General features: G+C 39.1%; 9 protein-coding genes, 2 long non-coding RNA genes and 1 pseudogene across 14 annotated transcripts in view; 5 read left to right on the forward strand and 7 right to left on the reverse strand.

Moving 5' to 3' along the window:
- Positions 1 to 13,523: 13,523 nt before the first annotated feature.
- On the forward strand, positions 13,524 to 19,051 carry LOC103439366 (exportin-2). Of its 2 annotated transcripts, none has more exons than XM_008377922.4 (2): positions 13,524 to 16,650; positions 18,387 to 19,051. In XM_008377922.4, exon 1 carries the CDS (start codon positions 13,738 to 13,740, stop codon positions 16,648 to 16,650), a length of 2,913 nt encoding a protein of 970 aa, XP_008376144.1. In that variant the 5' UTR covers positions 13,524 to 13,737; the 3' UTR covers positions 18,387 to 19,051. The 2 variants fall into 2 exon arrangements, 1 of the variants encoding a protein (XP_008376144.1); XR_011582796.1 differs by having other exon boundaries at positions 13,552 to 17,278; positions 17,553 to 18,825.
- A 22,126-nt stretch (positions 19,052 to 41,177) lies between these two features.
- On the forward strand, positions 41,178 to 45,563 carry ARF1 (ADP-ribosylation factor 1). The gene is given in 14 exon segments (NM_001293824.1): positions 41,178 to 41,511; positions 41,779 to 41,894; positions 42,013 to 42,108; positions 42,245 to 42,301; positions 42,600 to 42,752; positions 42,859 to 42,943; positions 43,121 to 43,211; positions 43,297 to 43,461; positions 43,555 to 43,668; positions 43,756 to 43,828; positions 43,912 to 44,059; positions 44,179 to 44,786; positions 44,878 to 45,065; positions 45,143 to 45,563. Coding segments are annotated over 14 exon segments (2,088 nt in total). The 5' UTR covers positions 41,178 to 41,465; the 3' UTR covers positions 45,291 to 45,563.
- A 6,567-nt stretch (positions 45,564 to 52,130) lies between these two features.
- LOC103439368 (uncharacterized protein At4g00950) lies at positions 52,131 to 54,392 on the forward strand. The gene is made up of 2 exons (XM_008377927.4): positions 52,131 to 52,906; positions 53,936 to 54,392. The coding sequence occupies exons 1-2, from the start codon at positions 52,295 to 52,297 to the stop codon at positions 54,014 to 54,016; spliced, it is 693 nt and encodes a 230-aa protein (XP_008376149.3). The 5' UTR covers positions 52,131 to 52,294; the 3' UTR covers positions 54,017 to 54,392.
- A 1,412-nt stretch (positions 54,393 to 55,804) lies between these two features.
- LOC103439370 (uncharacterized) lies at positions 55,805 to 58,179 on the reverse strand. The gene is made up of 3 exons (XM_008377928.4): positions 57,697 to 58,179; positions 56,724 to 56,806; positions 55,805 to 56,102 (listed from the first exon to the last, which is right to left on the reverse strand). The coding sequence occupies exons 1-3, from the start codon at positions 57,773 to 57,775 to the stop codon at positions 56,073 to 56,075; spliced, it is 192 nt and encodes a 63-aa protein (XP_008376150.1). The 5' UTR covers positions 57,776 to 58,179; the 3' UTR covers positions 55,805 to 56,072.
- Positions 58,180 to 58,866: 687 nt separating this feature from the next.
- LOC103439371 (uncharacterized) lies at positions 58,867 to 62,214 on the reverse strand. 2 transcript variants are annotated; one of them, XM_017333450.3, is made up of 4 exons: positions 62,066 to 62,194; positions 60,852 to 61,334; positions 59,685 to 60,625; positions 58,867 to 59,542 (listed from the first exon to the last, which is right to left on the reverse strand). In XM_017333450.3, the coding sequence occupies exons 3-4, from the start codon at positions 60,566 to 60,568 to the stop codon at positions 59,074 to 59,076; spliced, it is 1,353 nt and encodes a 450-aa protein (XP_017188939.1). In that variant the 5' UTR covers positions 60,569 to 60,625; positions 60,852 to 61,334; positions 62,066 to 62,194; the 3' UTR covers positions 58,867 to 59,073. The 2 variants fall into 2 exon arrangements, with proteins under 2 accessions (XP_017188939.1, XP_008376151.1); XM_008377929.4 differs by lacking the exon at positions 60,852 to 61,334 and having other exon boundaries at positions 62,066 to 62,214.
- A 3,347-nt stretch (positions 62,215 to 65,561) lies between these two features.
- On the reverse strand, positions 65,562 to 68,110 carry LOC103439372 (uncharacterized). Its single transcript, XR_011582797.1, has 5 exons — positions 67,789 to 68,110; positions 67,250 to 67,667; positions 66,950 to 67,156; positions 66,375 to 66,753; positions 65,562 to 66,247 (listed from the first exon to the last, which is right to left on the reverse strand). It is a non-coding gene; the product is annotated as an uncharacterized lncRNA (long non-coding RNA).
- Positions 68,111 to 78,107: 9,997 nt separating this feature from the next.
- LOC103439404 (uncharacterized) lies at positions 78,108 to 79,802 on the forward strand. The gene has a single exon (XM_029104905.2). It carries the CDS (start codon positions 78,108 to 78,110, stop codon positions 79,800 to 79,802), a length of 1,695 nt encoding a protein of 564 aa, XP_028960738.2.
- A 14,770-nt stretch (positions 79,803 to 94,572) lies between these two features.
- On the reverse strand, positions 94,573 to 95,670 carry LOC108173748 (LOB domain-containing protein 1-like). Its single transcript, XM_017333348.3, has 2 exons — positions 95,372 to 95,670; positions 94,573 to 95,192 (listed from the first exon to the last, which is right to left on the reverse strand). The coding sequence occupies exons 1-2, from the start codon at positions 95,552 to 95,554 to the stop codon at positions 94,857 to 94,859; spliced, it is 519 nt and encodes a 172-aa protein (XP_017188837.1). The 5' UTR covers positions 95,555 to 95,670; the 3' UTR covers positions 94,573 to 94,856.
- Positions 95,671 to 96,400: 730 nt separating this feature from the next.
- LOC103439373 (protein KINESIN LIGHT CHAIN-RELATED 1-like) lies at positions 96,401 to 100,389 on the reverse strand. Of its 2 annotated transcripts, none has more exons than XM_008377932.4 (3): positions 98,841 to 100,389; positions 97,119 to 98,027; positions 96,401 to 96,807 (listed from the first exon to the last, which is right to left on the reverse strand). In XM_008377932.4, the coding sequence occupies exons 1-3, from the start codon at positions 99,434 to 99,436 to the stop codon at positions 96,573 to 96,575; spliced, it is 1,740 nt and encodes a 579-aa protein (XP_008376154.1). In that variant the 5' UTR covers positions 99,437 to 100,389; the 3' UTR covers positions 96,401 to 96,572. The 2 variants fall into 2 exon arrangements, with proteins under 2 accessions (XP_008376154.1, XP_017188953.1); XM_017333464.3 differs by having other exon boundaries at positions 96,660 to 96,860.
- Positions 100,390 to 103,552: 3,163 nt separating this feature from the next.
- LOC139197768 (uncharacterized) lies at positions 103,553 to 104,755 on the reverse strand. Its single transcript, XM_070825727.1, has 2 exons — positions 104,158 to 104,755; positions 103,553 to 103,977 (listed from the first exon to the last, which is right to left on the reverse strand). The coding sequence occupies exons 1-2, from the start codon at positions 104,753 to 104,755 to the stop codon at positions 103,553 to 103,555; spliced, it is 1,023 nt and encodes a 340-aa protein (XP_070681828.1).
- Positions 104,756 to 126,408: 21,653 nt separating this feature from the next.
- Positions 126,409 to 126,574, reverse strand: LOC114826199 (U2 spliceosomal RNA; annotated as a pseudogene).
- Positions 126,575 to 140,310: 13,736 nt separating this feature from the next.
- The window catches only part of LOC139197416 (uncharacterized), a 3,367-nt gene continuing 263 nt past the window's right edge, over positions 140,311 to 143,414 (forward strand). The window contains exons 1-3 of the long non-coding RNA XR_011582804.1: positions 140,311 to 140,421; positions 140,917 to 141,134; positions 143,172 to 143,414. The exon at positions 143,172 to 143,414 is cut by the window's right edge and continues 263 nt beyond it. This is a non-coding gene — a long non-coding RNA (uncharacterized lncRNA). The remainder of the gene's footprint in view (positions 140,422 to 140,916; positions 141,135 to 143,171) is intronic.

Below are 143,414 nucleotides of genomic sequence, written 5' to 3' on the forward strand. Positions count from 1 at the left end.
TTCTATGCTTAATCAGAAAAGAAATAGGAATTATGCCTTTTTCCATTTGAATGTCACGTGAGTGGCCATATAATAGCCATGCTCATGGTAATTTGATCATGCTTGCTATTTGTTGATGCACAAAACCGGAGGGGTCTTGAAACAACGTAAATCCGACCATAAATCTGCAAGAAAGGTTACACAAGATGTATTGTGGTTCACCTCAATGTTTGGGCTACGTCCACACTGATATTGTATTTCTCTGAGATGTTGAAGAATGAGAGAGAGAGCTTCTGAGGTTGAGAGAGCTCTTCTCAATATGAGACGTTTGAAGGGATGATGAGGCTTAAGAATTGGCCTCCCCTAATGAGGAGAGTGAGGAGTCCTTTTATAGAATAAAGGAACCATACTTATTACATATTTTCCTCTTCCTTTATTACATAATTACATTTAAATCCCCCGAGTATTTATACGAGATCTAAATACGGAAGTCCTAAGTATGGTATAAACAGTAGTCCCCTAAGTCTTCAGTCAAAAGAGTCTTTTGGCTGGAGACTTGAAATTCAGTCCATGTGTGGGCCGAAGTGACTAGATGTCGTCTATGACTGATACTCGATACAAGGCAATGCTCAATCTGAAATGATGCTCAACTAAAAGTGGCACATGTTGCGAGGCTGCTCTACTTGTGTTGCCTTGGTTGGCTCGACTTGTGGCGTTAAAGGTGAGGGAGTCCCTTTTATAGAATAAGGGCTCACTCTTCATTACAAAAATGATAGGTTAGAGTTGGTGCTCGCGGCGAGGCGGTTGCTCAGCTGGCGGCGATGCTCTCTAATGAAGGTGAGGGAGTCCCTTTTATAAAATAAGGGCTCGCTCTTCAGTACATGAATAATGGGTGCTCGGAGGCAGTTGTTCGGAGGCGTTATTTGTATACCTTGCACTGAAGCTTTGTAAGTAAAGCTTTGCAAGTGAAACTTTGAAGCTGGAGCTCTGTAAATGAAGTTTTTGGAGCTAGAGCTTTTATAAATGAAGTTTTTTAAGCTGGAGCTCTATAAATGAAGCTTTTAAAGCTAGAGCTTTTGTAAATGAAGCTTTTGAAGCTAGAGTTCTGTAAATGAAGCTTTTGAAGCTAATTGACATGAGTGATGCTCATGAATGTTTATGTTGATTGACATGAGTGATGCTCATAGATGTTGACATGAGTGATGCTCATGAATGTTGACATGAGTGATGCTCATGAATGTTTGTGTATGATTGATATGAGTAATGCTCATGAATGTTTATGTTTATGTACGATTGATATAAGTAATGCTTATGAATGTTTATGTATGATTGACATGAGTAATACTCATGTATAATTTGAAGTACTAAACGTACTTTTGATCACCTGGTTGGTGATATTAGCGGCAAGCTACCGAATAATTTTGGAATACTGGGCGTACTTTTGATCACCTGGTTGGTGATAATAGTGGCAGGCTGCCGAATAATTTGAAATACTGGGCGTACTTTTGATCACCTGGTTGACGATAATAGCGGCGGGGTGCCGAATAATTTTTTGTAGTACTGGACGTACTTTTGATCACCTGGTTGGTGATAATAGCGGCAGGTTGCTGAATAATTTTGGAGCCACAGGGTTGTTGGAAATATGCCCTGAAAGTCAATCTTTGGAAGAAACCTTTCAGGACAATGAATGTGTGTATAGATGACTCTTATACATCAAAAGGCAAAGATACTAATTAGGACTATCTCAATAAACGATATATGTCCTAAATAGTGAATCCATGGACAATGGATCGATGTAAGAAGTAATCTAATGATGTTAGACTACAGAGACCTTCTTCACATAACCATCATGTCCAAAAAGGTTCCTGGTCATATGATTGTCAAAGGGATACTGACAATGCAAAGACCAGTACATACTGTGTCCCCTTCAATTGGAAGGATGGAAAGTCTCATCCCATTCGTGTAGTGACACTAAGACAAGTATGTAGGTGCTCATTAAGGGAATGAGTTCACTTAACACAATCGAACGAGAGTACTTGCATGGAGGTCTACTCACATGTCAAGCAAGTAACTCTAATGGTTGGAATAATGTAAGTAGTCCTTTGACCTGAGGCATCATAGTTGTCTTGTGGTTAGGTCTTTGATCTTTGATTATGTCAAAGTCACTCCATTCGCGGGTGTCCACGGCATAGTTGGGGTTAAGCCACTTAGCCATAGAGGCAAGTAAATGTGCAACAAGGGATCTCTAATCCTTGTTATGAAAGGATGAATACTCTAAGATATGATTCGGGAATCTTCGGCCGAAGTATCGAGCGTAATAAAGGAAAGCGTTCCTATACGACTCAATTGAATCATATAACATGGAATAATCACATTAGGGGTTTGACATAATATATCCATACCCTAATAGTGTGATTGAGAGTATTGTTTTAGAGAATGATCGAATTACATTGTAATTCCAACTGAATAGGTTTTCCGAACAAATTCTACATTAGCTTGGGTAGCCATGATATATGGTTAGATGTCACTCATGGCTTGTGAGTTCTTCTAGATGATTAAATAAGTAGTCATCAAAGAAGAAGGAGAATTAAAAGTAAGTTTTAATTCACTAAGTGATTGGATTAAATATAATCAATTGGATTGGTGCCAATCACCTCACTGCCTTGCTAATTAGAACCTAAAATGATTGTACACCGATACACTCTTGTAGTGAGACAACTAATGGATGATGAAAATAATTAATTGGATTAATTAAGTGTTGTGATTAATTAGAAAGTCTAAAGAAATCATAAAAGCGATAAAAGATCGTTTTGAGCATAAAGAAAAGTTCGGGTTCATTTGGGCCATTAAGCCCAATTGGGCTTTTATTTAAGCATATGATGACTTGAAATAATAAAAGCCCAAAGCCCAAACAACACTAAAGGGGCCGGCCAAATGGAGGGAAAGGGAGAGAGAGGAAGTCAAGTGGTTGGCTAGTTTTCTTTGAGATATAAAAGGAACTTTATAGTGAAAAGTTCATTAGGGTTTTGTGTGTTGATTTTTCACAAAAGAAGAAAACCTCTCTCTCTCAAAAACCACACACAAGGCCGGCCACCAAAGGGGGTTTAGCTAATCATCTTCTCACCTTTTGGTTATTCCTTCATCCATCTCACTACACTAGTGGGTGTGGATCTTTAGAGGTCTTCAATCTTGGAGACTAAAGGAGAACCAAGGAGCACTCATTCTAACAAAGTGGAGGAAGCAAAGAGGGAGGCTAGGCTCAAGGAGTTCCAAGAGCAAAGAACTTGGAGGTGGTCTATCCTTGGTCTCAAGTCTAGATCAAGAGGTATAAAACTATACCTTCACTTTGTTCTTCAATAAAATGTTTTGATGCATCTTATATAAACCTATGTTTCTTGAAGGGGATTTGCATGACTATAGCTTTGATATTATGTGATAACATGCTTCCGTTGCGTATGTATATGAATTTTGAATTGTATATGCATGCTAGTCACTAGAAATCCCAAATAAATCTCATTTTTTTCCCTTCAAGGGCCTGGCTCTTTTGGGCATATAGGTCTTCACCCTCCACATAACATTACAACCCATTACTTTGGGCTTGCCGTTTTTTTTTTTAACCCTCTGATGGGGTTTATACAGATGTCTCCGAAAGATAAGAAAAATAAATTACATCATTCAAAAATAAATCCAACCCTTTGCTCAATGGGTGACGCCCATAATTCTCTTTTCTGCATGCCATCACCACTGCAATTATGTCTGCTTCTTTTTATTTTCTTTCGCTTTTTGCTTTTGTTTTCTGCTTTTTCTTGATGTTTTTTCTTGATCTCCCTGCTCATTCTCTGTCCACCCATGTTGTTTTGTAAGGTATCTTTTGCTTGTAAACCCACTTGTTTTTCTTGGACAGCCTGGTCGTGCCCATCCATTCTCACTCCTATTTTTTCTTTTTCTTTTTTGCTTTTGCTTTCTCTCTGTTCACTGCATGTTCTCCTGTGTGAAGTTATCATTGGAAAGCTGGGAGATTGGGACATTGAGGGCAGCGAGCTTAGCTTCGTCTTGGCAGACCCATTGTTTTAGGGCTGCAATTGTTCCAATAAAACTAATTACCTTCTGATGGGCTGTTAATAATCATACCCAGACATGCGGCTGCCCTTCCTTCTCAGCGACCTCTTTTTAAGCACCATGCCCGATGATTCTATTGGCATTGAATCACTTAGTTGCCACCTTGAGCTCCCTGTAAGTGAAATCCTTCGGCATTTTGATGATATCCGAAGTGAAATTCGAATCTAATTTCTCGACTTGTTTGACTTTCTTGGAGTAAACCCATATTAAAACATCGGCAAATAGAGCCAAAACAAAAGCGGAAGCGGTGACAACTCCGGCGAGGGCTCCCGAACTTTCTCTGCAGAGCTGGTTATGGCAGGAAGAAGACAACTTGGTGTTTTTACCGCTAACATTACTAGAAGAAGACCCACTTGGCGGCATTGAATGTGGTGGAGATTTTACTGAATTGGCAGTTGGGTTCATCAAAGTAGTGCTCGACGTTACAGACGACGGCTCCCTCCAGGATCGATCTGAGAGGCAACACATTCCCGACCACCAAATTGGCCTTCTTCCCGTAGTAGATGAACTGACGCGTGTATATTCCCTCGGCGGCGATGAAAAGCTCGTTCTGCTTTCTATACCTAAACGGACGGTGGAAGCTGACGCGAGCCGACGGGGCACCGCGACCAGGATCGTGGATGATCTTGGTGACGACACCCTTGAGGTAGCCGTTGCGCTAGCCGAAGTCGAGGCTCCAGAAACAGGCAGGACCCTTGCGGTGGTGGGTGTGTGACTTGAAAACGGAGCCCGCACCCTTATGCTGAGCTCAAATAACCCTCCCCATGGCTTCGACAAGTGATTTTCTGCTACTAGGTAAGGATGAGGGCGACGATCGCAAGGGTGATCACTAGAGTCAGGCAGATGACGGCGGGGATGGCAACGTTGGAGGAGATTCGCTTTTGGAAAAATCCCAGATCTCAAAGTGCTTAAATTAAGCTGCTTTTTTGTCTTTTCTCCAGCTGGGAGACTGTTCTTGGAATGAGAGAGATAATAGGCTTTAATAAAAGTTGAAATGGAACACGAAAATCGAGGGAGAGAAAGAGAGAGAAGACATTCAGATGGATTAATTTTTTTGTTGTTGTTAGGCATATGAAAATGGAGAACCGTGGGGTTTTCTGGGAAAGCTTTAGGTTTTTTGGGTTTTTGCAGATTTTGCAGATTCACGGTGGAGGTAAAAAAATTAAAAAGAACCGACACAACTTTTCAAATCGATTCCATAGAAGGCACCAAATGTTGATGCACAAAACCGGATGGGTCTTGGAACAACGTAAATCCGACCGTGAATCTGCAAGAAAGGTAAATAACACAGGATGTATCGTAATTCACCCCAATGTTTAGGCTACGTCCATACTGATATTGTATTTCTTCGAGATGTTGAAGAGGGAGAGAGAGAGCTTCTGAGGGTGAGAGAGCTCTTCTTAATCTGAGAGATTTGAAGGGATGAGGAGGTTTAAGAATTGGCATCCCCTAATGAGGAGAGTGAGGAGTCCTTTTATAGAATAAGGGCTATTCACTTATTACATATTTGCCTCTTCCTTTATTACATAATTACATTTAAGTCCCCCTTATACGAGATCTAAATACGGAGGCCCTAAGTATGGTACAAACACTATTCTTTCTCATCAGCACTAGTCATTCATAACATTTTGCCCTTTTGTTTTGGGATCCAACAACTTTTTTTTTTTTTGTACAACATAACTTAGAATTTTGAGTTTTTTGCAGATAGGATAACATCAAGGTACTTTGATGCTATTCTTTTATATTCTTGTCCCGTGCTTTAACTTTCTTTTTCTTGGTAAAGTCTCATGCTTTAACTTTGGTCCATCTTTGAAATACTATGTAAACATCATCCCAATATACTTTGCTGGAACTTAACGAATATAAAGGGAGACATCATCATTTTTAATTTCTCCTTTTTCTTGGACTTTTATCCCAAGTGGGTTTTCATAGAATTTTTTGCAAACGCCTCCTCCATGTCTTGTACCCGTGAGCAGCACAGAAAACACCGAAGATTTTCAAACAAAACAATTTATTTGCTCTCGAGTTGCATCTTGGTATATGTTGCTTCCTTCTTGTTTTTCTTTACAAAGACCAAGCATGAGTCAGTCAAGAGGAACAAAAGTTGTATTTCGCTTCTTTTCCCTTGTTCATTTGTCCATAATGCACCTATTTTCTCATTGGACTGCAAAGAATGACTTTGCATATAGGACTTGACTTCCTATGTCTGCTTCCTTAGCTTGATTTCTTGACAGATGGCAATTAGAATGTTCCTTTCTTTCTTGGCATGGACGGCGAGCATGGATCACTTAGATTTGATTGGAACTTCATGAGGTGGTTTAGACCACCACAAAGAAATTCATCGAATTGACGGCAACAGCGGGGAGCAGAGTTCTTGGATTTGATTGGAACTTCACGGGGTGGTTTAGACCATCCCAAAGAAATTCATTGGATTGATGACAGTAGTGGGGAGTGGAGCTCTTGGATTTGATTGGAACTTAACGGGGTGGTTTAGACCACCCCGAAGAAATTCATGGGATTGAAGGCAACAACGGGGAGCATAGCTCTTGTGTTGTTTTTGTTCTCTTCAGATTTAGGCAGAAAGAAAACAAGTGGTTGCATTTTTGGACTACTTCATGTTGTTGTTGCATGTATAGAAGAACGCATGGGTTGCTAGCGTATAGATTATTTGCTGACCAAAGTTTACTCAAGAAAACACCTGCCTGCAAAACAAAATTACTGGAAAAAAATGAAGAGAAAAGAAACAAATGTTTTGTACCTTCTGATTGATGTGTGTGGTTTATTCTCCTTCCCTGAAGGACTCGGTTTCGGATCGCTGGTAATGGGATTACTTCCTCTCCCCTCCCGACAGTACTTTGTTGCTTCTTTTCTCTCTCAATTTGTCTCTCAATTTCTGCAGAGTCTCTCTTTCTTTTTCTGTGTCTCACCTTTCTTACTGCAACTGATGTCTATTTATAGACATCTTATGAGGGCTCTAGAGCTTTTATGTGGGGGAGATAGAGGCCATGTCTTCCGCCACTTTTTCTTAACCTCTCTCACCCAATTTTCCATGTCTTTTTGTTGTAGAAAATGGGGAGCCCCTGTTTTGCACGTTACTTCCCTCTTTTGTAGGAAGGAATTCATATCTTATTTATTTATATTTTATTTATTTATTTATATTTATTTATGGATGTTGATTTGTATGTAAAGTTCATCCTCATCTTTTGGGCTAGATTATATTTTGTTTTGTCTTGTAGCTTGATCCAATTTGTATGGACTCTAATTTTTTTATATGTTATATATATATATTTTTTTTTGTTCAACAATCGCCATACATATGAGTTAAACATAACACCTATTACTAATAAGTGAATAGGAATATCACTAGATCATAGTACTAATTCGTTTGTTATTTCAAGTTTTGTACATGTTAGTCACATCACAATATTTTTTTTAAACAATTGAAATAGAGAAATATCTATATTAACGATGATAATAAACTTGAATTTATTAAAGTTTAAAACTAAAGATTGTTGTGACATATGCTCTTATCAATATTGTGATTCTGTAATCCTAAGTAGAGATAGATTAAGAATCCTTTGGAATCTAGAAGATCTTTCCTATTAGACTTTGTAGTACTTGGAGAGCAAATTTCTCTCCTTCTTATTACTACAAATAAAGGCACAAAGACTGGGGAATTAACACACAATTCCTCAACCCTATTCTCCACTCTCTTTCTCTCTATGTCGCAACCTTCAGTTAAATATAGGCCACAACAAAGATTACTTTTTGAATGTCATTATTATTTATATAGGGATGCCAATATGGATGTTCTGGTTGGGAATTGTCATTACCGTAACTAGCATGCCGAGTATATAGGGTCTCCATTTGGTATAGAGGGCTCTGTTATGTTTTATTGAAATATTTTTCCTAATAACAACTAAGTATTTAAACCAAAACGCTACTACTTTACTAATAAACTCGGTGATGTCATATGCATAAAATATGGTAAGACACACCATATAATATTTGTTGGAGGACTTTTAGGCCAAGCTGGACTTGGGCTTTGGTGGACACCTTTTTGCTTCCCCTGGTTCGTTTGCGTACCAAGTCTCAGAATACTCTAAAAAATTAGCGTGCCTTAGAGAGCATTATGGTTAGATCAATGATTCAAAGATGGCGTAATAAGGCAATTAATGACTTGCTTAAGCGAAGCGTAGTGTGGAAGCTAGAAGTTTATCAGTTTAGCTTGAGAGAAAACTTACATGGTTGCATGGTTGTGAGATATGTATGATCTGGGTTCTTTAAAATTCTAAAGCTGCTTCTATTGGCTGAGGAAATTCAAAGGAGACATAAAGAAAAGCTTAAAGCCCTAGAAGGATGATTTTCCTAAGGATTCAAGACTACCTGCACTTAGAGAAGGATTTCCCTGCTTGGTGCATTGCAATCCTGAGTCTCCATCCTTTTCTCTTTCCGTTCTATTCTCCCTCTTATCTATGTTGCTTTCCCTTTTATAGGTGTAGAGTGTTTTTCCTAGGTTTCCCTCAGGAATCCTTTGGTTTCTCCACTTTTGCTTATTTTGGCTTAGTCTTCCTCTCTCTTTTCCATAGCGCATTTACGACTTTCCTTTTTAGCGTAACATTGATGAAAGTCTTCACAAGAGCACTTTCTTCCCTGGTCAGTTTTCCCCAAGCGCTATTTTTGATAACGCGTCTCTTTGTTTTCCTTCATCATTCTTCAGCGTGAGCTATGAACCGCTATAATTTTTTTGAACAAATAAAACCAATACATTGCTCAAGATTATGAATCCAACAAGAAGGAAATAACCGAATTTGCATGTGCTTATAAGCAAAGAACAATAAAACCTAGATGTTGAAATAGTCATCTACTTGAAACTTCCAAAACCCTAATTCCTAATTGCAAAGAACCTGCAAAAAAAACATTATAATTGAATCTTTGATTCTCTCTTATTTCTTTAAAGCAATAGGAATCAAGGAAAAACATACTAGAAATTGACCTTTTCTTCAATTCATTCCGATGTTGCTGTTCTCTCAGTAACTTCTTCCCATTGCAATGTTTTCTATTACAATATTGATGAGCATTTTCACTTGCCTTGGAAAGCTGCTGCGTTTTCAATATTATTTTTTTGGGTTAATCTCAGTTTATTATCCTAAAGTTTTGTGGTTTTCAACATTTCGTACATGAAGTTTTTTTTATCTCAGAATTATACTTTAAGTTTTAATTGTGTGACAGTATCATACATCCATTAAGCTTACTGTTAATTCAGCCGTTAATTGGTGACGTGGCGCCCACGTGGTTAATAACTGTGTGCCACGTGTTATTAAGTGAAAAATTAAAAAAAATTAAAAATTAAAAAAGTAAATTAAAAAAAAAAAAGTTGTCGACCACCCAAATGGGCCAAACCCTCCCTATTAGCCCATAACCCCACCCAACCCTCCCTAATCCCCATAAACCCATTGTCAGCGGCGAGAGCAATAACCCATAACCCCATCTAATTCCGACGAACTCTTCCATATATTTCTTTGCCTCATTCTTTCACTCTCATCTCGAAAATGCGTCAATGAGAACCTTGGCGAAGCTTACGCCAAAACCCAGGCCAACAAATCAGAGACCTCTCAAGCAAATCGAAGTCGACGGAGTCGGTGAGGACGTTGAAGTGGTATGGAGAGGGAATTCTGGGCGTCAGAGGGGGTGAGACAAGTGTAACCAGCGAACTTGGTGAACATGGCGACTCCTACGCCAATGCCGCAAGTCTTGATGGAAGAGGAGAATGAGACATGAGCTCCAAGCGGGTTTAAAAGGAAGTCTAAAATCGGGTTTTATTGTGTCGTGTGTGTGAGTAGAGGGGAATGCAGACGGGAGGAGAGGAGGACCACTACCTTCGACCCGAGAAATGGCTGCATCTGTTCATTTTTTTTAATTTGTTTTAATGTTTTAAATTTTTTTTAATTTTCCACGTTGGCCCTTAATGACACGTGGCACACAATTATTGTCCACGTAGGCACCACGTCACAAGTCAATAACTGACTTAACAACAAGCTTAACAAATGTATGAGACTATTCTAAAATTAAGACTTGAGGTATGACTCTGGGATGAAAAAAAAACTTCATGTACCAAATGTTGAAAACCATGAAACTTTACGGTAGTAAATTGAGATTAACCCTTTTTTTTTTCTTATAAAACAAAATTTGGTGTTCCACTAGCCCTTGGGCTCTGGGATGGGCCCTATTTTCCCTGACAACTGGCCTTGTATCATTGACTAGCCATAATAATTGGATATAAATTTATTTTTGACGAAAATTAAATTTAAAACCTTTTATTTATAAATAAAGAAAAATATCACTAAACCATAATACTAAGTGATAAAAAACCATAAATGTTAAATTGTCCAAATATGATCATCACAAAATCGTATATAGTAGGACAAATATTTTAGTCAATCTTTACACTTTACAAAAAACTACCTCAACTATTGGTATCACGACACTTTCATACCTCATCTTTTAAAATTGACAATGGCATACCTCATCTTTAGAATTTAGTCCAATGTTATACTTTCCGTTACTTGGCCATTTACTTTTCAGTTAAATGTTGACGCGAACCCACTTTTTATTAAAAAATTATTAAAATATTAGTAAAAACTAAAAAAAATAATTTAATAATTTTAAATATTAAAATAATAAAGAAAAGTTTTAAAAAATAAAATAAAATAAAATCTTATGTTCGTGCCCTTTCCCCTACCATTTTCTCTCTCTTCTCCACCATCTTCATCTTCTTCCCCCTTCCAGCTCACTTCCTACAACCCATAAAAAGAAAAGTAAAAGAAAAAATAAATCCCAAGTTCGTCCCCTTCCCCAGCTCCCCCCTCTCTCTCTTCTCCCCCATCTTCATCTTCTTCCCTCTTCCTGTGACCCGGAAAAAAGAAGGTAAAAAAAAAAACAAAAAACAAATTTGTCTTCCCCCTCACCCACCCTCAGTTTGTTTTCCCCCTCCCCACCCCCTGAAGAAGAAAAAGAAGAAGAAAGAGAGAGAGAGAAAAAAAGGAAACCCAGTTGAAAGGTTCGTCCATCCTTCCCCCCTTTCATCTTCTTCCCCTACCTGCTTAATCTTCAACAGAAAAAAATTAAAAAAAATTGAAAACCCATCAACCCCGAAACCCCATTCCTGAACCCCCCTCGCCCAGATCCCTCCCACACCTGCAACCCAAATCCACCCCCCAACCTGCAGAAGAAGAAGAAGAAGAAGAAGAAAGAAAGAAAAAATAAATAAAAATGCCCAGTTCGTCCGTCCGCCCACCCTACCCGACTTGTAGAAAAAGAAGAAGAAGAAGAAAGAGAAGAAGGAAAAAAAAAAAGGAAACCCAAAACCCAGTTCGTCCGCCCCCCCCCCCAACCCACCCAACCTACAGAAGAAGAAGAAGAAAGAAAAAAGAAAAGAAAGAAAAAAAAACAGGTAAGGGAAGAAGATGGGTTTTCAAATTTGGGCCGAGGGGGTTGACAGGAGAAGATAGAGAGAGGGGGGAGGGGGAGGGGGTTTGACGGGATCTGGGGGGGTGTGATTTTGTTTTTACTTTTTTTTTATTTTAATATTTAAAAAATATTAAATAATTTTTTTTAGTTTTTAATAATTTTTTATTAATTTTTTAATAAAAAGTGGGTCCCGGATCAAGTCACGTCATCATTTAACTGAGAAATTCACGCCAAGCTAACGGAAGGTATAACATTGGCACAAATTCGTAAGATGATGTATGACATTGTCAATTTTAAAAGATGAAGTATGAAAATGTCGTAACACCAATAGTTGATGTAGTTTTTTGTACTTTACCCAAAAAAATATGATATTAAGAGTATCTCCACTAGTTGGTGGAGGGCACTGACAATTAGAGTGCATGCGTAATAAAATTGTTCTTATTATTCACTCTAAACAATAGTTGCCTTTGTGCAAGTCCACCCATTTAGAATGAGGAAGGACAAGAGGGATTACTATTAACTAATATAATTTGTTTTATGCTTTATGCTTTGTAAGTGTGTTAAGTGTGTTTAATTTTTAAAATTATTTTGAATTTTTTTACCTTCAAATTAATCCTAGACCGTGCACCAGATTATAACGTATGACAACAATTTATAATTTTCAATTATTTTTAAAGTTAGAAATGCAACGGTCTAAATAAAAGGACAGTTGAAAATCTAAGAGCATGTTTGATACTCTACTTGAATCCAACTTTTTAAACTCAAAAATAATTTTCAAGTTTTAGGCCTTAAAAACTTGTTTGGTAGGACTATTTTAAAAAACTGAACTAAAGACTAAATCAAAAATATAGTTTATTCTCTAAAAACATAAATATTGAGTTTTTAGAGTTTTTAAACTTAAACTCACTCCTTTCTTTTCTCTCCCTCCTTCTCTCTCACTCCAAATCTATATCTCTCTCTTTTCTTCTTTCTCTTTCCTCTTCTTTTTTACTTTTTTACCATTTTCGACTCTCCTCCAATCCGCTCTCTTTATTCTCTCGATTCCTTCTCTCACTCATCTTCCTCTCTATCTCGTCTGATCCTCTCCCTTCTTTCTCTTTCCTTCAATCATCTCTTACTTTCTTTCTTACTCTCTCCTCTTTCTCCCTCTCGTGCGACCCTCTCTTTTTAAATCTTTTTGTCTAGTTTAAGTAATAAGATTTAAAATTTTTAAATCGCAAACCAATCAAGTTTTTGAGTCTTAAAGAAAATTATTTTAAAGAAATGTTTTGAGAAATGATAAAAAATTTCAAATAGGATACCAAACATGCCCTAAAGATCGTGAAAGCAATCCAAACCGTTTAGCATTACATTGCACGTTCGAGGAGGCTCTTTTTGCGTTTTTTTTTTTAACAATAAATACCAAACGGCGGGTCCAAAGAGAAAAGAGAAAGTGGAGGGCTTCTTTGGGCTTTTGGGGTGCACGTGGGTTGGCAGTTTCTGTAGTGGAAGAGCTCAAGCCCAAGCGGTTACCACAGGGGCAGCCCTAGGCCCAATCGCCTGGAGCAAATGTTTTTGGATTGGGAGGAATTCAACCCAATGGCAAAAGCAATTCAATCCAATTGCAAGGGCTACCAAACGAGGCCGTTTGAAGGGGAATAATCGGCAATGATTGCCTTTAGGGTGCGTTTGGTACGTGGGACGGGACGGGACGGAACGGGACGAGGTGTTCCGTCCCGCGTTTGGTACGCCAAAAATGGGTGGAACGGGCTGTTCCACGGGACAGATTTTGGGTGTTTTTGCGTCCCACCTCCCCCCCCTGGAACGGGTTTGTTCCACGTCTGTGGAACACACTGTTTTACCATTTTAAGACAAATATACCCCATGTATTTTTCAAAAATTACACCTTCGTTCCGTCCCGTCCCGTCCCGTCTGCGTACCAAACGCATTACAGACCAAAAATTCCCAAATAAATTGGAAAACAAAAATCCCCAAATTAAAATCCCCCAAACTCTTCGATTTTCCCTCTCCTCTCTCCCTCTCTCTCTTCCCCTCTCTCCCCCTCTCTCTCTCAGTTATTTACACAAACACCTTCCGCTCGCTTTCAAAATCTCCACACATCGCATAAACCCTAGTCCCCCTTTTTCCCCCACAAAACCCTAAAGACCGCGAGAGTTTCATCGCCCATCAATGGAGTGGAAGCCCGAAACCCTACAGCACCTCTCTCAGTGCTTTCTCCACACTCTCTCTCCGTCCCCCGAACCTCGCCGCCGCGCCGAGGCTTCACTCTCCGAGGCATCCCTCCACCCCAATTACGGCCTCGCCGTCCTCCGCCTCGTTGCCGAGCCCACCGTCGATGACCAGATCCGGCAGGCCGCTTCCGTCAACTTCAAAAACCACCTCAAGGCGCGATGGGCTCCTAACTCTTCTTCCGACGAGACCCCCATCCCCGACGCTGAGAAGGAGCAGATCAAGGGACTCATCGTCTCCCTCATGCTCTCTGCGACCCCCAAAATTCAGGGGCAGCTCAGCGAAGCCCTAGTTCTCATTGGCAAGCACGATTTCCCTAAGCTGTGGCCCGCTTTGCTTCCCGAGCTTATCTCCAGCCTCCGGACGGCTTCACTCGCTGGAGACTACGCCTCCATTAACGGTATTCTCAGCACTGCCAACTCCATTTTTAAGAAATTTCGTTATCAGTACAAGACCAATGATCTTTTGCTTGATTTGAAATACTGTTTGGACAATTTCGCCGCACCCCTTTTGGAAATTTTCATAAAAACCGCGAATTTGATAGAGTCTGCTGCTAATTCCGGTGGGCCTGCTGTGCTTAAGCCGCTCTTTGAGTCACAGAGATTGTGCTGTAGGATTTTCTACTCATTGAATTTTCAAGAGTTGCCTGAGTTTTTTGAGGACCATATGAATGAGTGGATGACTGAGATGAAAAAGTATTTAACCACTAGTTATCCAGTACTGGAGAGCAGTGCTGATGGTCTTGCGCTGGTTGATGAATTGCGTGCAGCTGTTTGTGAGAATATTAACCTTTATATGGAAAAGAATGAGGAAGAGTTTCAGACGTACTTGAATGATTTTGCGCTTGCTGTGTGGCATTTATTGGGGAATGTGTCTCAGGTGTCGAGCCGTGATCAGTTAGCTGTTACAGCTATTAAGTTCTTGACAACAGTTAGCACAAGTGTGCATCATAATCTTTTTTCTGCAGAGGGTGTGATACCACAGATTTGTCAGGGCATTGTGATCCCTAATGTGAGATTAAGGGAGGAGGATAACGAACTATTTGACATGAACTATATTGAGTTCATCAGGAGGGATATGGAAGGTAGTGATCTCGATACTAGGAGGAGGATTGCGTGTGAACTTCTTAAAGGGATTGCTAGCAATTATAAACAACAGGTTACCAATTTGGTTTCTCTACAGATACAGAATTTGCTAAGCTCTTTTGCTACAAACCCAGTTGCGAATTGGAAGGATAAGGACTGTGCTATATACTTGGTCGTATCACTTGCTATTAAGAAGGCTGGTGGTACTTCTGTTACAACTGATCTTGTTGACGTTCAGAACTTCTTTGGGACAGTAATTGTTCCGGAATTGCAGAGTCAGGATGTCAATGGGTTTCCAATGCTCAAGGCTGGTGCACTAAAATTTTTCACTATGTTCAGGAATCATATACCAAAGCCTATGGCTTTGCAATTTTTTCCGGATTTGATTCGGTTCCTTCGTGCAGAGTCAAATGTTGTTCACTCTTATGCTGCAAGTTGTATTGAGAAACTTTTGATGGTAAAGGACGAGGGTGGAAGAGCAAGATATACTTCAGCAGATATATCTCCTGTTCTGCCACAACTGATGAACAACCTCTTTGAGGCCTTGAAGGTTCCAGAATCTGAGGAAAACCAATATGTAATGAAGTGTATTATGCGAGTTCTAGGAGTTGCAGACATATCACATGAGATTGCTGATCCTTGCATTAAAGGGTTAACATTAATACTCAACAAAGCTTGTGAAAACCCCAAGAATCCAGTATTTAACCACTATCTTTTCGAGTCAGTGGCTGTTCTTGTGAAGCGTGCATGTGGGAAGAATGCCTCTCTAATATCACTTTTTGAGACAAGCCTATTTCCCAGTCTCCAGAAGATATTGGGCGAAGATGTGACCGAGTTCTTTCCTTATGCATTTCAGTTGCTCGCTCAACTAGTTGAGCTGAATAACCTGCCTATTTCACCGTCTTACATGCATATTTTTGAGATACTTTTGTCCCCTGATTTATGGAAAAAGGCTTCTAATGTTCCAGCTCTTGTGCGTTTGCTTCAAGCATTCCTTCATAAGGCACCCCATGAGCTCAACCAAGAGGGGAGGTTGCAGCAGGTGCTTGTGATATTTAATAAGCTTGTCTCCGCTCGTAGCACAGATGAACAGGGTTTCTATGTGCTAAATACTATTATCGAGAGCCTTGAATATAATGTAATTGCAACTTATATTGGTGGCATTTGGAGTGCCCTTTTCACGGTGCTCCAAACCAGGCAAACAGGAAAGTTTATCAAGTCTCTCTTGGTTTTTATGTCACTCTTTCTGGTCAAACACAGCTCTCAAAACCTTGCAGATACAATGAACGCTGTTCAGGGAAACATATTTCAGGTCATCTTGGTGCAGTTTTGGATTTCCAATCTTAAGCTAATTACAGGAGTCATTGAGACGAAGTTGACTGCTGTTGCATCAACCAGACTTCTATGTGAATCTCCAGCCCTTCTGGATGCTGCAGCTGTTGAGCATTGGGGGAAGATGCTGGACAGCATTATGACTCTTCTTTCACGCCCTGAACAGGACAGGGTTGAAGACGATCCAGAAATGCCTGATATTGCTGAAAATGCAGGTTACTCTGCCACCTTTGTTCATCTTCACAATGCTGGGAAGAGAGAGGACGACCCACTGAAAGATATCAGGGATCCAAAAGAATTTTTGGTAAATTCATTGGCTAGGCTTGCTGCACTTTCCCCGGGCAGATACCCTCAAATCTTCAGTCAGTATCTTGACCCAACCAATCAGGCAGAACTACATCGTCTCTGCAAATTTTATAAATGCCTGATTGCTTAAGTGAGTATGTGTACGAAATATGTTCTTGTTTTGTAGTTGTGCACCATTCCTATAATTTTTTATGGATCTCCATGAAGCATGTTTTAATTACATCTGGAATTGTTTGTGATATATTCGTATTGTAGCAATAGTTTGGTGACTAAGCATGTGACACACAATGGGGGGTTGTAGCTGTGAGATATGTTCTGATACAGAAAGATTGTTACCTTGTTATTTCTTAGTCATTGTCTTACACTAATTAGAAACTGATTGAGTACACTGAACATCAGCAATGAGTAACTTACAGTTTGATTGAAATGTATTGGGCTATATAAGAAATTATCTAATCATATCCTCGCTATGCCATTATTTGCTCTTCTTCCCTTGGATGATAAGCAATCAAAGTTGTTTTTTACAATATATATGGATCCGTCTCAGTGGTATGTACTCATAAGAATTTTTGTATCTAAAAGATGTATTGTCTATTGGAATGCTAACCGCCTAGAAATACATCTTTTTTAGGTAATTGTTGTGAGTAGCTTTAATATTTGATTAATGGTGCAAATACTACCACTTAGTAAACTACAGATTATAAGTTGGATGGTATGAAAAAAGTATTACTTGTTTTGGAACATTTATTGATTAAAAGGTCGTATCCAGTGCACAAGGCTCCCGCTTTACGCAGGGTCTGGGAGAGGTGAATGTCGGCTAGCCTTACCCCCATTTATGGAGAGGCTGCTCCCAAGTCTCGAACCCGAGACCTACCGCGCAAGTGCAAAGGCACTTGCCATCGCACCAAGTGCGACCTCTTACGCAGGGTCTAGGGTATTAGGTTGCAGCTAATACCCTAGATTCACCATTCAATTTCAACAACAAATTTTTTTTTACACTTTTAATCAATAATAACATTTATTGATTAAAAGTGTAAAAAAAATTTGTTGGTGAAACTGAATGGTGGATCTGGGGTATTAGCTGCAACCTGATAACAATAGACTTTAAATGTACGATGATTTGTATGTAAATTTATTTGGTGAGTGGTTTTAGTGTTTGCAGAAACAATCTTAGGTTGAACTGGGACGGGTTTGAGTTTTGAATATTGCCAAAAACTGGTTTGCTCATGGTGTGGCGGGAGGAAAGCAACGACCTTGGGACTCTTAGCCAGTTTTGGTTGTACGTTTGTGGAAAAGATGAATGGTTTTGATTTTCTTTCTGTACTCTAGGGTTGATATTTAAGCCTTGTTTGTTCAACGTTCAAGGGGTTTCCTCAAGTTACAGTGAAAGCTTACTTGGTTTAAGCTGTGGCTGTATTTGTTTTTATTTCTCAATCTAGGCATGCTAGCACTATATATCAACCCATGGGTGAGTGTTAGCACTATCTCGCATGTATGAATTTCCTCAATTCCCTGTTTGCATATCTTACACGTATATGGCATATTTTCCCTTTGTTTTCCTTAATTACATTTTCTCCTAGTGGTAAAATGTCATTAGGCACCCTTGAGTATTAATTCTATTGTAATTGCTACTTCTTTTTGGTAATGATACCTTTGTTTTTTATCTCAAGTATTTTCTTGTTAGTGGCATATTGCTATATAATTTAACCTCCTATGACAGTCGAGTAACTTCTCTGATTTTTTCTACAGTTTTATCCCTTTTATCTCTTTGTTTTGTATTTTATTTTGTTTCTGTTTAATCCGAATATGATTTTTGCCCCAACCCACATTCAAGAAATCATCTCATCTTCATGTGTAAACTTGCAGGATTTTCACATGGTAATGAAGGTGCGGGCTTTTCATTTGAAGTTTCAACGAGTCTTGGTCAGCATGCATATGTGAGCAACCTATAGTGCCGTGCAGTCTGCAGGTTTTGATGATTGTCATCTTCATCTCTGCAGCATTTTAAATTTTTCTGCAGAAATGATGTGGGATTTTTTGTTACACTTGTCCTGAGTTGGCTACCATACACGGCGAGCACCCGGTGGTTAGCTGGATTTGAGTGTTGGAGTCCTGTGTCAAGTCATCATGAATGCGTCTTCGCAGCATCCTGTCCTGTGTCAGCATGCATTCGTCTAAATTATGGTACATCTGTATTGTTGTCATGTAAGTCTGTTTTTGTTGAATATTACTGTTGCATGTACGCATATTGTTGCACCATTGTCTTTTCCAAAAGAAAAGGAGAGGAATTATTGCGTCGTCGTTATTTCAGTTTGTCAAATCCCTTGTTGGTTAAGTAAATTAAGGTGGGAGGGAAAACCGGAAGTTTTAAGGTCGGAGGAAGGAGATGAAGCTTTTTTTTCGAGTTTGTCGGTGTCGAAGTCAGAAGAAGAAACGAAAGGTTTAATGGGCGCATGATTGCAGCACTTGTGCAATGTACTTTTCATTAATATATCGAGAGCACACAAGATTGTGCAACATGTTTGTTCTGATGGAATCTTGTTACAAAGTTTGCAGATGAAGTTGGTTGACTTAATTATAATTGAGCACTAAACCCTTGTAAAGTTTGCTACTCTAATTAAACAAATATGATTCCGCTAACATCATGCATATGGCATGCCTGCGTAAGATGTAGAAACTGTAAAACCTAAACCCAACAATCCTTGGTTATCAGGAAAATGATTTTATGACACGAGTACACTCCAAATGTTATTTCTTTTGTGTCGATTTAATAATATTGCAATTTCTCTTGTGCCAGTCCTGTAATATTGCGTGTAATATTTTTACAACAAACAAACGAAATATCAAATTTTATTAATTGAAACAAAGAGAATATTACAGATCGTGAAAAATACACATAAATGGAGGTCGATGTGAAATATTTCAAACATATGTACTTTTTACTTTCGGCCCATGACTCTTGAGAAAGCAAACATATATTCATGATCTTATTGGACCAGGCCCAAAAATGGTGTCACCTCGATAGACAGTTGGTTATTTGTTTTTCATTTCTTTTTTCAACTTGTTCAAAAAGAAAAAGGAGATTCGAACTTAGATTTTCGCTCTTTTTGTATTGACTATCTAATTTGTCTAGAACATAGTGCTTTCCCGTAGACTCGACTTCCTCTGTAATTTACAATATATTATAATATCGCTCTGTCGAAGAAATTTTAATCATCTATTGATTTTCCTCCACAAGCACTAAGTACATCCTAATAACCATTTAAATAGTCATACAAATGATGCTAACCCTAAGCATTGTCTAACAAAAAGTGTACATAATATTAAATCAATGATCAGCCAATGTTGTGAATTATTCTGGGCTTCCTGCCTAACATCCACTAAATCATTTTTTTTCTTCTCTTCTTCTCTTCTCTATTTTCTTTGAGGATTAATTAGTTAGGAGAAATGCTAAGGAGACTCTTTCAAAGCTGGATTTTCTATGGATTTTTTGTCATCTCACAGTTTAACTTAATTATCGTGCCAACATTATTAAACATTGTGCCAAAAACATAAGGTAACAATAAGTCTATGAAGAGTTCTACTTTTGAGATGATCTCCTTAACAATTCTCATTAGTGTATGGTTGACATAATTGTATGGTGTTTCTTACCAACAAGCCTTCTCCAATCCAAACTTTGGACCCAAATAAAATCATGATATTCATGTCTTTGGGAGGACCCCACCATGTTAACCTACCATCATCACTCACTAAATTGATGGTCCAAAGGCCAATTGATCAATGACCAATGAGAAGAAGCCACTCAATTTTTAGTATTTTAATTTTTGGGTAATCTACCTTAGCGGTGACCTAATTTGACCAATCTTTTCCCATCTATGTGTGATGGCTTATACTCTTATTGTTTTTCAAGAGAAATGTTGAGTGAGTGTGATGTTCGAAGGCATTTTTGTTGCATGGTGGAAACAAAACATTGGACCTCATAAGATAGATATATCAAAAAATCTCAAAATATGATGATAGTAGCTAATTACTATTTACTGTTTAATCAAAATTGTTAGATTATCATTAGACCAAAAACAAAACTCAACTGTTGGAGATCAACACAACAATGCATATCAAGTTAAGACTATGTTAGAGATCAACAAAACAATGCATATCAAGTTAAGACTATGTTAGAGAATCATTAGACTCCAAACATTAGGTATTAGAAAACAACACAAAAATGCACATCAATCTCACAAATTGAAGTATTACTAAAATGAAAATGTTTGGGAGAACACATTTAGTAGACCGGATTAGTATCACGTTTCTAATAAAGGTAGTACTTAATTGTATTGGTAGGTCATACCTTTATCGTAGATGAAGTTATTAAATTAATTTTGTTGGAGAACATATGATTTTGATTTTATATTTATTGTTGAGTAAGCGAATCAAACTTAGGATATCTTCAGACATTTTGATGAACTTGATTGCATAACATGTATACATACATGCATCGTTTGTTGTCCAACATTGAATTGGTTTAGATAACTCATTGTAGTCAATCAAAATGGATAAGTTTCTTTCATGACTAATTCATCTTTTTCTTTTAATTTGGACAACATTTGATAAAAATTAAATTTGACTTGGCTTGGATAACTCATTATATTTAATGAAGAATGATAGGTCCTTTTCAACTAACCCTCTATCTTCAACTTTAACAATATTTGAAAATTGACATCTATTTCTTGCTTCAAGTACATTAAATTTGAGGTTAAAAATGTACAAAGCTCTTGTAAAGAGCCTCCGTCTCTCTTTCATTTCCAAATATATTGGGCTTCCTAAATAAAGTCAAGAAAACAAGGGAAGCAGACCCCACATGCATGTTTTTTAATGGCAATTTCCACAAAGGGCTCACCTCCTTTTCTTCTACTTATGTAAAGGTGAAATGAAATGAGCTTTCTTACCAAAAAGTACATATAACTAGGTCGAAAGGGCAGAGAAAGCATACGAGGTCCAAAGGATCTCAAAGATTCTTGACCAAAGAAATTTAATCCAACGGTTACCAGAATTCCAAACTTTGTCAAAAGTGAAACATTATTTGTACGGCCATAATGGACCGAAATCTCACTCAAACTCCCTTGTATATTTTTGTGTTTAAAATGTTGTGTGACTGGAAAGAGTTGTGTACCTCCATCAAGGTTATGTAGTTTCTATCCAATCGTCTACAAAAATGTCACTTATATTATTTATTTGTATCATCATTTATATCGTTTGTCTAATAAATATGAAACTAACATGTGTTGGCGAACCTTACCTTTATTATAGAGATGATATAAATGATAATACAAATAGGTAGTCACATTACTCATTTGTCTAATATGTTGGACTCATCAGCTCGATCAATGCATTGTGGAATTATGTTTGGATCTAATTTAATTGACGATAATGATCCGATCAGCTTCAATTGCGAACTGTTAATGAGAGAATCTTGTTAAGTAATAAATTATGTGTTATTTTTTTGTTTTCTTGTTTTATTTAGGTTTTGTGTTTGTAATAACTCAAGAATTTCAGTATGAGTTGTCTGGTTTCGCGATAAGCAAGTTTGGTAGTCTTGCTTTATGTGAGTTTGATAGTCTCTCTATAGGTGAGTTTGGTTGTGTTGTCAGTATGATGGTTCACCAAAATATCAGAGGTGAATTGTTGAGTTCGTTGGATCTATTGTTAAATGTTTTTTTTTTATCATCATATGACATTTTGGAGCCACGATATTCTTCTTTGCAGAGTCTAGATAAAAGTATGACGTTTTCATATCTCCCAATTGGTTTAAGAGCTTTCATCTCTTCCATGATCTTATAACACTAGATGCATTGATTTCTATGAACTCCTTTGTCTCTTACAGCTTCTTACTACATCTATAGGATATTATTTGTTATTTCATATTTTTGTTTGCAAGTATCCTTCTATAAGGGATCATGTTCTTCATTTTGTATAGAACATATGTCGTTCCCACAAAAATAATTATCCTTTTGAACCTGCAAGTTTCTTTTAGATATGTAAATCTAGGTTTTATTGCTATTTATTAAACCCCTATTAATTTAAGGTACAAAGAATAATATAAGACAAGCAACAATCTTTGAACCCAATTTATTCCCTACTCTGTTTGTTAAAGAAAGATGATTCACAACTAAGAAACAATAAGTTACTTAGCAATGCGATCTAGTAGTATTCATCTTCATTTGTAAGTAGTCTTAGATTCAATTCTTGCCAAAGACAAATTTGAACTACATTATTGTTAGCATATTGTGAGGCTGAACTCATTCTCTCATTCTCGATAATATCGTTTGTTCTAAACAAAAAGAATCAATACAATCTTCAATAATACGTAACATTGCACATAATTTATTTGTGATTAACTTATATAAAGGGATTTAATTATTTTTTTTTGAAAGTAAGATATTTCATTCATTGCATAAAGAGCATTACACCGACATATTCATAAACAATTAAATTCACCGTAATTTAGTTACTCATTATTGTTTTCACATGTATTAACATGAATTCTAACCTCAAATGCTCACTTCTTTTTAAAAATTTATCTTGGCACTCGGATTAATTTAGTTAACAATTCTCAATTATTTTATTTAGGGTGCACCTACATCAAAGCAAAAAAAAAAGGGCAGAGGACTAGGGTACCCACTAGACCCGGCAGTTTCTGACACGACACGAAAATAGCGGGTTTTGGGTCAATACGATAACTTATCAGGTCATTATCGGGTGACCCGTTAATAACGGGTTCTTAACAGGTATACACGTGGATAACCTGTTTCAACCCGTTAAGAAAAAAATTATTTTGATAATTTTAAAGTTTAATTACTAAAAGATTTCTTATAAAATACAATAGCCATATTAATATATACAATATATTCTATATTAAATATATAGTTTTGTATTATTATTCTATATAAGTTTAAAAAAAAAAGTTTTAGTCATTATTTATTTTAATTATGAGAGTTCCTTATTATCACTACTAGGATAAATTTTACTTAACATGTAGTCCAAAATTAAAATAAACTACTATAGTATTTGTATAGGCAAGAACTAAGAAGACATACATGAAAAATGTGAAAGAATATATAAACAGTCGTGATTTACACTTACATTATCGTTTAGATTTTTAAAATCCTTCAAACCTTCATGAATAATGTTTTTTATTTGAGGGAAAAATTAATAAAATTGATAATAATTATTGTAGAAGTGTAAAAAATGTAAAAAAAATAAAAAAAATACAATCACTCATAGTGACAAACTTTACAACTTTCATGAAGGGGTCAACTTCGAAATCCAACACTATAATTCATAAACCTTAAATTTATATTTAACCGTCGATTGTCATTTATGCTTTATTCTTCTTACTGAATTTCATTTTTAAAATTTTTATTTTTTGAAAACATGAGCATATGGCGGATGTAAGAAGATGAATAGTTCAGATCTTTAATATCACGTTTCAATATTTACGGTTAACTGAAATATGAGTCGATGTCATATAATTTGTAGAAACTTTATAAACATCAAGCAATATTTTCACTAACCGTAAAACTTTGAATATAATATCAATGATCCAAACCGTTCATCTTCTTGCATCCTCTAATAGATCAAGTTTTCAAAAAAGAAAATCTGAAAAAACAAAATTTGATGAGAACAATGTAGCGTAAATGTAAACAACAATCAACGGTTAAATTTTGATATATGATTTATATGATTATAGTGGCAAATTTCGAAGTTAAGCTCTTCATAAAAGTTGTAAAGTTTGTCATTACGAGCGTTTATATATTTTTTATATATTTTTTTACACTTCTACATTAATTAAAAAACTATTAAAGACTTTAGGGAAGTGAAAATATACTTAAAAGAAAAATGTGTTTTATGTTTTGGATGTGACAATATGATATGTATATACTTATTTAGTATTATGTTTTTCATTTGATTATTTATTGGTTTAAAATATATTTTCCTTAACGGGTAACGGGTCGGGTCATATTACCTGTTAATATTATCAGGTCGATTTCGGGTCGGGTTATTTTACCCGTTTATTTTAACGGGTGTTACACGACCCGTTAAGATATCGAGTATGACACAAACACGAAAAACACGACACGAATACCAAGTCTAGTACCCACGCCTCAAGAGTGAAAGTACCTCCTTAATAATGTGATAGGGTTTAGGGCAGCCAAGAAACACAAACTGAATTGGTCTCCATGTGGGGTTTGTAGTCGAAAACAATTGTCCCACCAATCATGCTTTCTTCTCAATATTATATGTCTCGCAACAAGGGCACATCCCTTAACTTTAAGGCCCCTCTCTCTCTCTCTCTCTCTCTCTCTCTCTCTCTCTCTCTCAAGTTTAGCATGCCAATTATCAGTGTGGTGTTATCGAAACATCCATATTTACTTCTAACGTGTCTTTCTTAATTTCCAATCTCTGAACCAAATAAATTGAAGAATATTAAAGAACAGAAACTAACAAAAAATATATGAGAGATAAAAATAGGTGCTTGAATAAAACCGCTCTTAAACTTTAGCATGATCTCGTATAAGGAAAGACTAATTATTTAATTTTAACCCAAAGAAAAGGAAACAATTCAGAAGATTCTGGCAAGATACCAACTCTTTATACAAAAAATTTGTGTCAAATGAAAGCAAAGGAGATGCTTAGGTAAAGGTTACGACAACAGAATAAGCCATTTTCTTAGCATTTAGTCACCAATGATCATTCATGTTTTAATTTGTTTGTCAAATTGGAGGGATCTAATCTCCAATCCAAATGGAATCTGCAGATCTGATGGATAATATTATTCGATTAGGGTTAATTCAACTTTAAATATTATTTTTATTGGAGTAATTATTAGTAATGGAGGAGATCTTAACCCTTAAGAGGTGGGAAGAGTCATTTTAATTATTTTAAGCCTAAATATAATTATTGATCAGAAAATTAATATTGCAAACCATAGCGTCTCCCAGTCTGGAATAATTAGGATCAGAAAATTAATTAATAGTTGTTACTTCAAGTGTCAAAACTTTTCCCTAATTGTTTTGTTCTTTGGATTAGTGGGGATCGAGGAATGAAGATTATGAGTCAAAAAGCTTGCTTAATGTTTGAGAAGATGCATAGCAAGAATCAAATCCTCGTCTGTTACCTTAATTTAAAGTTAGTTTCTTAAAACATATACCCTATCGTTATCGAATGATTTTTCAATGTGTTGGAAACACAGTCTGATCAGCCAATTGTATTATGATACTTGGTGTACCGAGCTATGTTTCTGGCACACTAAAAATTTCTTCTCAGTATCATCTAATTGTCATCCACCCAAAAATGCATACACATGAGTCTATATGTGATGCATCACTTTCATTTGCCACTTTAATGATATCTTAAAAACCAAGAAATAAACATTTAACGTTGATCAAATGCATCCCAAAACGATAGAAGAATGGCAAAAATTATGGGTTTTTCTTTCATTCAATTTTAAGAGTTATGTTTTTTATGCTTGCTAATATAGCTGGAGTCGCTTTACCTAACCACATTCAAAAAAATAAGAAGAGATGGGGAGAAAAAAAAATATACTTATATGAAAGATTAGTATAGACTATAAATTGGTGCTATATTAGAATCATTTGGTGCTACATATAATAAAACAATAGTGTAGAGCATAGACTATAAATTGGATCCTACTCCACCATGAGCTTTTCTTAATGTATAAAAAAAATATTCCCATCCGTGCTCATTATTTGCTATATAATGATATTTTGTAAATATTTAGTGGTTGCTTTGGAAGCAATGGTTCTCGTTAACCTTCAAAATTACATTAAATAAATAAGGCTTTTTAGCTAAAATTGTCTTTGAGATTTGCATAACTCCTTATTTTGGTCTTTGAGATTTGAAATCAATAGAATTGGTCTCTAAGTTTGTCCACCATCAATCATTTTGGTCATTCCTTGAAAAATCTCCATTAAATCATCAATCATTTTGGTCATTCTTTGAAAAATCTCTATTAAATAAGAATAGAATGACCAAAATACCTTTAATTTTTGTCAAATAATTTTGACTTATTGTTTATGCCACATCCTGACATGGGGTCCACCACATCCCGGGCCCGCTCCACCGCCATAACACAATATTGTCCGCGTTGGGCCTCGACCACGCCCTCACGGTTTTGTTTCTATGAGCTCACACGAGAACTTCCCAGTGGGTCACCCATCATGGGAGTGCTCGCGTGCGCTACTCGCTTAACTTTGGAGTTCCTATGAAATCCGAAACTAGTGAGCTCCCAAAATGTCTCGTGCTAGATAAGGATGTGAATATATATATATATATATATATATATATATATATATATATATATATATATATATATATAGGATCACTCCATTGGGTGATGTGGGATCTTACAATCCACCCCCTTAAGGGCCTGACGTCCTCGTCGGCACACCACAACCAGGGTTAGGCTCCGATACCAAATTGTCACATCCTGACCGGGGGTCTACCATATCACGGGCCCGCTCCACTGCCGTAGCACGATATTGTCCGCTTTGAGCCCCGACCACACCTTCACGGTTTTGTTTCTGGAAGCTCACATGAGAACTTCCCAATGGGTCACCCATCATGGGAGTGCTCTCGTGCGCTACTCGCTTAACTTTTGAGTTCCTATGAAATCTGAAGCCAGTGAGTTCCCAAAAGGCATCGTGCTAGATAAGGATGAGAATATATATATATAAGGATCACTTCCATGGACGATGTGGGATCTTACAGTTTATTAAATTGAGGGCATATTTGTCATTTTGATCCTTATTTAACATAATTTTGCACGAATGACCAAAATGATTGATGGTGGACAATTTTAGAGATCACTTCTATTGATTTCAAAATTCAGAGACTAAAGTGATGTGTTATGCTGATCTCATGGACTATTTTGACTAAAAAGCCTAAAAAATAATGATTAAGCTACTCATAACGATTCCCTCCACGGCTCCTCTTCCCTCCCCTATGTATGATCAAAGAATATTTCAAGGGCAAAACAAACATAAATCTCACACGTGCATGCATACGTATACGCGTTCAACTACAAACGTGTTAGCTTGCTATAGGGCGGCTTACTTGGTGGCTTCGTATTTATCCGTATGAGGGGCTCATAGATGGGGCTTACTGTTTTATGAATTTTTACTATATTCTTGCTGAGGATGTAAACACTGTTATTCGTATTGATTAAAAAAATCTATCATTTTGGAAAGAAAAAAAAAACTACAAACGTGTAAAACTAACCTATCTATAAGATCTTAGAAGTATCTAAATTTTATTTCCATGCCATAAGAACAACGCCTGTTGACTGTTGTAGAATTTCTAACTTGTTTTCTTTAAATTTCCATACTTTAATTGAGTTGATTAGACTTCAAATTTGAAAACCCTAGCACCGCCCACCAATCATTTTCCAAATATACAGGAAGCTAATTAAGAAGAATAAAGAGGGTTCTTAACTTCTTAGCATCTAATTGGTGAATATTTGAAAAACATTATACGTTGTATATTATTATTATTTTTTATCGTTGTATATTATCTATATATTCACACAACGTGACGTTTTGTGCGGAACTGGCGAATTTATATGTTATCAGATTATCAACGTGAAATCGTCCATTAATGTTGAGAAGATCACGTATTATATTACTTTCATTTCATAATATCACTAAATACTATAAAAACAAAAGTTGGACTATATGGCAGATTTATGATTATTTATTTGAAAAAAAAATGGCAAGATTATGACTAAGTAATGGCTCGTCTGGATGTGCTTTTAAAATGATTAAAATCACTTTTAGATAAAATATTTTTTGGTTTCAAAAGCATTAGTTATGTGCTTCTTCCAGGAAGCACTTTAAATACTTTTACAGAATCTACTTGTATTTTTACTAAGGATTGATTCCAAAAATATTTTCACCAAAAACACTTTCAGTCATTTTAAAAGTAAATCCAAACAATCAATAATATTCCAAGAGATAAAATGTTCTTACAAGTCAGCTGAAAAAGCTCATCCTGCTTTTGGCATTTTTCTCTCAATTGATTCTTTTATATATATATATATATATATATATATATATATATATATATATATATTTGTTATAGTAGATGTTAGATTAGTCACTGACATTGTTTAAACTCACTCCATCATGTAAGGTTTAATATTTTCCTACCACTGTGATAAGGAGTCATTTTGTCAATTGATTCTTATATTCGGTATCATATAAAATTAATTTATATTAATTTGGCTTTTTTTATCTTAATCAATTCTCATCTCTGTACGAGGTGCCAAAGAATATAAAAATTAGAGGAAGGTAGAAAAATATAGGTCAAAATTAATAGTTTAGGGCATGTGGTCCACCGCAAGAGCTGTCTGTGGTTTATCAGCATCAACTTCATCTGAATATTTGATTTGCAACGAAAATAAGATATTGAGATGTTAGATTAAAGAAAATGTACCTCTGTATGTCCGACGATTTGGGACAACATAATACGCACATTAGTTCTATATAATTACAAATATATATATATATATATATATATATATTATATCCTGTCAACCTCTGTTTCTCATCGATTGATCACTGTCGATTTTATTAATTATGAAGTGCCCAGTATTTAAGCAAACCATGTCCAAGAGTTATTTCCTTTTTTCTTGATCCATGTGTTGTGGAGAGGAAATCAAACTTATAACTAACTTTTTTTTGTTAAGTGCGCACAGGGGCGAAGCTACAAGAATGTCGAATAAGCTAGGGTCCATCCTGAAATTTCATCGATTTATATATGATGTTTGTTAGTTCATCGGTGAAGTAGAGTTTAAAGTTTTCAGCAACTCATGAGTTTGAGACTTGTTTATGCAAACAATTTAATGATTTTATTACCATATCTAACCCTTATAACTAGCGTTTCGTTTTACCATATAAGCCTTCTGCCAACAACATTTTGATTCTTCAAAACCAATTTTTTTTTTTTTTTTTTGTCAGTCCATATAAAACAAAGTCTATACAATCTATAGGATGATCCAACTATGTTGAAAGAAAAATCTCATAATATAGTTTTGAGCTACCCATGACCTTAAATTTTTTTTAGGTCTAATGTGTTAAGCCTTTTTTTTATTAAACCTCGTAAACAAAGCTCTGTTCTTATGATATAATCATCTTAATACTAAATTTTTCATACAAATTCTAAAGCTCCATGTCTTGTTTGATTAAAATTTTACATGACAATACAAAACAACAAAAAAATCCCTTTGATTGTTCTCCAATTAATTGTACTTGTAACTATTTTTTTTTCTTTCTAATTTCTTTCATTTGGCTTGAAGGCCCATTCTAACTCCGCCTATGTAATTTTACATTGCCGGTCCCAAGCCCGGATAAAGGAGGAGGGGGAGGGCGTCAGGTAGTCGACAGCCGGCACTCCATGATCACGTCGAATCCTTATGAAAATGAATCCTTATTGATATCCCCGATAAGCTACAAATATGTACATATACATGAGTCAAAATAAACAAACAAGATGGAGCCTTCACAAAGGTTGCTTAGGAGAAGTCTCAGCAGTCGGTAGAGCCCCAGAAAGAGAAGGCATCGGAGGGGGATCATTCGGAGCCTCAGTACTGGACAGAACCCTAGAAGGAGGAGGCATCAGAGGTTGATCATTTGGAGCTTCATTACGCGGTACAGCCCCAGAAGACGAAGGCAATAAATGCCTTTGGAACAAACCCACAAATCTCTGATGATCAAGTAAAACCTGACCATCAGTTTCCTTCATCTGGTCAAGCTTCTTCTTCATGTTTGTAGCATGGTCATGTGCGAGCCGGTGCAACTGTTTATTCTCATGCTTGAGCCCTCTAATCTCCTGTTTGAGACTCATCACTTCGGCCGCCAATGATTCAACTTGGCGGGTTCGAGCAAATAGGCGTTGGGCCATATTAGACACAGAACCTGCACACTGAACACTGAGAGCCAGTGAATCCTTAACAGCTAACTCATCAGACCGTTTGGAAAGTAGTCTGTTATCTTTGGGAGTGAGAAGGTTCCTGGCCACCACCGCAGCGGTCATATCATTCTTCATCACGGAATCCCCAACGGTAAGAGGACCAGTAGGGGAGACGAAGGATGGGCGCCATATGTTGTCTGGAGAAGGCGGGGCTGCCTCTTCAACAAGGTTCAAGTCAAAACGACGGTCGGAGGGGCCAGACATTTTCAAAGGTATTGAAGAGAGAAGAGGTCGGACAAATCAAGATCTTAGAAGTGCAAGAATGGAGCTTCTACTGGTGGAGATTCAAGTGTGCTTTGGAACTTAATGCCAGCCCTATAAAAAGCTGCACTCGACGGAGCTTCAGACATCGAAGAGGCGCCTGCTCAGAAATCGAAAAGGCGTTTGCTTTCTCAAAAGCCGGGCTGCTTAGAGACCACGAGGGTTGATCTCATAAATCGAAGAGGTGTTTGCTTTCTCAAAAGTTGGGCTGCTCAAAGACCACGAAAGCCGATCTCAGAAATCGAAGAGGCGCTCGCTTCCTCAAAAGCTGGGCTCCTCAGAGACCACGAGGGCCGATCTCAGAAATCGAAGAGGCACCTACTTTTCCAGCCTTGTCAGCACCTGTCACACGCACACTCAGCTTTGCGGAAATTATGGGTATTCTGTCGAAGACTTCTGGGGAAGTAGAAAACACATGAATCTTACTGTCCAATCACCCACTTCCCACACGCAGCAATAGCTCATGGGTACCACAGATAACTTTGCCAAAGTTCTCTGCCAAAGTTGAGCACGTGAAGCTTGCAGCTCCCACTACATCGCTCTGACCAAGAAGGGTAAAAGAATAGCAAAGAAACAGCACTAACAAAGTTTAGACCCATAAATTTTGAAGGTCTAGCTACCATATTATTACCCACAAGGGTAAAGGAACAGTACCACTGTTGGATAATTGGAAAGTCCCTGTGTGTCAACCTCTGTGCCTCGTGGCAAGGTAGACTAGCAAACATGCCCAACCTTTACTCACATTCGAGAAAACACTCCCAATAAGATTGCTTGCTCCAAAATCGAAGAGGCACCGTCCTCCGAATCTCGAGAGCCAGACTCCCAACATGACTACTTTCTCAAAAATCGAAGAGAGGGTAAAGGAACAGTACCATTGCTGGATAATTGGAAAGTCCCTGTGTGTCAACCTCTGTGCTTCGTGGCAAGGTAGACTAGCAAACATGCCCAACCTTTACTCACATTCGAGAAAACACTCCCAACAAGATTGCTTGCTCCAAAATCGAAGAGGCACCGCCCTCCGAATCTCGAGAGCCAGACTCCCAACATGATTACTTTCTCAAAAATCGAAGAGACACTGCTCCCTGAATCTCGAGAGCTAGACCCCCAGCATGATTGCTTTCTCAAAAATCGAAGAGGCATCGTTCTCCGAATCAATCGAAGAGGCGCTCGCTTTCTCAAAAGCTGGGCTGCTCAGAGACCACGAGGGCCGATCTCAGAAATCGAAGAGGCACCTTCTTTTCTAGCCTTGTCAGCACCTGTCACACGCACACTCAGCTTTGCGGAAATTATGGGCATTCTGTCGAAGACTTCTGGTGAAGTAGAAAGCACATGAATCTTACTGTTCAATCACCCACTTCCCACACGCAACAATAGCTCATGGGTACCACAGATAACTTTGTCAAAGTCTCTGCCAAAGTTGAGCACGTGAAGCTTGCAGCTCCCACTACATCGCTCTGACCAAGAAAGGTAAAAGAATAGCAAAGAAACAGCACTAACAAAGTTTAGACACATAAATTTTGAAGGTCTAGCTACCATATTATTACCCACAAGGGTAAAGGAACAGTACCACTGCTGGATAATTGGAAAATCCCTGTGTGTCAACCTCCGTGCTTCGTGGCAAGGTAGACTAGTAAACATGCCCAACCTTTACTCACATCCGAGAAAACACTCCCAACAAGATTGCTTACTCCAAAATCGAAGAGGCACCGCCTTCCGAATCTCGAGAGCCAGACTCCCAACATGATTACTTTCTCAAAAATCGAAGAGACACTGCTCCCCGAATCTCGAGAGCCAAACCCCCACCATGATTGCTTTCTCAAAAATCGAAGAAGCATCGTTCTCCGAATCTCGAGAGCCAGATACCACATACCACTTTTTCAAAGTGCTCTGACAGAGTTAAAACATGTGAAGCTGGCAGCTCCCACTACCGTGCTATGACCAAGCAGGGTAAAGGAATAGCATTACTACTTGTTGTTAGGGAGACTCCTATATATGTCGACCTCCATCCCCAACGGACAGGCAGACCTGCAAAAATGCTCAACCTTTCCTCATATCTGAGAGGGCACTCCCAACGAAGCCTTTCGAAATATTCAGCTTTCTTTCCCCCCGATAATACCTCTGCAAACAAGCTATACTAGAGCAAGAATATCTCATATCATCAGGGTTAAAAGCAAGAGTATCCCATATCATGCTTTTTCCCTGTCTTTTCCTTTGGCCTTGTTTTTACCTGCAAGACAAGGAGAAAGAGAGCAATCAGTCAGCACTTGAAATCAAGCTCCCAGCCAGGAACTGATAGCCTGGAACCCCTTACCTGATTACTCCCAGCCAGTACTCATCTTCAACATCTTATGTTGCCAGGGAAGATACCGCATCTGCTTGAGGAACAGATAGGGCAAGTGCGAAGGATACAAGGAAGCATGTGGAGACAAGCGTAACAGCACACGTGCCGATCCATCCATTACTTTGTCAAAAGCAAAAGTATCCCATATCAGCAGGGTCGAACGTACTCTAGATTTGATGGACTTGTTTTGACCCTCAAATTCTTCAGTCGGCCTTATACTCTGGAGGAAACCAGAAAACCCTCCAGCTCAGTTCAAGAATAAGCCTGTGGAAAGTTACTTCTTCAAAAGCAAAAGTATCCCATATCATCTCTTCTCATTTTTCTTCTCTTTATCCTTCATGCTGCTGCAAGATGGGGAGAAGGTGAACAATCAGCCGGAGCTCTGATTGCTTACCTTGTCTGTCACCTCTTTCAGCAAATCCCCTAGCTCAGCGACTTGGGGGACTCCTACTACATGGTTTGTATCGCGCTTGACCAAGCCTGAAACTACAAGTAAGCTTCAAGTGAAATTGATACATTACCTTGTGCATCTCCACCAGTTAAAGATACCACCCCTGGATGGAGGAAGAGTACTTCCAGAGAAGCTGCCACATCTACCTATGAGATAGATAAGGCAAGTCAAGATGATACCACACTCCGATACTTAGAAGTTTCGTGATTACGAGATCATTCTCCCACAATATTTCCTAATGTCATTTGTACTCTAATGTCATTTGTACTAAATCATTCACTTGTACTCACTAAAGGAGAGCTTGAACCTATGTACTTGTGTAAACCTTTCACAATTAATGAGAACTCTTCTATTCCGTGGACATAGCCAATCTGGGTGAACCACGTACATCTTGTGTTTGCTTTCCTATCTCTATCCATTTATATACTTATCCACACTAATGACCGGAGCAATTTAGCGAAGATCACAAAAAGCGACCGTTTTCGCTACCTAGGATCTATCTTACAAGAAAACGGAGAATTAGATGGAGATCTCAACCATAGAATACGAGCTGGATGGATGAAGTGTAAGAGTGCATCCAGCATGTTGTGTGACCGTCGTAGGCCACTGAAGCTCAAGGGAAAATTTTATAAGACGGCAATAAGGCCAGCGATGTTGTATGGCACAGAATGTTGGGCGGTGAAACATCAACACGTACACAAAATGGGTGTAGCAGAGATGAGGATGCTTCGTGGGATGTGTGGGCACACGAGAAAGGATAAGATTGAGAATGAGGATATCCGAGGTAAAGTAGGAGTAGCCGAAATTGAAGGAAAGATGAGAGAAAATCGGTTCCGGTGATTTGGACATGTGCAAAGAAGGCCGACTGACGCTTCGGTTCGAAGATGTGACTACGGGACAGAGGTTCAGGGCCGAAGGGGTAGAGGAAGACCTAGGAAAACTTTGGAAGAGACTCTAAGAAAAGGCTTAGAGTACTTGGATCTAACGGAGGACATGACACAAAACCGAGCGCAATGGCGTTCTAGGATTCATATAGCCGACCCCACTTAGTGGGAAAAGGCTTTGTTGTTGTTGTTGTTGTGGCTTGAAGGCCCATTTTGTGAAGGATTTATGGCTCTGCCACTGAGTGCACATGTGTTTTTTTTTATTTAACAAACATGTTAGTCTTACCACATTTATACCACCTCTTTACCCTACCTCTATTAAAGAACAAATGTGATATAAAAATGTGATAAGTGTAGTATTGCTTCTTTTTTTTTTTTTTTGAAGTATTTGTTTTGCTGAACATATAGCATACGTGCATCCATGTAATCGGAGATTAATCCCTTAATCTACATCCATTAACTTCATATATTACCAAAGAAGTGCAACACCAAGGAAAACAATGAAGAACCAAATTCACCAAGGATAATACTTGCACACACATACCCATACAGGGGATACACATATCTCATCCTTTGGGAATAAGGTATCCTCACTGCATGAATTCTATAATTGAAAATGTTCAATTTCTTACATCTATACAAAAAATCATATTGAATCAAAGATCGTTTAGTCTTCCAAATATATTAAATAAATGAATAGTTTATCATAAATATGTTATTCCACCTGATATGTTAAATTTAAACTATTAGTTATTGCATTATTTACTTTTCATAATTGTAATAAGTATTTTTAAAACAAAAAATAATAATAGAATGATGAAAAGCATTTATTAATCACATAAAATTGATTTGAAGCTGTTGTCAAATTTGACAGCAACTCCCTTGCTGCCATTTCATGTCATTCCACATAGGAATTGTTATTTCGGTTGGAAAACACTAATACTGTCTTTTTTTATTATTTTGCCAATATGAACTTTTTGACTCGTCATTTAGAGCATCTCAAACAATGCTAACTATAATTTTATTAGTTTAGTATGAAAATCATCCAAAAGTTATTATAGCTAGCCAGTTCAGTATGAGCATCTCCAAAAAAGGCTAGCTATCCATTGTCCAATTCTTAAGTTTTTTTTCTTCAATTTTTTTTTATAAAAAAAAAAGTCTATTTTTTCCTCCAAATTATTTGTTGGGTATTTTATTTGTCCAATGACTTGGAAACAGAATGTCCTGCATCGGAGAGGAAGAATCCGGATTCTCTTTGTGAAAATTTCAGGGATCCGTGAATCGTGTCCATTCATCGTACATCATGTAGTCATAAATTATTTTAAATATTTTTATTTAAAATTTAACACAAACAGTACCTGACAAAAATTGACCGTACGATGTACGATGAACGTACACGATTCATGGATCCCAAGGATCCTCACCAATAGGATCCTGAGAGGATCTTGTTGGGGAGAGGAAATAGTAGTTGGCTCATGAACACGTGGGTATGGAAAGGTACAAACCACGTGGCTAAGCTTAATGAGACGTGTACGGTGGGACCACACACAATACTTTATATATTATTGTTTTTCATCTTTGGGAGCGGGACCACCAACTAGATTGATTCAACCTCTAATAAAAAAGATATACTTTAATTATATTTTATCTCTTCAACAAGTTTAGTAAGCCAGACTTATGGTCAGGGGAAGATTAAAATGCCTCTGTGAGTCTTCTCAACCCTCAGAAGAGGTGGATATTGTTAGATGCATTTGCGTTTGATTTTGTAGCGATTAGGCTTTAAGCTTATGATATTATTTACAACTTTGGTTCATTTTAAGCTTATGATATTTTAATATAAGTTTTAAGTAATTTTCGAATAATTAGTATGGTTTCACAAATTTCATTGGTTGTGTTTGTGAATAAGGGGGCGTTCTATTGAGGGTTTGCTCCTTTCCAATTGATCTGCATTGCTCGTAATATATGATTTGAAGGTTACAAGAAACAATCGTCTATAAACTAAATTCTCTCTATGCTCATTCATCCGACCCATTTGCAAGATATGCTCACCCCTTATATAGGCTCTTAGTGAGCCTAGAAAGTCTGAGGTTCACCTACTTTACTATTATGGCATTAAATGAGCAACTTACATAGACTGGTGTGCTGGCTATTATCTCGTTCATCAAGACACGTGGTAATGAATCGATAGTTGTTTAGTTGATATTATATGTTTTCTGGGCCAATGTGACCAAGCACTAAGCGCAACCTTGACTAGTCATTGGTAGTCCCCCCGAGTAAGGATCCAACTGCCTATTACGTATTGTCTTAGGCTTCTACCTTCGAACAGTGACTGACATGTAGCCTGGGTTGGTATCTGAGTAGACTTGTTTCGGGAGCCCTATGCCATAAAGTTGTCAGTTTACCCATATATCCTTGTCAGTCAGAAAGTACTTTATGTTGCTTAGTCAAACCAATCTGGCGAGTGGTCGGCTATAGCGGTCGGAAATGCTCATTTCTAATTCCATTGGGCCCTAGACTTCTTTTTCTTCTTTGGGCTTTGATCTCTCTTAGGCTATTGTCGATCTTTTTTCCGGCTTGTACTATTTTGATGGTCGAAAAAAACCTTGCTTTAACAGTTACCTAATGCAAACTAGTATAAGTTGGCATATATAATGGATTTAATGTGAGTGTAATGGTGCATGTGAACATACACGTGAAGCTGGTCCTAGTCCCATACAGTACTATGCACACTGTGTAAGCATACACGATGAGCGGATAAGTCATATATAAACATGCATGGATAAACCCACATTCATTGCCGTGCAACGACGCCTGGCTGCGGACATGGGCTTTCAAACGGACTTGGCTTCTCTACCCTCCCACTTCCCATACACTCGCATATCCTCCTATTTTTGCCGTCACGGTTAAGCCACGTCAACATTTTATATTACTATTTCTTTTTGTCTTATTATCTCTATAAAAAAATATATAAAATGTTGACGTGGCTTAACCGTGACCGCACAAAATAGAAGGGGATGAGAATGTATGGGAAGTGGGAGGACAGAGAAGCCGGGTCCCTTTCAAATGCTCAAAATCACAAGTGTCACAAATCATAAGAGCATATAAAGTATTGCAATTCCCAAAAATAATGCATGGTAGTAAAACATTTCTCAATAGAGGTTCTCAAGCTCATAAATCATATCGTCGTCATCATAATAATCCTTTGCATATTCTAAGTAAAAGCAAAGAATGATATAAAAGCATCACATAAAACCAGTACCAAAAAAAAAAAAAAAATATATATATATATATATATATATATGTGTGTGTGTGTGTGCGCGCGCACACACACAGATATATGTAATATTGTTTAAATGCAACAGCTCACTCATAGATACACTGTATGGTCGTAACCACCTTGCCTTGCATGCTTTTTGTAATCCTAAGGATAACACTCAAAGTAAAAGATCCTTTATTTAGTTAGTAAACTAATCGAAAACTACCATTTCAAGCGTTTGAAAACCCAGGTTCGCTGTTATGTGGCATCGCATGTGCCGGCATGAGGTTGGCATGCGCCGTCATGCGTTGGTAATAAGTAATGGTCGCTGGCGGTAAAATATTATGTCACCATTGGTTGGAATCTAAAAGATTCTAGTCACCAGGCATTTGATGAGATTCTGATAGGGAATATACTTGAGAATATTTTGACTCCGATTTGAAAAAAAGTTTGGCTTACCAGATCGGTATCGAGTTTACCCATATCTAGATTTGTTGGAATCTCGCATACTCTCTGCGCTGCTATCTTCACCCCACGTTTGATCCAAGGGCATATTAAAACCATTGGGATTTAGATGAACACGATAATGGTGGTCTCGAGGGTTGATTCCTTGCCGTTCTCTCGAAATCCCCTTATCAGCTCTCGGTTTTCTCACCGAAAACTAGGGAAAACTCTTCCCTTTTCTATCTGCATCATTTGTTCATCAATCCTCACATGAAACAAAAACTACTTAACATAAGGAGAAGATTGGTGGTGGTTTTAGGCCTTAGGCCATCTCTAATCGAAGGGTCCAGAAGGTCGAAAATAGCCCAAAAATCGTTTCCAACCGAGGGCTAAGCCAGAGGGCTCGTGGGCCCCACAAAATTTGAAAGGGCCAAAGGGCTGGCTGGTTGGAATTTTTTTTAATGTTGTCGTTTATAACCGACAGAAATAAAAGAAATAGTGTCGGTTATAACCGACACAAATAGCATGGAAAATTTTGAATATAACGACTAGCTGACGTCAGTTAGCCCTTTTTTTTTTTTTTTTTACAATTTTTTTTTTAAATTGTTTTTTTTTTAATTCCATTTTTTTCCTATAACTTCCTAAGCCATTATACAACATTAAATTAAATTAAGTAACATGAAACAACATTAAACAATATGTAACAACATTAAATAACTTTAAATTTAAGTTGGATTTGAATTTAAGTTGTAATTTTTAAATAATAAATTATGTTTGGTCCTATATCCCTTTGGGCCTCGGTTGGGGACAGTTTTTTGTGACAGGGCTAAAACGAGCCATATGGCCCTCGGTTGGAGATGGAAGCAAATATGGTCATCTACTGTTCATTAAAATATTAATTTCTTGGAAGACTAGAGAGCTAAAATGAGCCATCTGGCCAGCCCTCAGTTGGAGACGGCCTTACCTTTACCGATAATAGGCAGGAACTTGCCATGAAGTTCGGACCTCATTAGAGCTTCTCAAATCGATATCTTGGGTTCGAATCTCGAGGGAAAGTGACAACAGTTAGCTCCACGGGAAAGATTAGGTCACGATAGTGATGGTTTAATGTAATCAGTTTGCCGAAGAACGCTGGCTTCACCATAGTTGTTATGTGTGCAAGTCAGGGAAAAAAGAAGAAGAAGAAGAGAGAAATAGAGAGAAGGAGAATGAGCCGAGTGAGTGAAAGAGAGTGAGTACGGGGAGAAGTGAGAAAGTGGGTTGTAGTGACTAAAAACCCAATTAGAATAAAATAATAAAGTGTCCATAAATTTAATAAAATTACAAAAATACCCATGAACTCCAAATTTTGTTCTGCTTGTGTTCACACATTTGTATCAACGAGCACTACAATAATATACTAAAAGGACAAGTCACACGTGTCACAACACGGTGGTCAACAAAAGTCAACATTCTCGCCTCTAGGGACATTTAAAATAGAATAAAATCATGAACGAGTCATAACAAAAAGATTTTAAAGTTTAAAAAAATATACGTTTGATATGTTATATTGTCAGATTGTCAATTTAGATTATTAAATATACGAATTTTTGTTTGACTGCATGCTACAATTTACAGATGTACCATATTTCCATAACACTAAATTGTGGATTATAATTTTTGGCCAGGCATGCTACATTGCCAAACTCTCAATCTTAATCATGATTAGGTAAATTCTTATTTCGTTGTGTAATACAAAGAAGGAGATGCATCACATTATACTCTCTCTTTTTTTTTTTAATTCAACAATAATTGCCTGTAATAATTATTTTAAGGATTTTATTTTCCAAATGCCTACACTAGTATAATTTTTTTGGCCAACATTAGTACAAATGGGCACAATACTTTTATTCCTTTTATTTTTTTATTGGGTCACCAAACCCACACACCATGTACTGATAATTAACATTGCAGTCCCAATATCTCACACAAACAGTGGGGTGGTCCAATTATTGGTCTAGGGTTTTATTTTTTTTTCATTAGAGGTATAGGTCCATTTTTTTTTCAAGAAATATTTTTGAGTGTACAATTGAGTTTTTGTTATATAAAAAAATTTGTAAGGTACAAGGTTTCATTAGATGATTAGTCACCTACCATGTACCATCACTACAGAAGACTGTAACAACATGTCGTGATATGCGAGCTAAAAAAGAAATAATTTTCAAACAAACTCTATATATTTGTGTAACTTGATTTTCGATATTTGTTTTTTGTTTTAATCAACTTTGAGAATTGAAAATATACAAAAATCACTTCCCAACTTAAAACATCAGTCAACTCTTAGTGGGATGGAATATTATCAAGCACAATTAATTACTTAATTAATTTCTTTAATTTTTCTACTTCTTTGCAGTGGGATGTACTGTCATAATATAATAAATCCCACTAATTTATAAGAGAATGGGAAAGAAAAAAATAAATGGGCATATGATAGATAGATCCCATCCCACTCCCAACTCCCCCCAATTATATGAGAATTGGAAAATAAAATAAGGAATGTGATATTCACACAACATTTTTTTTCTTCTCACACACTTTTTTAATTTTCGATCATCAAATTGGATGAATTAAAAAAGATCAACGAACATAAATTAACAACAAATATATAAAAAGTAAAAATAGATGTGTAAATATCATCCTTAAAATAGAAGGAAAATAACATTGGGCTTTTAAGCATTTTGTAATTATAATAATAATAAAATTACTTGAAAAAAGAAAGCAGTTTTGGGGATTTGGTAACGTCGATTCAGTCCCTTAAAAAAACCACAAACACTCACAGAGGAGGGAGAGTGAGAGAAGAAGAGAGAGAGAGAGAGAGAGAGAGAGAGAGAGAGAGAGAGAGAGGGAGGGAGGGAGGAGGGAGGAGAGAGAGAGAGGACACCAGGGGTATTAAAAATCACAGTCGTTACAGGGAAAAAGAGAGGAAAAAATAAAGAAAAAAAAGGAGACTAGTACGAGAGGCACTAGCAATAATGGCTGTTTGCATAACCGTCCTGTCCGTTTAGCCTTTTTACTCTCCTTCTTCTGGGTTGCTTCTTGTTCGTAAATGGGGCACGCTATTATGGTATTTTCACCCGTTACTGCCTCAGCCTCAGCACCGAAGATCCTGATCTTTTGAGCTTTCTTCTTCTTCTTCTTCTTCTTCTTCTTCTTCTTCTTCTTCTTACAACTTCTCTGCTCTCTGCTCCTCCACTGCCCTGAACGACGTCGTTTGAGCTCTTGAATGGCACACCTCGAGTGTGACTCCTCAATTTCTCGTGCGGAAACAGGTGGGTTTTCTGTCTGCTTGGCAAGTTTAGCAGAGTTGGGATAAATTGGAAACGAAATGCAAATGCTAAAAAAGTTTCCATTTTTTTGTTTCTGGGTTCTGAACAAACACAAAAATGCATTCACTGAAGTCTCTAGTTTTCTATAAAGTTTTCATCTTTGGCATTTTTAGCCTGTTTTAATTTCTGGGTTTTCCTTTTTAGAATAATATGTTTGTTTATTTATCATTTTTAATTTTTTTTTTCAACGGTGTGCATTTTGTTTGATAGATTTGAGAGGTGATGATCTGTATACAGAGCTATGGAAGTTGTGTGCAGGGCCTCTGGTGGATGTGCCAAGGCCTGGAGAGAAGGTGTACTACTTCCCTCAGGGTCACATGGAACAAGTACAAGCCTTTCCATCCCTTTTGCTTTAATTGCCTCTCAATGGATCAAAATCTGTGGTTTTTTTTTGGTTAATTTGTTTTCTTATCTGGGGTTTTGATATTTTCTGGTTTTTTGTAGTTGGAATCATCAACAAATCAGGAACTGAATCAGCAAATCCCTCTCTTTAATCTTCCCTCAAAGATCCTTTGTAGTGTGGTTCATATTCGATTACTGGTAATGCGTTTTGGAATGTAGTTTTCGTGTAAATCCACGGTTTTGGGCGGTTTTTTTAATGGTTTTTTTTTATTGAAATTGAAGTTTTCTTTTTTGATTTTTGGTATGCTTAATTGAAGTTTGTTTTTACTCACAGGCAGAACAAGAAACAGATGAGGTTTATGCTCAGATCACTTTGCATCCAGAAGCAGATGTGAGAAACATGTTTTCTTTTTGTCTTATTTAATGTTTTGTTCCAACTTCCTCTGTTTGGTTACTTAGAAGATGGAGAAAAGAATATATAGTCACTAATGTTAAAGTCTTTTAAAATCAGTTGGGATATTATCTAAAATACGAATAGGGGAAATTTCACATTTTCTCAACCTTTTGCACAATTTTCGTAGTAACTGAAAGTGTTTCGATATGAAACTTTTAAGTTCCAACTCCGAGAGAAGCCTGTAAAGTTATTTTTCCCGCTTCTCTTACTCATCTTTTTTTGGTTGGTTTTACAGCAGTGTGAACCTTCAAGTCCTGATCCATGCAAACCCGAAGCTCCAAAGGCAACAGTTCACTGGTTTTGCAAGATTTTGACTGCTTCCGATACAAGCACCCATGGAGGGTTCTCAGTCCTTCGAAAGCATGCCACCGAGTGTTTACCTCCATTGGTATTTACTCCCGTTTTCATGCATTTTTGTTGTTTCTACTATGCTAGTGGTCAGTCAACATTTTCTTTTCATATTTTCATGTGTACTTGTATTTTTATTTCATTAGGACATGAACCAAGCAACTCCAACCCAGGAGTTAATTGCCAAAGATCTTCATGGATATGAGTGGAAATTTAAGCATATCTTTAGAGGTATCCTTTCTGCACCAAAAGCTTGGTTTGTGATGGAATGTGAATGTGGTTTTATATTTGACTGTTGAAATAAACTAATTGAAAGCACTACTATTATTAGCCATGTTGAATGCTAGGAACTATCCTTTTTAGTGTATGATTGATGGGCTTACATTTCACTTCAATTTCGAATGTTAGGTCAACCCCGGAGGCATTTACTTACCACAGGATGGAGTACATTCGTCACTTCAAAAAGATTGGTTGCTGGTGACGCCTTTGTGTTTTTGAGGTATTTGCTTATGATTCGTTGATCACAATTAACAGGAATGCATTCATGGTAGAATGGGTTTTTGTTAACACGAACCTGTTTGTAGGGGTGACAACGGGGAATTACGAGTTGGGGTTCGGCGTCTAGCTCGTCAACAGAGTCAGATACCCTCGTCAGTGATATCAAGCCAGAGCATGCATCTTGGAGTGCTTGCAACTGCTTCACATGCTCTTATGACCAAAACACTGTTTGTTGTGTATTCCAAGCCAAGGTTTGGGCAACGGTTTCATTTTATCTGTGATACAAGATTCTTCAATTAATTGGAAATCCTTTTATTTTATAGCTTTTTCCTGTTTTCTCTCAGGACTAGTCAGTTCATTATTGGCTTAAGCAAATATCTGGAGGCCACTAAGACTAAATTCTCACTTGGGACGCGCTTCAGGATGCGATTTGAGGGTGACGAATCTCCTGAAAGAAGGTGTCTCCATGGCTCTCGCCGGTTATGGTCACTAATGTTCTTAATACTAAACTTGATTTTAAATTTCTACATATTTTAATTGCTCAGGTTCACAGGCACAATAGTTGAGGTTGGGGATTTATCTCCTCAGTGGTCTGAATCTAAATGGCGATCGTTGAAGGTTAAGATGTTAACAAGTTACAGATCAAATGCTGTTTTATTTCTTCCCATTCATCTACTTATCTTTAGTTGTATTTATTGCAGGTTCAATGGGATGAGCATGCTGCAGTTCAAAGGCCAGACAGGGTTTCTCCTTGGGATATAGAACCCTTTGTAGCTTCGGCTCCTTCAAATCTTGCTCAACCCATGGTAAAGAGCAAAAGGCCTCGGCCTGTAGAAATTTCTTCATCTGGTATGAAAAATAACAGCACTGGATTATTTATTTATTGCAGTTATTTATTTATTAAAATTCTTTTTCGAATTGTTGTTGGTTCTGAATGTCTTCACTTGTTTGCATAAATTGGACGGTAGAAGTTACCACCAATTCAGCTGCTTCATCTTTTTGGTATCACAGCTCACCCCAGACCACGGAGTTAAACCGAGGTGGTGTTCCGGAAGTCCAAACCTCTGGTAGTCAGGTTGTCTGGCCTCTGAGGCAGAAAGAAAGCAATAGCAGCAGTTACTCTAGCGCAAGGGTCTGCTCAGAGGGCATCTGGCCTTCTTCCCCGCACGTGGATGTTCCTTTAAGCCTTTTTCGAGACTCAAAGGAAAGCAGCAAGAATGTAATTGCGGGGTCTGTGCTCTCTAGCATTGCCTCCCCAATTTTGTCAAAGCCAAATAATGTCCTGATACATGACCAGGTGGAAAAAGGGAAAAAATCTGATAGTTCAGGTTTTTGGTTGTTCGGTTGTAATTTGTCAAACAACACTAAAACAACTTGCCCCCAAGAGATAGAGCCAGTGTTTAAAACAATGCCATCTGGTGCCAAAGGACCAATTCCAGCTGATGCATTTGAATCTGATCAGGGTCTGGATGTTTCGAAGCTGTCAAAGGAGCAGAAACAAGTAATCTTGGAGGCATCACCAAAAGAAACACAAGGCAAGCAAGGATTGACTCTTTCAACAAGAACTCGCACTAAGGTAAATGTGGACTATTGCTGCTTCTGTTTTATCAAACCACTAGTGAAAGTCAGTTGTTTCTGATGAGTAAGTTGTTTTGTCTACTGAGAAGGTGCAAATGCAAGGGGTTGCTGTTGGTCGTGCTGTGGACTTGACTGCATTGAAAGGCTATGATCATCTAATTGATGAGCTAGAGAAAATGTTTGAGATCAAAGGAGAGCTTCGTCCAAAGAACAAATGGGCAGTTGTTTTTACGGATGATGAAAATGACATGATGCTTATGGGCGATGATCAGTGGCCGTAAGTAGCCTAGCATTCGGTCTTCTGAATTCAATACAAATAAAGTGGGTTCTACTTAAAACTTTTTCCAAATGCAGGGACTTCTGTAAGCTGGTGAAGAAGATATTTATATATTCAAGTGACGAGGTACAGAAGATGAACAGATGCAAGCTTCAGAGTTCATCTTTAGATTGCGAAGGGACAGTTAGCGTGGATTCTCTGAGCATCGATCGGAAACATGATTAGTTCATATTCCCTTTTTTCGTGTTGCGGTTTTATTCTCTCCCTCTTCTTCTGGGAAAAGTAGCTGGTAGTTGGTTTTGCTCATAATAATGTTAGAGAATGCTGTAGGAAAACAGAAGGGCTAGGTGGAATTTTGGGTTTTGTTTTGGTTCTGGGTTAGCAAAGCAACCTCTTAATCAGGATTAGAAAATGGAAATCTGTCAATACTTGGTGTGGTTGTGGCTAGCATGAGTTGGCCTGTAAAAACACATAATACATTAAGATGTATGTTTGCCATATGGTTTCAATTTAGTCCTTTGGTTCTTTTTTGTGGAAAGCCCTTTAGGGAGAAACCTACCTACCGACGGAGATGATATTTGAAAGTCATTCACATACTGTCACGAGCTTTTGCTTTCCCAAATGACCATGCATGATTAAATTAGTTTCTTGTCACGGTAGCATCCCCGTTATGCGGTCAAACACTAAAGCGGAAAAAAAGGTGTTGAAAAAGGAAGAAAAAAGGAAAGAGAAAAAAAGCTATGGCAAGAAGGTGTGGATGTGTAGAGCAAGAAGTGGGGAGGCAGCAACATTTGGTCTAAGATGTCTGAAATATGGAGGCAAATGTTGTTTTCATGGAGATCCCTTGTTGCTAAGTTAAGTGGTAGTGGAGAAAGGGTGAACAAAAAGCATCAAAAGGTGTAAAATCCAATTGACAAGGACATGGAAGATATGAGAGGATTATCATCTTTATTTGTCTTTCAAAATTTCCTTCACCAACTCTCTCTTTACCACAAAAAAAAAAAAAAAAAAAAAAATTCCATTGAAGTGTTAGGTAGAAGGCCACTCTTCCGAGTCAAATGTAACGCACACTGAAAAACAAAGATACTAAAATTTGATCAACAATTCAGCGTTGCACTTGAGTTCTCGAGTCCAATTCCTCCCTCCCGTCTGTCGCTTGTATTGAAAAGAAAAGATGTGGGGTTTTCATGCTTTTTTCTTATTGCCTTCCTAACTTTTCCAATTGCTGTTATGTTTGATTATTTGCCAACTTAAGCTCAAGGGTATTTAAGAATTAAAGTATTTTAGCATCCATGATAGCACAGGAAGGAGCTAGGGAAAATGCACCAAACATTACTCTGAACTTCAACACATTTTAAGAAGGCTGGAAGAGACCCTTTTGTCCGTTGCTGATATTGATGATTTTAGTATTTGCATGAGCTATCAGCCGTTGATCGGTGTGAATCTAAATCGTCAATAGGTGTAGGCTAGCGGCCCTAAAATTGAATCCGCATCCCTCGACGGCTTACTATCCTCAGCTTTCGAAAGTACAAACGAGTGCTAAATTCTTTGAACATTTTTCATGTACTATCATAACATTTGTTGCTTTGTTGAAGCAAACAACGTAAATAGAAGATTCATAGTCAATACAAAAGTTACGTGTTTTTGGTATGCATGCTATACATATTGGAACTGTCCTTTTATTAACATGTTATATCGTCAAACTGTTAATTAAAACATTAATGGGTCCATATACATTCTTCTTTGAATGCTGGATGGAGATTGGCAATTTTCAAAAACTTGAATTTAATTGTTTAATATAAAAGAGTATCTTGTATATGCCTGATTTTAGGGGAAATGAAGCTGGGGAAGATTGTGTCACAGCTCCATGTTTGCTTATATTAGTTGTGCAAAGAGTAAGCAATTATTTGCTTTCGAGCAAGTGATGTATAATCATAATAATATTGGTTAGGCCTGTTGATCAGGATAATTTATAACCTTTTTATTCGAGTTCGAAGTTGTATAAAATATTTATCTACTTGTAAAAAAACATAAATAATATAGTTGGTCAATCACCTAAGCTGTCAGAATTCATCCATGAGTGAGATGAATGGATTAGCTTCTAGTGTTTTCACAAGATCTATGCTCACTTCTCTTTTCTCATAAATACGAAAGAAATTTTGGCTATTTTGTGTGTTTTTTAATACAATGATATACATTAAAGGTAGGGTATTTGGGTTGTAAATTATACAACAATTCTGCCATAATAATTTAGATTCGCTGTACACAAAACTCGAATCTAAACACCCCCCCCCGGCGGCCTCCCCAAAGACACTTACCGTTGAATATCATTAGATCAATAATAGTGAATGACAACGATATTCTATTTAGACTACTCTAATTTACATAAAGAAATATTCAAATTCAAGTACAAAAACTTAACCTAATGCCTTAACCAACTGACTTAAACCGCATCTCACATGTTTAATTTACGTACAATTAATTGCTCATTTCATCTTTGTCTAAACAGGGTCGGCCTAAACTCAAAAGAAGAGAACCCATAAAATCATTTCTGGATTATAAAAGCCCAATCCTAGGAAGCCCTTATTAATTAGGGTAAATACTTTGGGGGGTTGTTTGTTCTGTCGTAAGCATGACTTGTTTGTTTCCACCGGAAAAACGTGATTGTTTCTTCTGTTTTATTTTTTTTATTTTTTTAACTTTTTAGAGAGGCATGACATAATTACACTTTAATTATTGTTATCTTAGATTCTCCTGACTTGTTTATTGAGAGTTTTAACAAAACACTTCCGGTACTGTTTACTTTTAACGAAAAATCACGTTTATACATTTCCCTGTTACTATTTACGATACCTTTAAAAATGACTTTTCATTAAAAGGGAAGTATTTTTTGAACTTTTTGTTAGTTTTTCTTTATTTATTTTCATTGGAAAAACGTGTTTGTTTCTTCTGTTTTATTTATTTATTTGTATTTGTATTTTTTTACTTTTTAGAGCATAAGTACACTTTAATTATTGTTATCCTTAGATTCTTGCTTATTGGATTTTGGCAATAATTATGGGTTTATTGAGTGTTTTGTACTTTTGCTAAACAAGACAAAGCAAATTACATCGACATTGATTATGCTAATTTAGTTTATGAATCGGGATTTATGATGCAACGTATTTCAATTTACTTTTACAAAAACTAAGACTTCTTTGAGCATTTTGCAATTACGCTATTTTTTGTTTTTGTTTGCTGTAACATTGATATAATGAGAACCAAATATACATTTTCGTTACATGCAAGTTTTACTGCTTTAGCAGTGAGTTGGAGGGAAATAAGTACTTATGAAGTTATTCAATCGCAATTGTGCTTATACTATATATTGATATAGTCACAGGAGAGATAAGGGGCTTTGATCCTTTGTGAGATCACAAATCTGCTTTTGAGCAAAGCTAATTCTGAAAATGACATGCTTTCTGCTTTTCCCCCTTGACTTTTGCTCCTGGATGACATCGCAGCAACTAACACGCCATCCACAACACCTATTAGCCACACATGTACAAGTACTCCTAATACCACTATCCTAATTCAAATGTCATCATTGGAAAAAAAAAAATAAAAATAAAATAGCATTAGTATCGTTTGAGCAGATTTGTCACTTCTCCTAGTGTTATAGGTAAACATTCCTTTACTATTCATAAATTAACGAGAGATTTTGGATACGGTTCCTAGTGTTGAGAGTTGTCCCATATCGATGAGGGACAAGATTTGTTATATGCTTATATAATCTTGGGCTACTCCTCATATTACCAATTAGTTTTATGGTGAAACCTCAATTTCATTATGGTATCAGAGCGGGTTGTCCTCGTGTGAAGCCAAACGGCCACAAGCGCTCCACGTCACCCAGTTGTTGTCCACGTGTAGGCTTGAAAATCTGCCATACGTGCGGGGGCGTGTTGAGAGTTGTCCCACATCGGTGAGGGACAAGGTTTGCTATGTGCTTATATGGTCTTGGGCTACTCCCCATATTACCAATTGGTTTTATGGTGGAACCTCAATTTAATCACCTAGTTATCAATATTCTTTGACTGAAACCTTGTTGATTTTCAATTTTTGATCAAAGTCCCTGAGATTAATGTGATACTTTATTTCTATGTATGATACTATATTTTTTAAATAAAAAATAAAAATAAAAATTTATAGTTGTTTATATTAATGAGATTTTAAATAAAAATCCATAATTTGTGGGATAAAATTATTAGAATATAAATTATACTATTGTGTGTATGTATATATAAACATGGGTACATTCATCAAAATTAACAAAAAAATTATTGTACCAAAACATGGGTACATTCTTCATAACCACACAAAACAAGTAATAGATATTAGGCTTAATAGCATTAGTAAATTTCTTCGATTAAACTTGATATGGATACATTCTCAAATCAAAAGAAAAGAATGTACCTATATAAGTTTAAAAACGGCTAGAAAAAAAAATTGAATAGATTTTATATATAAAAAAAGGTACATTTTACATATAATAAATTGGTATATTTAAGAATGGGTACATTTTAAGATTAAAAATTGGAAAAAAAAATTACATGAGTGGGTGCATATACACTTAAAAAATTGAAAACATTTTTTAAAAAGCTAATGGGTACAAACTTATTCTAATTTTTTATTTATTTTGGAAATGTTTTGAATTGAAAATTAGTTAGGAGTTTAATAAAGGTGTGAATATTAAAATCCTAAATCAATTATTAATTTTTATTTTAAAAAATTATGTAACTGACATGTAAATTCATTATTACATTAATGTCAGAGACTTGGATCAAAATTTGAAAACTATATGAACATTAGTAACTAGAGACTGGATACTAATTTTTCCTAAATTAACCAATCCAATAAAAGGACATGTGAACTAAATGCTCAATAACGATTTTACCCTTGACATCGTGTGTAAATCACAAAATTACTCTAAGAAAATAAGATGTAATCAGCCCTAAAGTAATTGGGCTTTTACTAATGAACCATGGGCTATCCGGCTGCCTATAATACGTCACGCCATTGAGCCATATCCAGTCCAATGATGGCAGGGCCCCAACTCTCGAGAGTCTCCCCTTGGAAGTCTGGTGAACCAACACTTTTACCGACATGGATCTTAAGACTACTAGTAGGTAGGATTGCAAGGACTAGCCTACACCATTAATGACTGTCTAGTATGCTCTGCAACCTTCCCTTAGAGTTGCCTGCTAGGGTTTCTTCCCCATAAATAGCCAAGTCAATAAGAGAAAACGGTAATTGCTCCTTACTATTCACAACACTCTCAAGTATGTTCTATTTTTCTCTCTACTACTTTTCTGACTTAGGCATCGGATAGCCTTTGGCGAGCACTCTCCTCCCTTTTTAGGGTATTCGTCAATTAGGCTAACGGCATGTGTTCTCTTATAGGTGGAGTTTTTGTTAAATCAACTGTATAAGAAATTTGCATTCACAATTATATTACTTCTCGCTTTGTGTCACACAATGCTTAAAAATGTGCTCCAAAATCAACTTAGATTTTGTGTAGTTCTGTTGACTTTAATTTCATTAGAGTTGATTAAAAAAAAAAAAAAACTTCCTATTATTTGAGTTTGAATCCTTAGGTGCATCTTTACTACTAATCCTTAGTTAATGGCAACACAATTTAATGTATTTTGATTAATCAGTATCCTAATCAAGAATCCAACAATCTAAGGACATCAATCACATTCTTAATAAAATGTGAATTCATACAGAAGAATTTCCTCGGAAAAGTTTTGGGTGCAATCAGTGATATATCACTATTCTCCATTTTTCTCATATTAATCATATAATGAAAGAGAGAGAAAAAGACATATCCAATTAGTTGCACGACAGAAACCCCCTTATTACATCTGCGGTCAATTGGAGGCAGGTTTTTTTAAGTCTTTCAAGCCAGCTGGTATCATCCTCTTAGTGCCAACCCTTCAAACTTCCAACACTTTTATAGCACTAATTGAATATGTGTTTCTCATGCTTTGAACCTTTAGATTTGCAAGGACATAATCCGCATTTGCCTTGAGATGGGATGATTTTTAGGGATAGTGGCATAGAGATAAATGACTTTTTTGGAGGGAACTTAACTTTGATTGACAAACTAAAGTCCAAAGAAAGGGTCAGCAGTACTTCTGAAAAGGTTTTATTCTCCATCACAGGTTGGCATCCTATGCTTTCATAATTCCAATCTGATGTTCTCATGTGCACCAAATTTCACCATGTGGCTTTGAAATTTGGTAGAAAATATCCAACTTCCTCTCATGCTTTCTGCCAATTGTCCCCATTGATTGTCACGGTACACAGTACTACCACAGCATACAGTGAAGATAAGATAAAAGTCGTTGTCAAATTGTTTGTTCTGGTGTTCCCAATTACAGAGGTGATAGTATAGAAGCTGGTTTGCTTTTATTACTATTAAGATCAAAGATGAATGCTAAAATCAATCGCTTAAGTGTTCCACGTTGATATTGGTCCTTTCAGTTTTTGCTTTGATTATTATTTAAGAAAAATGATAAGATTAGTTGCGAACGCATATAAAAATAATCATGGTCAATCATATTTTACTTTTACTATTATTTAAGAGAAATGCTAGAATCAATCATAAACGCGTTCAACTGAACTATGCTTTACTTTTAATGCTATCCAAGAGGAATAGTAAGAACGGTTGCAAACGTGTATAAAACTGATTTTATTCGATCATTATTTGTGAGTTTAATTAACATGAATGACCAGAATTAGTTGACAACGCACACTGTAGAATTGATATGACATTTCTTACTTTGTGAGTTCAATTAGCATGACTGATATTTATAGCAAACTCACATGAAATTGATATAGTCATTCATATTTTGTGAGTTCAATAAACATGAACGATTCAAATCAACTCACAAGTGCACTCGCAACTGATCCTCTAACATTTTCTTATGCCCAATAGTAATTCTAATAAAAAAACAAAAGAGTAGTTGCACTGAGGGCACCCCATCAATTACCATATGTTGGGTATTTCCCATCAATGAGCAGAGCAATAATATAATATGAGAGCAGACCAAACAAAGCAATCCTCTATTAAAAGATGGATGTGACTTATAAGTGCTTTTGGCTTTCCTTTTTCCTAGGACTTCTCTTCCTCTCTTCTCCTTCTCCTCCATTGACCCTTCCCCTTCACTCCCTGAACTCTTACAGCAATGGGGCTGGGATCTGATGAGGCAGAGCCACCACAACTGCCCTTATTTTCTGCCCCACCATTTCACTCCCATGAGCCTTCAGGCACCCTAACTCCACCACTCCACACCTCAGTCTCAGTCCCATTCCGCTGGGAAGAGCAGCCCGGGAAGCCAAGGCCCTGCACTGCCCTGGCCACCGTTCCAAACCCAACAGACTTTTCCCGAAAGTGCTTAGAGCTCCCTCCAAGGCTGCTTTTGGAAGCCAAACTGCTTTCTCCCACCACAGTGTTGGAGGATCCTTACGTGGGCAGGTCAAAGTTTCAGTCTTCCTCATTCAGGATGGAGTGTTATGGCGGTTTCAGCCCTGAGAGAGGAGGGGAGCTTGGTGCTCTGGTTCTGAGAAGGAAAGGGAAGGAGAGAGGGTGGTTTGACTCATGGGGGAGGAGGGTGTTGAAGGGAAAAAGAGAGGTTGGTGGGGCTGGTTATGTCTTTCCATCTTCTGTGGATGGAGAGAGTGACGGTGGTGGCAGTGTGGGAGGAGAGAGTGGGAAGTTGAAGACGAAGAAGAAGATGACAGGGATTACAACGGTTGGGAGCATTTCTAGTCTCTCTCATGCCAAGCCTCATTTCTGGGTAAATATTTCTTTCCTTTATTTGGGTTCTACTTTTAGTTCGCTTTTATATTTTGGTACATTTATATTTTATATCGCAATTCAAATTTGAATGGATTAAGAGCATTCATCCCTGCACTCGAGATCCTGAGTTCCGCTTCCCCTTCCCGAGTATCGCATGTATGAGTTTGATGGAGAAAGTACGAACTCTAGTTGGTTTTAATCCAAAGCCTTGTGAGGGTGTGAGGAGTTGCCCTTTTCAGAAGGCATACTGATCTAGCGCTTTCCTAGAGAAAGAGCCAAATTTTCTCGTATACACCGGGATATGTAGTCGTTGGATCTTGATTGTTGAAGTTTTGGCCGCATATCCGGCCCTCTGTTCATCCGGTGTAGGCGTGTAGGCCATACATCGAACATAGTAGAATTTTCAGAGATGGCCAAAACCTCCCATGTGTGCCCAACTAAGCAGGTCTCTAAGTACAACAACATAGATTGGCTTGTGTAGGGTAGGCAGAGGAATGGAATCAGAATGTGAGAACATGCTACGTTCCTGGTTTGGCCAAGGCCACGAGTGTATGTACTTAGAATAACTCATTACGGCCGGACAGAGATCCACTTTGGATCTCACTGTCCGAAACTCAAGGATCAGGCAATCCGGATCACTCAAATTGAATCTGATGGTCCTCACTAACTCATTTCACTGGCACACCTCATACAATCCAAGGGCTTTGATTGCTCTTTCTTACAAACCAAGGGCTCAGATTTTCTGCTCCTTAGGCTCCAGGCACTAAAGTTTGGGGAGGATCCAAATTCGTTACCCATTTCAAAATGCTTTTGTAAGAAGCAATTATGATCATAAGCGTTTTAGCTAAAAGCATTTGGAATTGCTTTCTTCCAAATTCTTATATAATGATATCTTTGCAACAACATTTTTAATTATTTCGGCCATGTGTGCATGCATTCTAAAAGCAGTTCCAAACAGACCTAAATTTTCGTTTAGAAATGTTGAAGTTACTTGTATTTGAAGTAAAAATTCCTTTGATGTTTGCAGGCAACAATTAAACAGAGCTTGAAGCAGGCGGCAGTTCCATGGAAGGGTAGAAAATTCAAGAAAGACGGGTTTGCGATATGATGATTTAGACTTGTCTGTGTGCACCGGTATAGTGTATCCAAATCAATTACCTGTCAAATGCTCTAGCTAAAGACTTAACAACCACGGCGTTGCCCGCCGGGGCTGAAAACTGGGATGGTCATGAATTGTGGGGGACTTTGTTACGGGTTAGGGTTTAGGGTTTAGGGTTTAGGGTTAGTCCCCCCTAAGGACATGTAAAATGAAAAAAGACTAGTTGTGTGTGTAAAATTTAGCCCTTATTTTACTGTTTTGCATGCACCTCCGGTAGCTTCGACAACGGTAAAGTTGTCTTGTTGGCGAGGTTTCCGTAAATGCTGTTTTCGTAACTGTGTTTTGGTTTAAGTAATGTTTTGATCTCTGTTTCCAACTTGAACAATTGGTTTATGTGCTTTATATCCTGTCAACAATCTTAGTACATTAAGGCCCTGTTTGGCACACCGTATAACGGATCGGATAGTACTAATAATACGGTGTACGGTGTTTGGTGACAGTTCGGATTAAATAAGCACCGGATTAAATAATCCGGGCCCATCTTTTTTACACGGTGTGTACCTGCTTGCTTATACCATCCATTTTCACGGTATAATTAGTCGGGCTCTCTTGTCTCCCGACGCAATCTTCCACTTTCTCTCCCGACGCAATCTTCCGTTTTACCCTCCTTCCATTTCTTTTCATTTTTCCATTTTCCACCAGATCTGACAAAAATCTTCGAACCAAAAATTTAGCAAAATCCCACAGCTCCCTTTTTTGAAAGACCATCATCCTATTTCCCTCAACTTCCCCATTCTTTCCCCAAAATTTCGATTCCCCCCACCACCACCACCGCAACCTCTTAACGCAGCGTTTCATTCTCTTCCTCTCCAGACGCCATCTTGCTCTCATCCCAGGTATGTCTTCTCACAGTCTTCTTCTTCGTTTGAATCACATTTTCGTCTTTTCAATTTTCTTCTTCTGGGATTCCGCCCCTCCCTCTATTCTTCCCCCTCCTATTTTTCTTGCAATTGATTGAATCTATTTATTATTTTCTCTCAATTATGCAATTGATTATGTAAATTTGTGTTTTACATCACTCTATCCATTTTTTTAATTTTATGTGAATTTTACTTTTTATCTGGATATATATATGTGTGAATAATTTCGGACTAGGGTTGTTGAATTGTTGATTGGCATTGAATTGTTGAATTTCGGACTAGGGTTGTTGAATTGTTGATTGGAATTTTTATCTGGATATAGATATGTGTGAATATATACGTGACAACCACAGAGGCCAAATTAGAATGGGAAAAAAAATAATATCAAATTAACAAAACACAAGGCAGGAAACTTAACTCAAAATTAGTACCAAAGTTGCTTGTATCTTTATACGAATCAATAAAGCATTATATTAGAGTCTAAAAGCTAAGAAAGATTTGTTAATTTTTTTTCTCTTGTCCTATCCGGTTCAATACCAAACACAGTATAAATAATACGGTTATTAATCCGATACTGCACCAAACGCCCGACTAATTTAGTCAGTACTATCCGGTGGCTATTTATCCTATCCGACAGAAATAGTCAGTACAGTCCGAGCTGCCAAACGAGGCCTAACACCGAAATGAGACGGAAATGACCAAAATTGTTAACAGATAAAAACTCAGGAGACCAAATTGGCCAAATTTAAAACACGAGAAAAACATGGGGATCAGAGAGGCATCAAACTGTGAATTTATGTTTTATATCCGGACAAATGAAAAGTTTATACAAGACAACTGAAAGAAAATTGAATTCATGTGTAGCAAGCATGAAGAATAAAATGGAAGCAGGCACTTATATTTGGCATGCATTCATTAAGCTTTAAATTGGGCTTCAAATCAACAAGAACAGCAGCAGCTTCGGCTAGTCAAAGTTAACGTGACAAGGAAACCGGTCACATGCTTACAACGAAAAGGATAATATTCAACATGCAGCATCACTGTGTTCTCCACACAAGATTGTCAGGCTTATTTCAATGCTCATGAAAAATGGCAAAAATAAAAAAAGGGCCATCGTTCGCCTGTACCAATGAATCATATCGCCCCTATTTTTTACCTGTCATACCTGCAACCACCTGTGAAAAATACCCAGGTAATTCAGAAATATGAGTGATAGTAAGGAAACAAGATAAAAGATCTTGTTAGCGTGTTGTGAGGGCGCACAATTTCTGGCCAAAAGAACAAGCGGGCATGAAATCTATATTGAAACAAACTTAGGTCCTGTTTGCTCTCCAGATGGATATAGAGTTTTATTTAAGAATAGATCAAGATGAACTATAATTGAGCAGATCAATGGACAAAATCAAATCATGACAGAGCAAGTTGAGAGGATCCAATTTTTCTATCCTTTTCAAGTTACATGGTCATGGCTGTGTAAGAGCACATAGCCAAACCACTTTAGATCTATTGGGAGAGGGCGAAAGTTTTGGAGGTTCATAAGAATTCCATGCAGACCACCAATCTAACGATGACGATGAAGAACACCATGGACTCTACCCACCTAATTAGGTAGTGATAATATATGAGTTGAGCAGTCACTATATCCAAGTTAGATTAAGTTCAATTCCAAAAAGGCATGAATCAACCATGAACATTTTCTTTATGAACAACATAACAAATCCAAGTGCTCTATGTAAAGTGCATAATTAGGCAAAGAATGAATGAAAATTTTAACTAACGTGTCATGTAACACTCACATCGCTTAAAGCAGGCTGAGGGACTTGCTTAGAAGCTTCAAAGGAATCAAGAATTGGCCTTACTACAGCTGGAAGAAAGAGACCTGAAATTCAATCATAATAGCCAGTCAGTTGAATATAGCCATAAGTCCTACAGGAGTGCCCTTGAAACCTTAACAGATACTACTTAGATTCTTCTTAAAATGCTTGATCCATTAACTTGAAAACATTAGGAACCAAATTTGACCTCAGTCTCAACGAGCAAAATTGATCATAGTTTCTCGCGAGTAAAATGGATCACTTAACATATTACAAGTTCTATAGGAGGAATAACTTCGCAATCGAAAAATGCAATTCTAATCCATTAAGAAATATTTCTTTCGCTGAGAATGTAAAACTATGAAATATATTGAAGTATGTTCAATACGATTATCAATATGAGTATCCCAACGCAGAGCCCACATTGCTGTTTTCCGGCAATGGCTGTTCCAGCCTTGGAAGCATATTGTTGTTCTACCAGGCTGAATCTAGTGGAGAAAAAGAACTCAAGTCCTAGATTTCCCTTCCCAGACAAATGAATGCACGCAGCTACAAACATGTAATTCTTTCCGTCACAACAGCATAAGCGTAATCTAAACTTGTAATTCATTAGAGATTAAGATATAACGAAAACTTCAAAATTTCAGCCAAAATATTCGAACTTTGCCTCAAAACATGTATATGCCAAGACTGAATTGGCATCAGAGAGCTGTACAAAAACAAAAACTGCACCTTTACGGCTCAAACATTCAAATCAAAATACAGTGGTGCACACAACATACATTATTTAATCTGAGCATAAAAGTAAAACTCCCCCAAATCGGAAAGTTTGCACACGAAACCAAAACCCAGATTATGAAAATTTCAATCTGTGCACCAATTTTGGGAATTTGAATCCCATAAATTTGATCCTAAATTTAATAGGGATTTTGCGCGAGAGAGAGAGAGAGAGTACCAACGCCGGCGATGAGGCAAGAAGCTGCGACGACAGGCTCCTGAGCGACGAACATCCTGAGCTTCTCCATCACTGCCATCTCTCGGGTGTCTGTGTTTTGGGGTTTTGTGCGAGTGAGGGATCCTGTCCGTCTTCTGAGCTACAACCTAGAAGCTTGAAAGCTGGAAGAAAATGGAAGCAGAAACGGATCTGCTTTGCAAACCTGACCCGGGTGAGGGGAGCGGATTCTTAGCGATTCGGGTTCAGTACTTAATTTAGGGCTCAAACTTGGGCTTCTTAAATTAACTTGGGTTCGATAACTTGATTTGGTTCCAACATGGAGACTCAACTCCTTCCGAGGGGTAATTATTATTTTTGCTCTACAGTTCAGTCCTGCTCCTAAGATGCTCACTTCGAACACCTGTAAAAACCAAATGCATATTATTTTTTGTCTTCCGCTTAACAAAGTTCGAAGCGTTCAGATTGCCTCCAAAGTTATAATACGAGTGAACCATAAGGTTGCGCGAGCTTTAATGTTGAACTTATTATAATATGAATAGATAGGGTTATAGGGTTACATGGTAATGTGACAATCACACGAACTACTTCTCCTCTCCAAAAATTCTTAGGTGCTCTGGAGTATCTAGTAGTTCAAGTGTTTTAACCGTTAAATATTGAGTTTTATATCTTTAAACAAAGATATAACGGTTAAAACATCAAAATACAAAGTAGTCCTCTATAGCACCGAAGAAAATCCCTCCTCTCTCTTGGATGGCAGACATAACTCTTCATTCAACAGGGACAGGACGGCAAAGTTCTCTCTTCAAAATTTATAGCTGAGACGCCATTGACTTCTGAGGCTACAGGATAAGTCTCCTAAACCATCATACCACCAAAGTCAAAAGTGCAAGGTCTTAATCGCAGCAAATGATCTAGTGGTAAGAATGATGATTGCGACTTTCCAATAAAACAAAGAAAATGTGAGAGGTTCGGGATAGATGCTTTAACCTGGTGATTGATTAACTGTAACCACGGGCACGGTAAAATTTCCCAAAACCTTTTCGGGACCGGAAGAGGTGGAAAACTGTAATTTACAACCAGTTGTCCCTTTTTTTAAGAAAAAAAAAAGTGCAAGGTCTTGAAAACAAAAGCAAAAAGAACCAAGACTTGTGATAATTTACAAACGTAAGGTGGAAGAGTAACCAAATAAAATTTATACAAAATCTCATCCCTCCTCGCAACATTTATACAAGTACATCGGGGTATATTTACATACGAAAACTACGTAAAACCTGGACGAAATACACAAAGAAAGAAACTAACCCAAAACACATATTCCCTTTTGAACAATCATTACAAGAGGTATGAAATGGTCACAACTCAGAACTACCACACAACCTAGAAATGGGGTAACATCCACCCCACAGTCCATCCCAGGAACAAGCCAGCACCAACGAGACCGAACCCCAACGCAAAAGCAACAGCATACGTTGCAATGTCGTGCCTGGGTTCGGCCATCCTTCCTCTTTTACCCTTGGCACCCTTACGCCAGTTCCTCCGCAGTTTCTTGCCTTTGGCTGGCATCCATGGAAGTCCCTCCGGGAAAACAGTGGCACTTGGAGGCTGTTCGTTGTTTTTAATCTGGAGGTAAAGACTTTCCAGTTGCAGCAATTGGAACCACTGCTTATAGGCAAAGAGTTGAGAGGCTTGTGTGAAGAAGAGCTTAAAGATGTGCTCCTTTTCGGCATAAGCTTGCTTTGCTGCCTTCTCGGCTTCCCTTGCTCGTGTTTGAGAATGGCAGAGTGCTTCCATTAGCTGAGCTTTTGTAGGCTCACCCTCAGAAAGTTGTTGTATCTCCGTGATGTCTCTGCAAGTAGAAATATAACTGATCTCAGACTGCTAGTCCCTTTTTTTTTTTTAAGATTGCGTACCAAGTGTTCTTAGAAATGAAATCTAAAAATCGGAATAATTCATAAATAACACGAGGACCTGGAATGTCTAATAACCACCTGAATGACTTGTCGGAGTGCCCTTCTCCAGACATTTCTCCCCTTCCAGAATCAGGATAGCCATGTGCAGGAGTAGTCATACTGGAAAGACTGGTTGCTTGGGCCTTCGCATCTAAAGATGTCCCCAATATCACATTCGGGTCAGAACATCCAATATCAGCATATGGATGTCTCTTATGATACGTTTTTTGAGGTGGGGGAAGGTCGCAGTTCTCCATATGGTTAAGCGACTTCTGAGCAACCAAGGAAGCCAATTCATCTCTGTCAGTTGTCCGCCACCATGGTTCAGCCCTCCCACCTCCAATCCAAGGATAGTCACAACAAAACTCCTTGGGTTGATTGGAAACTGGGCAATCAATGGTATCCATCCCCATTATTTCATATTTTTCCTTCATTTCGTATTGAAGAGGTTCCTGCATGTTCTTACTATATTTGGCGCTTACATCTTGCTTTTGGGCTTCGTAGCCTGTCTTCATACAAACAGCGGAGACTGCATCAGTGAATTCTGCTTTTTGCTGGTGGACCTCGCTAGTTTTGGGTGTTGATTTCACGAACCCAGCTCTCAGTGTTTCCATGTCAGCCTCCAATGCACTTAACTGTTCGTATGTAAAATCCTTTTGGTACCCATAGCTAGGTTGCATTTGCAGCCACCATCTTGTATCGGGGGGTAGACTAGAATATGAAGGATTCCGATTGATAGGCATGAAACCAGTGGCAGGATGATCTGGCCCTTCTGCTACAGTTGCAGGCCCAGCATCAACCTGCCTAGTTGTCGAAGACGAGGATTGGCAGCAAGCTAACTTGGGAGCTCTTTTAGCATCCTCTTGGACAAAACAACGATTAGCTGTTCTCTGCCACACAGCCCTTGCTTCTGCTGCCGCCATCAGCTTGCTATTCTTTTGTACATTTTACTTTGTAAAAGGCAAATACACTACACATTGCTAAAAAAAAATAAAAAATATATCAGAATTTTAATCCAACAGAAAGGGTCGTAGTATTTCACTACAGAAATCCCACTAAAGAAGCAACAAGAGAAAAACAAAACAATTATTTGTTCGAAGCATCCAAGATAGGTTCTAAAATTAAAATCAAGATAATGCAGGTTTAGCAAGCCAATAAAATAACTTTACTATGTTTATCATTACTTCCGACCATGTTTATCCTTACTTCAACATACTTGACAAGTTCACAGTTCATTTGGAGAATGACAACTTCTGGAAGCTGCTAAAAGTCCATGGTGCCAGTCGAAGTTCAGTAATGGGACACTGGATACCATGATTTTACACGCTAGAAGTAGCTGAAATCCTTCGTTACCCGACAAACTATAAGATACGCATCAAATTATAAAGCTTGCTATACTTTATATCATGATCAGGTGGTCAACCCAGCCACTTTGACTGGTGACAAATTCTTCCATAAAAAGGATCTTGATTCAAAACCCCGAATCTCCTTACAAGTCATACACAACCATGATCAATGCGGAAATTCCTAGATTCCAACTCCACAACCTACTTCCCTTTCTATCAAGCTCGCTGCGTGTGCGCTTGACTTTATAAGAAGCCCACTTGAGGAGAATCACAAACCCCAAACCCCAATCACCATCGTTCTTTTTCTTTAAAGCCAATGAGAAACAAATGTTACTCCTGATCACTAAAAAAGAAATACAAAACAGAAATTCAAACGAATCGAAACACCAACACAATCAGAAGAAGAACAGAAACCAATGGATAACATAACTAGCAATTGCACGATAATTCGAAATCACGAAACATTAGAAAGCTTTAAAAACATTGATACCAATTAAAGATGTTGAAAAACCATTACATCCACTGGATCAGTACAAACATAAAGAGGCTGAATATTCCTTCACCTGTCCTTAATCAGTTAATCCAACCCTTCTTTTATTTCTCTAAGATACCCAAATGCAGATGCCAAAGGGTTCTGAACGACCTTAATAACCCTTACACAGCCGGCAAATAACACTTACCATAATCCTGCCAAATTAAGCACCAAACCCCACTAACTTATAAAAAAATTCACAGACTTGGAATTAGCCAAGTTAGCGAGCGCAGTGTGCTCCGCCTCTACCCCCAAGTTCGAATCCCTTCCTCGAAGTTTAGCATATATAAAAAACAGAGATACTTAATAAAAAAAAATTAAACAAAATGAAAGACTCGGTTATGAAACAGAAAACCAGATTGATAATTTGACCACTATTAATTTATGAGCAAACCCAAATTATCAAACAAGATGAAAAACAAAACCCAACAAAAAAATCTCAAAAAAAAAACTTAAAAAAAAAAAAACTTAAAAACAAAAGCACCCACCTATTCAATTCCATCAAACAGAAAGAAGAAGAAAAACAGAGAAGCAGAACAAACCTCTAAGGTATTCGTTCAACGAAACGAACCGTTTTGTGGTTGTAAAGAGGGAAAATCAGGCAGGGAATCTAAGAGGAAGCGAGAAGAAGATGAGCCATGAGCCATGTCAGAGAAGAGCTTTTGCTTTCGGTTATCATTTTCCTACTTTTATTTTGTCGGTTTGCAGTTTTGCACAGCCACGCCACGCTTGCTCTCGCGACATCTACGACGCCGTTTTGGGAAGACCAGCATTGTTTTTGTCTTGTGGAGCCCATGTTTCATAATTTGGGATTGAATACTAATATCCACTCCAGGGTGAGGGTGGAGGATGGGTCCATCCATATATGACGTGGGATCGGATTTGGCTCACTTGACCATTTGGAGTGTTATTTTGTAGTGTTTTTGGAGGGAATATTGTCACGTGGCAAGGCAAAATGGTGAGGGCGGGGTGGTACCGTGGGAGAATTAAAGTGTCTAGTATTTAAGATACTCAACGGTTGTTAAATAAGTAGAAATTTAGCATCTAAAGTGGCCCCCATGATCAATTGAGAGAGTGACTCCATATTGGGGCATATGAGGTGGACCCCAAGTGTATAAGATCTAAGGTTTTAGTTTGAATTAGTCATCAAGCTCTGGATTTAGCCGGCTCTGATATGTAAAGCCGTGCTACCGTTTATGTGATGCTCTCATAGTTGATGTGGGTTGGATATACCGCACAACTTATAATCATCTATGACCGTGTTAGTGTCACGCATGATTAATGCTAGTATAATTTATGTAGAAAATTGTATATGATTCATTTTTACTTGAATCGAGTGATCATTAAGATAGCCATGAGTATTTAGTGTGTGCCCTTCCATTGTTTTGTGTGACTTGACGCATATCCAACTGATATAGAGCTGAATGTTCACATTTTGACATGTATCAAAGTCAGCTTATAATTACGCTTTAGCATATCTCACATCAAAGAATAAAAGTACAGTGCAAGTGTTAGAAGATTTTAGAGTTAATTTACCTATTATTGTTTTTTTAACAAATGAAATTATCTACACTAAAAAGTGAAAGAGTGGGCCAAACTTTACATTAGACTAAAGCCATAATAATGTGGTTAAAATTTGTATTTGGCCATAATCAAGTCTAAGACTTCTCACTTACAAATGAAAAAGAATATCACTAAACCGTAATACTAAACGACTTAATTTACCTATTATTAAATTTGATACTCACGTTCTATTATTAGCATCACCACGCAATACAGATCATCAGGGTGCTCCCATTGATTTGTGGGCAAGCATGGACAACTTATAAGGCTAATTAATTTAAAAGTGTGTATCGTAAGTGCCTAATTGATGGGAACACCGAATAGAAGCATTCTTGTGGTAAAAGTTACCACCAAAAGCGGACTAGATTAAATTAATAGATTAGACATTAGAGAATTAGATTAGAGTAGACCGCAATCCTTTAACTTCTAATGGAATATTTATTTACTTTTTGACTTTTTTTGTACGTAATGTTAGAGAAATTAAACTTATAAACTAAATTAGTAAATCAAATGAGATTTCACTAATAAAAAATTAAACACCTTTATCAATGATTAAATAAGGAAAGTATTATTGACACTCTAAAAATTTCATACTACACTCCTCATAAGTGTAGTTTTCTTTCATAATATAAAAAATTTGAAGTATAAAATGAGATTTTTAAAGTACTAATAACAATTCCCTTAAATAATAATCCAATTATCATCTTCCATATTATTTTATTTACAAAATTTAATCTAGTTTTCATATCATTACTCTGTTGCATGGTCCGAAATGCCGATAATATCGGCGATATATCGCTGATATTATCGGTTTTTAGGGGAACCGATTTTTTTTTCAATATCCAAATGGTTTTAGGGATAATATCGCGATATTATCGAAATTTTCGATAATATCGGAACTGGCCTGCTCGGAAAAGAACGCCGGAGCTGTAGAAGCTCCGGGCGACTGTAAAACAGGACCCTAGACTCCGATCTAGGGGGTCCGAGACTTGTCGGAGGAGGAAGACGAGGAGGCGGAGCAGTTGACACGGACGACAACGTTTTCGACTTGGGGGACGAGGGAGTGGAAGCGGCGGGAAACGACGCAGCAACGGCCGAGGGCGGCGGTTGCTGCTGCGGCGGCGGATTTTGATTCCCGGTGGAAGCCATGGGAGGAGGAGCAGCAGATCTATAAATATTTGTGTGGGTTTTGTATGTGAATGAAAAAGATAGGATTTTGATTCCCTGACGGAATGGATTTTAGAGAGAGAGAGAGAGAGAGAGAGGCGATCGGGAATTTGGGATTTGCAGAGAGAGTGGGATTTGAAGAGTGACGAGCAGGGAGGAGAGAGAGAGAGAGACAGCGAAAAATAATTAAAAGTTGTGGGAATGAGGAAGGAGGGAGAACAGAGAAGAGAGAAGGGAGAAGGGAAAAGTTGTGTTGCGTCTGTGACTTGGCACCATCTGCAAAGAAGAAGAAAAAGAAGGGCTTTTGGATTGGTGCGTTGGCACCATCTGAAAAGAAGAAGAAAAAGAAGTGGTGCGTGGCACCATCTGAAAACAAGAAGAAAAAATGTTTGCCAAAAAAAACAAAAAATGAAGAAGAAGAAATAATAATAAATAAAAAAAGGTTTTGGAATGGTGTGCTGCATCATGTGAAAAGTGTAAAATATTGTACTAATTCATTATATATAAATAATTATGGTGTGTTTAAACTTCTTTCATTAATTACTACATATTTTCTACACTCACAATGTTTGTCAGCTCGCTATATAATCAACTTGATAATGTTAAATCCATCATGCAATGCATTTCCTTCCAATTTTTTGTGATAAACTAATAGATAATTGACTAAATAAACATCCTGCAAAGTTTCAATAAAAATTTCCAAGTTTTTCTTACAATTTCCGTGGTTTCCATGTAATTTTTATCGATATCGATATTATCCCGATATTTCCATCGATATTTCCGTGTTTTCAGACTATCGATATTTCCGATATTACCGATATTTAATACCTTGCTCTGTTGTATTTGTTTGCAATTTAAAGTCAGACTCTAGACCACAGAGAATATCGGAATTGTCATTCCTGACCTTGACATTTCCTTTTCCTTGCATTTTCAGTAAAAATCTTTCAACCACCCCGATCAAGAAATGGTAAAATTGATTGACGGGAGGTGCTATAAAGGCAACTTCCATCCAGTCGTAACTGTAACCGTTTAATACTACAATTTAATGATATTCTTCTTTACTTGTAAAAAAGATATTTTAAATTTGATTCTCTCCAAAGATACATTTAAACTACATTATTCTAGTCCATTATGAGACTTATCCCTATTTTCTCCCACCTTAGTATAGATAATATCATTTGTTCAAAAAAAAAAAAAAATTAACCATAACCGTGAATTTTAAATGAACAAATAATTACGGCTACCAGGTATTTAGTGCACAAATTTACTGTGCCTAACATTATTCTTCGATGAACTTATTACTGCTGCTAGAGCAAATCCAAATTTCAGTTTACTTTATAAAATTCTCCGCACCAATCATTACATACAATACAATAGCTATGAAGCAGTTTTCAGAATTATATATGCACATGAAATGGAAGTAAAATAAAAAATAATTTGTACAGTGAAATTTGGAACTCTTCCTGGTGCCTTAACTCGACAGAGATCCAGCAGAGCAGTGTGAAGAGATCGAAAACACTCGAAAAGGCCTTGATCGCCAAGATTCGACCATGCCATCCTTCCGACCAATGTTGCCCGATAAGATTGTTTTCTCCTCCATTTAGGCTCATAAGCAAAAAAAACCGAAAATATTTATATCCGGTTCTTTTCTATTCCCTTGGTCCTCCTGGTAGTCACCTTCGAGCTAGCGAGAGAGTTGAGCCTCATAATTCCCCTTGCGTGTAAGCGGTAGGGATCCAAAAACGTCCACAGCGTTGAGTATAGAATGCACTAGTCACAAGCAACACTGGAGGAATGTTGGGGAGTATCGCAAAGTTTGGTGCTTTCTGCAGTCATATTGTTCATGAATGATTTCCCATGAGTTCTAACATAACTTATAATCAACTTCATCACGTCTAACGCTGGTGATCTTTGAGCTGAACCAGCTTTACAGTGACGTCTCCACCACACGAAAGAAAACCATGTGAAACGAGTTTTATATCCGTGACACCAGCCTGTGGCATGAAATGTAGCGTCACCTTAGTATGGGTGGCCAACTGACACTCTATCTTACGACATAACAGAAATCACTTACCATGTCTAACTAAGTCACAACATTTATTGCATGAGCAAAGGATTTACCTGGACTACTCCACCAAACCCTCGAGTGCTTGGTTGCAAAAATGTTTGCCTTTCATGCCTCCATTGAATCATTTTGAATCATTGAGACAACATGAGGATGATGTAGCTCAGATTTAAACATCCAGATTTTCCATCACTTTGACATACTAACACACATTTGCTAGCCCTATCGCTATTAGTCGACAATCCCTCAGTCTGGCATTTACTCTGGTAAGCTGCAATTGCGAAAGGTCCATCGAGAGGCCAAGTTGCGGCGACCGTACTTTGTGGCAGCTCTGCTTTAAACTTACAAGCAATTTCCTAAAACCTGCCATTGCTTTTCCACAAAACCACCTAAAATAATTGCATCCCCTGAGCCCATCCATCTGATTGCCTCGACCTTTGTAGATTGTACAAGTATTGCATCCCCCACACCAAAACCACACAACCACAAGTTTAATTATGATACAAATATCAGACTAACTGGTAGCCGAGCACTGAAAATCAGCAACTACATAAATGGGTAGCTCCACTTTATTAACAAATAAACAAACAAACAAAAAATGAAAATTTTGAGATTTTGGAAGAGTACTCACAGTGGGGTTCGGAAAACGATGCCAAAGACCTTATTTTCGTCGTTGTTGGACATGGAAGCGACTTGGGCACCTGTCTTTTTGTGGCGGAGAAGCAAAACTTCCGACTTGCACTCTCCAATGAACTCCTCGGCGACCTTCTCGAACCCCAGCTTGTCCAAATCTTCATCTGTCAAGGTTAAGGAAGAGAGCACCTCACAACATCTGTACCTGTGAGTACCCACAAGAAAAAATGGATTAAATCGCAAAATTATCAACAAAAAAGAAGGGTAGCTTGGGGTTTGAGTTTCTTATATTATGTACCTCTGGTAGTGGTTGTGGTGGAGAGTGAGTTGGGGACATGCCGACGGTGGTTGAGGAGAGGGAGGCGAAATGGGTTTGAGAAAATGAGGGAAGGAAGCCGGTGTGACGGTGGAGCAAGAAGGGTGGCGGTGGGTTTCGTGATCGGACGGCGGGGACTGCTTTCAATGAGAGGAAAGACTTCTATTCCAAGATTGAGAGATGAGACGGCGGTGGCTGCCATGATGTTGGGTCACGGTGATGGAGATGGGGGAGAAGTCTGAGAGATAAGGTATTCCTCCCACCCCTGATTTCCTCCCCAATTTTGCAGCATCACCTACTCCCCATTCCCCTGTAACCTAACCACCAAATTTCATGCCAATTTCCTAAAAATCGGATTTTTCCACCATAATTGAACCATTCGATGAGAACCCTCTCAATTCTGCGCTTGTGGTGATGAAATTCAATCAAATTCTTTAAAAAAAATTGCTAATCACCCAAATTATAAGTCCAATCTAAAAGAGAAATTGCATCTGCAGGCATGAGAAAGAAGAGATTTTTGCCTTTTCGTCCTGATGCAGAGCGATCCGGATGTGGACTTCATCCATGGATTGCCAAAACACAAAAGCCCCCAAAGTCATAGAGAAGTAGGTTGCCACGCCCTTCACCATCCTCTTAGCCTTCTCGTTTTCTGCTTCCAAATCTCAAATCCAGGCGAGACCTGAAAATATATATGTCAGACCTCATAAGATATAAGCTGAAAAACAACATGTGTGAGGATTTCATGGTTTCTATCATCGTCACGTATGGCTACTAGAGGATGGAGGCTACGGTTTTGTTTCTGAAGAGGAAATACAGAGAAGCTGCAAGAAAGAGATAATCGGCGCTCTCTTTGGAAATAGAAACTTAAGTTTTTAGGCGCCGTGTCAAAATTTTGAAAATAAAAAGCTAAAAATAAAGGTGCCATGCCAAAATTTTGGCAACTCTTCAAAACACACGGTAAGGATTTAATCTCACATAAGTGAGATTAAATTCTATAGTTATTATTGTAGTAAAGTTTTTTAATTAATGTCGAAGTGTGAAAAATATAAGAAAAATATACAAACGCTCGTGATGACAATCTCTACAACTTTTGTGAAGAGGTCAGCTCCAAAATTCGCCAATATCATCTCATAAATTGTAGATTAAATTTTAGCCGTCGATTGTCGTTCACGATTACGCTCCATTCTTCTCACATAATTTTGTTTTTCAAATTTTCTTTTCAAAAAACATAATCTTCTAGTGAATTCATAAACATGAACGGTTCGGATCGTTGATATCATGTTCAGATTTTTACGGTTAGTGATATCAACGATCTGAACCGTAAACATACGAACGTGATATCAACGATCTGAACCGTTCATTTGTTTGCATCTGCTAAAAGATCATGTTTTAAAAAAAAAAATCTGAAAAACAAAATTCTATGAGAAGAATAAAGCATAAATGACAATCGACGGTTAAATATAAATCAAGGGTTTATGGATTCTGGTGTCACATTTCGGATTTGACCCCTTCATGAAAGTTTTAAAGCTTGTTATTATGAGTGATCATATTTTTTTTTTTACATTTTTCACACTTCTACATTAATTATTATGAGCGTTTGCATTATTTTTTTTCCTCACATTTTTCATACTTGTAAATTAATTATTATGAATTTTTTCATGTGCTTTGGTATCTTAAAATTGCTTTGGAATTTTGTAATCTCACGTATGTGATATTAAGAATAAAATATTTATGAGTATGAGAGTAAAAAACTTTGCTAGATTAACTCTAAAATTGTTAGCCTAACAATCTTTTTGCTGTATTCAAGTTGATTTGAACAACATCCCATGTATAATTTATCCCACTTCTTATAATAGAATAAAAAATAAATAAAGTTTAAATAGATAATCATTTTTGACGGCATGTAGTTCCTCTCACAAATACACAATCAATTCTGACAACAACTAATAACCCTTGAAAATAAAGAAATTACTACTGACAACCACTTGTTTCCCTTAGAAATAAACAATTACTTCCGACAAGTTAAACACGCCCTTGAAAAAAAAATACAACTATTACCAACGAATAAAAGTTTCATCGTAAATAAATGTGGCGCCAAAAATTCCCTAAAAAAAAAATCTATTTCCGACAGCGATGGAACCCTTTTCCAAGGGCATTTTGAGTGTAGAAAATAATACGCCTCTTGTCAAACTATTTTCGAAGGAGCATAATTTTGGGTCGGAAATAATGATTTTTTCAAGGGTATTCGTAGGTCCTCGGAAAAAGTTGGTCACAAATGACCATTTTTTTTGTAGTGCTTGAGGACTTTCGGCCAAGAACAAAGCCAAGACAGTAGGGTAAAACTGTCTATAAAAGGAAAGAGACAACAAAGATAAGGACACTCATCCAATCAAACAAACAACATACAAACTTTGTTTTCAAGCCAGATTCGCACCCAAAAACGTTGAAACTCGTCCAGATTCAGTCCTTTTAATAATAGTTCCCTTAGAAAAACTATCTTTTGTTTAGTGTAAAATCTCTGCTACCTTCCGTTAGTGTTGTAGTATCGATTCCCTCGTGTAAAACATGTTTACCATACATCCAATTTAGCTTACAACCTCTATAAACTCAAAGAAAAGTGGCTGCAAGAAGAGATTAGAGTTGGAATACTCTACCCCATAAGATCGTCATGATAGGGAGATGATGAGAGAGACAAGTCCTGAGAAAGAACAACTGATTCCCCTGTTTCCTTTGCTTGAGGAAAAAGAAGGATATGGGAAGAAGAAGTAAGAACATGGAACCAGTCAACCGGGAGAGGAAGAAATCCAAGGAACAAGTTTGCACGATCCTTTACTATTCTCACTAGATAGTAGGGGGCAGATCGGGCAAGATGGAAGTAAATATGGAATGACTCAACAAGTTGGAGAGTCCAGTGAAAAGGATGTGCCCAACTTTGGGCAAACATCCCCCTTATAGGCCACCATCATTGGCTAATAAGGGAGGGGAGTCTAGGTGGTAGCAGCCAGAGCCACATAATAAGGCTTTCTCGGGCAATAAGCATAACCTAAAGTGGGGACCTTCTTACACCCTACACAATAATGCAACTTAGGCCGAGCTGAGAATGATGGTGGTCCAAAATGTTCAACCATAAGCTCGCCTGCTGTTCAGGATCACCTACTAGAAACCCTACCCAGAGTATATTGATGAGTAGAATCCCTTTTCCCTTGAATTTCAAGATGCATGTGTTCCCAACTTTCAGTGGGGAAGACTACAATATGTCCTCTAGGGATCACATCTTCAAATTCTCCAACTACTGTGTGGCGTTTGAAGGCAACCCTAACTATAAGTTAAGGTTGTTTGGGAATTCATTAGTTGGCTTAGCATCTTAGTGGTATTCTCTGTTACCCCCCAATTTCATTGCCAACTAAGGGCAAATAGAGATGAAGCAGTTTTATAAGGTGGAGCCCGAGATGATTATCAATGATCTAGTGGAGGTGAAACAATATGAACATGAGTTGACTGAAGACTTCATGATGAGGTTTACGAGGACAAAGATGAGGTGCCAGTTCCTTATCAACCATGACCAACTTATATTTATTGCTTACAAAACCCTGAGATTGCATTAAGGAAAAAGTTCTATAATGTCTAATTCAGTGAGTTGCAGGAGTTGGTAATAGCTGCTACAAAGTACGAGAAGCTGTTAGCAGATGAGCAGCAAGTGAGACGCTAGTCTAAGGTGCCCCATTTCTACAAGAACAAAGCAGCAATTCACCAGTTGGAGTTCGAGGGCTCGGAGTCAGAAGAAAATGACAGCAATGAATGAGAGGGAATAGAGATGTGTGCAGCAGAAATGACCACTCCTTTCAAACCTTTAATGGTGAAAGGTTTGGTCAAGCCAGTTAAAGATAAAAAAAAAAAAGTAGTGATGAACGACGGAGGATTCGTGCCTATGAAACCCCCCAAGTACCATACTTATTTTTTGACCTAACTAAGGCATCAGATATATATGAGGAGTTGGTGTGGGAAAGAGTGATTGTGCCTGATATCACCAAAAAAGTGCCTAAACCAGAATACTTGAGAGGGAAGAAGTATTGCAAACTACACTACACCTTTAACCATTCCATAACCAACTGCATATAGTTTAGAGATTAGATTCAAGATCTCATTGTCAAGGGAAAGCTGTTGTTGGAGAAACCTTAGGAAAATATGATGATAGACACAGATCCCTTCCCAAATGCCCCAATAAACATGATCAACCTGAACTGGGTTGAAAAAAGAAAAGCAAAAGCTACCTGGGAAGTGAAGGGGGAAATAAGGCAGGCTGCCAGGCCTACGGAGGGAGTTAGAAAGTTACCCGACATACCCTAAGCAATGGTGATTAAGGGTGTGGTGTTATGTAGTAAATGCCAATGTGAAACCTATCCATAGATGCAGTTGCAAAACACAAAGTTTTACCTTTCATGGATAAGAATACTGGTTATAATCAAATAAAAATGGCTAAATAGGATATACATAAAACATCATTTAGATGCCTTGGTCATATATGAGCATATGAATACTTAGTCATGCCATTCGGGCTCAAAAATGCTGATTCAACCTGTCAGAGAGCAATGAATGCCATTTTTCATGATTTGATCGGGCATAGCATGGAGATGTAAATTGATGACATTGTGGTCAAGTCTAAAACTGAATAGCAACATTTAAAAGACTTCAGACATGCCTTAACTAGAATGAGGACCCATAAGTTAAAAATGAATCCAAAGAAACATGTTTTTGGAGTTAGATCAGGCAACTTTTTGGGATTCTTTGTTCATCAAAGAGGTGTGGAGGTAGACAAAAACAAGACTCATGCTATTATGGAATCACCTTCTCTCACCAATGAAGTGCCGTTGCAAAGGCTACGAGGGAAGATCAACTTCTTACGAAAATTTACTGCTAACTTGGCGGGCAAGATTTAGCCGTTGACTACTTTACCAAGACTGAAGAATCAAGAAGAGTTTGAATGAGGCCCACAACACCAAGAGGTGTTTAACAGCGTGAAAGCCTACCTAGCATCTCCACCAGTGCTCATGCCCTTTCAGAGAGGGAAACCTTTAAAGTTTTATATTTCTGCCTCTGAGAAGTCAATAATAAGCCTACTAGCTTAGAACAATGAAAGGGGAAAAGAACAAGCAATATATTACCTCAATAGAATCCTTACTAAGGTAGAAACAAGATACACCCCGGTTAAGAAGCTATGTTTGACTCTATACTTCACTACCTGCAAGTTAAGACATTACATGTTGCCTTGTCACATCCATATCATTGCCAAGACTGATGTGATTGTGAACACGAAATTTTCCTGAAACGAAAGAGACAAGAACGACGTGCACAAACAAATATTTGTATTTGATGATTTTGGTTTACAATCTCTCTCTATTTTGATCCTCTGATTCGATCTCCGTAAGGTTTTGATTTATGGATGTTTCGTTGATCCAAGGGCCGTCGAGGCTTGATCTTGGATGAACTGTTGGAAGTTTCTTCAAGGGGTCGTGGGCTTGATCTTTGAAGGTGGATTTGAGCGGATCTTCAAGGAGCTGTTGGGGCTTGATCTTGAGGATGAGTGTTTCTTCAAGGGCCGTTAAGGCTTGATCTTGAATAACGGTGATGAACGGATCTTCAAGGGCTTTTGGGCTTGATCTTGAAGAACGGTTATGAACAGATCTTCAAGGGCTTTTGGGTTTAATCTTGAAGAACGGTTGGATGTGTGGATTTGTCGACGTTGTTGATCCAAAAGGCCGTTGGGGCTTGATCTTGGATGAACGGATGATGAACGATGGTGCTTTCTTCAAGGGCCGTCGGGGCTTGATCTTGAATTGGTGGATGATTGATCCAAGGGCCGTCGGGGCTTGATCTTGGAAGAACGATGAACGAGGAACGAAGAACACTTTCTTCAAGGGCCGTCGGGGCTTGATCTTGAAAGAACGATGAACGAAGAACGAAGAACACTTTCTTCAAGGGCCGTCGGGGCTTGATCTTGAAAGAACGATGAACGAAGAACGAAGAACACTTTCTTCAAGGGCCGTCGGGGCTTGATCTTGAATTGGTGGATGATTGTTGATCCAAAGGGTCGTTTGGGCTTGATCTTAGGATGAACGATGAACGAAGAACGAAGAGAGCTTTCTTGATTCTTCGGGAACCTGGATGCTTGAGAGCTTCGGAGTTTCAGAGCTTCAAAGCTTCAAGAATTTTGCCTAATGATTTTGGTTCCCCCCAAATGAATGAAATTGGCTTCTATTTATAGAATTTTCCAAAGCCTAATTTTGAATATAATATTCCAGATGAAATAAGTCGTTTATGCCAGATGTTGACATGTGTCCTGTTTGACGACTTTTCCAACTTATTTCGATTTTTTGTTTAGACATACGCTACGTGTAAAATTTATGTAATACATGAGCGTTGAAACTTTGATTTATCGGTCAACATTTATTTACCGAAATTTCGATGTCTACAAATGCCCCCACTTCAAGGCGCGTCGTATACATGTGCTTGTCATGTGTAGGAGATGTGTTTTGAAGTCCCTTATTGTAGATGTCGATCCAAGGGCCGTTGGGGCTTGATCTTGAATTGGGCTGGAAATTTCTTCAAGGGCCGTTGAGGCTTGATCTTGAATTGGGCTTGAGATTTCTTCAAAGGCCGTTGAGGCTTGTTCTTGAACTTTTGTTTGAAATTTCTTCAAGGGCCGTTGAGGCTTGTTCTTGAACTTTTGTTTGAAATTTCTTCAAGGGTCGTCGAGGCTTGATCTTGAAGGTTGAAATTGGACCACAAGGAGCTTCATGTGGTAGATGATCTTTGGCTTTGGTAGTGGATGAATCGGCACGTATTTGTTTTTTTGCGCTTTGTTGACTTTCCACAGCTTTGATCTTGAACTAGGTTTTGATTCAAGGGTGGTAGACACTTGATCTTGAATCAGACTTGTGATTTCTTCAAGGGCCGTCGAGGCTTGATCTTGAATTTGGCCGGAAACTTCTTCAAGGGCCATTGAGGCTTGATTCTTGAAGGTTGACTCGAACACATGGCAAGTAGGCACGAGGTGAAGGTGACGACTTGTTGCTTTGTTCAATCTTTCTAATTCACACCTGAGCAGTTTGGTCAACGGTATGATCTTCAAGATTGATAGGCTCTTCTTCCAGTTGGTGACTTGATCTTTAAGGATTTGATTCAAGGGTGGTGAAACGGCACATGCAGCCCACCACGCCTAGCGAGTCGACCCAAGAATTTGAGGGTCAAAACGAGTTCACCGTCCAGAGTGATTGCAACCCTGATGATATGAGATACTTTTGATTTTGAAAAAGTAGCGAACGAATCAGCACGTGCTTGGTTGCACTTGTCTCCACATGCTTCAAGGTATCATTTTCGTTTCCTTTATCTGTTCCTCAGGCATATGTGGCATCTTCTCAAGTTCCTCATCTCAGACTCTTTTTGCTGAGTTGACTGTGCATACTGCATTATTCTCTGCTTGTTTCTTCTGCACGTTGTCTCCACATGCTGCAAGGTATCATTTTCACTTGCCTTATCTGTTCTTCAGGCAGATGTGGCAACTTCTTTGGAAGTACAGCAGCAGTGGGAGACGAGTACTCGAGAGCAGTGCTAGGTAGGCAATCAGGGAAGGGTTCCAAGCAGTCGATTCCTTACCCGAGTTTGAGTGGAGGTTCCGGCATATTGTTTTCTTTATCCTTGTCTTTGTAGGTAAGAACAAGGACAAAGGAAAGGACAGGGAAAAAGCATGATATGAGATACTCTTGCTTTCTACCCTGGTGATATGAGATACTTTTGCTTTAGTGTCATTTGTTTGCTGAGGTACCCCAAGGAATAAGCAACACTGTGTGACTCGAGAGGCTTCGTTGGGAAGACATTCTCGGAGATGAAGAAATGTTCTGTATGTTTGCCTTGCTATGAAGGGTGAAGGTGGACATTTATATAGATTAATAACCGGTACTGTTCTTTCACTCTTGTCGGCAACCGTTGGATGATTGAACAGTAAACTTCACGTGCTTTCTCCTTCACCGAAAATCTTCGATAAATTGCCCGTGATTTGCGTAAAGTTGAGTGTGCATATGACAGGTGTTGACGCGGCTGAAAAAGACTGGCGCCTCTTCGATATCTAGGATCGGCGCTTCGACAAATTACCCGTGACTTCCGCAAAGCTGAGTTTGCGTGTGATGGGTGCTGACAAGTCTGGAAAGGAAGATCGCCCGTGGTTTCCGAGCAAGCCCAGCTAGAAAGCTAGCACCTCTTCGATTTTTTGAATTGGCCTCTTTGAATTATGAGCTCGCCTCTTCGATCTCTGAAATCCCGTCGAGTGTTGATTTTTTATAGAGGCACATTGTTCGTTTCAAAGCACACTTGAATTTTCCCTTGTGAAAACTCCCTTCTTGCACTTCTAAGATCTTGATTTGTCCGATCTCTTCTTTCTTCAACACTTTGAAAATGTCTGGACCCTCCGACCGTCGTTTTGACTTGAATCTTGGTGAAGAGGCAGCCCTGTCTTCTCCAGATAACATATGGCGCCCATCCTTAATATCCCCTACTGGTCCTCTTACCGTTGGGGATTCGGTGATGAAGAATGATATGACCGCTGCGGTGGTGGCCCGAAACCTTGTCACTCCCAGAGATAACAGACTACTTTCCAAACGGTCTGATGAGTTGGCTGTTAAGGATTCTCTGGCTCTTAGTGTGTAGTGTGCAGGTTCTGTGTCTAATATGGCCCAACGCCTATTTGCTCGAACCCGTCAAGTTGAATCATTGGCGGCGGAAGTGATGAGTCTCAAACAGGAGATTAAATGGCTCAAGCAGGAGAATAAACAGTTGCATAAGCTTGCACATAGCTATGCGACAAACATGAAGAGGAAGATTAACCAGATGCAGGAATCTGATGGTCAGATTTTACTTGATCATCAGAGGTTTGTGGGTTTGTTCCAGCAGCATTTGCCTTCGTCTTCTGGGGCTGTACCGCGTAATGAAGCCTCAAATGATCAACCTTCGGTCCTCCTTCTCTTGGGGTTCCGTCGAGTACTGATGCGCCACCTGATCGTCCTTGAAGATCCCCTATTGTAAATTTGATTTGATTTGATTTTTTTTTAAAGGTATGTATAATGCAAATTTATGTAAAATTTCTAGAAAAATAAATAAAATGGACCTTCTATTTCTTTCTATGTATTTTTTATTTTAATTTTTTTTAAATTTTATTATTTTATTATTATTATTATTTTTTAATTTTATTTATTTATTTAATTTAATTTTTTATTTTTTTCCTTTTTCTTTTGGTGCTGGATGCACCAAGTTCCATCATCATTTTTTTTTTTTTTACAATTTTTTTTTTCTTTCTGCACATAGTGCCCATGCACCACCTAGAAACTTTTGATCTGCCATGGGGCTGTTCCCCATCTTTGATCCACCGTCCCATTTTTTATTATTATTTTTTTGTATAAATTTCGATGATGGGCTGGGGAATTTGCAGGGAAGGATGAAGACGAACTTAGAGCTGGAGCTTGAGGAAGAGCTTCTCGGCCGGCTAGTCGTTTGACAGCGGTCTTTGAAGTTGTTGGCAGCTGCGAGGCAAGAAACGGAGGAGGTGGAGGTGACCTTGATGTCGGATCTAGCTAGAACCCAGAGCACAGCCACTGAGCCCAACCATCGAGCACAGCCGCTGCACACTCGTTGTACTGCCACCGAGCACCGCCATTGCGCATCCGTTGCACTGCCAATTGATGCAAAGGATTATGTTTAACGGCGGAGACGTTGTCTTATTTGCCATGCTATGCTGACGTGTTTCACACAATTAATCATCCAGAATTGTTAAACATTCCATCTGGGGTTTATCACAAAACAGAAGAAAAAAAAATCCATCCATGCCAAACACCCAGAGGCGAAGCTACGTAGGAGCGAAGGGGGGTGTTCGCCCCTCCGCTCGCCGGAAAACAAAGGCAGGAGCGATGCTTGAACCCCCCTCGTTCGGCCGAAAACTGGGGAGCACCGGTGAGCACCGGGTTCTGAATTCTGAAACCAGAAACAAAGTAGCTCTCGGGGAAGATGATGGGAGGGATTTTTTTTTTAATTTTAAAATCCAGGCCAAAACGACGTCGTTTTGGGCCTGGTAAAAAAAAATTAAAATTTGTTGGTAAACGACGTCGTTTTGGTTGAATGAAGAAAAAAAAAATATAAACGGGGGACCACTGGTCCCCATCCCCATCATCTGAATCCCTATTTCAAATTAAAAACCTTCACCCTTTTCCCCATATCCCATCCCGTCAGACGTCATTCCCCCCCCCACCCCACCTTTTCCCCCATTTTCCCTCCCCCACACGACAAAACCTTCACTTTCCATAATTCCATTGGTTGTTGGCCTCCTCCAAGACCAGACATATCAGTCTGCAACTGCAAGCACTGTGCACTGTGCACAGCCACTCCAAATTCCAATTAAGGTAAAATTTTTAATTTATTTCAAACCCTAATTGATTATTGAATATAAAATTTTGTTTAATTGATGTAGGATTATAGGGTTATATATTATATGGTTATTGATTATAGATTATTCATATGAATACTATGATTATTGATTTTTTTTTTGAAGTACATAAAAGAGGATTGATATATTATATATACATTAACATAATGAACCCCAATTCAACTAACTAAAACCCTCATTCAAATGCATTGTTGGTACTTATTAATTACATTCGTAGTCTACATACTCTACTGTAGAATAAAAATTGATTATTCATATGATATGATTGTTGGTACTGATTAATTAAATTCGTAGTCTACTCTAGGACTAAGAGTCTAAGATATATTTGTTTTTCTTTCGTTATACAGTTACGTAATGGAACGATATTATAAAAAACAGTGCTTAAATCCTTCTCCAAATATTCCGGATAGTCCTCCTCTTCCTTCAAATATTCCGGGTAGTCCTCCTCCTCCTTCGAGTATTCCGAGTAGTGCACAACAAAGTGAGATTACTGAGTTGGATGAAATATTAGCTAATCTTCCGGCAGACCCTGGACTGAGACGTCGAATGCTTGATTATCCACTCAATTGTCGTGAAGCAATTCGTAGATACTACCTTCAAAAGGAACCTTGTCAACCGAAGTCTCACATCATGCCAAGGAAAGCTAGCGACAATCGATGTTTTATTACAGGTTGGTTTGATAATTTTAAGTGGTTGGAGTATAGTATAGTAAAAGATGCTGCATTTTGCCGTTATTGCTATCTTTTTAAATGTGATTTTGATAAAGCGGGTGGTAGTGGAAGTGATGTCTTCACTACAAAAGGGTTTACAAATTGGAGGAAAGGACCCGAAAATTTTCGAGTCCACGAGGGAGGTGTTGGAAGTCTTCATAATAAAGCTATGCAACAAGCTAAAGACTTGATGACACAAAAACAACACATTGAAACATTTGTGATCAAGCAAACTGATGAAGCTCGCGTTAATTATCACACTTTACTGAGTGGAGCACTTGATTGCACAAGATGGTTGTTGCGACAAGGTTTGGCTTTTCGTGGGCACGATGAATCTTTGAAATCGAGCAATAGGGGTAATTACATAGAGCTTATGCAATTTCTTGCCGATCATAATGAGAAAGTTAGAAAGGTTGTGTTTGAGAATGCTCCCAAGAATCTCAAGTATACTTCTTCCGATATTCAAAAGGATCTTGTTCGTGCTTGTGCTATTGAAACTATTAATGCAATCACTAAAGATATGGAAGGTACATTTTTTTCTCTTTTGGTTGATGGATCACGTGATGCTTCCAATAAAGAGCAAATGGCGGTGGTATTGCGTTATGTGAATAAAAAAGGAGAAGCAATTGAAAAGTTTTTGGGTGTTCAACATGTCTCCTCTACAACTAGTAGCTCACTTGAAGAGGCTATTGAGAGATTGTTTGCTACAACAAATTTGAGTATGTCCAAGTTACGAGGACAAGGCTATGATGGAGCTAGTAATATGAGAGGTGAGTTAAATTGTCTTAAAGCAAAGATTTTGAACAAATATCCTCAAGCATTTTATATTCATTGTTTTGCACACCAACTCCAACTAGCTCTTGTATTTGTGGCAAAGGAAAATGAGGATGTTGCCAATTTCTTCATCAATGCTAATAGATTGGTGAATCTTATTGGATCTTCGTGCAAGCGTCGTGATGCATTGAGAGAGAAACAACAAGAACAAATTCAAAAAGCTCTTCATCTTGGTAATCTTGAAACGGGTAAAGGGTTAAATCAAGAAAGTAGCCTCATGCGTCCATGTGATACACGGTGGAACTCGCATTATGGTACTATAGTTAGTATTATTGTTATGTTTGAAGCCGTGGTGGAGGTGGTTGAATGGATTAAAAGCGATCGCAACCAAGATAATCTCGGTGAAGCTACTGGGTTATTCAAAGACATACAAACTTTTGATTTTGTGTTTCACCTTTTCTTGATGAGACTTATATTGGGAATTACAAATGAGTTATCACAAGCATTGCAAAAGAAAGATCAAGATATTGTGAATGCGATGGCCTTAGTGGAAGTATGCAAGTAAAGACTACAATCCTTAAGAGATGATGACTTTGGGGACTTGTTGCATGATGTAGAAAAGTTTTGTGATGAGCATGATATTGTCATTCCTAACATGGAGGATTTGCATTTCGTACCTGGAAAATCAAGGCGTAAAGCTCCAAAAATCACAAACTTCCATTACTATCGTGTAGACCTCTATTTTCAAGTCCTTGATATGCAACTAAAGGAATTGAATGATCGCTTCAATGAGGTAAACACCGAGTTGCTTCTTTGTATGGCATGTTTGAGTCCAGTGAATAATTTTGCATCTTTTGACAAAGAAAAAATTGTTCGTTTAGCCCAACTTTATCCTCAAGATTTTGATCGTATGGACCTCATGAATCTTCCAATTCAACTTGACAATTACATTCAAGATATGAAGATGCATAGTGAGTTTTCATCATTGAGAGGAATCAGTGATCTTGCAAAAGAGTTAGTGAAGACTGGGAGGTGTGAAAGTTATATGTTAGTGTATAAGCTTCTTACATTGGCTTTGGTGTTACCGGTTGCAACCGCTTCGGTGGAGAGAGCTTTTTCTGCTATGAAGATTGTGAAAACACCATTGCGTAATAAAATGGGAGATCAATGGTTGAGTGATAGCATGATTGTTTACATTGAGAGAGATGTATTTGCTTTTATTGATAATGAGCCTATTATGCGACGTTTTCATGACATGAAACCTCGTCGACAACAATTGTAATTTGTTTTTATTGATTAATTATGGAAGACATTATTATATACAAAGATTTAGTTGTTGCTATTTTTTTTTAACTTTGCACTGTTTTAAATTCGCCCCTCCCCCCGAGAAATCCTGGCTTCGCCACTGCAAACACCAATCTGCCATCTTTTCAGGATTTGTCACGACATCATCAGCCAAAACCTGCTTGGTCCGCTCGCAGGTTGGGGGAGAGGAAGAGTTGGCGGAGCTGCTGTAACACTGGAAAACGGAGGACGTTGACGATTCCTTCAAGTTGTTCTTGACGTTGGTGCTGGAGAAACCTGCCTCTCTCATGACTCTGCTGACACTTGGGTCGTCAAGGATGAAGATGATGAGCTGCTCGAGCTCGACTTTGATGGTTAAGAGTGGCTGCTGCTGCTCGATGCAACCTCTTCTCTGATGGGCTTGGGCTCTCTTGAGGGCGGCGATGAGGGAGATTCCGTCGCCGTCCGATTTGCCGCGCCAACCAACATGGGTAGGGCTAGATACGATGTTGGTGTTCCCGGCGGGTTTGCAGTGGTGCACGTGGATGTTGTGGATGATGATGTTGGAGACATACTGGAGGGTTATGCATCCACCGCCGGTGACGTGGACGTTGACGCCGCGGCCGTCGATGGTCTTGAAGCTGTTGACAATGAGCTCGTATTTGAGCTTAATGGTCATGTCGGTCGAGAAGATGATCCAGAGGGGTTTGTTTTGGATGACAGCGTGGTGGAACGTGCCCGAAGTTGGGTTCGCTGGGTTGGAATCGGAGGAGTCGGTGACTATGTAGATCAGGCCCCCTTTGCCCCCCAAGGCGTCCATGCCGAACCCAATGCCGCAATCGGCGAGCCTTTGGTGGTTGTTGCTCCAGTCCTCGCAGCGCCAGCAGTCGTCAATTGGGTTACCGCTAAGGCACTTGCTTCTTGCGGGGTTTGAATTGGGGAAGGCTTTCTTGGAGGACCCAGGAGGCCTCTGCTTTGGTTGATGCACATCTTGGCTACTTCCCCTGCAGCCGCATGCAGCAGATCCCAGGTGGCTGGCGGCGACTGGGTGTTAGGGCTTCCACGGCTTGAGCCCTGTCCGCAACCGTAACCGCTCCCGACTGCGCAGAGAGTCGATTGGGGAGAACCAGAAGCGACCCAACCCTTTGGCTTTTCGAAGGCGAAAGGAGAGTCAGAGTATTTGAACTCGTCGTCGAGAGTGGAGCGAGCCATTTGGCGGGTCAACCCAACGAGGTAGTCTTCCTCGTCGCTCTCAGTCTCGCTCGACTCGACCGGCGAACTGAAATCCGACGAAACCCCAAAAGCACTGCCGTAAGGAAACTCAAACGGGAACAGAGCTTTCGGAGCATCAGTGTCAAACCCATACCCGCCACTTTTCTTGGTCTTTGAGTTGAGCTCCATGGCCGGTGCGTCGTCGTCGTTGAGAATCTGGGTCGGGAGCCAAAACGCAGCGTCTAACGTATCGTCCATCTGGGTAGTCAGGCACCCAGCAGATATCGAGAAGTAGTGGTTAGTGAGAGTGAGAGCTGCTGGGCTGCACTGCGGGCCGAGGAGAAATGAAGAAGAAGACAAGCTGGAGTTTGGGCCCGTTGTGGCTTGAGCCCTTTTGCTGCTGGGCCGAGACACTAATGAGGATGGGTTGCTGACGACGGCTCGGCTTTCAAGCTACGCATATACACACACACACACATATATATATATAATACTTGTGTATTCCTTTTTTTTTTTTTTTTTTTGTAAATACATAAACATATGTATTCATCATTTTTTTTAAAAATAAAATTGACTTTCTTTAATAAAACATTTATTTATATTTTGATGTGACTGAACTCGAAATTTTGAATATTCAAGCTGCCTACGTACCCTTCCAAAGAAGAGATCAAGTCGTAACGTAGTTCAAATACATACATATTTTTTTGGTATTTTCTTTTTGTGCCGTTTGCAGTTTTAACTCATGCAGGCAAGGAGTTTTGGTGTCGTTTGCAGTTTCAACTCGTGAAGACAAGGAGCATTTGGTGCCGTGTTGCAGTTTCAGCTCGTGCAGGCAAGGAGCATTGGTGTTGCCTTTTATGCTCGTGCAGACCAGGAGCTTGGGGCCATGCATTTTTAGGCTCATGCAGGCGAGGAGCCTTGTGTCCTATAGTTTAGGCTCGTGCGGACAAGGAGCTTCGGTTGGTGCAGTTTAGGCTCGTGCGAACAAGGAGCATTGGTTCGTGCAGTTTAGGCTCGTGCGAACAAGGAGCAGTTGTGGTTCGTCAAGCGATCCAGGAGAGTTGTTCCTTGTAATCTTCATAGCAAGGAGCCTTGACTGAGTAGTTGAAGAAGTCTTTAGGAAAGAAATCGTGCATTGTGATGGCAATAGACGATCTTTGTGTCGCAATTTCATCATTTTCAACACGTTCGCGTTGCTTTGAAGTTTGACAAGAGCTGTTTTGCCCCATTTCTGATTGGTGCACTTGTGGAGAAGACATATGCTTCTTGTGCAATTTCTTAAGAGTGACTTGAGTCCATCCTTCAACTTTGCTCGTCTTGGAAGATGCCCCCGGAGGTTGAGGTAAAAATTTTGAGTAGGAAGAGCCAGAAGTGATGGTAGTATAGTTTGACTTCACCACATCGTCAAGATCTAGCTCGATGATTCCTTTCTGGGCCAGCTTCATGATGAGATCTTTCAGCACGAAGCACTTTTCTGTCGGATGACTAATGAAGCGGTGGAATTTACAGTACCTTGGACTGTCGGTGCGATTAATCTCTTCTGGCCGTCTGCACTCAGGCAAGCCGATCACCTTCTTTTCCAGCAAGTCTTCTAACATGGCAACCACATCAGAGTCAGGGAATGGATAAGTTTTCTCCTCAAGCTCCTTTAAAGTGCATCTATGCATCTCTTGATCACGAAAAGCTTCAGCTTGAATCGCTTTGCCTCGTGTAGGGATTTTGACTGGAGCTGTGTTGACCGTCATTGCTTCCTTGGTGAATTTCCATGCCGCATTCTCCACCTTTGTCTCAAGAACTTTATCGTTCTTGTAGTCGGCGATCGGCTCATTCTTCCCATGATGGGCGATGCTTAACTCCATGTCATGGGTGCGGGTGGCTAGCTCTTCGAAGGTCCGTGGTTTGATGCCTTGAAGGATGTATTGCAAACCCCATTGCATGCCTTGGATGCACATCTCGATTGAAGAGGTTTCCGAGAGCCTGTCTTTACAGTCGAGGCTTAGAGTGCGCCATTTGTTAATGTAGTCAATGACTGGCTCGTCCTTCCACTGCTTTGTGCTCGTCAGTTCTAGCATGCTCACAGTGTGGCGGGTGCTGTAGAAGCGGTTGAGGAATTCCCGCTCCATTTGCTCCAAGCTGTTGATGGACTCAGGCTCTAGGTTTGTGTACCACTCAAAGATGTTTCCTTTCAGCGAGCGCACAAACTGCTTAGCGAGGTAGTCCCCTTCGGTACCTGCGTTGTTGCAAGTTTCAACAAAATGGGCAACATGCTGTTTCGGGTTTCCCTTTCCATCGAATTGCATGAACTTTAGCGGTTGATAACCCCTCGGCATCCTTAAGGTGTCGATCTTCTTTGAATACGGCTTCGAGTACAACCCGGAGGTATTTGAGCTCCCTTCGTACTGTGTCTTGATGGTGTTGGTGATCATCTCTTGCAGCTGCTGGATAGAAAGAGATCCCATGAGTGCCGCTGCTTGGTCTGGCTCCGGCTTCGCATCGATTCTCTCCACCGTAGGCTCATCTTCTAGTTTAGGGTTATCGCCGTCTTGTGGCTCCAGTCGGCTGACGAGTGCAGCCATTTGCAAGTCTTTTTCTTCCATAGTTCAGGTTAGCCTTGCGATTGCTTCATTCATTTAAGCCAGCTGCTCATCGATTGAAGTTGCTCCAATGGTCATGACTTGCATGGCTGAACTGCCGCTCGAATCGGCATCGGAGAGCATGGATTCGGAGTACTTCCTTGGGCTCTCCTCCCCTGGTGCCCTTAGTGAGGCTAAGGTGATTACAGGCTCGTACCTTGGGTGTTCTTGTTCCCTTGGCAGAGTAGATGCAGAGGTGAAGGAGGCGGCAGAAGTAGCTCTTGTCTTGCTTCGAGTTGTGATGCCCAAAGTGACACCACTTGTGATGAAGACGCTCTTGTTCTTTGCGCCGGTTGCGGGAACAGTTTGAGCCTTCCTTGATGCCATTACTTTTCGAAGTGTGCTTGAATTTCTTGAACGAAGAAAGAGATGAAAGGTAGAGATGGTCCCACTGGGCGTGCCAAATTTGTGAACACGAAATTTTCCTGAAACGAAAGAGACAAGAACGACGTGCACAAACAAATATTTGTATTTAGTGATTTTGGGTTACAATCTCTCTCTATTTTGATCCTCTGATTGGATCTCCGTAAGGTTTTGATTTATGGATGTTTCGTTGATCCAAGGGCCGTCGAGGCTTGATCTTGGATAAACTGTTGGAAGTTTCTTCAAGGGGCCGTGGGCTTGATCTTTGAAGGTGGATTTGAGCGGATCTTCAAGGAGCCGTTGGGGTTTGATCTTGAGGATGAGTGTTTCTTCAAGGGCCGTTAAGGCTTGATCTTGAATAACGGTGATAAACGGATCTTCAAGGGTTTTTGGGCTTGATCTTGAAGAACGGTTATGAACGGATCTTCAAGGGCTTTTGGGTTTAATCTTGAAGAACGGTTGGATGTGTGGATTTGTCGACGTTGTTGATCCAAAGGGCCGTTGGGGCTTGATCTTGGATGAACGGATGATGAACGATGGTGCTTTCTTCAAGGGCCGTCGGGGCTTGATCTTGAATTGGTGGATGATTGATCCAAGGGCCGTCGGGGCTTAATCTTGGAAGAACGATGAACGAGGAACGAAGAACACTTTCTTCAAGGGCCGTCGGGGCTTGATCTTGAAAGAACGATGAACGAAGAACGAATAACACTTTCTTCAATGGCCGTCGGGGCTTGATCTTGAAAGAACGATGAACGAAGAACGAAGAACACTTTCTTCAAGGGCCGTCGGGGCTTGATCTTGAATTGGTGGATGATTGTTGATCCAAAGGGCCGTTTGGGCTTGATCTTAGGATGAACGATGAACGAAGAACGAAGAGAGCTTTCTTGATTCTTTGGGAACCTGGATGCTTGAGAGCTTCGGAGTTTCAGAGCTTCAGAGCTTCAAGAATTTTGCCTAATGATTTTGGTTCCCCCCAAATGAATGAAATTGGCTTCTATTTATAGAATTTTCCAAGGCCTAATTTTGAATATAATATTCCAGATGAAATAAGTCGTTTCTGCCAGATGTTGACATGTGTCCTGTTTGATGACTTTTCCAACTTATTTCGATTTTTTGTTTAGACATACACTACGTGTAAAATTTATGTAATACATGAGCGTTGAAACTTTGATTTATCGGTCAACATTTATTTACCGAAATTTCGATGTCTACAGTGATCAAGTACATGCTATCAAAACCAATGATAACTAGGAGAATTGGAAGTGGATTCTAGAACTTTTAGAGTTTAGTCTTCAATATGTGCTTCAAAAAGCAATAAAGGGGCAGGCAATTGCAAACTTCTTAGCCGAGCACCAAGAATTACAAGATAAACTTGTCAATATCCTAGGAACTTTGAAGGTGGCCAGTCTTTGGATCCCACCAAGTAAAGATCACTCGGGCAAGGAAAGATGGATCCAGCAAGAGATAAAAAGAATAACCAGCTTTTGAATAACTCATTGGAGGTTATATTTTGATGGATCTTGCACTCAACATGTTGCTGGAGCTTGGATTGTCATCATTGATCCCAAGGGAGTTCACCATTGTTATTCATTCCCTCTAGATTATTAAAATACCACCAACAATCGGGCATAATATAAAGCACTGACAATTGGCTTGGAAATCCTGATAGAGCTAGGGGCAACTGAAGTTGAGGTATTTAGTGATTCAGCAGTTAAATGGAGACTACAAGTGCAGACACATCACTATGACTGGTTATTATTTGGCAGCTACTTAATTATTAGAGTATTAGGGTACTGAGATTTCAATTAATCATATCCCTAGATAGTCAAATTTAATTGCTAATGAAATGGCACAATTGGCTTTTGGAGCACAAATCCAAGAAAGAAGGTTCGAGGTGAATGTGGAAGTACAAAGAAGAAATCTCCCTTCTATCTTTGAAAGAGGATTCAGTTTAGATGTAATGACTAAAGAGGCTGAGATAGAAGACTAGATGACACCTATCATCCAGTACTTGAAAGATTTTTCTTCTCCCACAAGTAAAAATAGTAGGTAGCTAGCAGCTAAATTTGTCATATGGGACATAACTTTGCTAAGAAAGACTTCAGATGGACTTCTATTAAAGTGCTTGGGATTGGAAGAGTCAATGAGGGTAATGGCTGAAGTACACGAGGGCATTTGAAGAACACATCAAGCTGGAACTAAAATAAGATGGTTGGTTGTTAAGAAGGTATGGCTACTTTTGGCCCGATATAGAGAAGGATTGTAAAGCCCATGCCAGAGATATGGGGTGCCTGAGACAAGATCTTACATAGATATGGGGTGCCCGAGACAATTGTCACAGATAAATGGCCATCTTTTATCTCAAAAGAAGTAGAGGAATTTGTAAATAAGTTCAAAATAAAAGATGATCCAGTCCAGCCCTTACTACCCACAATTAAATGTCCAAGTAGAAGCTAGCAATAAGATCTTGGTAAATATCATTAAGAGAAAGGTGGTAGATAGTCCAGAGAGGTGGCATGAGAAGTTAGGAGACATTTTGTGGGCTTATAGAACCTTAAAGAGAGTAGGAACGGAACTACTCCTTATGCCTTAACCTTTGGGCAAGATGTTGTGCTCCTTATGGAAATCAACGTAAGTTCTGTTAGACTTCAAAACCAATTTGGTCTACACAGTGAAGAATACATTCAAGCGATGTGGCAATAAGTTGAAGATTTGGATGTAGCTCGAATTGAAGCCTTGAACAAAATCCAAGAAGGGAAGAAAGCTATTGCCCGAGCGTATAACAAGAAAGTGAAGCTGAAAACCTTCAAGGAATGAGAGTTTGTGTGGAAGGCAATTCTACCCTTGGGAGCTTAAGTTAGAGGCTTTGGGAAGTGGAGTCCCATTTGGAAAAGACCTTTCAACATCAATAGGGTGTTAGACCGATGAGGTTACTACTTAAGCAGATTTATAAGGAAACTTGCAAATACATCCAGTCAATTCTAAGTTTTTTAGGAAGTATCACCCAACTTTGTGGGATGTTAAAGATTGTTATATCAAAGAAGTCCAAACATTTTGAGAAGGATTGAAGTTAGTTTATGCATTTGCCACAGTTAAGTTTCAAAGTAAAATAAGGCAAGTTAAAGTAAAGAAGGAAGTCAATTCATTTCATCAAGAAAGGAAGTTACAAGGGCCTTAGCTTAACAACTTTACATCTTTTGCCAAAGCAGCTATTTTAGAATGATATGTTTGCATAATTGTAAAAATCCTACCAAGTTCTTCTAAGTACATGTTGTTGTTGGCTAGTTGTGCTTCATAATCTTCTACTTCCTGGTTCACATTTTTCACTTCTTCAAATTCTTGTAAATTTGGCTTGAAAAAGGTCATCTGCTCGGCTTTCAGTGCAGATAATTGCTCATCCAGCTTATAGATCTCGACCGCAACCACCATGATGCGGTCCTCTATGATCAAGCCCTTCTCCACCAACTGCTACAGAGAGGCTGAAGTTCTGGAGTGCTTCTCCTTGTAACACTTGACTCTGTTAGATGCTCGCTCCGCCCATTGGTACTAATCCCTCAGAGCCATTAAATTCTCAAAGAAGTTGAGGAATGACTCAAACTGGACCTTCAACACTTGTTAAGCTTTGTACATCTCAGTTAAGGCCTTCTCAGCATCTTGGAGTCCCTTGAGGCTGGAGAAGGCGTTGAAATTTCTTTGCACCAACGCATTGAAGATTCGACATTGATTTTGGAGATTTTGAGGCTTGGAAGGGTGTCTTGGGGACCTCAGCTTGATCTTGATTTGCCCAAACTCTCTGACAAGTTCAGGTAAGGAGGTCATCGCGGGAATGGATACAAAGGGTGGGGGCATCACTCTAGCACCCCTAGAGACAGCAACGGCGGAGGCAGCTCCGGTAGAGATGGAATGTGAATGCTTAGAAGTGGATGAGGCACTAGCAGCAATTGTTTTCTTTGGTTGAGGGATAGGAATCCATGTGACCCTAAAAGCCTTGGGAGGTCGAGGAAGAGTTGCTTTTTGCGCGACGGGCTGAGAAAACTGGCCTGAGCCATCGTTAGAAGCCTGTTGCAAACCAATGAGGGATCGAGTCAAGGATTTAAGTTATGATCAAGATAAAATGAGAACAAAAGTAGGGATATTTATATACTGTGATAGAGCTTGGATCGGTGGAAGAGGCATTTATGTTGCCACGTTTGCCCTAGGAGAAGCAGGCAGGCTGGCCCGTGAAACAGCCTGATGAGCCATCGGGCTAGTCACTTCTAAGACCACGGGGATCTCAGGGACTATTGGCTTCCCAAAGGTTGTGGACGACTGTTTGATTGCCTCGTGCATTGGAGAACACTGAAAAGGCAAAACAAATTATAAGTGCAAGTTAAGAGATGACTTATAATTAAAAAAAGATTAAGCAAAGGGTACTTATTAAGTTGCTATCATCGTCGATGTAGTGCAGCATCTCTTCAGTCTTTAGATTAAATTGGAAGGTCGGAGTCACCACTATTGCTGGAGGAAGAGTTGAAGGAGTAAGGGTTGAGATTTGCCTAACTTGAGGTACAAAGGCCCAACCTTTGCTTAGAAAAGAACGAAGTTGGTCATTAACTTCAAAATGTGGAAGATCACAAATGTAACCATAAGTACAATAAAAGTATACCTTGAAGGGCTTGGCCCGAGAGGGGAATAGTTGCACCGTTCGGGGTGGAGGAGAATAAGCCTTGGGTTAGGTGGTCACTTCGCCTCTAGTGTCCTATTTCAAGAAAACAAGTAACGAGTCAGTGCAAGTATTGAAGAAAGTGAATTTCAAGAATGGTTAAGGGCTTAGAGAATGGGAGTTATACCTTCAACTTCTCAAGAATGGTATCAAGAACTACCTTATCCTCTGGTCAGACTTCAGCGCCCGACTGCCCCTCTTTTGGAGTTGGGGCATGTCTCTTGGTTGCAAGAGGCCCTAGTTACACGAAAGAATTAGGTGTTAGTTCATGCCCTAAGATAAATTGAAACTGCAGCTAAGAAACTAAGATTAATGCTGAGATCACTTACTTAAGGTTTTTTGTTTCTTCCTGCCCGTTTTAACTGGAGGGGTAGATGAGGATTTGGAGGCCTTAGAAGTCTGAGCTCTCGTCCTCTTTCCTGTGGGAGTTGCCCTCGGGCCAAGCAAAGTGAGGCGAGGCTAAGGCCGCTCATCGAGCTCAGACTTGAAGGACCCCACCATTATCACCTTTGTTTGCCAAGGTGCCCGAGTCTCTACTTCAGGCTTGGCCTCGTTCTTGAAATCCCCAAACAGCTCAGAAATGTCCTTAGTGTCTTCGGCAGTATGGGTTGACCCAGCTTCTTGCCTCGCTGCGTCAGTCGCAGCCTTTTGTAGGACAAATGCGTCTGCAACTTCTTTATCTAGCCCGATATCCACTTACTCAGTGTTGCCTTGGGCTGTAAAGACCAAAATGAAATGTGATTAGTTATTTACTACAAAAACATCACAAAGAGAAGTAAAAAAGAAGAAAAGGGCAATGAGATACACCTATTAAAAGAAACTGGTTCTTCTGGTAGATTATCTTCTTCTAGTTTTCAAGTTCATCATTCTTTGGGTAGGATTTGAAGAAGAGCTGCACGAAGAGGCGATCATGGGCCTCCCTGATGTCTCATTCATATTTCTTTAGCCACTTAGCCTCCCACCAAGTGACAAAGGAAATAGTGCACTCAAAGTTCAGCGTTAAAGGCTTGTAGGCGATTTGCTCATCACCTCTAAACTACGCCGAGCTACCCAAAACGCCACCTTCGAAGGGGAACGAAGGCGGTAGGAAGTTCCACATTGCATGGAATCAAAGAATGGCATTGGGATCGCCTGTTTGAAGCCTAGCTGCCTACCACAGAAGTTTGGGTGATAGACTTTTAGCCCGCGTTCGTAGCCCATGCGATCGCTCCACACTCCCCAAACAAGGTCCCGTTGTTGGATGCAGCTCGTGAATTTCTCCTTGCATAAGCTGTTAGTATCTTTCCCGAAGGCATCATGGAAGATCTGGTCTAAGAACCATTGATATCTTTGCAACACAGAGGTACCTCACTCCAAGTCTGCCGAAGTTTGACAAACTCTGAAGAAATACAAGCATGCGAGAGTATAGTGGTTGGTAGGGGATGCCTCGGCCAAGATATGGGCTAAACCCACTCTTTTGGGGAACTCTAGGTTGGACGCCCGGAACTCTAAGAAATACCACTGGAGCCACAATTGGACCATCTAGGTTGACCCGTTGAGATTAGTTTCAAATGGTTCACCTCTGGTCATTTCATATAGAAGGTGGTAGAGATGTGCAATGAGGAAAGACCCATTGGCCACATCATCGAAGGAATTGAGGGCCTCCACCAAGGGGATTCACTCCAATTTCACTCATTTGGATTTGTTAGGAAACATGTGCTTATTGAGCTAGTACAAGAAGAAATACATGTGCTTATGGTCCCTGTCTATAGTGGAGGAGGACATGCTGAAGGTTTTCTTCGTGAAGGGAATGAAGCCCGCGAAGGATGTCCTATAACTTTTGAAGGTTGAGAGAGTATACTCCAGGTGGGTGATGGACTAAAAGGCATTCAAGGCTTCAGTGGTCGGGCTAGAAGGCAAGGACTAGTCGTGGGTGATGTCCACGCACCGGCCCGAGGGCATTAGCCTGAAGACTTTAGCCATATCCAGGTTAGTCGAGGACATGTGACTCATTTGAAAGTCGAATGTGTTGGTCTTATTGTTCTAGAAGAGAAGAAATATGGTTAGGAGCTCGTGCTTGGCTATCACCGTGACCTTAAAGAGCATAATAAGCTCGTAGATACCATTGCTTATCCACTTCTTCTTCCAGATGGGCTCGAGCTCATCTAACCATTGCGACCATGCCTCATCTTTCATTAGTAGGAAGCCCTTGCGATGATTGGACCGTTTGAAGGTCGAGATGCCAACCTTGGCAAAGTAAGGATTGAGAGTGAACCAGTTAGCCTAAGGCATGTTCGTCTCCACTGCGATTGGGACTCGGGCAGTCTAATCAGGTCCTAGAGAATGGATACCACCTTCCTCGAAGAAAATTAAGGAGTCCAGGTCTGCCCGAAGGCGATGAAGATTATTGATTCGTCGACGCATAGTGTTGATCCCTTCCCCAGACTTACGTGCATGATGACTTTTGGGTGCCATGATTAGTTTTGGGTATGGATTGAGAAAAATCGAGAGTAGAAATCAAAGAAAAGTTGCGAAGGCAATAAAATTCTGGAAAATCTAGGAATTCTGGAAGCTCGGAGAATAAGAATTGCTAAAAGTATTTGGCCAAGAGGTTTAAATGAAGGTTATATATTGGGCAGTTAGTTAACGTTGGAAATCGTGGGTTAGTGCAAAGGTTTATTCGAAAAAGGTTGTTTAAATGGTGCAAGTCCTGAGGTAAAGCATGCGACTGGTGTTTAACCATTATTAATGTCTCGATTGGCAAACTTAACAATGATTAAAGGGGGCACTGTTTGGGTTAATATTTAAACATTGGGCTTAAGTATTTGAGGAAGCCCAAAGCCACCAAAACAAGTCGAACTTGTCCGAAGCCCAACCATGAAGCCTGATGCAAACTGAAGTCTTCTTAGCTAAGGTATAGGTCATGTGCCTATGACCTAAGTGACAAATGACAGAGATCAACTCACTATCAGCTAAAAAGTACTTTCTAGTGGCATTACAAGTAATTACAAGATGACTCACTACCCTTAAGGACTTTCGGCCAAGAACAAAGCCAAGATAGTTGGGCCAAACTGCCTATAAAAGGATAAAAAGACAACAGAGATAAAGACACTCAACCAATCAAATAAACAACATACAAAATCTGCTCTCAAGCTAGATTCGCACCCAGAAAAGCTGAAACTCGCCTAGATTCAGTCCTTTTAGTAATAGTTCCCTTACAAAAGCTATCTTTTGTCTAGTGTAAAAACTCTGCTACCTGCCTTTAGTGTTGTAGTATCGATTCCTTTGTGTAAAACCCGTTTACCATACATCCCTTTTAGCTTATAACCTCTGTTAACTTAAAGAGAAGTGGCTGCAAGAAGTTCAACCTTCCCGACAAGGCGAAATCTTGACCAAGTCTCTTTGTTCGTCCTTTAAATTAGTAAATATGTCGCTTAAATGTACTTTTTAGCATATATTCAAGTTATTTCCAACTTTTTTCTAACTAAGAGTCCTATTTACATTTGATTATGGTTAACTTAATAAGCCTGTCTTCATTAAGAACAAACTGTGTTTGAAGAAATGGTTTGAAGGACTCTAGACTTCCTCTTTTTTGGATATACAACATTATGAACTAAAAGTCCTTGTTTACAAGGCAAGAAAAACAACCTAATGCGGACTTAACTCATCTGTGACAATCATTTGATAACAAGTCTAAGTAACTTGGGGCGTAAGTAATTGACTTAAATCACATCTATCTAACATTTGTTATACTGAGATAACAGTGGCATACCAAGATCCTTGTTAATTTTGATTGTGAGCCTTAAGGTACACCTAAGTCCCACAAAGGCACATTTCAAAACTAACTTCAAACTCTTGTTGCAGCACAACAGGCAGTGAGAACTCGACCAATAACCAACACCAAGTGCCAACACCCCAGGGAAGCTGTGCCAAAGGGGAAATCCTTTGCCTCGAACAAAAATAACTATGTTAACTTTCACTTCATTTTCTTAGTAACCAAACACTAAAACAACCTCCAACCATCACGCACCTTTAGACGTCGCCGAGTCAAACAAGAACAGCCAAACGCAATTCTTAATTGGGCAGCAAGCTCGTCGATCGAGCGCGTGGTTAGGGACCAAGAGACAGCTTCAACTACCGATGAGGGGTTGCCGGAAAGCTCGAATACCTGCCCAAAAATGTGTCCGATGAGGGTTTCAATGTCGAATAGTGGGGAGGGGATGTGGGACATTACTGGTAGCGAGAAGGCTCTGTATAGGCGACCTATGAGAAGTCCAGAAAGTCCAGGAGCTAGTCGATGGTGGATCTCGACGGGTCGGATAGGGATGGGGCGGGAGGCGTCGGGTCGGATTTGAGGATTTGAGAAGGAGGTGGTGGGTAGGGTCCACATCGGTGGTAGGGGTTGGAGAGGCGGAGGGTGTGTCTAAGTTTGGCATCGGGTTTTTGGGGTCCGATGAAAGAGTGGGGGAGTGAAAATAGAAAGAAGAGGGAAGAAGGAAGAGAGCAGATGTTGATCGTGGCGCGAAAGTAACAATGTTGTGCAGGCGAAAACGACAGTTGAAAATTTGCAATTTGCAACAACATTCCAACCAAAGGCAAAATTACTAAAGTGACTTTTTTGTCCAATTCGAATCCAACTCAAAGTATATTGAAAAATGTATCAAATTCGAATATTCATTTGTAAAATTAAAAAGAAAACATTACTTTCACTGAAAACATCACTTTTCATCCGATTTGCATGGGTTAAGCATGACAATACGTTCATACTAACGTCGTTACCCACTACATTTAAATGGGTAGGGTTGAATCATGTCATTTTTTCTAGAAGTTTTCCAATTACTCTAAACCCTAAGCTCTAAAACTTCATACGAGGTTTTATGTTTGTATATACCAAGGATTTAATTAGTTTACCTCTAGAAATTACTTTTTCTTTGATTCAATCCATGTTCCTCATTTGCTCCCTTGAGGACTTTGATTGGAAATTTGAGTACCAAAGTATACTTCCAGTCTTCCATGCCCATCTTACTTTGAAAATGTGAGGAAAAAGCCATCAACTTAACAGATTGGCATATTGTTAGGCAAATGCAGTTTTCAGTCTCATGTTTGTACATTCTTTTCCAATAGAACCAATATCAACAAGCTATTTTTAGTCAACAAATTGGTTAACACCAAGAAAATGGAATCTCATTGAATACTACTGCTCTTGTTAAGCACTCAATTTCCCGCACAGGAAGTCTTGAGTTCAATTTTCCTTGCAATCAAAGTTCTAAAATGGGTTCTCCTCTCCACATTATTGGTTGTACATAAAAATAAAGGGCTTTACATATTATACAGGCATAATTGCATATACATATATATTTCACAAACTTCTCTATTGTCGACGCCCTTTAGTACCTGATTTTCACTAGACCGGACATTTTCTATACTATCAATCAAGTTTGTCAGTTCATACGCGCTCTCGCTGCCGTTCATCCCTGGGCTCTAAATCCCATACAGGATCCTCTTGCACTTTGGAACTTTCACCAAACATTGGGTCATGCATGTCGGAGAACAAATCAAGGGAATGAACATTGTTCATAAGAATGCCCAGCAACTGGTCTCTGTGTTGTTGCAACTCCAAGACTTGAGATTTTATTGTTTCCAATTGGGATCTGAGTTCTTCAATCATCTTCTGCAAATGAAAAATAGCTGCAGTGCTGCCATAGACGGGGTCTCTAATTCTTGCTGTTGCTTCATACACTATAGCTTTTACTGCATCTTCCCTTCTTGTCTCTTCCACCATCTATCACAAAAAAGATAAAAAAATGAACACATCTTTCAACTATCTAGTTCGTGCAATCAATTGTCGTCCATGAAATTTGAGCTTCCTCAACCGAAGAAAGTAGAGACTCGATGCTACTAGACCAAATGCAGATAATCATAATTAGATACTATAAAAGTACGTGAGCAAGCTCTACTGACCTGAATCATTTTGATAACATTGCTAGCACCAAAAACTCTATGGACACCAGCAAACTTATCAATCTCCTCAATTGGGAAATATGGTGCAAGTGAGCAGTTGATGTCACATCTTCGGCGTAGCATCCGGCAGGCTGCACACGGTTGATGAACCCTAGTGCGCATTGGCGTTATTTGGCCGTCCATTTTTCGGTAGTTCAATCGATCTGTATGTTCATTTGAAGCTGTCCTAGTTTGTGTTTACATATATAGAGAGAAGAGAAGCTTAACAGTTTAACAAGATATTGACAGGAACGAAACTGGTTGTTTTTTGGGTGCAAAAATTCAAAGGTTACTTGAAGACAGTTTAAGCTAATCATGGTTGAAAATTGTGATACCTCACTGTTGGGACAGTGGACCTAACAGTGAACCCGTACGTTACTTGTCGAAAAATAATAATCACACACTATTTTTCTCTATTTTTTATTTCAGTAATAAAAGTCATGTTTGGTAATACTCAACTTTTTTTTTTCCTAACCAGTTTTCCTACCATATTCTTTCTAGTTAAATTCTGGAAGCACGCCAAATACTGCAGCATTCTTGGAAAAAATTATGTTTACATTTTCCACGGAAAATAAAGGTCATATCTAAGTACTCTTAAGAATCAATTTCCAAGTCTTTTTGGACTACGGTTAGACTATAAGCACACAAGAAAGTTCCTTCAAAATTGGACATTTGGACCTTCAACCAGTCCATTTAGTTCTGGTATTCACCTAAAAGCCAACCCCACTTATCGAGAGACTCTAGCATATAATTGGAGATATATCTGTATTCCTATAGCACTCATCACGTGACAAGTGGGATTGTATTTCGGGTGACACCCGAGTTTTTCTCGAGTCTTGAGTCTTGAGCAGTGGGAACTCACATGTAGTGACAAATTCAACCATGATAGTAAGAAAGGAATAATCTGTAACTTAAATGAAATTCTCCTACTTTATTTGCAGCAGAGGAAACAAATAACGAAAAACAGCACAACAAAAAGGTGCAAACACATGACACAAATAATACTCAAAATTAAAGAAGCATCCAGGAAATAAAGTGAATCAGCAAAAGAAATACAACTGAAAAGCAAGTGGAAATTGAATAGCTTAACTATTCTAACACAGCGATATCTACAAAAATTGCAGCAAGGGAAACAAGAGCCGGGGGAGAGAGGTGTTCTCGGTCAAGTTTCGTATCCAAATCCAGACTGCCTCTTCGATCCTTCGTCCTTCGTCCTTTGGGAGTTGGAATGGAGGAGATTTTCAAGTGATTTTCCTTTTCTGTTCCTAGCCCTTCCTGCTTCTTTCAAAAGATGAGCTAGCCTTTTCTTCTCGTCGTCAAAATCTGGATTTGCCGTACCAAGCTTCTCTTCCTTCACCCTTAAGACATGCTCTAATATCTCAATTGCAGCTTCTACTCTGTAATAAATGAGAAGTTCAAGTTCAAAGGAAGAACTCAACTATAGCAGCTTCTGCAGAACTCAAACATGTTTTTGTATCAAACAAGTTCAAAGCTATTTGGATCAAAAATGTTTTTGTATAAATAATAACTTGACATCAAACGAAACAAAATTGATTGTAAATATTAAAGGTGAGATGGTCCCAAGTCCCCACTCGGGCATAGATGTCCACCTAAATACTTCTGTATCAAATCAAATAACAGAGAAACCAAAGTATTTACAAAGCTTAAGAAATCTTTGTAGCTTAAATGGATGTCAAAGATGAGTTACCTTCCCATGGCATCATAAGTTGCTGCAAGGTTGCTGTATACTCCAAGCGTATCGGGATGACAAAGGCCACTCTCCTGCTCCAGTATCTCCTTTGCTTCTTCAAAAAGTTGAGCGGCCTCATCTAACTTGTACAACTGCACACTAGCCAACCCCATCTGGTTCAACACAACACCAAAATAGGCGGATTTCCTCTCCCCGCTAGCCCGAAGCTTTGATAGAGCACTCTCAAAAGACCTCCAAGCCTCCACATACCTCCCGACCATGTAGAACATAACACCCATCTGTGCTTCTATTCCTGCGATAGTGCTCCTCTGTGCAGGTGTATCATCTAATGACTTCATTGCCTTCTGCAAGAGAGTCAGTGCCTCCTCAGGCTCATTGACAGCTTCATAGATGGCTGCGATTTCAGTCAAACCGCTAGCCAGTTCCTCAGATGTGATTCCAGGCGAAGGTTTCGCATATATCCTCAAAGCATTCTCACAGTAGGATTTAGACTCTCTTAACTTCCCTGTCTTGTAATACAGGTCAGCAAGGCGAATAAAGACTGATGCTACTGAAGGGTGATTTTCGCCCCCCATGGATTTCAAGACAGTAAGTGCCTTCTGGTAGGAGAAAACAGCGTCATCAAAGCGGCAAAGAGACAAGTAAATATTGCCAATGCCCATGTCAATAGTGGCAACCTCATTGTCCTGTCCCTTGGCAATCATTATCATGCTTGCAAGGACAAGGTGCTCGAGTGCAGATTCGGAATCTCCTTTTGCCTCGTAAATGAGAGCCATGAGGCGCCGGTCAGCAGCCTCTTCAACAGACGCAGGCGGGTTATGCTCCCTGCGAATTTCAAGCATCTTCTTACAGTAGTGCTCTGCCTCATCAAATTGCATTACTTGGACGTGGGCTTCTGCTAGGTACCTGCCATTTCCAATGTCATTTCACAAGCAAGGCAGTTATGTTTGTGTTTCCAGCAACTTTTTACAGTGCTTAAAATTCCAATTTTTTATTTTATTTTATTTTTTTGGTTTTGTTAAGAGAATTTTACATTGCATAAGCAAGTTCAAAGAGGATAAACCTATCAATACACATAACACAATCAAATCTTTGCCCACATCCATAAGTTATTAACGCAATGTAAGTGGTTGAGCCGTTGATTCATGCTACACTATCGATCAATTGTTAGCAATCACCACTATCAACCTATGAGAAATGCTAGGAGCAGTCACCACGGGCAAGTGAACAACTCCGACCATAATACATGTACCAACGGTTGTCAGTTGTTTAGACATGCTTACATATGTATCAACCGTTGTGAGTCGTCCAGTAGCGCGCGTGGGAGACTGACCAAAGCACAATGTGCATCCTACACTAATCAATTATTCAATAATGTTGTAAAATTAACATTGAGAAATACGAGAATATTCAGCAGACATCCTAATGCACCAACCAAAGAACAATACTTGGCTGCTGAAAATTCAGCAATGACTTATGGTTTTATCTAATTAGATTTGGATACGTGTCCAAATAATTGAAATTGTAAATATAAATTGAATACATGTTCAAATCTGATTTGATGAAAGGGACGGTTTGAATTTTCAGCAGCCATCCCAACAAAATCCACCCAAATCATGTGGGCCCACAACTAATGGCGCAATGTAGCAGTTTACAGCATCACTAGCTAAAATGAGCCTGTAGAACTGAACAAACAGATAAGGAGAAGCTTTTCTCTACCTGCACGTTTCTGCAACTCTCGGATCCGACTCACCAAGAGTCTCCTTTTGGATCTTCAAACCCGACCCGTAACATAAAATAGACTGCTCAAGCTGTCCCATCATCGAATACGTGTCACCCAGCTGCATGTACCCCGAGAACTTTGCCAGAGCATGATCCGCTCCATTTTCCGGGTCCGACACCTCAATGGACTGTTCCAAGACCCGAACCGCCTCCTCAAACCGGCCCAAATTACAATATATTGCCGCCACTACGTGCATGCTCATAGCCAGGTCAAGACCAGGACCCGAACACCGCTCAAATGACTTGGACGCTCGAATGGCGTAGTTCAAGGCCTTGTTCGGGTTCTCACCCGAACCGATAGTGTCCCGGGCGAGTTTCAGCAAAAAGGGACCCAGATCCGGGTTGTCGAGCGAGGTCTCGTCGATGAGTAGCTTCTCTAGGGCCCCTTTTATGGCGGCTCTGGTCCGTGTGGTCGTAAGTGATGGGGTTTTGGTGCCATTGGAGTGCTCTGTTCTGTGGGTCGGGTCGGGTACAAAAATAGGAGGCGATGGTGCTCCAAGAGGCGAGTTTTTGGGTGAGACTAAGCCTGGCATGGCTGAAAAACTGAGATACCCAGAATCCAATTCGATAAATTCAAGCTGAAAATCGAGATATTTCAAGTACCGACAACTTAATTTGGCAGAATTTTAACAAATGTGGAGAGAAATAGCTGTGGAAATGAAGAATTTCAATTGGGCTTCAGTTTCTGGATTACACAGAAGTAGGGATAAGGTGTAGGTGAAAACTTGAATTTGGTTCAGTGTTGCAGAGACGAGAGAGAGTTAATGAGGGTGGGGATGTAGAGTTGCTTGGAAGAGACACCTAATGATGGAGGAATTGGGGTTGGAGTGCTTTAATTTGATGATCAGCTTTAAAACGAAAAAGGAGAAAGGGGACCAACAGAGATACGAAATCCATTGCAGTATTTTCCTTTTTTCCTTTTTCTTCACTTCGTTCCGCGCTGTCTTTCTTTGCTTTGCTTCCTTTGTAATGTTCCTCTGCTCTGCTGACTGCAAGAGAGAGAGAGAGAGAGTTGGAGAAGGCCAAGCCTTGCAGCCACCAACCCCAACCTCCCCAACAACCCTAGCTTTGCAGCCACCAACCCCAACCTCCCCCACCATTCATGTCAGCTGCAAATGCTCACCGGCGGCAAAGATTTCTTTTGTTTTCATCGCTCTCTCGTCCTTTCTCTGGTCGGCAAAGTCGTATCAGGTTTTGTAATTGTCACTTTGCATCGTTTCATATCCCCGCCTTTCTCCTTGTCGTCGCGTCGTTTCCGATTTTAACTGTAGGAGCAATCGATTATATATCCTCCTTGCAGAGATCACGATCAAGAGCGGGGTCTAAAGAGAGAACAAGGACGAGGAGTGACAGATAGAGAATGGAAAGGAAGCATAGCCTGCGGAGAAGTGACGGTGGCAAGGGGGTCGTATCATTGTCGGAATTTTATTTCACTCTTGGTGTCTGTAAATATATTTTTTTAAGTGTTTTAATTAATTTTATGAAAACTTAAAACTTGATAACTTTTTATTTCTTTCCAAATTAGTTTCAATCTTTTTAAATATTTCAAAAAAATATCTAATTTATTGAAAATGTTGCATTCGTTAAGCTCTAGCTAAATTTGTTAATATTTTTTTTGGCAAACCAGTTACATTTATCATTAACTAGAACTTACTTTGTTTCCAGCATTAATAGAAGGACATGGAAGCATGACTTCCACCAAGTCACCCTCTTTAGGCCATCACCATTAAACCCAACGCACAATCACAAACTGCACCTTACAACTCAAGTTGCCAACATTGAGACAAAGGTCATGGAGATTGCTAAAATATTATGGACTACTATGAGGATAGCCAAATCCCATTCAACAAAAAGGCAAAACCAATAAATATAAGAAAACCCTCATTTTTATCTTGCACAAGCAGAAAGTCCCTACTGCCGTCGACACGACTACCTACTAACGGCCACATGGGTAACCACCCTAAAAAAACCAACTTCACATTGAATTCGACGAAGGTATCGCATCACAAAAATTTTCAACTCGCAACAAAGAGATCTCTCATTAACCAAATGTCTTCACTAAAACCGCCACACAAAGAAGAGTCACAAGATCTGAACCAACAACACATGCCCCAACAAGTTGAACAAAAAACCAAAACAAAAGTAAATAATTGTAGTGATTAATACTTAACTATATTATTGTCGTGAATGATGTTGGAAACAGGTGGGGTACTACAATTAAGAGCAGGTCCAGCGTGTGTTGGAGCCCGAGGGATAGGCCCGCAAACAGTGGCAGTGAGCCAAAGCAACCAAGTCCAGCATGTGCTGGCGAGGGAGCCCGAGCAGGCCCGAGGGATAGGCCCGGCACGAGTTGCCAGCCTGAGAGCCTGAAGGCATCCTGACGCAAGGTTGACGTCGCCCAGACGTCAACCACGTTTTAAAAGTTTTTTTGTGAAGCCCGTGGGCGCGCATTGTATAATAGGATTTCAAAATTGGGGTCCGCAACGCAATTCGGCAAAGTTACCGTTGGGGAGGCCATGTGGCTTCTCCATGTTCGTTGGATTTTAACAACTACAATTTGTAAACTGTTGGATTTCCAACTATATAAAAAAAATAAAAAGTTAATTTAATATCATCCGTTGGATCTGAGATCAACGGTCAACGTTATTCGCCTTTATAAATTAAAAAAAAAGAAAAGAAAAAACATTTTAAAAATCAGAATTCTTACCCTTGTGCTACGTGGCACAATTTAGAGTGTTGGAATTCAAAATTTTTTTAAATCCAATGGTAGAGATTAATTAGGGGAATAAAAAATTAAAAAAAAATGTAAAAAATTAATAAAAATCCGAGTAAAAGAAATTGATTTTACTTCTCTATAAATACGTTCTCATTATCTTTTATCTTATACCACAATTTCATATTTTCTCAACTACTTTCAACCACATTCCAATCTTTCTCTCAAAGTTTCAAGCCAATTTTTTTTTCCAACAAAATGATTACTGATGCAGGTACGAATTGGATGCTTTTGAAGATGTTGATTATGTACTAGCTGAGTTGAAGTTACTCATGATCCGATTACGGGTAATAAGATGCAGTTGCGAGAAATGTGGAGTCTTATTCATACCAATTTTCTTGACAAAAATGGTGGGAAAAGAACCAAAGAATTGATGTCTAGTCGTTGGAAATTACTTGGCCAATCGTTTAGTACGTGGAGAGACGCCTTGGTACAAGCTTGTGGTAATCTTGGAAGTGGGGAAAATTTAGCGGATCAGGTAACAATATATTATTTATTCGTTTGTACTATACCCAAATTTACACTATAATTATTTGTTTGTATTATTTATTTGTTAGCTACTTTCATTATAATTATTTGTTTGTATTATTTATTTGTTACATACTTTCATTATAATGATTTGTTTGTATTATTTGTTTGTTACATACTTTCATTATAATTATTTGTTTGTCTTATTTATTTGTTATCTATTTTCATTATAATTATTTCTTCTTTCACATTGTGTAGGAACTTCAAGCACAAGCTTGGTATAATGCCAAAACCAAAAGCAAAAACAAATCATTCACCCGGTGGAAATGTTGGAATATTGTCAAAGATTGTCCTAGATTTAGAGTTGTGCCTATCGGTCCAGAAGTTTTCATGAACAACACCCCTCTTCACTCTACACCCGATCATTCAACCGGTGGGCATGTTCATGAAAATGAGGCAGAAAAAGTGCCAGAAACACCTCTCCTTGAACAAGCGTTGGGGTCGACCCGTTATCCAATTAGGTCTCAAGGTAAGAAGGCTTCAAAGAGAAAATGGAGTGGTTCCAAGAATGATTATGCAAAGTATATGGAAGAACTTGCTTGCCAAGGTGAATTGACTTTGGCACGGGAAATGGTGAAATTTGAGGTTGATAAGGCTAGAGAGGAGGCAAAAACTGAATCTGTTGGGAGAGCATTTCAAGCTAATGAGAGAGAAAGAGAGCTAATTAGGCAAGAAAAGGAATAGGTTAGAGAAGAAAGAATGCTCAACAAGATCGTGACATTATGAACACGCCTTTAGAAGGGAAATCCCCAAATTCTAAATACTTTTGGAAGTCGGAGAAAGCGGATGTGGTGCGAAGGAGGCAAGAGAAGCGAGAGCAAGAGAAGTTGGTCTTAGCACCACAAGAGAAGATCATCCTAGCACCACAAATTGGTTAAGTGATGATGAATAGAGTATGTTGGGTTGTAATTTATTATTTATTGAATAGAGTACTTCATGTTGTTTCCAATTTATTGAATTTAATACTTTATTTAAAGTGAGAGTAAATTTATTTAATTTGGTAATTTATTTATACTAAGAGAATCTTTATTCAAATGACATAAACACACCAAAGAAAATTACTTTAACATACCAAATAATAAAAAACTCACTAAATGAACTAAAAAAAATACACCAAATAAAATTAAATAAACACACCAAATAAAAACAAACACACTAAATGAACTTAAGTATCTTGAGCTTGTTTCAATTCCCACTGGTGCTCTATCAAGTCAATTTGCCGGGCATTGTGCATATATGGCCTTTGAAGTGCAGTATATCGATGAATGAACCTTTCATTGTAACGTCCATCCTTTTCTAACGGCTCGTGTTGCACGGGTTCTTCGGTGATGTCATGAGCACAATATATTTATGTTTTGGAATTGTTCATCGTGTCTGGCTCATATTCATCAATGGCATCATAAGCGTACTCATCTTTCACAATCATGTTGTGAAGAATGATGCACGTCATCATGATGGATCGAAACGACTCTACATCAAACATTTTGGCAGCACCCATGACAATCGTCCATCGAGCTTGGAGGATACCAAAACAACGCTTCACATCCTTCCTGCACCCCTCTTGACAGCTTGCAAAGTGTTTTTCCTTTGTACTTCGCGAACGTTGCACTGTTTTGACAAACTTTGACCACCTTGGGTAAATGCCGTCTGCTAGGAAGTATGGCCCGTCGTACTTACATTCATTGACCCAGTACGTGACTTTTGATGCCTTTCCTTGCAGGACATCATTGAACACTGGGGATTGGGTAAGGACATTAAGGTCATTTTGAGCTCCTAGAACCCCGAAAAAGGAGTGCCAAATCCATGTATCAAAAGATGCCACCACCTCCAAAATGATACTTTTTGATCATTTTCTATCCCTATAAGCGCCTTGCCATGCACTTGGACAGTTTTTCCAGGTCCAATGCATACGGTCGATGCTTCCAATTATCCTAGAAAAACTTCACATCTCGCCCTTCTTTAGAAGCCTTTGCAAGTCCATCTCAGTAGGTTTCTGGAGGTACTCTGCGGTGTAGATAAATTCGATTGCTCTGCAAAACCTCATCAGGGATTCAAGAATGGTTGATTTCCCCATCCTCACTATCTCGTTCACTTGGTCTGCAGATGCTCTATATGCAAGCATCTGCAAGGCAACAATAATTTTTTGCTCATGAAGGGGACCCATAGCACCAAAAGCATCATTCTTTTGCACAAAGTAAGAATCATGGTTGCAAATAGCAATCATGATTTTGTTGAACAAATGTCGTTCCATTCTATAACAACGTTTAAAGTACGTATCAGGGAATGCACTGTTATGGACAAAACAATTGTCCAAGAGTTCTGTACCTCGTCGTGGCCTGCTTCTATCAAGGTTTGCGGAATAGTTGGGCTTGCAGATTTGAGCCACAGCTTGGATGACCCGACGGGAATGTGAGGTTCTGGCCATTCTTGCTTCGTCATCTTTTTTTCTACGCTCCTTATCATCTTCCATCTCATTTTGGGCCACCTGGAGATTGAACATTCCTTCTAATTGGTTAAATAATTCTTCCTCTTGCTGATCAATTTCCCACATTATCCTTGAGGAAAAAGAAGACATTGTAAGAAGGAAGCAGAAACTATGAATAATGATATAGATTTTGATTTTGGTGAAGAAGGAAGCAGAAACTATGAATAATGATAGAGATCTTGAGAAAATTGGTATGAGATTTGTGAGGATGGATGGTGGATTATATGGAGGATTCAGAAAGGATTATGTTGTAGATAATGCCATGTGGCATGCCGTCATTCGTTAAAAATCTGACCGAAATCTATCCTCAAAGATTATAAACAGATTGTGACACATGATGCGACGTGATTGGTTAAAAATCTTATCAGAAATCCATCATCAATAATTGTATTTTCGGATAATGACACGTGGGGAAACGAGAACAATTAAAATTCTTATCGAAAATCCATCACCAGTAATTATCTTTTCAGATAATGACAAGTGGCGCAACGAGAACGATTAAAAATCTTATCCGAAATTACAAATATAATTATTTTGTATTATTTTATAAATAAAAAATAGTAATATTTTATTGCCAATTGCCAGGGTATTCAATGTAGGGATGGAGATGCAAATGACGGTTACTGTTCATTAAGGGTAGTTACTGTTCATTAGGTGGATATCATAGTGGATAGCCTGAGGGGGTTTTCTTACGGTGGAACTGCTCTAACCAAATGAACCAATTCAAATTTGTCCTTCAATCAAAATATTGGGATGCATAAAGTTAACCTATACATTGACAGTATAATTCTTGCTCCGGAAACGTTGAGTTTCCATTGATTGTCTCATTACATAAATACACAGGGATCAATTCTTACCTAAAGTCTAGCAGAGTGATTAGCTAACATGATCACTTAAGCTAGATTTATCAGAGAGAAAATTGGAATGTGAGTTTGTGACATTCAATTAAAAATAATAACTTCTCAAGGAAACAAACACTAAAAACCCCAACATATGCTTATGTTAAAACTTCCGTGAGCTTTATGAAAAACAATGTCTTTCAAAAAAAAGCACAACTTTCAATCTTAAGTACAATAGGTTGGACTTGCCCAATCCAACACTACCACGGTGAACCTAAGTCAAGTTGGCTTAAAACTGATTGGTTTTTTAGGACCGAGACTCAAGCCTTAGCATAGTACACCTAGCGATTTCATGCAAGAACAGAAGAATGAACAAAAGTTATTTAAGTTGTTATAGCATTAACCATTCAATCCTACCAAGAGATTAAAATAGAGGAGCGATTGAAATAAACAATGAATAGAAAGAAATTAAATCAAAATAAAAATCTTCCCAACCAAAGTCTGCTAAAGCAAAAAAATTGCAAAGTCAACGGAAATTAAGACACTTAAAACAAACAAAAACTTACATGAAAAACAATATCAGTATCAAAACTTGGGGTCAAGAAAAGAGTTCTTGCTGCCTTTATTTTTATTAAGTGAGAAAGATTCAACCTATTTAATTTAAAAGCCTAAAGTCATACTGATTAAATAGTTAGATGATGTGTGATGCGAAATTACTTAACACACAAATTAAACCCTCTTGTATCAATTGTAGTAAAGAATGTAAGTAGGGATCGTTCTAGACTGGGGATTAGGAGGGCTTGCTAATAACCTCTAAATCGTTCTAGACCGGGGATTAGGAGGGCTTGCTAATAACCTCTAAACTGACTTAAAAACATATAAACAAAGTTAAAAACACTAAACTAGACTCAAAGAATTCAAAACAAACTCAAAGAACTCAAAACAAACTAAGAATGCTCAAATCTGCCTAAAAACACAAACTGGGCATATTTGGACTCTAAACACACTTTTGGACGAATTTTGGTTTTAACTTGGTTCGAAATACTTAAAAACACAAACTAAATCAGTTTCTAACTAATATGACTCAACAAGGTAAAGGTGGTTTTGGGTTTTGAAGAATTTGAAAACAAAACAAGTAAATTAAAGAACTAATGAAATTTGCACAAATTTGAGTAAATTGAATGGATGGAAGGCTAGCTAGGAGGTTCTTCTCCACACATGACACACTTGCAAACAAAACGATTTCCAGTTGCTTTTCAATAAACTATGAATTCTCAACGCCCCAGATTAACTGTGAATTGCACTAATTAACCCTCAGATTGTCCTAATTTCATTGAATTGGATGATTGCATACAACAACCCAAAACATTCCCCACAAGTTCCCTACATGAATTGCATAATAGAGATACAAGCAAGAATCATTAAGTTCTATGAAAATCATAAGCATTGACGAAACACTTGTAACTATGAATTGCATGAAACTAATGCCAAGAATTTACTTAACGCGGTTGTGACAAGCAACCTTTACTACTTGTGAATATAAGTTCATAACGATTAGGTGAAACTCCCTTATATCCTCGCATCAGATTTATGCATGAAAATTAAGCGTGCACTCTCAACCAACATACACAAATCAGTTTTAATTCAAATGGATAAGTAAATTGAAATCACAACTTATGAATCACAACTGAAGGTAATCAAATCATATTGCAAGCATGAACATGGTTTCGAATTCCCCCCTAGCTAAGGGGGGGTTTAGTTCCTCATACTTACAAAGCAACGATAAACAAATTTAGACATTGAAAACAAAAGAAAGAAGACACCTAAACGCTCCAACGATCCAAGTTGGACAGCATGCACGTCCAAACACTTTCCTTCCCTTCCTTTGCTATGGCACAAGGTGTTGGTGAGTGTTGAAGGTTTGGTTGTATGGAGGAATGGATGTGAAGATGAATGGATGTGTTTGAATGAAAGTTGTATTGGAATGGGGATGAATTCTCAAGCAAAAACTGAATGTAATAGCTGCCACACACACTTCCTTTTATAGAGGAAGTGCACGACATAGAGGGATGGATGGTGGTGTGAGCAATGATTCAAAGGTGAAAGTGAAGTAATGATGCAAAGTATAGGGGGTGAAATGGAGTGGTGTTGCAGCTATGAATGCAAGTAGGGAACATGAATGATTGTGCACATGGTAGATAAAGGAAAGAGAGGTGGAATGGTGCAGAAATGAGTCATAGGTGCAGGTTAAGTCATGATGCATGGCATGGGCAAGGAAAGTGAAGGAGTGGTGCATCAATGAATGCATGTAATGGAGGTAAAAGTGAATGAAATCTGATGGGTGAAGGGGACAAGGGATGTGCATCAATTGAGTGCAATGATTCAATGTAATGGTGTATGAAAACAGAAATAATGAAGGGGACAAGGGTGATGCATGGCATGGGCAAGGAAATGTGATGGATAACACCCATTTGCAGCTGTCCATGTGCCTTCAAACTTGATTTTCTGCACTTTTTGCCATGTGTTCCAGCTCACTTCTTATGTGTGTGTGTGCTGTCATGTATCATCATTTCCACATAACATCATTTCAGCTAGCAATCAAGTCTATGCCGTTTATGAATGTTGTCTCTCTGTTCTTTGCATGTGTGTGTGCTGTTTTCTATCTTTACTTCCACATGTACCAGCTATTACACTTGCACACACATATGTTCTTCATTATTTTAGCTAGCAATCAACATATTTTCTGCCCATGCCGTGTATGAATGTTTGTAGTTGTAGGTCAACACACTTGCACACACACATGCTGATTTCTAGTCTTCTAATCTTCAAAAACGTCCATCCTCATGTCTCCATGCTTGCACTATCCAATCTTGGCCCAAAAATGCTCCAAAAAGCTCCAAATAGCACTTTGTTGCCAACTTTGTTATTTGAACCTACAAACACACGAAAATAGCTTAAAGTACTAAAATAATTAAAATTAAACTAAGTAAATGCCAAGAAACAAGCTAACTAAGTTGCATAAATATGCACCTATCAAATTCCCCCACACTTAGCTTTTGCTAGTCCTCGAGCAAAACAAAAGAAACAAAACGAAACAAACAAAACAAACAAAACACAACCTAGACCTTCCAACATTTGCCTCAGGGATTTTCAATGAAACATGACATGTTAAAAATCATCATTCCCACAGATTTTGGTCATCTTTACACTTGAGCACATACTTAATCACAATCACCACTTACTAGTTCACAATTAACCAATTAAAATGATGTTTTGAATGTAGTAACATGCCTTAGAGAATTTGCTCAATTTCTTACAAGATACTCTCTATTTTCACACATAGTTTCTGACTACACACCTTACACTAGTATATGTGAGAAGATTTATGTAAGCACGAAAGACTAGGACTCACATATGTTATAACAAAGAAAGCAATTTTCTGGAGTTATTAAGCATGTTTCGATATGATCTCATGAATGGAATGCTACTACTTAGATGCGAGAACCAGTGAGACCATATGCTCATACCAATTTCGAACTCCACAAATTGAAACACACAACACTTAAGATTGAAGTCAAGGGTTGTAACAGGGCTTGGGGTAATGGCTAATAAAGAAATGGTAGGAATAACAAATGTTCTTAAAGCGATAGCAAGCAAAACAATGAAATAGACACTTGGAATTCACTTTAGAATGCAGAATCAACTTTTAAATACAAAGGGAAGATTCATGCAACACTTAGGGCCGAATACAATGTTTTGGACCCTATTTTAACAAACAACACTTTAGGGCTCTTTTTCATACTTTTTTTTTCTTTTCTACCCGTGCCTTATTAAGGACTTTGGCACACACACACACACACATAAGAATCACTTCCCCACACTTGCTTTCTATAATACATTGATAAAAAAGGAGTTCATTTTAAGTCATGCTTTACTATGCTTCAAGAATAAGGGTATGGATGGTCCTAAAACTAGGCTAGATAAGGATAGTGTGGGTTAACAAAGAACATAGGCTTAACAAGGTTCAACGGGGTTAAACTTAAACACATAATGAAATAGGGGCACAACAATTTGGCTTTGGTGGTCACTACACAACTTCATCTTGAATATGTGTTATGCAAATCAATAGCATGTTTTGAATGAAATAGGCATGAGTTCTAGCATTTGGAACTAAATGATGAAACGCCTTCTAAGTAGCAACCAAGCAAAGAATAATGTGATCATGCAACGACTTCAGAACACAATGGTGCACAGATTATTAACTCTCCAACTAAACGTTTTAGGCTCGAGTCTCACAAGGTTGTAGCGTTCATTTGAGTTCCTTCCTTCAAGCATGTTACAAAAACTGAATTTCCCTTTATGATTGCAGGTGAATTTATAAATTATAACCACAACCAAGCATACATCAAAGAGTAAATCAAATTTTCATCCATGTTTATAACTCTCTTTAACAGTCATGTACTTAAAAACCAAATCCTCATCATTGTGTTGGAAGGTACCCTAAGACACAAATAAATACACAAAAACAACTCTTTTTGGGTTTTTCAAAACAAATTTTCAAATTTTTATGAGATTTTTGGATTTTTATGTCAAAACACACTAAAACACTCCAAAACAGCTTAAAAACACTTAAAAATAGCAAGGAACAACACTAGAAGTAATGGGTGATAAACTCCTACGAATTTCATGCAAAACAATTGGTTACCCCCCCACACTTAAATCAAACATTGTCCTCAATGTTTCAAGCATAAACTCACACAAAAATAAGCAAACAACAAACAATGAATAAACATGACAAGTATGGCAAAGTAAAAATCAGACAGAGTAGAGTTTAAGAACGCAAATATGGTTTTGGAGATAGATAATCTTGTTGACTTTCCACAGCTTTGATCTCGAATTGGTTTGGAATTCTGAGCGAGGAATATCAGAGTTCCTTGGTTTCAAATCAGACTCCTTCTGTTGGGTTGATTTGATTGTGCAGTCTGCATTCTTCTCTGCTTATTTCTTCTGCACGGCAGGCAGGCACGAGGTAAAGGTGATGGTCTGTTTCTTTCTTCAATCTTTCCAAGTGCCCACCTCTTGCTTTCTTTCTCCTTGTCTCTAGCTGAGGATGAATTAGCACATTGTCTCTACATGCTTTGAGGTATCATTTTCACTTCTCTTATCTGTTCCCCAGGTAAATGTGGTAGACGAAGATGAAGCATAAGATGTTGAAGATGAGTACTCGAGAGCAGGGCTAGGTAAGCAATCAGGAAGGGGTTCCAGGCAGTCGGTTCCAGATCGGAAGATTGATACGAAATGTTGGCTGATTGCTCTCTTTCTCCTTGTCTCACAGATGAAAACAACGACAAGGAGAAGGACAGGGAGAAAGCATGATATGAGATACTCTTGCTTTCAACCTTCATGATATGAAATACTTTTGCTTTGGATGAGTTGTTTGTAGAGGTACCCCAAGGAATAAGGAACACTGAGTGACTCGAGAGGCTTCATTGGGAAGGCATTCTCGGAGATGAAGAAAGGTTATGTATGTCTGCCTTGCAATGGAGGGTGAAGGTTGACATTTATAGGAATTAATAACCGGTATTATTCTTTTACTCTTATCGGCAACCGTTGGATGATTTAACAGTAAACTTCACAAGAGATCTGCGACAGATTGTCCGTAATGTCCGTAAGGCTGAGTGTGCATGTGACAGGTGCTGACACATCTGGAAAAGCAAGTGCCTCTTCGATATCTGGAATCGGCGCTTCGACAAACTGCCCGTGATTTTCGCAAAGCTAAGTGTGCATGTGACAGATGCTGACACGTCTGGAAAAGCAGATGCCTCTCCGATTTCTGAGCTTGCCTCTTTGAGTTTTGGGCTCCGTCGAGTGCAGAGGTTACATGTGACAAGTGCGGACAAATTTGGAAAAGAAGATTGGCCCATGGTTTCTAAGCAAGCCCAGCTTTTGAGAAAGCCAGCGCCTCTTCGATTTTTGAATTGGCCTCTTCGATTTCTGAGCTCGCCTCTTCGATCTCTGAAATCCTGTCGAGTGCTGATTTTTATAGAGGCACGCTGTACGTTTCAAAGCACACTTGAATTTCTGCCTGTAGAAACTCCTTTCTTGCACTTCTACGATCTTGACTTGTCCGACCTCTTCTTTCTTCAACACATTTGAAAATGTCTGGCCCCTCCGACCGTCGTTTTGATTTGAACCTTGGTGAAGAGGCAGCCGTGCCTTCTCCAGACAACATATGGCGCCCATTCTTCATATCCCCTACTGGTCATCTTACCGTTGGGGATTCGGTGATGAAGAATGATATGACCATTGCAGTGGTGGCCCGGAACCTTGTCACTCCCAAAGATAACAGATTGCTTTCCAAACGGTTTGATGAGTTGGCTGTTAAAGATTCTCTGGCTCTCAGTATGTAGTGTGCGGGTTTTGTGTCTAATATTGCCCAACGCTTATTTGCTCGAACCCGTCAAGTTGAATCATTGGCGGCTGAATTGATGAGTCTCAAGTAGGAGATTAGAGGGCTTAAGCATAAGAATAAACAGTTGCACAGGCTCGCACATAACTATTCTACAAACATGAAGAGAAAGATTGACCAGATGCAAGAATCTGATGGTCAGATTTTACTTGATCATCAGAGGTTTGTGGGTTTGTTCCAATAGCATTTGTCTTCGTCTCTAGGGTTGTACCGCGTAAAGAAGCTCCAAATGATCAACCTCTATACCTCCTCCTTCTGTGGCTCCGCCGACTGCTGAGGCTCCGCCGACTACTGAGACTTCTCCCAAACAGCCCTTGTGAAGGCTCCCTATTGTATTTTTCTGTCTCCTGTTTATTTTCCACGAATTTTAATGTGAAAAAACCTTGCATATCTGTCAATGTCTCAAAAATAAACCCATACCCAAAAATAATTAAGTAAGCAACAAATAAATAAAAAAAATGACAATCATGGCAAAATAAAAATGCAGAAAATGGAAGGTTTTTAGAAATGCAAAACTGATTGTGGAGCGATTAAAAAATCTTCCTTATTTGAATACATGGGTTGCCTCCCAAGAAGCGCTTGCTTTAACATCTTCCAGCCGGACGATACCTCCATTTAAGCTTGAACAGGGCCTACAGCATGGAGGGGTACATTCTCCACGACATGCTCCTCAAAGGCCTCATAATAGGGCTTCAAATGATGCCCATTTATCTTGAATTCTTGTTGCGTCTTCAAACTTTGTATTTGGAGTGTACCATGAGGAAAAACATTAGTAACCACAAAAGGACCAATCCATTTGGAATGCAACTTACCAGGAAACAAATGAATGCGGGAATTAAAGAGTAACACTTTCTGCCCAATGGAGAATGATTTTCCTCGAATTATCTAGTCATGGAAAGCCTTCATCTTCTCCTTGTAAATTCGGGCGTTTCATAAGCCTTATGTCTAATCTCTTCAAGTTCATTTAATTTGAGCTTTTTATGAATTCCAGCGGCGTCAAGGTCCATGTTGAATGTTTTGACGGCCCAATACGCCTTGTGCTCCAATTCTACGGGAAGATGACATGGTTTGCCATAGATGAGCCGAAATGGGGACATGCCAAAGGGTGTTTTATATGCTGTGCGATATGCCCATAACGCATCCTCCAAACACAAGCTCCAATCCTTCCTTGTTGGCCCAATGGTCTTCTCTAGAATCTGCTTGATCTCCCTATTAGACACCTTGGCTTGCCCATTGGTTTGAGGATGATAAGGTGTTGAAACCTTATGTTTGACATTGTACTTCCTCAATAGCGCCTCAATGGTTCGATTGCAAAAGTGAGAACCTCCATCACTTATGATTACTCTTGGCATTCCAAACCTTGCAAATAGGTTAGTTCTAATGAAATCTGCAACCACTCAAGAATCATTAGTTCGGGTGGCTTTTGCTTCCACCCATTTCGACACATAATCCACAGCAAGTAAGAAATAAAGGAAGCCATGTGAGGAAGGGAAATGACCCATAAAATTAATACCCCAAACGTCAAAAATTTCAACATTGAGGATGGAAACCTGCGGTATTTGATCCCTTGCACTTATATTTCTTGCTCTTTGGCATTTATCACATGTTAAGCAAAACATTCTAGCATCCTTAAAGATACTAGGCCAATAGAACCCACATTGTAACACCTTAAGTGCTATTCTTTGTGTGCCAAAGTGACCATCACATGCATACGTATGACAAAAGCTTAAAATGGAATGAAACTCAGAATCATGCACACATTGACGAATAATCTGATCCGGGCAATATTTCCACAAATATGGATCATCCCACACATAAAACCGTGCGTCATTTCTAAGCTTATCATGTTGGTGTCTAGTGAAAGTGCTTGGAATTTGTTTAGACACCAAAAAGTTTACCAAATCAGCATACCAAGGTTCACTTACCTTAATGGACATAAATTGTTCATCAAGAAACATTTCAGCAATGGGTAGGGACTTCTCATTATGCATCATACGACTTAGGTAGTCAGCCACCACGTTTTCACTTCCCTTTTTGTCTCAAATCTCAATATCGAACTCTTGAAGAAGTAATATCCATCGAATTAGCCTTGGCTTGGCTTCCTTCTTGGAGAGCAAGTACTTTAGAGCTGCATGATCAGTGAAAACAATTACTTTAGTACCAATTAAATATGATCAAAATTTGTTTAAAGTAAAGACAACAGCAAGAAGTTCTTTTTCTGTTGTGGAATAGTTTAATTGGGCATCATTCAACGTCCGTGACGCATAGTAGATGACATGCGGCCTCTTATCCTTCATTTGTCTTAAAACAGCCCCTAAAGCATAATCGGATGCGTCACACATGAGCTCAAAAAGAAGGCTCCAATCTGGTGGAACAATAATGGGAGCCGTGGTCAGCAACTCCTTGAGTTGTTTAAAGGATGCTGTGCACTCCTTATTGAAGTCAAACGCCACATCTTTTTGAAGGAGACGGCAAAGAGGTTGGGAAACCTTTGAGAAATCTTTGATAAATCTTCGATAGAAACCTGCATGTCCAAGAAAACAACGAACCTCTCTAACCGAAGAAGGAGAGGGTAAGTGACGTACAAGATCGATCTTTGATTTATCAACCTCCATTCCTTTTTCAGAGATGATATGTCCTAAAACTATGCCTTTTTTAACCATGAAATGACATTTTTCCCAATTGGGAACAAGGTTAGTTTCAACACATCGTTTTAAGATCAAACTGAGATTATGCAAACAACCATCAAATGAATCACCAAAAACGCTGAAATCATCCATAAAAACTTCAATAATTTTCTCAACATAATCAGAAAATATGCTCATCATGCATCTTTGAAATGTGGCAAGTGCATTACATAAACCAAATGGCATGCGACGATAAGCAAATGTACCAAAGGGGCATGTGAAAGTGGTTTTTTCTTGGTCCTCGGGTGTTATGACAATTTGATTATAACCAGAATAACCATCAAGAAAACAATAGAAAGCATAACCCGCTAACCTCTCAAGCATTTGATCAATGAATGGCAAAGGGAAGTGGTCATTCCTAGTGGTGGCGTTGAGCTTCCTATAATCGATACACACCCTTCAACCTATTTGGATACGAGTAGGCACAAGCTCATTTTCAGCATTTGTCACCACAGTTACTCCGGATTTCTTTGGAACACATTGAACAGGCGAAACCCAACGATTATCGGAAATAGAATAGATCACTCCACAATCTAAACGCTTGATTATTTCCTTCTTCACACCTTCCATCATCGGAGGGTTGAGTCGGCGTTGAGCCTCTCGAGATGTTTTAGACCCCTCATCCAAAGGTATGGGATGCATGCAAGTGGTGGGATTGATTCCTTTTATGTCGGCCAATGTCCACCCAATTGCTGTTTTGTATTCCCTTAGCACCCTTACCAACTTGTCCTCCTCTTGTGCCGTGAGTGTACTTGAGATGATGACGGGCAATGTCTCATTATCGCCCAAGAAAACGTACTTTAAATGGCTTGGCAATGGCTTAAGTTCAAGTGTAGGTGGTTGCACAACTGAGGGAAGTAACTTATTAGCCGAAACTGAAATGGAAATTGGGTCCAAAAACTTACCAGATTGTAGTGGCAATGATTCGAGGGCAGCCACCATCTCAATCATGTCTTCATTAGGGGGCACGGCAAGGGAAAAATCATTCATGACGTGGGATGCATGGTTACTGCTTCATTGTTTTGAATGTCCATTCCTCGTGCAATGACCAATTCAAGTGCATCGTCATTCAATTGTTCAAAATGGTCCTGCGCCAAAGAAGCAAATACATTAATAGAAAAACATGAGTGATCCTCACTAGGATACTTGATAAAATCAGAAAGATTGAAATTGATAACTTCCCCATCAAATTCCATCGTCAAAGTTCCATTAAACACATCAATCTTAGTACGGGCAGTTTTCATGAATGACCGTCCAAGGAGGATGGGTAATGTAGGGGAGTGGTCCGACTCATCCATTTCAAGTACATAGAAATCCGCCGAAAAGATTAAGTGATTAACCTGCACTAAAACATCTTCCAAAACTCCCTTTGGATAGGCATTAGATCTATCGGCCAATTGTATAATCACACTATCCTTTTTCAATTCGCCTAAGTGCATAGATGCATAGATTGAATAAGGCATGACATTTATAGATGCACCTAAGTCTAACATGGCAGATTCAAAACGAGTATTCCAAATTACACAAGGAATGGTAAAACTACCCAGATCCTTGCATTTAGTGGGCAGTTTACACTGTAAAACAGCTGAGACATTTTCACTTACCTTGATAACCTCCTTGCTTGAAATTCTCTTCCTAGTTGTGCAAAGTTCTTTAAAAAACTTGGCATACCTTGGAACTTGCTTAATTGCATCCAAAAGTGGTATATTGACTTGAACTTTTCTAAACGTTTCCAAAATATCCTTTTCAGCCTCCTCCTTCTTTGATTGCATAAACCTATGAGGAAAGGGTACATTTGGAGGAACAATGTTAGAATTAATCAAAATTGGAACTCCTTACCTTTGTTGGCCGAATTGGATAGTTTATGAACTTTTGGGGCCTGCGGCAAAGATGTTTCCACCCTTGCCATTGGGGTGCTTTGCTCCTCCTTTTCAATTATCAACTCTTCAACCTCGTTGGAACGTGAATTGGACGGTTGGGGATCAGATCCAACTTGTTTTCCACTTCGCAAACTCATGGCTTTTGCAGATTCGAATCCTCCCTTCAGGTTGACAACGGTCAAACTAGGCAACTTACCTTGCTCTTTGAATTGTCCTACAAACTCCGCAATCTGCCCAATTTGCTTCTCCATTTGGTCCACCCTTTTGTCTTGGTTTTGCATTGCTTTGGCTTGATTTTCTTGCCCTTGAGACAAATTGGTGAGTAACTTAAGAAGTGTGACATTATCTAAAGATGTACCTGAGGTGTTTTGGGTAGGTTGTTGTGGGGCCTGTGTTGGTGCGTATTGCTTGGTATAGAAGCCCGGAGGTTGTTGCCTAAAGCCTCTTTGTTGTTGGGGTTGTTGGGGCTCTTCCACTTGAAATTTGGATGGTTTCTCCAACCTGGATTGTATGTATTAGAATATGGATCGTTCCTTGGTTGGTTGTGGCCTTGTAATTCAATTGCATTGGCACTTTCCCATCCACCATTTTCAATCAATTGAGGGCACTTTTCAGAGGCATGTCCTTGGATAGAACACACACCACATACACTTGGTTCTTTCATCCTCATTCCTTCGGCCATCTGAAACACAATGGAAGTAAGATTAGCTAACTGCGATTGAATGTCAGATGTGGAACTTACCTCATTCACTTGCTGCCGTTGGGTGTCCCTTTGACCAACGCCTTCATATTGTTGAGCATTCAATGCTCGGTTAGCAATTAAGGTCTTGGCAGCCATGGGTGTTTTGTCCACCAAAGCTCCTCCCGCTGAGGCGTCTAGCATTTGGCGTTCAATTGGTAGAAGCCCTTCATAGAAATATTGAAGAAGAAGCTCTTCCTTCATCTGGTGCTGTGGACATGAAGCAACAAGGGTTTTAAAATTCTTATAGTAAGTGGGAAAAGATTCACCTTGGTTTTGCTGAATGCCACTAATCCTTTTGTGTAGTAGAATGACTCGAGAAGTTAGGAAAAACTTCTCCAAAAATGCCCATTTCATACTCTCTTATGATGTGACAGTTCCGGGGGCTAGCTCATACAACCAATCTTTAGCCTTTTCTAAGAGAGAAAAGGGAAAAGCCTTCATTTTCAGAATGCTCCCATCAACATTCACAGGGGTCATGCTTGAACAAACAACCTCGAACTCCTTCAAGTGTTTATTAGGAGCTTCCATGGACATCCCGTGGAACTTAGGAATGTGATGCAACAAACTTGATTTCAATTTGAACTCGTCCGTCTTCCCTAGGGGAGCCAAGGGGTATTGGATGCATAGGGGAGCGGCATTGTCCAATCCCGAAGCAGAAAGCTCCTTGATTGTTCGATTGTCCGCTGCCATGTTGGGATCTTCCTCTTTTTCTTCAAGTGGATGTTCTTCAAACTAAGGTTCAGGAATAGGTGGGTTACGATCATGCTGATTCCTATTCCTTCTCAAAGTCCTCTCAAAATCGTCGTCAAAGTCCAAGATATGCTCACGAATTGGATGAGAACTCCGAGTCATAAACTAGTACCTAAAACAAGAAAACAAATAAGGTCAGTAACTAACATAAAAACACACGAAAATAAACAAAAAAGAAATAACAAGGGATTAGCAATGTTGCTAATCCCCGGCAACGGCGCTAAAAATTTGATGCGAAATTCTTAACACACAAATTAAACCCTCTTGTATCAATTGTAGTAAAGAATGTAAGTAGGAATCATTCTAGATTGGGGATTATGAGAGCTTGCTAATAACCTCTAAACTGACTTAAAAACATGTAAACAAAGTTAAAAACACTAAACTAGACTCAAAGAATTCAAAACAAACTCAAAGAACTCAAAACAAGCTAAGAATGCTCAAATCTGCCTAAAAACAAAAACTGGGCAGATTTGGACTCTAAACACACTTTTGGACGAATTTTGGTTTTAACTTGGTTCAAAATACTTAAAAACACAAACTAAATCAATTTCTAACAAATATGACTCAACAAGGTAAATGTGGTTTTGGGTTTTGACGAATTTGAAAACAAAACAAGTAAATTAAAGAACTAATGAAATCTGCACAAATTTGAGAAAATTGAATGGATGGAAGGCTAGCTAGGAGGTTCTTCTCCACACATGACACACTTGAAAAAAAAAACGATTTCCAGTTGCTTTTCAATAAACTATGAATTCTCAACGCCCCAGATTAACTGTGAATTGCACTAATTAACCCTCAGATTTTCCTAATTTCATTGAATTGGATGATTGCATACAACAACCTAAAGCATTCCCCACAAGTTCCCTACATGAATTGCATAATAGAGATACAAGCAAGAATCATTAAGTTCTATGAAAATCATAAGCATTGACGAAACACTTGTAACTATGAATTGCATGAAACTAATGCCAAGAATTTACTTAACGCGGTTGTGACTACTTGTGAATATAAATTCATAACGATTAGGTGAAACTGCCTTATATCCTCGCATCAGATTTATGCATGAAAATTAAGCGTGCACTCTTAAACAACATACATAAATCAGTTTTAATTCAAATGGATAAGTAAATTGAAATCACAACTGAAGGTAATCAAATCATATTGCAAGCATGAACATGGTTTCGAATTCCCCCCTAGCTAAGGGGGGTTTAGTTCCTCATACTTACAAAGTAACGATAAACAAATTTAGACATTGAAAAGAAAAGAAAGAAGACACCTAAACGCTCCAACGATCCAAGTTGGACAACATGCACGTCCAAGCACTTTCCTTCCTTTCCTTTGCTACGGCACAAGGTGTTGGTGAGTGTTGAAGGTTTGGTTGTATGGAGGAATGGATGTGAAGATGAATGGATGTGTTTGGATGAAAGTTGTATTGGAATGGGGATGAATTCTCAAGCAAAAACTGAATGTAATGGCTGCCACACACACTTCCTTTTATAGAAGAAGTGCACGGCATGGAGGGATGGATGGTGGTGTGAGCAATGATTCAAAGGTGAAAGTGAAGTAATGATGCAAAGCATGGGGGGTGAAATGGAGTGGTGTTGTAGCTATGAATGCAAGTAGGGAACATGAATGATTGTGCACATGGTAGATAAAGGAAAGAGAGGTGGAATGGTGCAGAAATGAGTCATAGGTGCAGGTTGATTCATGATGCACGGCATGGGCAAGGAAAGTGAATGAGTGGTGCATCAATGAGTGCATGTAGTGGAGGTAAAAGTGAATGAAATCTGATGGGTGAATGGGACAAGGGATGTGCACCAATTGAGTGCAATGATTCAATGTAATGGTGTATGAAAACAGAAATAATGAAGGGGACAAGGGTGATGCACGGCATGGGCAAGGAAATGTGATGGATAACACCCCTTTGCAACTGTCCATGTGCCTTCAAACTTGATTTTTTGCACTTTTTGCCATGTGTTCCAGCTCACTTCTCATGTGTGTGTGCTGTCATGTAATCATCATTTCCACATAACATCATTTCAGCTAGCAATTAAGTCCATGCCGTGTATGAATGTTGTCTCTCTGTTCTTTGCACGTGTGTGTGCTGTTTTTTATCTTTATTTCCACATGTACCAGCTATTACACTTGCACACACATATGTTCTCCATTATTTTAGCTAGCAATCAACATATTTTCTGCCCATGCCGTGTATGAATGTTTGTAGTTGTAGGTCAACACACTCGCACACACACATGCTGATTTCTAGCCTTCTAATCTTCAAAAACATCCATCCTCATGTTTCCATACTTGCACTATCCAATCTTGGCCCAAAAATGCTCCAAAATGCTCCAAATAGCACTTTGTTGCCAACTTTGTTATTTGAACCTACAAACACACGAAAATAGCTTAAAGTACTAAAATAACTAGAATTAAACTAAGTAAATGCTAAGAAACAAGCTAACTAAGTTGCATAAATATGCACCTATCAATGTGTTCATGATGACTATAGAAATCTGTGTACACAACTGACACGTTGACGATACGACCCATAACTCTTTTAGGCCCTGTTTGGCACACCGTATAAAGCACCGAACTGTACTAATAATATGGTGTACGATGTTTGGTGACTGTTTGGATTAAATAGGCACTTGATTAAATAATCCGGGCCCACCATTTTAATACACTCCGCACCCGCTTAGCTATCCTCTCCAATAGGTTGGTATAATTAGTCGGGTTCGCGCTCCCGTATGCTCTTCTCTCCGACCTTCTCTGCTCCTTCCCAACGCGAACTCCACCAAGGTATTGCTACTCTGTCTCTCCCTCCTTCCCAACTGCCAGCAGAGGCTCCGGCGACGGAGGAGCCCAAGAAGGAAGAAAAGGTAGCTAGGCAGACGAAACCCAGGTTTTCAATTATGGTGTTTCTGGGTTTTCAATTTTTTGCTTCTAGGTTTTCATCTTCTCCATCTTTTTGCTTCTAGATTTTCAATTATGGTGCTCGAATTTAAGATTTCTGGTCACGTTCTTCAACTTTTGCATCTGGAGGAAGACTTCGGTGTGCAGCGAAAAAGTTTGACGGCGATAGGGAAGGTGATCAAGATCAAGGCCTCGTACAAGCTCTCCGAGACGAGCAAGAAGGAGAAATCTGCAGCCAAAACAACTGCCGTTTCGAAAATGAAATCGGAGAAGACCAAAACAACTTCCCTTGTCGATTATTCTATCAATTTTTTTTCCTTTTTTTTCATTTTATTAACAGATTTTTTTTTTTAAAAAACTAATATGGAAATTGTTTTTCATCTGGGGAGGGAGTGAGGGAGTGATGGAGGAGATCTGAAATCTGAGGAGATGATCGGAAATCTGGGGAGGGGAGAGAGAAAAGTTCATCAAACAAAAAAAAAGATTTTTTTTTTCTTTCCTTTTCTTATCCATTCAGTACCAAATACAGTATAAATAATACGATCATTAGTCCGATACTGCACCAAACGTCCGACTACTTTAGTCAGTACTATCCGGTGGCTATTTATCCTATCCGATAAAAATAATCAGTACAGTCCGAACTGCCAAACGAGACCTTAAAGAGATGGGTGTGCCTGATTTGGTGTCAAGCTTGGAGCTCGTCAAGTCGGAGACGGTGATTCCTAGGAAACACTCTCTCTAGTGAGAAAAAATTACTGGGGCCACTGAAAAACGAAATGAGGTGTTCCTACACAAAAAAGTGAGTTGTGCTCATGCTCTCGACTCCCAAAAATCAAGCAGTTTTATGCCACCTTGAGTCTTGACTTTAGGCCCACCGTGCATGTATTGGGTCAGGTCAACCCAATCTGTTGTACAAGGTAAATTTTGACTTGGATCATTTGGTTAATTGTAGTGCCCACCTGTTTCTGACATCATTCAAGACAATAGTTTAATTCAGCTTTAATAACTATAAGAATCAGGCAATTATGAACATAAATTAAATGATTTAAATAAACATGACATTAACAAAAGTGAAACTCGGTTCTCCACCAAGACAGTTCCATGTGATGAACGACACATGAAGCGATTTGTTGTGGGTTTCATGCTTGTCGTGCAGTGTTTGTCCCCGGTATATTGCATTCGGAGAAGTACGTTTTTGCTCATCTTTTTTAGAAAATTTAACTTTTTCTTGGCTAAGCCTTCTCAACTATTTGTTGGAATTTTTAGCTGGGTATTTCAAAATACTACTAGCCGTTTGACATCTATACATTTATTATGGCAAATTAATTCACTCTTAATAATATTAAAGATGGTTTCCAATCAAGATTCAATTCTAGCCGTTATGGTTGGAGGCCTTTATTATGGTGATTACTCTTGCAGTTTATCATCCTTATTGCTCCAAAGTTTTAATTGCCAAATGCTTAGCATATAGCTTTCCTTTCCAATGTCTTCGAGAGACAGTCCTATATGTACGTACTTGTTAATCTTTATAGAAAAATATGAAGATGACAATCGTTTCCTCTTCTTTCTTCTCGTATCTTTTTAATTCATCATTCTTGAAAGCTTTATTGTATTCTTCACTCCCTCCATACCAAAAGAAAGAATTGAGTTGTTCACCTGATTCTAGTATTGCGAGTGTACACTTATGAAGATCATAGGTTGTTATTTCCTGAAGGATGGGATGTCAAAACCTGCAACATCAAGACATTGTCTTAAATGGGCGAAATCTACTCTTAAGGATATTAATTATACGCCTCAACCTACAAAGTTGTTCTAATCAAGAATGGACGAAGAACGTTCTTTACCTATAAAAGATAAGTATTTTATCTTATTTGGTTTATTTTATTTAATAAATTGTGGTAATAGAATTGTGATATATACTAGTATTAATTTTATGTGATATGTTGTAAGAGAAGTAGAATTTACTATGCCAATATTTCCAACACTATAATTCAACCGAACAACTTTTCCATACTAGCTAAGCTAAAATACCCCTAACAAAATTTGGATGTGACTTTTAGGAGCTGTTTGTGTATAAAAATAAACATTAGGTTGCATGAGTTAGAAAAATAAAAGGTTTTTCATATGAGCCACCGTTAAAATGCGAGATAATATTGCAGCAAAAGATGCTTATAAGGACTGTGTCCCCTCAAAAGTGACAGTACCGAGGGATGTCATATTTGGAAGAGAAAAAGGCTTCCAATTCCCTTAGTAGCAGTGTTGTGTTAATTATCCTACCTAATATATGCATGTTACAGATTCCATCCAATTTCTACAATCCTGCCAAGTCATCCACCGCTCGGCTAGTTTTTGATCCGAAAAATCTGCAAAGTTGGTTTAAAGCTGTTGATGCACAAAATCAGTGAGAATTTTGGTACAATAGAAAATGTTAAATTTGTGACATTCGCTAGATTGTTCCGGTCACTAGTGTGGATAAGTATGTAAATGGATAGGGACAGAGAAGCAAACACAAGATGTACGTGATTCACCCAGATTTGCTACGTTTACGGAGTAGAGGAGTTCTCATTAATTGTTAAGGGTTTACACAGGTACATAGGTTCAAGCTCTCCTTTAGTGAATACTAGTGAATGATTTAGTACAAATGATATTATGAAATATTGTGAGAGAATGATCTCTATTTATAGAAGAGAGTTTATAGTTTCATTCTAATATTGACATGTGTCGTGTTGTGATTGGCTTCTGATGTTGACACGTGTCGCCCTATGATTGGCTTCTGATGTCGACACGTGTCGCGCTGTGATTGGCCTCCTGGTTGGAGGGAAACTCTTCTGGGTTCTTGACGGTATAACGTTGACCGGTGCTCAGTAGTTTCGGGATTGGTCAAGTATGGTACAAATAGTGCTCCCTTAAGTTCCCGAGTGAGGGAAGCTCCTCGGTTGGGGACTTGCAAGATCCAAGCCATTGAGTAATCACGAAACTTCTAAGTACCGAAGTGTGGTATCATTTTCACTTGCCTTATCTGTCTCATACGTAGATGTGGCATCTTCTCTGGAAGTACTTTTCCTCCATCCAGGGGTGGTATGTTTAACCGATGAAGATGCACAAGGTAATGTATCAATTTCACTTGAAGCTTACTTGTAGTTTCGGGCTTGGTCAAGTGCGATACAAAACCCTATAGTAGGAGTCCCCCAAGTCGCCGAGCTAGGAGATTTTCCGAAAGAGGTAACAGACAAGGTAAGTAATCAGACTTCCAAGCAAGCAACCTGGATCGGAGGTTCGACTTCGGCTTCCGGTTGATTGTTCTCCTTCTCCTTGTGTCGCAAACAGCAACAAGGATAAGGAGAAGCAAATGGAGAAAAGATGATATGAGATACTTTTGCTTTTGAAGAAGTAACTTTCCATAGGCTTATTCTTGAACTGGGCTGGAGGGTTTTCTGGTTTCCTCCAGAGTATAAGGCCGACTCAAGAATTTGAGGGTCAAAACAAGTCCATCAAATCAAGAGTGCGTTCGACCTTGATGATATGAGATACTTTTGCTGTTAACGAAGTAGTGGATGAATCAGTACGTGTTCTGTTGCGCTTGTCTCCACATGCTTCCTTGTATCCTTCTCACTTGCCCTATCTGTTCCTCAGGTAGATGTGGTATCTTTTCTAGAAGCATAAGATGTTGAAGATGAGTACTCGAGAGCAATGCCATGTAAGTAGTTAGGCAATGGGTTCCAAGCAGTCAGTTCCTGACTGGAAGCTTGATTCTAAGTGCTGACTGATTGTTCTCTTTCTCCTTGTCTTGCAGGTAAGAAAAAGGGCAAAGGAAAAGATAGGGAAAAAGCATGATATGGGATATTCTTACTTTTAACCCTGATGATATGAGATACTCTTGCTCTGATGTGGCTAGTTTGCATAGGTATTATTGGGGGGGAAGAAAGCTGAGTATTTCGAGAGGCTTCATTAGGAGTGCCTTCTTAAATATGAGGAAGGGTTAAGCATTTTTGTAGGTCTGCCTATCCGTGGAGGATGGAGGTCGACATATTTATGAGTCTCCCTAACAACAAGTAGTAATGATATTCCTTTACCCTTCTTGGTCGTAACAATGTAGTGGGAACTGCAAGCTTCACGTGTTTTAACTTTGTCAGAGCACTTTGAAAAAGTAGTATGCGGTATCTGGAAAGCTGATATTGCGTGTGAAAATTGCAGACAAGCTTTATCCAAGGAAATCTGATTCTCAAAGTTCGGAGAACGATGCCTCTTCGATTTTCGAACAAGCAATCCTGTCGGGGATCTGACTCTCGAGATTCGGAGAACGGTGCCTCTTCGATTTTTGAGAAAGCAATCTTGTTGAGAGCTAGCTTTTGAGATTCGAAGAACAATGCCTTTTCGATTTTTGAGAAAGTAATCCTGTTGGGAGTCTGGCTCTCGAGATTCGGAGGGCGGTGCCTCTTCGATTTTTGAGCAAGTAATAATGCTATTCCTTTACCCTTCTTGGTCATAGCAATGTAGTGGGAGCTGCAAGCCTCACATGTTTTAACTTTGTCAGAGCGCTTTGAAAAAGTGGTTTGTGGTATCTGGAAAGCTGATGTTGCGTGTGAAGATTGTAGACAAGCTTTATCCAAGGAAATCTGGCTCTCGAAGTTCGGAGAGTGGTGCCTCTTCAGTTTTCGAACAAGCAATCCTGTCAGGGATCTGACTCTCGAGATTCAGATAACGGTATCTCTCCAATTTTTGAGAAAGCAATCTTGTTGGGAGTCTGACTTTTGAGATTCGGAGAGCAGTGTCTCTTCGATTTTTGAGAAAGTAATCATGTTGGGAGTCTGGCTCTCGAGATTCGAAGAGTGGTGCCTCTTCGATTTTTGAGCAAGCAATCTTGTCGGGAGTGTTTTCTCGAATGTGAGTAAAGGTTGGGCATTTTTGTCAGCTGCCTTGCCACGACACACATTGAGACTTTCTAGTTATCAAGCAGTGGTGCTATTCCTTTATCTTTGTGGGTAATAGTAGGGTAGCTGGACCTTCAAAATTTATGTGTCTAAACTTTGTCAGAGATCTTTGGCAAAGTTATCTGTGGTACCCGATGAGCTGATGTTGCGTGTGGAAAGTGGTGCCTCTTCGGAATCCGGAGAGTGGTGCCTCTTCGATTCTTGAACCAACGGCCCTGTTGCCCTTTTTTTATAAGGGCATCAATTATGTGCAATAAGTACATTAAGAGAGTTATTGCTTGTAGGAATTTTCCCTTTACTTCAGAGATTTATTGCACCTCATTTGTCCTTCATCATTTTTGAGAATGTCTGGTCCATCCGACCGTCGTTTTGACTTGAACTTTGGTGAAGAGGCAGCTATAACCAAGGAAGAAAATATCGATAATATCGGCGAAATATCGCCGATATTATCGTTTTTTTAGAGGTCCGAAATTTTTTTGACTATCCAAGTGATTTTCGTCAAAATATCGCGATATTATCGATAATATCGCGATATTTTCGATATTTTCGATAATATCGCGATATTATCGATAATATCGATAATATCGCGACATAATACTAAAAAATACTTAAATATGTTGAGAAAACTCAACACATACTTCACTTGATCATAGCCCAAAGGCCGAACAAGCTAGGATTTTCTCAGCAGGGGGAATGTGGGTTTTATAGGAAAATTTGCTTGCTCACTGCCCTCACATGGGCGATGTGGGACTCGCCTAATGGGAGAGAAAATCAGAATTTTCGGTTGAAAATTTACACCCACTTTAAACAGCCATAACTTTGTCAAAACTCAACGAAATCAAGCAAGACAAAAACGAAAGTTGTAGCCCTCGAAGAGATGAAGAGAATGGTACCTCACACAAAGTCTGAATCGTCGTGGTTTGGCCGGAAAATGCCTCGAAAGTCACTGAGATCGCCGGAAACTGGGTAAGATTCAAATGAGTATAACGTTTTCAATACTCAACGAAATTGAGTGAAACAAAAAGGAAAGTTGTACTACTCGACGAGACGAAGAGATTGATATCTTGAACGCCAGCCAACTCGCTGTGGTTTGGCCGGAAATTGTCTCGAAAGCCACTGAGGTCGCCAGAAACTGGGTAAGATTCAAATGCGTATAACTCTTTCAATAAGCAACGAAATTGAGTGAAACAAAAAGGAAAGTTGTAGCCCTCGAAGAGACGAAGAGAATGGTACCTCACACGACGTCTGATTCGTTGTGGTTTGGCCGGACATTGCCTCTAAAGCCACTGAGGTCGCCAGAAACTGGGTAAGATTCAAATGAGTATAACTTTTTCAATACTCAACGAAATTGAGTGAAACAAAAAGGAAAGTTGTACTACTCGACGAGACGAAGAGATTGATACCTTGCACGCCGGCCAAAATTCAATTGACACACTCCTGGCTTCCAAAATTCAATTCTTTTACTTTATATAAACTTGAAAAAACATAATCGGCATCCAAATTAAAGTTTAGTCTTATTCAATGTATTGATTTTCAATCATTAATTGATATACTATAATTTGGAACTTCAACGCCTAGACGCATGCTTATGTGTAAGAAATTTAAAGCGTCAAATTCGGCACATTATTCTTCATCATTTTATTCACTTCCCTTTTTTTTTTTTTTAATATCCTAAATAAAACCTCCAAATATTGTACTAATTAATTATATATAAATGATTATGGTGTGTTTAAACTTCTTTCATTAATTACTACATATTTTCTACACTCACAATGTTTGCCAGCTCGCTATATAATCAACTTAAATCAGTTAAATCCATCATGCAATGCATTTCCTTCCAATTTTTTGTGATAAACTAATAGATAATTGACTAAATAAACATCCTACAAAGTTTCATTAAAAATTTCCAAGTTTTTCTTACAATTTCCGTGGTTTCCATGTAATTTTTATCGATATCGATATTATCCCGATATTTCCATCGATATTTCCGTGTTTTCGGACTACCGATATTTCCGATATTACCGATATTTTCTTCCTTGGCTATAACTTCTCAAGACAACATATGGCGCCCATCCTTCTTATCCCCTATTGGTCCTCTTACCGTTGGAGACTCTGTGATGAAGAATGATATGACAGCTGCGGTGGTGGCTAGGAACCTTCTCACTCCCAAAGATAACAGACTATTTTCCAAACGGTTTGATGAGTTGGCTGTTAAGGATTCTCTGGCTCTCAGTGTTCAGTGTGCAGGGTCTGTGTCTAATATGGCCCAACGTCTATTTGCTCGAACCTACCAAGTTGAATCATTGGCGGTTGAAGTGATAAGTCTCAAACATGAGATTAGAGGGCTCAAGCATGAGAATAAACAGTTGCACAGGCTCGCACATGACTATGCTACAAACATGAAGAGGAAGCTTGACCAGTTGCAAGAATCTGATGGTCAGATTTTGCTTGATCATCAGAGGTTTATGGGTTTGTTCCAAAGGCATTTATTGCCTTCGTCTTCTGGGGCTGTACCGCGTAATGAAGCTCCAAATGATCAACCTTCGGTGCCTCCTCCTTCTGGGGTTCTGCCCAGTACTGAGGCTCTGAATGATCACCCTCCGGTGCCTACTCTTTCTGGGGCTCTGCCGACTGCTGAGACTTCTCATGAGCAACCTTTGTGAAGGCTCCCTCCTGTTTGTTTATTTTGATTCATGTATATGTACATATTTGTAACTTATCGGATATATCAATAAACAAGCTTTGCTTCATTTCAATGTATTGTGTTAAATACACCAAGTCCTTCTTCACTAAGTTCTTTGAATTTTTTCTTTTGTTGAAGCTTGTATGTTGAAGCTTTGAGAGTGAAGCATGTATGTTGAGGTAGTGCTCCCTTAATTTCCCGAGCGAGGAAAACTTCTCGGTTGGAGACTTGAAAAATCCAAGTCACTGAGTGGTCGTGAGACTTCTGAGTATCAAGGTGCAGTAGCATATGGTAGGAGTCCTCCAAGTCTTTGGTCGAGAAAGTTGACAAATGAGGCATTTCCTTTCTAAGTGGTAGCCCAAAACTCCTCTTTCATATATATTTGTTATGAAAGTTGTTAGACCCAAAGAAGATGAGGCCTAGGCATTTTTTTTATTCTTTCGAATTTTCAAATTTTTTTTTTCGAATTTTTAAATTTTTGAATTTGTGAATTTTCGAATTTTTTATTTTTTGGATTTCCGAAAAAAGAAAAATATATATATTTAAGCTTGGTAGGTGAAGCTTGGGTGTTAAAGCTTTGTAGGTGAAGCTTTAAGGTTGAAGCTTTGTTGGGCACCATGAATTGATTTTGCTTCACACTATCTTGATCAAGATAGTGTGAAGCTTTTGTAGGTGAAGCTTTTTTGCTGAAGTTTTGTAGGTGAAGCTTTTGTGGGTCAAGTTGTTTTAGGTCAAGTTTTTATGGGTCAAGCTTTTATAGGTCAAGCTTTTGTGGGTCAAGTTTTTGTGGGTTTTGTGGGTCAAGCTTTTATAGGTCAAGCTTTTGTGGGTCAAGCTTTTGTGGGTCAAGCTTTTATAGGTCAAGCTTTTGTGGGTCAAGCTTTTGTAGGTGAAGCTTTTGTGCGTGAAGCTTTTGTGCGGAAGCTTTTGTGGGTGAAGCTTTTGTGTTGAAGCTTTTGTAGGTGAAAGTTTAGAGTTGAAGCTTTGTAGGTGAAGCTTTGGAGTTAAAGCTTTTGTTGGGTACCATTAATTGATTTTGCTTCACACTAGTTTGATCAAGATAGTGTAAAGCTTTTGAGAATTTGTTGTTGTCCCATTGATGAAGCTTTTGTTGGTGAAGCATTGGAGTTGAAGTTTTTGTTGGGTATCATGAATTAATTTTGCTTCACACCATCTTGATCAAGATAGTGTGAAGTTTTTGAGAATTTGTAGTTGTCCTCCATTGATGAAGCTTTGTTGAATTTCCCTTTTTTTTTTTTTTTTTTTTTGGAAACTAGAAATTTCAAAATGTGGGAGAGACAACATATACAAATTTTGCTTCCACACTGTTGAGCAAGAGATTGTGATGCAAGCCACACCTTGTAGTAGTCGAAGGTTTGGATGAACCATATAAATTGAATTTGCTTCAAACGTATGAGAATTGTAGTTGCCCTCCATTAATGAAGCTTTTGTTGGCACCATAAATTGGTTTTGCTTCACACTGTCTTGATTAAGAGTGTGTGAAGCTTTTGAGAATTGTGGTTGCCTTCCATTGATGAAGCTCTTGTTCGCACCATAAATTGGTTTTGGTTCACACTGTCTTGATCAAAAGTGTGTGAAGCTTTTGAGAATTGTGGTTGCCTTCCATTGATGAAGCTCTTGTTGGCACCATAAATTGGTTTTGCTTCACACTGTCTTGATCAAGAGTGTGTGAAGCTTTTGAGAATTGTGGTTGACTTCCATTGATGAAGCTCTTGTTGGCACCATAAATTGGTTTTGCTTCACACTGTCTTGATCAAGAGTGTGCGAAGCTTTTGAGAATTGTGGTACTCCTTTGATGAAGCTCTTGTTGACACCATAAATTGGTTTTGCTTCACTCTGTCTTGATCAAGAGTGTGTGAAGCTTTTGAGAATTGCGGTTGCCCTCTATTGATGAAGTTCTTGTTGGCACCATAAATTGGTTTTGCTTTACACTGTCTTGATCAAGAGTGTGTGAAGCTTTCTACGAGTTGTAGTGTTTGCATTGTTACAGAGGGGAAATGTTTGAAGCAGATGCAAGAGAGCTGAATAGCTTGATCTTCGTATGCCATACACTGAAGTTGTTGTTGGCTTGCAATAAGACTTTGTTGGTGACTATAACTCTTGTTGGGCATAAGTGCTCCCTTAGTTGAGTTGTCAAGCTTGAGGGTTTTTGGTTATTTGTGAATGCTAGGAGTTCACATGTACAATTTGTACCACTCGTCTTCTGGTAGGTGGAATGAATGGTGAGTTGCTTTCATCACTTGGTTGGTGGTACGAAGGTGAGTTCCTTCTTCCCCTGGTTGGTAGCATGAATGGTAAGTTGCCAAATGATATTAGAGTACGGGTTGTACATTTCATCACCTGGTTGGTGGCATGAATGACAAGTTGCCAAATGATATTAGAGTACGGGTTGTACATTTCATCACCTGGTTGGTGGCATGAATGAGAGTACGTGTTGTACATTTCATCACCTGGTTGGTGGTATGAATGGCAAGTTGCCAAATGATATTAGAGTACAGGTTGTACATTTCATCACCTGGTTGGTGGCATGAAGATGAGTTCCTTCTTCACCTGGTTGGTGGCATGAAGGAGAGTACGAGTTGTACACTTCATCACCTGGTTGGTGAGAATAAGGGCAAGGTGTCTAGGCACATTGTAGCAAGTGTCGAATGACATAAAATATGTTGAACCCTTTCAAATCACAGTTGACTTATGTATGAATGTGTTGGAATGTATGAATGAACGAATATACTGTGAAGTTGTTCGTTTCTTTGTATAGTCTTGTTGACATATACTTAGGCTTTGTTTCATGTTGGAAGCATTCATGTTGAAACTTTGAACTCGAGTGTTTCATTGCTAGGAATGTAAGAGGATTAGGATCAAGTTGTCCAAATCACCTCTTTATTTAATTCATGCCAAATAGTCTTTGTTACATAGGATGCCGAACGGCTGAAGCTTAACACTTATACAATGTGAGTTTACTTGTAATAGTACTTCAAGTGATCAGCGTTCCATGGATGGCCAAGGGTCTTGCCATCGGAGCTTCTAAGCTTGTAGGAGCCAATGCGACTGATGCCAACAACTTCAAATGGTCCATCCCAGTTTGGACTAAGTGTTCTTTCACTCAAGACTCTGTCGTAGAGTAATCTTTTCTTCAATACCCAGTCCCCTACTTTGAAAGAACGAGGTTTGACCCTTGAGTCATAGTAGTTGGAGATGCGCTGCTTGTATGCGACATTCCTCAAGTGAGCCTGGTTTCTGTGTTCGTTGACTAGATCTAAATTGAAGGTAAGTTGTTTGTCATTTTCGCTTTGCACGTAGTTCTGGACTCGGAACGTTGCTTGCTCAATCTTAACTAGGACAACTGCCTCTGTACCAAAGGCAAGTGAGAATGGGGTTTCTCCTGTTGATGTCCGATACAAAGTGCTGTATGACCAAAGAACTTGGGGTACAAATTCTGGCCAACAACCTTTAGCCTTGTCCAAGCTGGTTTTCAAAGTTCGCTTGATTATTTTGTTAATGGCTTCAACTTGTCCATTAGACAGGGGATGAGCTGGGGAGGCAAAACATAAGTTGATGTTGAACTTAGAGCAGAACATCCTGAACTTACTATTGTCGAACTGTCGCCCGTTATTAGTGAGTATCGCATTGGGAATGTCGAATCTGCAAAAGATGTTTTTCCATACAAAGTCTTCTATTTTTGCCTCAGTAATGGTTGCCAATGGTTCTACTTCGGCCCACTTTGTGAAGTAGTCAACTGCAACGATTGCATACCGAACCTTGCCTTCCCTGCAGGCATTGGGCTGATCAAATCAAGTCCTCATTGGGTGAAGGGCCAAGGGATGATCATAGGAGTGAGTGGCTCGGGAGAGGAGTGAGGAATAGTTACGTAGCGTTGACACTTATCACATGAGCGGGATATTCTGATGGCATCTTGGTGGAGTGTTGGCCAGTAATATCCTTGGCGAAAAGCCTTGTGTGCTAGGGATCGAGATCCAGCATGATCTCCTCAAACTCCTTCATGTATTTCCCGAATGACAGTTTCCGCCTATACGGGCATAAGGCATCTTAGGTATGGTAGGTTAAAACTCCGTTTGTAGAGTTGGTCATTAATGATCAAGTAACGGGTAGCCTTGTATTGAATCTGCTTAGCTTGGACTTTGTCATTTGGAAGGGTGCCATGAGCAATGAATCTATAAATCATGGTAATCCAACTATCTCCTTGTTGTAAGTTGCACACTTCCGCAGCCATGGTGTTTGGTGCTGCCAACAATTCAATCTGAATTTTTCTCCCAATCTTGTCTTCCACCGCTGAGGCGAGGTGAGCCAAAGCATCTGCATGACTTTTTGCCGCTCGAGGAATTTGGGTGATTTGGTAGTGGAAGTGCTGGAGCAACAATTGTGTTTGTGCCAAATATGCTGCCATAGAGTTATCCTTAGCATCAAAGTTGTTGATGACCTGGTTAACCACCAATTGGGAGTCACTGAAGATATCAATTCGTTTAACCCCAAGGTGTTTGGCCAAACGTAAGCCTGCTAGGAGGGCTTCATATTCGGCCTCATTGTTCGACGCCTTGAATTTGAAACGAATAGCATACTCCATCGCCACTTTGTCAGGGGTCGTAAAGACTAGTCCTGCTCCATAACCCTGTTGGTTGGATGAGCCATCAACATATAGACTCCATTTTAGGGCTCTTGGTTCTATTTTCTGAGTTTCCGAGGGTAATGAAACCACTTCTTTAGGCATAGAAACAATGTTAACAGGATATGTGAAGTTGACGATGAAGTCTGCCACTGCTTGGCCCTTCTCAGATGGCTTTGGTTGGTAGGAGATGTCAAACTGACCCAATGCTATCGCCCATTTGATCATTCGAAGATGATGATTGGTAAGCACGATGATGGAGTGTGCTTGAAAGTAAGGGCGAAGTTTTTGAGCAGACATGACTAATGCTAGAGCCAATTTCTCAATGTTTGAGTACCGTGTCTCCGCATCTTGTAAGGCCTTGCTAGCGTAGTAGACGGGCCGTTCGACATTACCATCATTTCGAATGAGAATGGAACTTACTGCTGAAGCCAATACCGACAGATAGATAATGTGAGTGTCACCAACCTCAGGTTTGGAGAGCAAATAGGCTTTAGTCATGTAGTTTTTGAGGTTCTTGAATGCCTCAGCACATTCATCAGTCCATTTAATGTACTTTTTACTTCCCTTAAGTGATTTGAAGAAAGGAGCACATCTGTCAGTGGCCTTAGAGATGAACCTAGTTAAGGCTGCCACCTTGCCAGTAAGGCTCTGGATGTCTTTTGAAGTTACCGGTTCCTTTATGTTAAGGATTGCTTTGATCTTCTCAAGATTATCCTCAATGCCTCGTTGGCTTATCATGAAGCCTAAGAATTTTCCAGAGCCTACACCGAAGGCACATTTGTTGGGGTTCAACCTCATTCGATACCTCTTCAGAATGGTGAAAGTTTCAGATAGGTTGGTGATGTGTTCGTCAGCATGTTTACTCTTGACTAGCATATCATCAACGTAAACTTCCATGCTCTTCCCAATCTGTTCGGCGAACATTGAATTGACCAGTCTCTGATAAGTCGCTCCTGCATTCTTTAGGCTGAAGGGCATGACTTTATAGCAATATAGTCCCCTGAGAGTAGTGAAGGTTGTATGTTCTTGGTCCGGAGGGTTCATGAGAATTTGGTTGTATCCTGAGTAAGCATCCATGAAGCTCAGGAGTTCACACCCTGTTGTAGAGTCTGTAAGTCTGTCTATGAGAGGAAGATGAAAGCTATCATTCGGGCATCCTTTGTTTAGGTCGGTGTAATCGACACATATTCTCCACAAGACCTTTTGGAGCAGGAGACTTTCCTTGGTCGAATTCTTCTTAACAAGGACAACATTTGCTACCCACGTTGGATAATTGACTTCGCGGACGAAGCCTATGCCTTTGAGTTTTTCAACTTCTGCCTTCATTGCTTCGTACCGTTCAACGTTATAAGATCTTCGCTTCTGTCTCACTGGATTGGTCTTGGGGTCAATACTTAAGCGATGACAGATTATATCGGGAGATATGCCTGACATGTCCTCGTATGACCAGGCGAAGACCTCAGTGTTCTCTTGCAAAAAAGAGATCAATGCCAACCGAATAGGTGGTGACAAGGTGGTACCAATCTTCACCATGTGATCCGAATAATCTTTTGAGATAAAGCCCTTCTCCAACTCTTCAGCGGGTTGTGCTTGCTGAGTGAAAGAGTCATCTCAGGGATCATCGGGTTGACTGTTGCCACCGTGAAGATCCAAGTTGGCTTCGTCTGGGCTGATCTTTATGACTTGGTCACGTATAGAAAGGGTTTCCTTGGGCACATGCAGGTGTTGTTGCTTGACCGAAGTGTTGTAACATGATCGTGCATTAAGTTGATCTCCTATGATGTAACCATTGCCATAGGGGGTTGGAAATTTCATCAACAACATATGTGTGGATACCATGGCCTTGAGATCATTGATAACTGTGCATATGAAGATGACATTATATGCCGTTGGGCAATCAACCACCAGGAAGTTAGTGGTAATGGTAGCTATGTAAGGGCCTGTACCAATGGTGAAAGGTAAGTGTATGCTCCCCAAAGGTTGCACGATATCACCGGAGAAGCTTATCAAAGGGGAAATCGAGCGGTCGAGCAAGTGTTCAGCTACATTAAATGCCCTGAAAGCTTCAGTAAACATGATATTGACCGAAGCCCCCGTGTCTACCAGGATTTGTCGTACTTCAAAGTTGGTTATGTGAGTTTTCACGATCAGTGGGTCGTTGTGAGGGTAGATGATATCTCTTTCTTCCTCAGGGTAGAAACATATTGGATCCCAGTTAGGCTTTTGATACTTGCTTCCCCTGATGTCTTCCACGTGAAACACTTGGTGACCAGACCTTAAAGCTCGTTGACTATTTTTCATGGCCCTGTTGGAAGATTTAGATATGGGTGTGCCACCACTTATGGAATATATCACATTTACCTGGCGTTGGTTACGGTTACCCCTTGGAAGGTGAAAGAGGAATTGATCAATTTTTCCTTCACGTGCCAAAACTTCAATATGATCACAAAGGGTGATACACTTCTCGCCGTCATGGCCGTTATGCTCGTGGTAACAACAAAATGTGCCCGTGTTCTTCGTGGGCTTGTAATTCGGGTGCCTCGGCTTTGGCTTCGGTATCAAGTGTGCTATGTTGGGGTAAATGGCCACGCATGCGGCGTTCAAAGGTATGTATGCCTCATACCTCGGGGTATGGGCTGTCCTGACATGTGCTTGACCCACTGTGTTGACTGCCTGGGGTCGGGGATTATCATGGCGATACCCTTGGTTATCGCGGTAGTGTCCCTTACTCATTTTACTAAAATGAGACTGGTGAGGATGGAATTCCTTTTGCCCTGAGATTGATATGTCTGTTGACTTGGCAAAGTATTAAGTAAGGCAGGGGGAGGCACCGCTGCCGTTTGGAAGGTCGAGGTCCTCATTTGGTTGGATCTGACTTCCACTCCCTACTTACTGATAAGGGGTGGTTGTGGGGGGTTTCCCTTGATATGTCCTTGCCTCGGCGGAGGCATGGTTGTAAGCTTGTGCCATCACTTCAGAGTAAGTCTTCCAAGTCTTGTCATTGATCATATACTTGAAGAAATAATCACGTAGGCCTTGAGGGCGGTCTTGTCATCTGCCTCAGCGGAGCGAGAATACTCATGGCTGAAACGACCAGCATACTCTCGTAGTGACTCGTCCGGCTTCTGGCGAATAGTGTACAAGTCATCTGCAGAATGCAAGCAATCGGTCTAGAAGATATGTTGAGAGACAAACAGTTTCCTCAGTTTCTCAAATGAGTCTACTGTCTCAGGTGGAAGAAGGTAATACCAGTTTAGAGCTCTGCCAAAGAGGGTGGAGGGGAAAAGAAGACATCGCTATTCATTGGTGTGCATCCGATATGCCATGGTGGACTCAAAGAGGTTAAAGTGTTCAATTGGGTCCTCCCTTCTAGTATAGAGTTGTAAACCAAGCTTTTGTTTTGTCTTCGCTTGAAGGAGGTGTCGAGGATCCTCCTTGTGAGAGGGCCATGCCTGGGTTAGTTCCAGTCAGGTATCTCGGCTTGACGTTCGGCCTTCAACTTGTTTACTTCCTCAAGGAGTTGTAGGACAAGTGGGTCTGGAGTGGAGTCATGTACCACTGGGATTTTCTTTTGTAAGTCTCCATCGCCTCTTGGAAGTAGGAAAGTTTGAGCAAGGGCGTGTGATTTTTCCTTGGACTCGCCGTACTGACTTCTAGGGCGAGTCTGTCGGAATACCTCAGAGTCCCATGTACCTTCATGTTCCTCTAGGACATGTTGTTCCTTCCCTAGATTGGCAGCTGGCCTGGGTCGTGGGAGGGGACCAAGTCTTTCATAAACCCTTGGGTCATTGATCTTCGAGCATATGTGGATGGGATTCTCTCGACGTTGCTTTAGGAAGTCTCGGTAGTCACGATAAACGGCTTTCGATCCTTCCAACCCTTCTGCAAAGAGGTGTCTTCCTCCACTTCTCTTGCTTCGGGTCGAAGCAGTTGGGTTGAGATAAGTCTCATGTTGATTAATGTTTTGATGATTAGCTCGCTCTTCATCGGGGATACCCATGTCGAAGGAAGGTGACCCTCCGTGTTGGAGGGCACCTAGATAATGGTTGATGTCCACAGGGGCAACAAGCTCACGTGTTTGAGTACGCATAGTTTCATGGAGCGTTTCAAACAGCTTCTCATATTGCTCCTGGAGGACCTCATTCTTCATTACTATCTTGTTGTTTTGAGCTTCTAGCTCATCGACTTTAGCTTGAAGAACAACCCTCTTTCCTTCCTTTTTTCGTTGCTTCGCACTAGGTGCAAGATGGGTGTCATTCTGTGTGCTGTGGCTTCCTTCGCTCCCTATGTTGGAGAGGGATGCCTGGTCAAAAGAGAGTGTACGAATGGTGGAAACCAGCTTGACAAAGCTGAAGAAAGTGGGAATAAGTGTCGTTCCCACAGACGGCGCCAAATGTTGATGCACAAAATCAGTGAGGACTTTGGTACAACAGAAAGTGTTAAGTTTGTGACCTTCGCTAGATTGCTCCGGTCACTAGTGTGGATAAGTATGTAAATGGATAGGGACAGAGAAGCAAACACAAGATGTACGTGGTTCACCCAGATTGGCTACGTCCACGGAGTAGAAGAGTTCTCATTAATTGTGAAGGGTTTACACAAGTACATAGGTTCAAGCTCTCATTTTGTGAGTACTAGTGAATGATTTAATACAAATGACATAGGTTCAAGCTCTCATGTTGCGCTATGATTGGCTTCTGATGTCGACACGTGTCACGCTGTGATTGGTCTTCTGGTTAGAGGGAAACTCTTCTGGGTCCTTGACGGTATAACGTTGACCGATACTCAGTAGTTTCAGGATGGGTCAAGTATGGTACAAACAAGAGCAATTCCAGTGTGGGAGCCCTCCCCCCAGGCTATTCATTATTCAATCTACCTAGTGAACAGTAACTGCCCTTAATGAACAGTAATTACCTTTTGCATCTCCACCGTTGCACTTGAATAGCCCTAGCAATTGGCAATAAAATATTACTATTTTATTTATTTATAAAATAATACAAAATAATTTTATTTGTAATTTCGTATAAGATTTGTAATTTCGCAAAGTCACTTGGCCATTATTTAATTTTTCATTAATTAAATTACTTAATTTCCATTAACACCCATCATTTGTTTTCCTTCAAAATTTTCCTGTTGTTTCCTTCGCATTCCCGAAAAAATCAAATCCAATCATGACGGCCATCGCCCTTTCCGACTTGCCCTCTTCTCCGACTTGCATCAAAATTAAGGCCTTTGCCCTCCTCTCCCTCTCCTTCTTCCTACTCGCCAACCACTATTATGCTACCTATCCTTCCCTCCCATTTTTCTCCTCCACTGCCATGTCATTCGCTGCGCAGTCTCCGTCTCTAGCATCGCAGATGCCGGAATCGCATGCTCCGAATCCTCCGTCAGCTCCTTCTCCTCCTCCACCGCGACCACCGCTGGAGATAGAGATGATGGGGATAGTGGACGAGATCGGCGCGATGTTGGAGGAGTTCGAGGCCTGACAAAAAAAAACATTAAAACATGCGTTTGACATCAGCTAACGTCAGATCCACCTCAGGCTCTCGGGCCGACGAAAATCGATGGGTTGGCGCTCGAGGCTGCTCGGGCTCCCTCGCCAGCCAACGCTGGACTTCTTCCCTCGTGCAATCAAGCCCTTTTTCCGGAGCCTGTCCCTCGAGCAGGAGCTCCTGCTGGAGCTGCTCTTAGGAACAAAATGCTCATATCAGATAAATCAGTGCAACTATAATCTAAAATATTCAAGCGAAGATGAGACATCCGAGTATTATATATAAAATGAATTATATTTTGATAGGCTCATTCTCATGTTAAAATTGAGTCTTCAACGACCGTTTTTTTCTGATGAGCTATTTTAACCTTTATTTTTTAACAATTGACATTAAAAGAAAAAAAATGATCTATAATTTTTTCATGTTGTATTTTTTTTTCATTAAAGCTTAATTATTATTGGTTTGATGATCATATGGGTTGGAAACAGGTGTAGCATCTCTATGTCAGGGCTTTATAGGGGACAGTACGTAGCTTCAATCAATAAAATACTTTGATTCGAGCCAAGAAAGAATATATGTTAGATAACAATTCTCATTGAATGTCAATTAGTTGGTTTGTTAATCAATTATTTAGTCCATTATGTATGTTGGAACCAAATTAGCGTGAATGGTGTGCACAAAGTCAAGCAACCTGCAAAATAGTAAACAACTGTGAGCAAGCCTAAGACCAAGGGGGTGTGTTGGCCAAAGGCTTTTCGACGGTCATGTTAGTGAATGATTTTAAACTTAAGCACCGAGCAAGAGAATTCGAGTGTTTAGATTGCGTTACTAGAGATGAACCCTAAATATGTATATTTATACCATGAGAGATAGACCTTTTTAGGATAGAATCCTTGTTCTAAACCGGGAAAATCGTAAAGGATATCTAGGAGTAGATATTGCACCCTCTTAGGAGTTATGATTCCTTGCGGCACATGCCAATTCCTAGATTGTAGGAACTCCAAGATTTATAGAATTTGATTGAGTCCATATCCGGATTAGATCACGTATCTTGCGGAGAAATAAACATGGTCATCCAACAGAGTCGCTAGGACTCCACCTATTGCCTCAAACAAGGTGCACCATTGCTTCATCTGATACAGCTCCGCTTAGAATTGGTAAGTTCATGACCGAACTTCTAGGTAACTGTATTTGGATCGGCCTTACTCTGACTCTAAGAAATCACGATCCCACAAAGTAGTTGAATGGTTGTAATATATCTACCATTAAGTAGTTGAGTGGTTGTAATATATCTACCTTTAACAAGTGAAATATAATGATTCGTATGGTTTGTTGGTAAGAAATCGCACTGTAAGTGTAATCTGCATTAGTTGACAACAATATGTTTTGTCAAAACCATTAAAGTGACACTAATAATTAAAACAATTGTGTTAATGCATATAATCAATTACACATAGATAAACGAAAACAAACATAATAAACAATTCTCTCAAATAGATTGAAAATTTTAATCTTAAGTACAACAAGTCGGGTCGACCTAACTCAGCACGAGCACGATTGCCCTAAAATCACCGTTGTTATCGTAAGGGACAACTCGTAGTGTATTATCTAATTGTTTGAAATGATATGAATGTGATGGCAGTCTATACTCGACTTTGGTAAGATTTCGGGGCCACCTTATGATTGCATTCCCCCTGTCATAAAGTATGTCTCCATCCTTAAACTTTCTTTAATTTTTTCTTTCTTTTTATTTAATTGAAAGTTTTTATGATTTTTGTTGTCAAACTGTGTAAATTATCCCAACTAATCTAAGCATGTTACAAGTTCCATATCGTTCTAACTCATCCACTCCTGGGCTAGTTTTGTTCCGTAAAATTCTGCAAAGTTGGTTTAGGAACTGAATGCTCACATCGGATAAATCATTGCACCTATAATCTAAATATGAAAGTGGAGATGAGACAGCCGGGCATTACATACCAGATGAATTACATTTTGATATGATTATAGATCAGTCTCGTGTTAAGATTAAGTCTTCAGCTCCAGTTATTTTTGAGTGAGCTATTCAACCTTTCTTTTTAAACAATTGACATTAAGAGAAAAAAAAGTTGGTTGAGAAATTTTCTTTTCATGTTGTTTATTTTTCCATCAAAGCTTAGTTATTATTATTTTGATGATCATATTGGTTGGAAACATGTGTAGTACCTTTGTGTCTGGACTTTTGGAAGGGATTGCAGCTTCAATCAACAGAATATTTGGATTCAGCCAAGGGTGAATGTATGTCGTATCACAGTTGTCCTCTTGAGGGGCAACTTCCAATATGTTCTCCATTGTTTAAAGGGAGAGAGCAAAGGAAGTGGTATGCTCATTCTTGTTCAAATTTTAGAGCCAAGTATCGTTGTACCTGTTGTCCAGACAAAGTATGTCTCTTACCTTAAAATCTATTTTATTTGATTGAAAATTTGAGATAGGATGTTTGATTTGTCAATAATCTATTAATTAGTCCACTTGTCTTCTTGTCACTACATGTCAATTAGTTGGGTTTGTTGATCAATTATTTAGTCCATTAAGTAATTGAGTGGTGGTAATATATCTACCTTGAGTAAGTGAAATATAATAATTCGTATGATTTTGTTGGTAAGATTGCACACTAAGTATAATCTGCATTATTTGATGACAATATGTTTTGTCAAAACTATTAAAGTGACACTAGTAATTAAAACAATGGTGCTAATGTATATGATACAACTACATATAGATAAATAAAAACATACATAACAAACATCTCAAACAAATGAAAATTTCAGTCTTAAGTACAACAAGTTAGGTTGGCTTGACTCGACACGAGCATGACTAGCCTAAAGGCACAATTGTCATCGTGGAAGATAACTTGTAGTATTTCAATGATTTTTTGCTCTTGTTTCGATGGTTCAAAGGCATATACACATGCTCGATTATGGGATTGAGAACTCAGTTAACTCTTGAAAATAATGAATTTAATACCAGACAAAGATTATAGTGGTTGTGTGCTTTTTTTTTTCTTTTTTTTTTCTTGGTATAAATGGGAAGATTCTTATTTCTTCTTCCTCGAATTTCCAATTAAACTTATATTTTGAAGCATAACATTGTAATACTTTGTTTTTAGCGTATTTTCTGGGCTAACTATTCACAGTTTGATGGTGTGTAGGGGGCTTGATATGTTAAATATAGAAATAAATAGATATGCTGAGTATTTTCTAAACTTCGATTTTGAAAAAAAAGAAAAGAAAAAACACCACATTATCAAAACCTGAGAATTGTTTAAATCACAAAACTAGAGAAGAAAGAAGACGATGAGAACCTCGTACTTGTCACAGAGAGAATGATGCGTGTTGTGTTCTTTTGCCAGAGCAGAGAACAATGGCGTAGCTAGGAAAACCTTGAAGGGAGGTTAACTTTAAATAACTAAGATTAAAAGATAATAAGAAAGCTCATATAAAAATAACAATTCTTAGTCTTCAAAGGTATTCATAAATTTTTTTACTAAAATTACAATTGCCTTCGACAAGTTTTCATAGTTTGAAATCTTCTCATAATCACATCATTGCCAATATTATCGAGTATATCTTTCTCGATATCTACAGCAGATTGATTACCTTTTCCTTTTATGTAATTCTCCATAATTTTTTTAGATATTATAAATGTATTAAATAATGAAATAAGAGAAAAAGGTAAAAATAAAGGAAAACTAATGAAAAGAGCTTGAAAACTTTGAGTTTTAATGATAAGGACAAAATAAAAGGTAAAATGAATAGTACCAGGATTGACTTTTTAGTGTAAAAATGTGGTTTTTCGTTAAAGTGAACAGTACCAGAAGCTTTTCGTTAAAGTTCTCTAAAAATAAACCCTACCACATTGGGACTCTTCGGTCATCTAACAAATAGAGGTTTAATTGTTTAGTGCCCACACGGTTCAATCTCCAAGAATAATTCAAATCAATAATAAACTATAATATAATATATACTATTTTAATGAGCATTATTAAAATCTGTTGGAAAATATTAATACTTAGGTTTATTTTAATATTTAGGTTTTGCTTGTTAGTTTAATATTTGAGCCTTACCCATCCAAGTTAGGGTTTCTTAGGTTTTGTTCTCTATAAATATTGTTTGTAATTTAGTTTGACAAATAAGTTAGTCACGATGTTACCTCTTAAAGTTTTTGTGCCGTTTTGGCATTCTCGTTTATTTAATAATATTCTTGTTAATCTTGTTCATCGCGCAATTTGATATTCAACTTGGTATCAGAGCAGGTTTGATCATTCGGAATTTAATTTGCTTATGTTTTGTTCGTATCAATTTGTCTATCTCGTTGTTTGTTTTGTCCAGTTTGGTTCCGTGAAACTTTTTTGTTTTTTGGTTTGGGTTAACCTTTGTCATTAAAAAAAAAATCGTTGTTGTTATTGTCCCGTACTCCAGCGTCTAACCTGCATCCCTAGCAATCTCATACTCGCCACGGGTTTTGATGAAGTCCAGATCCGAGAACCACAAACTAGGACCGAGTTTATCTCCTCCTTGGACCACCTTCATCTGCATCTGCTCTTAATCTGCACCACGACCCACTGACTCTGCTGCTGCATTTGTTGTACCCGCATCCCCGCTACCGCATCTGACTGACCCAATCCACCTGCTGCAACCTTTCCCTCTTGCAGAGTCACCCGC

The sequence above is a fragment of the Malus domestica genome, chromosome 07, assembly GCF_042453785.1.
Source record: "Malus domestica chromosome 07, GDT2T_hap1".
Taxonomy (NCBI): Eukaryota; Viridiplantae; Streptophyta; class Magnoliopsida; order Rosales; family Rosaceae; genus Malus; species Malus domestica.

Excerpts from the sequence above, each read along its gene's own strand:
- LOC139197768 (XM_070825727.1), bottom strand. The coding sequence starts at position 104,755 with ATGTGGGAAATTGATCAGCAAGAGGAAGAATTATTTAACCAATTAGAA. Across the intron at positions 103,978-104,157 it reads GCAAAGGCTTCTAAAGAAGG|GAGCTCAAAATGACCTTAAT; the intron begins GCGAGATGTGAA and ends TCGGGGTTCTAG.
- LOC103439371 (XM_008377929.4), bottom strand. The coding sequence starts at position 60,568 with ATGGCGGCAGCAGAAGCAAGGGCTGTGTGGCAGAGAACAGCTAATCGT. Across the intron at positions 59,543-59,684 it reads CACTCCGACAAGTCATTCAG|AGACATCACGGAGATACAAC; the intron begins GTGGTTATTAGA and ends TTCTACTTGCAG.
- LOC103439366 (XM_008377922.4), top strand. The coding sequence starts at position 13,738 with ATGGAGTGGAAGCCCGAAACCCTACAGCACCTCTCTCAGTGCTTTCTC.
- LOC103439404 (XM_029104905.2), top strand. The coding sequence starts at position 78,108 with ATGGAACGATATTATAAAAAACAGTGCTTAAATCCTTCTCCAAATATT.
- LOC103439373 (XM_008377932.4), bottom strand. The coding sequence starts at position 99,436 with ATGCCAGGCTTAGTCTCACCCAAAAACTCGCCTCTTGGAGCACCATCG. Across the intron at positions 98,028-98,840 it reads AGAGTTGCAGAAACGTGCAG|GTACCTAGCAGAAGCCCACG; the intron begins GTAGAGAAAAGC and ends TGGAAATGGCAG. Across the intron at positions 96,808-97,118 it reads ACTTATGATGCCATGGGAAG|AGTAGAAGCTGCAATTGAGA; the intron begins GTAACTCATCTT and ends CATTTATTACAG.
- LOC103439370 (XM_008377928.4), bottom strand. The coding sequence starts at position 57,775 with ATGGCAGTGATGGAGAAGCTCAGGATGTTCGTCGCTCAGGAGCCTGTC. Across the intron at positions 56,807-57,696 it reads TTGCCTCATCGCCGGCGTTG|GTCTCTTTCTTCCAGCTGTA; the intron begins GTACTCTCTCTC and ends ATTGAATTTCAG. Across the intron at positions 56,103-56,723 it reads CTCAGCCTGCTTTAAGCGAT|GTGGTTGCAGGTATGACAGG; the intron begins GTGAGTGTTACA and ends TATTTTTCACAG.
- LOC108173748 (XM_017333348.3), bottom strand. The coding sequence starts at position 95,554 with ATGGACGGCCAAATAACGCCAATGCGCACTAGGGTTCATCAACCGTGT. Across the intron at positions 95,193-95,371 it reads ATGTTATCAAAATGATTCAG|ATGGTGGAAGAGACAAGAAG; the intron begins GTCAGTAGAGCT and ends TTTTTGTGATAG.
- LOC103439368 (XM_008377927.4), top strand. The coding sequence starts at position 52,295 with ATGGGGCTGGGATCTGATGAGGCAGAGCCACCACAACTGCCCTTATTT. Across the intron at positions 52,907-53,935 it reads ATGCCAAGCCTCATTTCTGG|GCAACAATTAAACAGAGCTT; the intron begins GTAAATATTTCT and ends TGATGTTTGCAG.